This window comes from Taudactylus pleione, unplaced genomic scaffold (assembly GCF_031769625.1).
Source record: "Taudactylus pleione unplaced genomic scaffold, aTauple2 ptg000053l, whole genome shotgun sequence".
NCBI classification, from domain to species: Eukaryota; Metazoa; Chordata; class Amphibia; order Anura; family Myobatrachidae; genus Taudactylus; species Taudactylus pleione.
This window is the reverse complement of record NW_028284455.1, coordinates 26,382,784-26,504,679: the sequence shown is the minus strand read 5'-3', so window position 1 is coordinate 26,504,679 and position 121,896 is coordinate 26,382,784. Positions and strand designations below refer to the sequence as shown.

The window sequence follows — 121,896 nt, the reverse complement described above, 5'->3', positions numbered from 1 at the left end:
AAACAAAGGTTTTCAGGGTTTTTTTCAGTAATTGAATATATTTGCTATGAACTATGGCCCTGATTCAGAGACGGACGTTCTGAAAGAGCGCTCGATCTGAATCTGGGCATTTTTTTTTTGTGCGGCCTTCTGGCCACCCACAGCTATTGCGAGCGGCCAGGATGATGGTTGCGATGGTCTTGGCCATCGCGACTGTCGGGCTTGCGACAAGACCCTTGTGGTAGGGGCTCATGGCCGCAAGCCCCAGAGAGCTTCTGGCCCACAAAATGGCAGGCGTTCGCTTGGGAACGCCTCCGTTTGTGAACGCCTCTGTTTGGGAACACCTCCGTTTGTGAAGCCACGCCCCCCTCCATTTGTGATGCCACCCCCGCCACGCCTACAAAATGGGGCGAGCTGCCCATCAACATCGACAGCTGCCCCTTTGTAGTGAGCCACAGAGCAAGAAATGTTCTCTCTCGCTCCGGGGCTTATGCACGCGCAGTGCGGCCGCTGCGCGTGCGCAAAGCGCAGCATCGACCCCCTTGCGAGCGGGTCTGAATCAGGCCCTATGAACTATCTCAATATTATGCATTAGTTTCAAGCCAGATTATTATCACTTAAGCAATCCTGGAGTTTTTGCAAAAGTGATTCACTTCACAAGGAAGCTATTAAAGTCGGGGTTCAAAGGAGAGTCAGGATTGGGAGGAATTGTTAAACACAACAGTATATCCTAAATACGTCTGCACATGTCACATGTAAACCTACACTATACACATATATAAGACACCATTTACCCATTCACAAGCCATACATATTTGTATTAACTTTTTTGGCGGTAAGTGAACAAATATGGAAAGCTTTTTGTGGCTTGTATTTGAATGATTACTAATATTTGTACAGGAAAGCACATGACTTACTGTGTCTAGAATGATAGTGTCTGTAGGGGATGCAAATATTTGCTCCTTCTCATGACACGAGCTGGTCTAGCAAGTCTACCCACAGGAATATGCCGCAAAGTACAGTATACCCAGAATGCACACAGAAATAAGCACATTCTGTGGTATGAGATAATTAAAGCTTCAAGGGGTTTCTTTAATGCATTCCTGGCATGTCAAAGAATGTACAAATAAAATACGTTGAGGTAATGCTTGAACAATATTATGCACAATACAATTTAAGAATAAGGACAATAGACCTGGTTTATTAGAACAAAGCAACCATATATAGACAAGGGTAAATTTGGAAATAGGGCGGTTGGGCTGCACATGCTAATTTAAACACAATAAGAGGTGCTACCTTTCTGAGATCTGTAGTTCTACAGCAGAAATAGAAGGGGGGGGGGAAAGCAAATGCACACTTTAAGCAGTAAGAACACCGAATATCACAATATTTGTAATAAACTATCAATAAACATGGTTTTAAATGGAGGTTCTTAGTATATATTTGGCCAAAGATGTTTGCCCACCTACCACATCTAGGTGAACCTCATCAGGTGGGTCCCTAACATCCCTAATACTGACACATTATATAAATGTATCTAGGACTTACCTGTAATAGCACCCATTACATGTGTGTACTGCAATGCACAGGATCCAATTTAGAGGTAAATTTACTAAGAATCGAGTTTTGTTGTTTTTAAACTCACTTTACTTCACCAAAACTCGGGTGAGTTTTCCCTTTAACAACTCGCAAATTTACTAAGAAGTGAGTTTAGCTGAAGGTGAGTTTTTCGTTGGTGAAGCAGATTGAGTTATTTCCTCCAAATTGCAAGTTTAAGGAGAGTTTAGGTGAGATTACTCACCTGAGATTGCAGTGTTTTCTCTCTTCCAAACTCACCCGAGCAAGCAGCCTGCACATATCAGTGAGATACATGTAAGCTGTTTGTGTGTTAAGACCTGTAAAAAATGGGTTAAGTATTAAAAAAAGAAAATGACATAGGGTCCCCCCCCTAAAGATTTACCAGCCCGGGACTTGCCAGCCTGTCCTGGTACCTAAAATTATGGGGAACAAAACGAGTAGGGTTCCACCGTAAATTAGGTACCAGCACCAGGCTGCAAGGCCAGTTCTGGTTTTAATTATAGGGGTAAAAAATTTGTGTAGGGGCACTGGACACTTTCTAGCGGGGGGCTGATGCCACAGCCAGGGGAGCACATTCATCGGACCCCCCAGCCACGGCATCAGCCCTGACCGCTAGTCAGTCCAGGCCAGGGATCCCTGGGGAGTTGGGGACCCCTCCAATAAAGGGGTCCCCCTCTCCAGGGCACCCATGGCCTAGGCTGATAGCCCGGGGCAATCCCAACCATCACTGGGCGGTGGGTGGCGGGTTGATAGTGTAGGTGTAGTGTTAAAAATATAATTAACAACATTGTCTTTACAGTAGAACTGCAGGTCCCAGCAAGCCTCCCCCGCATGCTGGTACTTGGAGAACCACAAGTACCAGCATGCGGAGCATTAAGGGGCCACTGGTACCTGTAGTTCACCTATAAAGAAATGTGTAAAATAGACACACACCGTGAAAATAAGTATACAATGGTTGTGCCTGTAAAAAAAAGATCCAATACTCACCTTTTGTCCCACGATGTTCTCCGCAGTAATCCAAATAGGACACACTGTAACAAGACGATACAGCATATTGTTAAAGTAACGCTAATGACAGTGGGACAGACGTGGGCTTAGCCAATGAGCGGCTCCTCCACGTGGGTCCCAGCAAATGAGTGGCCTCTAAAGTTAAGCCGCAGCTGATTGGCTGGCCGCCCGGCACTAATGGTGGCTCAAGCCCAGAGCTGTCATTAGCGTTACTGTAACAGTTCTACTGTAAATTCAATGTTGTTAATTACATTTTTAACACTACACCTAAACTATTAACCCGCCACCCACCGCCCAGGGGTGGCGGGTATAGCCCTGGGTTATCAGCCTAGGCCAGGGGTGCCCTGGAGATGGGGACCCCTTTATTGGAGAGGTCCCCAACTCCCCAGGGATTCCTGGCCTGTGCTGACTAGCAGTCAGGGCTGATGCTGTGGCTGGGTGGCCCGGTGAAAGGGCACCCCTGGCTGTGGCATCAGTCCCCCGCTAGGGAGCTGGTTTTAAATATAGGGAGAACCTCACACCATTTTTTATCTCCCTATACTTAAAACCAGCTCTGTCCCTACTGCCTGGTGCTGGTTAAATTTTTTTCACTCTAATTTTAAGAACCAGGACTAGCTGGCAAGTCTGGAGCTGGTTAGTCTTTTGGGGGAAGGACCTCACGTAATTTTTAAAAAAATAATTAACCCTACTTAAACAAGTTAAAAAAAAAACATACACAAATCACAATGATTTGTGTATGTTTCAGCCAAACTCGCAGCTCAGGGGTGTTTAAAACTTCTATTTCACAGTGATTTTGCCACAATCTCACACGAGATTGGAAACTCAAATCTTAGTAAATTTGCGAGCTGCATCTTTTTCATCTTAAGCACTTCCTAATTTGGCCGATGGTGAGTTTTTTCGAGTTTGCAATCTCACATGAGTTTTAACAGTGAAAAAAGAGAACTCACTTCAAACTCACTCGAGTTTGTCTTTAGTAAATTTACGAGATGAAAAAAATGCCTAAACTCACGTGAGTTTGCAAACTCGACCCTTAGTAACTTACCCCTTAGTGCTTAGAGTGTGCATCTACTTTCCCTCTCTTCTAAAGGGATAAATAAGCTAAGGCTTTTTTTTTTTTTGTTTAGTTTTGGCAAAACTATCCTCTAATGCTATGGTTTTGGTTTTGGCAATACCACTCTCAAGCATTTTATTTCAGATTCGGTTTTGGATTTGTTTAAAATTGATAAAAACAGATTAACTCATTTATTTTGGATCTGTTTACATACAATCCAAAACCTGAGATTTGGATTCTAAATCTGAGCTCCAAATTTAGAGTAGACCCAAGCCAGGACTCTGCTTCAAACCCAAAAGTGATCAGAGCTGGAATTCTCTTCGACTCAGAACCCCAAACCGAGCATCTCTACAACCAAATGACAGGCTTTTTTACATTTTCTTTGTGTTTTGGTATTGCAAAACTAAAAATACAGTACTGTTACCAATATAGGATAGGTGCTTGATGGATATCTACTCCGGCAATTGTTTGCAAATAAAAAATACAATTGAAAAGTTTGTCAGAATAGGCTTTACTCTGCATTTCAAAATGTATTGTGTGAAACATTGAACAAAACCAGTATAACACATTTGGTGTACCTCTACAAAATATACTGTTTGTTGTCACAGAATTTTAATGGTAAGTTTACTGAAATGTTACCTTAATGTCAGCAAATAATTGGACATTATGATTTCCTTTTAGGAAGTGATGCTGGGGATGGGTCCTTAGGGATTGTGTGTGTAGGTACTCTGGCTCTGATTCAGACCTGCTCACTCGTCTGAAGGGCATTTTTTTTGGGGGGTCCGGCCTTCTGGCCGCTCGCTAAGCTGTGGGTGAGACTTAGGTTTAGGCAGCGGGGACGGGGGAGTTAGGTTTAGGCACTTATGGGGGGTTTAGGGTTAGGCACTGGAGGGAGGTTAGGGTTAGGCACCCCTAAGGGAGGGTTAGGGTTAGGGGGGGAGAAGATTAGGGTTAGGCAGTCTACTTACCGATCGGGATTTAGATGCCTGCCGGTATTCTGCTGTTTAGGATTTGAACCACCAGGCATAGGACCGGCGGTCATTCATACCGATCCCGTTGGAGGGTGTCTGGGTAATGGCAGATACCTCAGATGTTTTAAATTATGATAATGAATACCTCAAGCCCTATAAGAAAGCTGACAGTATGGATGCTTAGTGTGTGGAGCAACTGCAGATTCAGAACACAAAAAGAATATACTGATCCTCAAGAAATGTGGGAAAAGTTTTGAAGAAGGGCATACAGGACCTCATTCAGAGCTGCTCGCAAAATGCGAGCACTCGCTCTAAATGAGGGTGGCCGCTTCTCTGTAAAGCGCCGGCCTCCTGGCCGCTCGCTAAACTGTGGGTGACCACCCACAGCTTTAGCAAGTGGCCAGGTTGATGGTCAAGACCATCGTGACCATCGGGGCTTGCGACGAGACCCTTGTGGTAGGGTCTCATCTGCCGCAATCCTCAGTGAGCTTTCAGCTCTAATAGAGCCAGAAGCTCACCACTGACATCACGAGTGATGTCAGTGGGGCCGTCCTCAAACGGCAGGCGTTCCCTCGGGAACGCCTCCGTTTGGCCAGCCACCCACCCCGCCTACAAAACGGTGTGAGCTGTCGATTCCCATCGACAGCCACCCCTTTTGTAGTGAGCCCCGTGCACTGGGCCTCAACATTGACCCACTTGCAAGCGCTCAGCGCTTGTGAGCGGGTCTGAATGAGGCCCATAGTCCATTAAGCAATGAACACAAGAATGCATGCGCGAGACCCGAATAACGACGGCCAAGCCGTCGTTATGGGTTTCGCACCAAAGGGGGAGTGCTGTCGATAGTGTTTGACAGCACGCCCCCTTTGGTGGGTGTGCCGGGGGCGTGGCTGCCCAGATGGAGGCGTTCCCATGGCAACGCCTACCATCTGGGTCCGGCCCCACTGACATCACTAGTGATGTCAGTGGGAGTGCTTTTGGCTCTGATAGAGCCAAAAGCACTCCTGGGCTTGCGGCAGCGAGACCCTACCGCAGGGTCTCGTCGCAAGCCCGATGGTCGCGATGGTCATGACCATCGCGACATCATCATGGCCGCTCGCTATAGCTGTGGGTGGTCACCCACAGCTATGTGAGTGGCCAGGAGGCCGCTCCAAAATGAAGGAGGGCCGGCCCTGATTCAGAGCGAGTGCTCTGTCAGAGCGTCCGGCTCTGAATCAGGGCCTCAGTGTGATCGCTTCCCCCCATCCCCACACATGAAGAAGAGAGGAGACTGCTGCAGCAGCAGTCTCCTTGGTCCCATTGCAGCCCAGCACACAGCAGCGTTTACTGGGCTGCTGACAGGTAAGGGAAGGGGGCGCAGACCTGGGCCCCTTCAACAAGCCCAGGCCCAGGTAATTAGTACCTGCTCCCCCCCTCCCTTGGTGCCCTTGTCTGTTTGTGCTCTATTTCCATTATTGTGCTTCCATCTGTATGTCCAGTAATGTACTCATCGCCCCTTCTTCCCTTATCTGTATGCACATTATTGTTCAACTGTATGTCCAGGAATGGGGTAAACCTCCTCACTCATCTGTATGTCCATTATTATGGTCCCCCTATCTGTATAACTAGTTATGTGCTCTCCCCCCACCACATTAGTATAGCCGGTATTGTGCTCTCTCTCGCCCCCAGCACAGTATAGCTTGTAATGTCTCCATTCCCATAGCAGAGCTTGTATTGGTGATCTTAAGAGGTGACTGATTTTTTATTATATAAAGAAACAAATGTGTCTTAAAAAAAAAAAAAAAAACACTGGCGATTTTTATTTTAAGAAGACGTGGATGCCTACATGGAACGAAGATGACCGGCACCAAAGGGTAGGTGAGTGTGTTTTTTTTTTTTTTACAGGTACAGATATGGATTCTACTGGACAAAAAGACAGCCCGGCGCTAGGGACAAGGTAAGTATGTAGTGTGAGTGCAGGTGTAATAAAAGATTCAAACCTTCGGTGTGTGTGTCCTGTTTTTTTTTAGATTTCTTTTGCAGGTAAACTAGAGGTACCAGTGGGCCCTTAATGCCCCGCATGCTGATACTTGTGGTTCTCCACGTACCAGCATGTGGGGAGGCTTGCTGGGACCTCTAGTTCTCCTGTAAAGGACAATATTATTTATTCTATTTTTTACACAATCAACCAGGCACCCACCACCCAGGGATGCTGGGGATAGCCCTGGGCTATAAGCCCAGGCTTGGAGTGCCCCAGTGATCCCTAGCCAGGCCTGACTAGCATGGGGTACGAAAGCTTTGGCTGGGTGACCCCGTGAAGCGGGTCCCACAGCTGTGGAATTACACCCCAGCTAGAAAGAGTTTGGTGCTGGATGTGGCTAACACGGGGACCCCTAATCATTTTGCCCCCCATATTTCCACAACCAGGACTGGCTCACTGAGCCTAGTGCTGGTTGTTGAATATACGGGGAACCCCTACATCTTTTTTCACCCGTATTTTTACAACCAGAACTGGCTTAATTAAGCCCTGTGCTGATTGTGCTTTTAGGGGGGATCCCACATTATTATGATTTTTTTTTACATTTTACTAGCTTTTTTTCACACAGAAGCCTTCATGGATCTCAATTACCGTATCTGTGAAGGCTTCTGTGTAACTTGCACCTTGTAATGAAAGTTGCATTACAAGGTGCAAATTTACCTGCAGATTAACTTGCATGCCAGGCAAACCTAGACCCTTGAACCCACACCTTATTACATGTGTGAAAAGGTGCAAGTTTGTACTCACACTCTATTACATCCCACCCATAGGCTGGGAGCACACTTCTCAGTGACATCATCAATTAGTGACTGAGAGCTGCAACATTACAGGACTCCAGTTCTTCTACTGTACCTAAACCTGGGAGATGACCAGACAATGTGTCCACAAGCTGTGTGACTAAGGTAAATGAAAGGGGTGGGGGAAGGAGGGAGATGAATACCAAGTGGGGAGGATGGATATCTTGGAACAATTCAATCTTGGGAATCCCTGGATTGAGATTTTTTCAATTCAAAATTTTAGGATTACAAAAATGAGGCGGGTTTGGTTTCCCTAACTTGAACTGGTTTTAAATCATAACTCAACAATCTCTATGAGTTTATGGGAAGCTAATACCATACTAGATAATGCTCATCCTCAGCTCAGAATGTGGGATGGGAGACAAGTATCACTGGATGGATTTATCCTGGGCAAAACAATTAATATTATAATTTAATATGTACTCATATTTCATCCTCTCATGAAACCACCACGTCATAGGGCAGAGAATCGCGTCATGACTTCCTGCCCATCATGTGACACGAAAGTGGAACGCAGGCCAGAAACCAGAAGCTGATGAGACGTGCAACCTAACCTTCTTACATTGTGACTGGCGATTCTATGGCCCCCACATTTGTTTGGCAACAGCTGCCTTGCTCTGCCTTACTGCACTGCGGTCCGGCCTGCTGGGATCAGGGCTGAGGAGACAGCAGCAAGGAATTAGAGCAGCCACACACGGGTTGGAACATACATGGATAATCTATATACACTGGGGACAAGTATCCAGGGAGATGAGCTGCTGATTACACATTGTTGGAGGGCAACATTCAACCGATAATAGGATGCAGTGATTATTACTCTTATCTAATACATAGGGAGGAATTCAGTTTTCGCATGTAAAAGTGAAAAAAAATTATGCCTTATTCAATTAGACACCCAGTTAACGTGCGCTAAATCTGCATACGGTTCAACACGTCTTTTTATCGGGACCCCCTGAGCAGGGGAAAAGTCGGGGAAAACCCCTATTTTAAGGTAAAAATGTTGGGACTAATGATAAATTATCCACTTAGAGGTTTCTAATTAACTTAATTTGGCCAATATTATTGACATGTCATATTTCGGGTCAAATTCTGCAAAGTGCAAAATAATGGGTTAAAAGATGTGGGACATTTATATGGGGGTGCTGGCCTAAAATTACCCAAAATAAACTGACAGGCTTTTTTATGCACCCCTTATTCTACTACAGAATTTCTTAGATTTTTTTCCTCTTATTTAAAAATGCTTAAACAAATATTTGGTACTTCAAGAGCCCCAAATAGTGTGCTTTGGGCCACTAACAGACTTCTGTACACTTATGCTATATTACTTTGCACTAGTTTAGGGTACAGGTTGATTTCCCCATTTTTACTTATACTTTCCAATTCCAAATTCAATTGGTGCGTTAAATGGGAGTGTTCATATAGGTGATAAGTGACATTAACGGACGATGTGTTAACACACATTAACGTTTTATCGTGGCTAACTGAATTACCCCTAATATTTTTTTGCATAGTCACAAACATTTTACCACCATATCAAGGCCTTTTCTACTTTGCCTGCTTATACAGTTTAACACTTCTAATAAGATTATAATAATATGCAGCTAACGTTTTAATAATACCCAGACTTTATAAATTATAAAATAAAGCTCTGTGGCCAAAGATATATTATAAATTATAATATATATTTGGCCACAGAGCTTATTTTCAGCATTAGTTTTTGTCCTGCATGGCCTATATTGTGATGTATGCATGTTAAATAATAAGTTTTAATTGTATTTACATAACGTGTATTTAATAAATGTACTTTATACTGTATATTTTCAAAATAATAGCGTTTCATTAGCGTCCGTATTTTTTTTAATAAATATTCTAAAATATTGTTTCTAAAAAACAGTTTTTTTATTATTAATAAGAATACCACAGTACACATGTTAAAGGTATATATATATGCAGGGGCAGTGCTAGGGTGTTCGGCGCCCCCTGCAAACTTTAAATTTGCGCCCTCCCTCCCATTTTGTATTAAGGGACAGAGGGCCTGATTCAGACCCGCTCGCGAGCGCTGAGCGCTCACAAGCGAGTCGATGGTGCCCTGGTGCGTATGCGTACGACGGAGGGAGCTCCGTCGTGTGCATGCGCGAGACCCGGGGAGCGACGGGGAAGCCGTCGCTCCAGGTCTCACACCAAAGGGGGCGTGCTGTTGATTGACATGAGGCGTTCCCATGGGAACGCCTACCGTCTGGGTCCGGCCCCACTGACATCACTAGTGATAGAGCCAAAATCACTCCAGGGCTTGCGGTCACCGAGAACGTACCGCAGGGTCTCGACGCAAGCCCGATGGTCGCGATGGTCTTGACCATCGCGACCATCAGCATGGACGTGATGGTCCAAGAGGCCGTTCCAAGTTTAGGTAGGAGGGCCCTGATTCAGAGCGAGCGCTCTGGTCAGAGCGTCCGGCTCTGAATCAGACCCAGAGTGTGCCTCAAAAAATGGGTGTGGTCTCACAAGGAAGGCATGTAGCCACACAATAGTACCCCCAATTCAAATTATGCCACACAGTAGCGCAATCTTATTCATATTACACTGCACATAATGTGCCCCCGATTCACATTACACCACATAGTAGTGTCCCTTATTCACATTAAGACACAGTGTAGTGACTCTTATAAACAATGCCCACAGTAGTGCCCCTTATACACATACTGTCAACAGTCGTAGTGCCCCTTCCTTACACAAAATTCCCACAGTAATAATGCCCTTATACACAATGCCCCCAGTAGTTGTGCCCCTTATGCACATAATGCCCACAGTAATAGTGCCCCTTATACACATAATGCCCACAGTAGTTGTGTCCCTTACAATGCCTACAGTAAGTGTCCCTTCCACTCAATGCCACAGTAATAATGCCCTTATACACATAATGCCCAAAGTAATAGTGCCCCTTATACACATAATGCACATAGTAGTTGTGTCCCTTTCAATGCCAACAGTAATAGTGCCCCTTTTACACATAATGCCCACAGTAATAATGCCTCTTATACACATAGTGCCCCTTACACATAATGCCTACAGTTTTAGTGCCCCTTATATACATAATGCCCACTGGGACATCACAGATGGTGTAAGTGCAATGGTTAGCATTACTGCCTCACAGCACTGAGGTCGTAGATTGATTCCCGCTACAGCCCTAACTGTGTGGAGTTTGTATATTCTCCCTGTGTGGGATTTCAGACCCCCACTTTAAATTGGCTTAGAAATGAATAAGAAAGTGAATACTACTACAGGCAAATGCACGGCAATTAAACAAATCAACATTCACTCAAGATGCCAGTATCTATTCTCTGAAAATGAAACAATGGTAAGGTAACAAGGTACTGTAAAATGGCATATATAATTTCTATAAACTCAGAAACTGGAATAATTATTCCTCTCTAAATAAGCATAATGCTATATACATTTTTACATAGCATTATTATTTTGGGCAGCATGGTTGGTATAATGGTTAGCATTACTGTTTTATAGCACTGAGGTTGTGTGTTTAATTCCCATCACGGCCCTAACTGTGTGGAGTTTGTATATTCTCCCAGTCGTGGCAAACGCAGAATTTCTAGATGGGGTTTTCCGATGCTTGATTTTAGTGTGAGTGTGGCCAGTCCATGAAGAGGACATAATTAGCACTTATCCAGCTTTAATATGTGTCATACAAAGTGTATTGTGTCATAATTCCAGCATATACAGGGCTAACGATCACAGTAAGCCATTAGATGTGACAGTAGGGCCATCTTGTCTGAGCTGAATGTTTTTATTTCAGATGTGGGCACCATTCCAGGGAATCTGGGGGAGCAGCAGAAGAACCTAGCACTGCCCTCGACATATACAGTATGTACATATTGGTCTCCTTATGCACTGGATAGTGTATTATTAAACAGTATTAATAATTAACGGTATTTATTATTATTATTATTATTATTATTATTATTATTATCATTTATTTATATGGCATGATGGTCTATAGCAGTGCACAGATTACAGCGCATGTTTTCCAGATCTCCTAGTTGCTGCACAGGTGTATTTTTTACTGTCTGACACATGTTGAAATAATCAGCACCACCGATGGATCTTTTATTTGTGATACTAAGAAAAGCATGCAGCAGTAGTAAAATTCTATTATATTACTATTTCTATTGTGGTCATGGTGTGGGCTGCAATCAGAACCCCCTCCTGCGTTTGCCTATGCCCAGTGCTTGTGTCGGTTTCATCCAGATATTCTGTTTTCCTCCCGAATTAAAAAAAATTATACTGGTAGGTTAATTGGCTCCTAAACCCTAGTGTACATGAGTGTGTGCATGTGGTAGGGAATATAGACTGTAAGCTCCACTGGTGCAGGTATTCTCTGTAAAGTGCTGTAGAATGTGTGTGCTATATTATTCAATAAAAATTATTATTATTAGTTATTAGTGAGGTCAGTGACCTGCGATGCTGGCAGATTTTCTCAAATGTGTGTCAGGGAGCCAATTATCATGTTAGTAAACATACCTGTACTCACCAAATACTGTATTTGCTTTAATTTCCAACTCAAAGTTATTTGGTCCGGCACATCTGCACGCTGCTAGAATAAAAGATTGTACAGCCATGGCCAAAAGTTTTTCAGTTTTTATGATGGCAATTTGCATATACTCCAGAATGTCATGAAGAGTGATCAGATGAATTGCAATTAATTGCAAAGTCCCTCTTTGCCATGACAATGACCTTAGGGCCTGATTCAGAGCCACTTGTTAGATGCGATCGCTCGCACGATGTGTATGCAAATTGTGTAGGCAGTGCAATCACACAGCAATGCATTAGTACGCCCAGTATTTCTTAGAGACCGATCACATAGTGTATGCAGACACCCACCAGTCTGTCTTAAGACGCCCCACTTGTGCACATCATCTCCAGGAAGTGTATGCAACCATCAGTACATCGGGTAACATCGAATGCTATCGCAGGGCTTGAGGTTGACCATACCCTGCTGCAAGCACTGCGAGCACTTCAGTGTAAAAACAAGCCCGGTGACGTGTACTATGATGCGCACACCTCTAAAACACTGTTGAGATGCTCAGGCGCGCCTGCGTTTGCACCTCCACTCCCCCGTTTTTAATGGCCAGCCCCTGTTGCCACCTACAAACAGCTTCCCCTGTCACTCACACTGCTGGGCTATGTGCAGCGAGCAAATGCATTGTGAACTTTCACTAAGGTAAGCGCATGCGCATTGCAAAGCATATGCATGCGCACAACGTATACACATTGCATACCATCGGCAGCAGCGAGAGTATGCATCTTAGTGAACGGGTCTGAATCACGCCCTTAATCCCAAAGCCACATATCCACTGCATTTCGGCCCTGCCACAAAAGGACCAGCTGACATCATGTCAGTGATTCTCTCATTAACATGATGAGGACAAGGTTGGAGATCACTCTGTCATGCTGATTGAGTTAGAATAACAGACTAGAAGCTTTAATAGGAGGGTAGAGCTTGAAATCATTGTTCTTCCTTGGTTAACCATGGTTACCTGCAAGGAAACACGTGCAGTCATCATTGCTTTGCACAAAAAGGGCTTCACAGGCAAGAATATTGATGCTAGTAAGATTGCACCTAAAAGCAACCATTTATCGGATCATTATGAATTTCAATGAGAGAGGTTGAATGGTTGTGAAGAAGGCTTCAGGGTGCCCAAGAATGTCCAGCAAGCGCCAGGACCGTCTCCTAAAGTTGATTCAGCTGCGGGATCGGGGCACCACCAGTACAGAGCTTGCTCAGGAATGGCAGCAGGCAGGTGTGAGTGCATCTTCATGCACAGTGAGGTGAAGACTTTTGAAGGACGGCCTGGTGTCAAGAAGTGTAGCAAAAAGCCACTTCTCTCCAGGAAAAACATCAGGGACAGACTGATATACTGCAAAAGGTACAGGGACCGGACTGCTGAGGACTGGGGTAAAGTTATTTTCTCTGATGAATCCCCTTTCAGATTGTTTGGGGCATTTGGAAAAATGCTTGTCCGGAGAAGGAAAGGTGAGCGCTAACATCAGTCCCGTGTCTTGAAAACAGTAAAGCATCCCGAGACCATTCATGTGTGGGGTTGGTTCTCAGCCAAGGGAGTGAGATCACTCACAATTTTGAAGAACACACACAGCCATGAGTAAAGAATTGTACCAAAACATCCTCCAAGAGCAACTTCTTCCAACCATCTAAGAACAATTTGGTGACGAACAATGCCTTTTCCAGCATGATGGAGCACCTTGCCATAGGGCAAAAGTTCTAACTAAGTAGCTCGGGGACCAAAACATCGAAATTTTGGGTCCATGGCCAGAAAACTCCCTAGACCTTAATCCCATTGAGAACTTGTGGTCAATCCTCAAGAGGCGGGTGGACAAACAAAAACCCACTAATTCTGACAAACTCCAAGCATTGATTAGGCAAGAATGGGCGGCCATCAGTCAGTATGTGGCCCAGACATTGTTTGACAGCATACCAGGGTGAATTGCAGAGGTCTTGAAAAAGAAAGGTCAACACTGCAAATATTGGCTCTTTGCATAAACTTAATATAATTGTCAATAAAAGCCTTTGACACTTATGAAATGCTTGTAATTTTACTTCAGTATACCATAGTAAAATCTGACAAAAAGGTCTAAAAACACTGAAGCAGCAAACTTTGTGAAAACAAATAATTGTGTCATTCTCAAAACATTTGGCCATGGCTGTATGTGTGTAGTACCAAAGGTTTAATTATCATTTGCTATTGCATTGTCACACAACACAACTGTAGCCTGCAACTTACTTCTTAAGGCAGTAGTTGGACAGTGCCTTCACCACAGCTGCCCTGCTCTCATGGGTGCGCATCAACACCAGTATTTGAAAGAGTGGTCCAGGTAACCACTAGTGTCACTAGCCATTCTGTTTCAAATTGCCTGCTCTATTTAAACCTGCTCTCTCCACATCTTGATGCCAGAGAATAATGTGTTATGCATTGTGGATACTCTTGTGTACCAACTCTTTGGTTTATATTACTGTTTTTGAACCAGACCATAGAGTCTTTGACCTCTCTTTTGCCTATTGTAGTTGTACCTCAATTCTCCAGATCATTACTTACCCGGCTGGTCCTGACACTTCCTTTTGCCTAATGTGTACGCCTTCACATACCTCCTACCACTGTGATGTCAATCCGTCAAGCAACAAACTGGGGCAGAGGGCGACCACCTGCGTGTCACCTTGCAGCAGAGCCCAAACTCCTTTGTGGGGTCCTTAGTGAAGACTGGTAGCATATTAGACTCCCGCTGTTCTCAGTGTTATTTTTTCCCAGTAAAAAAGTGACACATAGTTTTTAAGTAGTCAATGTAATGGAAAAATAGGAAGCATGGTCTGAATAATGAGTTATAATAGTAGTATTTATTGTATGTACATGTATACATGTGAGTGCTTAATACTTTCTGATATATTAAAATATATATATATATATATAATTCACATTCCTGTGTCTTACAATATACATTTTGAAATGACCTCAAAAAAATGTCCTGATGTTTGTTTGCTATTTTGCAAAGAATAATAATTAAAAATGACGACAACTGTATCATTTATACTGGTATATAACACATATTTCTCCTTTGGTATAAACTAGTTATCTGCCTAAATTGCATAGTTTGAATATTTGTGCTCTCTTTGTGATTGCCTTCTTTATACTGAAACACTAACAGTATATCAAAGGTTAAAAACAAACAGTATCTATTCTTAAAGAAGAACTCCAACTGCACAAACATATTGCTATACATTCCCCTTCTGCTTATCTAGCAGAATTACAGGTGTCCAGTGCTCTTAACACAGAGGACCCTTGCTGATTAGTGGGGTGGAAATCATCCTTAATATGTGCAGTGTGAAATTAAAGATGAGCCAGTCATCTGTAAATAGATTTCATTCTATAAAATACTTTTAAATGCTGTTTATCAAAAACACCAAAATTCATTTTAACAAAGACACAATTTCTGCAAAAACACATCGATATTAAAAATGTATGTAAAACGTAAAAACTCTATTCAATTTCTTTTTGAAGGGAAAGGGAGAGTATACATAATTTTTTTCCAAAAAGTAGTAATAGAGCCCTGTAACTGTCAAAATGCAATAGTCCTATGCTTATTGTACAAATTAAATTTTGGTCACATTCAGGCATGTTTACAGCTGACTCATCTCTTCCTTCAGTCATTTAATAAAGCGCAAACTACAGTAGTAGTAAGCTAATTAAGGCTATTGGTAAGGCATTACTTGTTACTAATCTTAAATGATGCTCCAACCAATCAGCTCCTAACGGTCATGTGTTTGAAAAATGACAGTTAGGAACTGATTGGTTGGATTAGTAACGAGTGAAAACAAGCATATCACCCATTATTAAATCAGGCCCTTAGTCAGGGTTTTTCAAACTTGATTTTAAGAATATCCATGCTTGTGCAAAGGTGGTATAATCAAAAATGACTGAGGTACTAATTAAGTCACCTGTGCTTAAGCATGGCTAGCCTTAAAAACCTGCAGTATGGGTGCCTTGATGATTGAGTCTGGGAACTACTGCACTAAGCGATACATTTAGTAAAGCTGGCCACACACTAGACCAACTTACATCCAACAAGTTGATTGACTGGAATGAAAATCTGGTAAGGTATGAAAGCAAATGACAATCAGCAATTTACTCACAAATGCTGGACAATGGACAAAAACTGTTGTTTGAACAAATTGTTTAGATCAAACATTTAACAAATTTGTCTGAACGACCATTTTCACCTGTCTGGCATTTAGGAGCAAATTGCTGATCATCATTTACTCCCATACGTTACCAGATTTTCATTCCAACCAGCCAACTAGTTGGATGGTTGGATGAAAGTTGGTCTAGTGTGTGGCCATCTTAAGACCCCTTTTACACTGCAGCAGGTTCACCCAAGTTGCTGCTTGGTGTAAAAGAGGGCAGGGTTGGATTCGTGGGTCGAGTGACCCCGCAATCCAGCCCTGGTAGCTTGCAAGGTTTAACATGGGAACTACCCGTGTAAACCTGCAGTGTAAACAGGTAACCTGGTTTCGACGAGCCAGGTCCTGTTTACAGCATGGGGAGATCCGGATTTTCCAACGCTTGTCATGTGAATGATGCAGACCTGGGAATAACCGGGGTCAGTGCCACAGTGTGAAAGGGGTCTGTCCTGGGCCTGACCCAGTTTGGACCCATGTTCCACATCCCGGGTCAGACCTGGGACTTAGGTGTAAAAGGGGTATTAGTGGCAGCCACATATAAGCAGGACATGTCAAACATGAATACTATTCCAAGCAAAAGATGATGTATTTTGGTTTTAATAGCCGTTTAAAATTCTCTGCTTAAATTTGCCTCTAAGGTTCATTTACAGTCCAAAATTTTAGGCCTGCAGCATAAATGCCACTTTGCAGCATTAAGTGAATATTTTTGATGGAAAGCACCCGTTTTGTATGGGGAAGTAGGAGAACATAATTTGTTGTACATATATTGGATAGTCCCCATTACTTACTTTGAGAACTGCATCTGCATGACAATACGGACTTCACTAAATATGGTCCTTTGTTTAACTCTTACCAGTCATCTCGATTAATGGTTGTTTAGCAACAGATCAGTAAAATCATTGCTCATCAGAGGGAGGAAAATACTATGTGTGACAAATCTCAGAACACTGAGGCTAAAGCAACATTTTTTGTCAAAGCAAAATATATTTCATAAGACTATGATGTGTATTATAATTGAATACTGATACTTTGTTAGTTAATTTGTGTGAGCTTAACATTTTTGTTCTAACAAAATAATTTGAGTCATTATATTAATTTTGTCACTGTATATAAAAACAAGTCTGTTTGGAAATAGAGGCCATCATTATATTATATATTAGAGTAAGTAGTGTATATATTTGGTTATATGCACATGACGTATGTTAATAAGTAAGGGACAGTGTAAAAAAGTTATAATACATTTTACAGCAATCATACTGAGAAGAAAATAAATGACTTTGGTAATAATCTGTATTTCTATCAGTCCTGCATGGCACTTATTCCATAGACTGGCCTAGAATGTGCATCTACAATCAGTGGTTCAAAGCTTGACCAGTTATGGGCACTTTCCCCCCACTAGTCCTCATACACTAGTGTGTCTGCCAAATTTAGGAACTCAAGCTTTCGTAATAGTCATATTGGATTAAAACCAGATTGCAATGGTAAGCAATACAAATTGAGAAAGTATTTTGTAGTAGCTTTCAGCTGTTTTCCATAGTTGGCACTGAAATGTTACTAAATGTCAGTAGCATTCACTGACGCATTTTATGATGGCCCAAGTTTTCACATCTAAATATCACTGCCATTGTTCTCAGCAGGAGCTCACACCAGACTCACAGGCAACACTCTTGTATAACAGGCTGTAAGGCTCTAGTTTCAGCAGGAAATGGCAGACAAAACTGGAGCCATAGAAGTGAAATTAATTCAGCCTTTGAGAAAGTAGTTACGTCCCTCCCTCATTAATACCCCTTTTCCACCCAAATTCCGGGTCTGACCCAGAGTTGGGACAGGGTTCCTATCCGGACCAGACCCGGAATTTAGCCGGCGCCAACTCGGGGATATTCCCGTGTCGGCACAGCTCACACCGCTTTTCCGGCGTGAAAGTGGACGTTTGGAGATGACGTCATCTCCAAGCGCCACTGAAGCCGGACCAATCGGCCGGCTTGCGGCTCACTGCAGGTCTTCAAGACCCGGAGTGCGCCGTACACACAGCAGGGTTTCACAGGCTATGCCAGTGTTAAACCCTGCTATTTACCTGGGTTTTATTGCCTGGTCACTCGACCCGGCGATCCAACCCTCTCCCCTTTTACACCAAGGCGCTGCCCGGGTTAACCCTGCAATAACCCGGGTTTTAGCTCCGGTGTAAAAGGGGTATCAGAAACTTTTTTTTTATAGCATTTGCTTTTTCCTATAGTCAATTTAAATAGGTTATGGTCTTAACCTGGACCTAGTTTTCAGAGACTCATTTTTCCTCACTTACACTTGGAAGAAGTAGATACAAGCCACACATATATTTGTTCCACTATAACGGATTAATGGATGCAAGTGGAAAATGGAATAGAGGAAGGAAATACAGTATTATATTACTGCTTAGCAGAAGTAGACGGTAACTAACCCAACCATTTCATTAACATTCCATTGTCTTCAGCCACCGTACTGCAAGCTGCCCACAACTGGTTTAATGACACGATACCCAAATAAATGAGAGCTTGTACTTGTCCAGGAACAAGTGTGCGTGAGCCCTGCACTTCGCGCTTCAATGATGCAATTAGACATTGCTTCTAATTGCATTGACACCAATATTTTTTTTTGCAATTTAACTGACTGCTTTTAGAATGACAATATTATTAAAGGTAAAACAGTTGGCATTTCCTCCTATCTGTATTGCATAGATAATTATGTGGAAACAATAGGAATAAAACACCAATGTGGATAAGCCCTTAAGCCAGTGGTTCCCAAACTCGGTCCTCAGGACCCCACACAGGTCACGTTTTCCAGGTCACCCAGCAGGAGCACAGGTGTAGTCATTACTCACTGACACATTTTAAAAATTCCACAAGTGGAGCTAATTATTTCACTTGTGATTCTGTGAGGAAACCTGGAAAACATGTACTGTTTGGGGTCCTGAGGGCTTAGTTTGAGAACCTGTGCCTTAAGCTATATAAAAATAAAGACATTATTTTAAAAGAGTTGGATTCAGGTTAAAAATAAAAATGATTCAATCATTTAAAAAAATATATGAAAGACTAAAGACAATTATCTAATTTAAAATATACGAGTATCGCTGTACTGTTCCTTCTGCCATATGCATACTAATTAGGCAGCTTTAGATGTTCCACATATAATACTCTTTTACACTCCTTGCATAACAATGTGCGCTAGGTTGCACTGACTAATTCTGGATGGGATTAAATTGTATTTTCCTTTTGTGCTGCTTATCTCAGATAAATCGGATGTAGAAAGCAGCACCTTACCCTGACCTCACAAAACAAATGACAAATATAAAGCTAGATAGGAGTTGACTCAAAAATGGCAAATATTCCCGTAAACATACAAAATGTCCTATTTGTGGGACATAAAACCACAGCTTATGTTTTTACTTTTTTTAAAAAAAATTCTATCGATATACATTACTTTGCCATTATAGATTAATTTTCCTATGTCCTGTACAATTTCCTAGTAACATATGCTTGGCTTGTCCTAGACAATACTTACATACATTAAAGCAGTTTCCTTTTAGTTTTATACAAATATTTAAAGTGCAACTTAAGTATGGCCATTTTGAAAAAGAAAAAAAAAAAATAGAACTGTCCTGAGGAATCTTTAAATGATCACCCTATGGCAATGTCAGTATCCAAGGTGGGAAGTACTGTATGTTAGATATTGCTCCAGTTGTAAACGGAATTCATCCTGACACGTTTCTGGAGGAAATGGTTTACCCAAGTGATTTCCTTAGATGCATTCAGTGCAGTGCGGAATTTCTACTGCATATCAAGTCTCTGCTTTGTGCGTTTCATTTGTTAGGGTTTTCTGTGCAGTCTTCTGGTATTTTTTCCTCAGAGCAGCTTCTCTCTGAGATTCTGTCCAGACTCTCCATTTCATGGAACCTCTCGGCCACACATTGGGCAGTGAGCCTGGCCTCTGGATCATGGTCCCAACATTCTGTTATGGTTTCACATACAAGCTGAATGCCCTGGAGAAAGATACATGAATATAGAATTAATTTGCATTGTTTAAATCAATAACCTTGCACACATTTTTTACTACTAAAGGTTTTACTACTAAGGGGTACAATTGTAATGACTGCAGCAGTGTTGGACGTAGTTTAAGACAAATTCTTTAACAACCCTGTCTTAAATACCAGGATCCTAATCATGGGTGTCACCCTTTTTCTGTTTCAGCATTGCTGCAAAGTAAATGAATATTTCCAACATACTCTGATTTAATATTAAGCACCATAAGTGCAGATGATTTAATTTATCAAAAACCTTATTTTCTATAATACCCTCATCCTGTTCACTTCTTGTACAGTGATATTGTATAACATTAGCGATTGTTTACCATGCGGCGTTAGGGGCCAAGGGGTCTATTTACTAAGCCTTGAATTAACAAAGTAAATGGATATAAAGTACCAGCCCATCAGCTCCTAACTGCAATGTCACAGGTTGTATTTAAAAAATGACAGGAGCCGATTGGTTAGTACTTATCTCCGTTCACTTGATCTCCATCCAAGGCTGCGTAAATAGACCCCTATATACTAAGCCTTGGAAAGAGATAAAGTGGAGAAAGAACCAAACAATCAGCTCCTGTCATTTTTCAAAAACTGCAAAGTGACAGTTAGGAGATGACTGTTTGGTACTTTATCACCATCCACTTTATCACTATCCAAGGCTTAAGTAAATATACACCCCCTAGTGAGATTCACATCCGTACTGCTAATGGTATATGAGTGGTTCCTGCGCCCATGTATATTAGCCTAAAGAGCTCTGTGCTTTTATGCTCTGTGTTTCCTGCGTAGCTGCTAAATTCCTGACATACTGTATCAGCAATGGTTTTCTCTATGAACTCTGCTGAAAGCAATCATACAGCAATCAGCGTTCATTTGTGCCAAGCTCACAGCTTACATTCTCTGATAGGTGCAAGACAACAGCGAATAAGCACATAGCACCCAGGATAATAAATATGTCAGTGAAAATCAATATTACGCCTTTAGCCCACTGACCGAGCAGTGTTCTGTGAGGAGGTGAAGAGGGGATGTGGGCACTTCATAATGGGTCTGCTTTATTGCTCGGAACACCACGTCTATCTCAGATCCAAATATAGCTTAGGGACCCAAATAAATGTTAACAACTTCTCAGCTAGATCATTGCTTAATATACATAGAAAAGAATTCCAAACCTGCAATGGAAATATTGCCTGTCATTTCTCATCCCGAAATGCTGTTCTCTAAATGGCTTCTCTATATTGTTATGATTAACCCACTGTATACGGACGCCTTAAACCATGGTATTTAACAGGTGCTCTTTCTTTCCCTGCTTCTCATATCACAATGGCAACAAACTGTGAGGTGTCACACACCAGACTTACATATGCAATAATAGCATCTCCAACATCATATATAGACAGCTAGTAATATGTAGTCCAGCAACAATAACTGTACGCACACTAAAACATCATGAGACCAAGACTAAAGCTGGTCATACACGGTGAGATCTGCACCCTGCGACGCGATGGGGGATCAGACGTCAAACATATTGGGCGGTCCCCACACACGGGGCGATCGGGTGGCCGACCACCCGATATCCTGGCTCCCCCACCAGCATAGCGCTGCATGGGATCGCACAATGCATTCCCCAGATCGACTGAACCTGCAGTAAAATCTGGGGGTGCGATGTACGACCCCACGGGTGCGCGCTCTGTAACTTTAGTTTCATCTACTTCTTACTCACCACCAGGGCACCTAACACTTGGTTACTTATGCTCTGTTGCTTATCTGAGTGTTATGGTCGCTAATGTAGCAATATATATTATCCATGTCCTGGTCCTGTAGTGTATTGTTCTGTAATGGAGCGTACACACGGTCAGATTTGTCAGACTTGTCAGATTTGTCAGATGAACGACTGAACGATTAAACGATTTGAACGATTTGGACAATTTGACCAAAGTTTTGAACGATTTGAACGATTGAACGATTTTTGACTGCATTAAAATGAATGGAATCGTCCAAGTCTGACTGCAAACCCATCAGATGTCAGATATCGTTATCTGACAAACGGGAACGCGCATCGTTGATCGTCCATCGTTCAGGCATGTCAGATATGTCAGATTTTCCTTCAGATATGAACGACTGAACGATTTTTAAATCGTTATCGTCCATATCTGAAGAAAAAATCTGATCGTGTGTATGCACCATAAGTCGCTTGTCTACAACTTGTTTATGTACTTTGCAGAACATTTGTGGCGCCATATAAATAAATAATGATAATAATAGTAATAATAATAATAATAATAATAATAATAATAATAGTGGAGAAGTTGGCAATATCCACCAATCAACTTCTATCTATTATTTTATAGAATGTACTTAATGAATGCTAACTTGAAGTGGATTGGTTGCTATGGACAAATTCTCCATTTTTAGAAGGTTTGATACAATTACTCCATATTGTGAGAAAGATGATATCATCAGGAACCTACAGTAAGTCGCATAAACTCACATACCCTCAGGACATGAAGGTGTGCAGCCTATTCATACAAAGCTCTAATATAACTTAGCATGCCAGCTGACAGGTATACCTAAGGAACTGCTGCAAAGATTAGCACTCTTCACTCCCTTTCCAATCCTGTAGTTGTTACAGTATGAAAGTTGTTTTTTTTCAATAAATCACACTAAAATCAATCAGAGAAACATGTACAACAGATATTACCTGGTGACTGAGCCAGCTATTGGAAATTTCTGGTCTACCTCTGTCTCTCAAGACATTGTCCTTCATGCTTTCCACACAGGGATGTTCCCGCACTTTACTACCAAATGGAGGTTCATAGTCTTTCACTTCTGAAAAATAAAATTAAAGGATTTCATTTATGAGCCATTTTATGTCAGCCAGTAGCTGGGCCTCATGGAAGATTAGGTAATCTGCAGTATACAGCATCAATGCAGAAGGTTGCTCTAAATCAGGGCTACTGAAAGATTTTGTACATGGAAGCTACAGACTTGAACTAAAAAGAGCCTAAGGGCTGCACATGTTCAAACTTGTTTTCCTTATCCATGCAGTCTATGTGTCAACAAGCCAGCTCCAAAATTATAGGAGCCAGGCAAAATGATAGGTAGTTGCACAAAAATCTGAGTGTGGTTCATCCAAATGTATGTGTGTAATATATTGGTAATAATAAGTGATAGTGGTATATACTGTATGGACATATCTCATGGCACATGAGAGATATTATTGGGCACACCAGAAACAGAAAATGTGGACATCAATGCAATGCGAACACCAAATAAGTGTAATGTTACACATAAAGCAATACCAATCTTTAACATTAATATAATTACTTGTCATCACTTACTGGATAAAATGGCCACCAAAAGATCTTACAAGACTGATGATGGTGGCCATTTCAACCATTTTGCTCCAGAATTGCTAGCTTAGACTCTGCGCTACAATCACAGGATAAAAAGCCGTTGGTGGGCTGTGACCAGGACCCTCCTGCTCTATACACAATGCACAGAATAAAACCTCCATCTTGTTCTCAGACACACATGTTGCAGTTAAACTTCCCTGCACACCGTGACCAAACATATCAACGCAGACAGTCTGAGTACGAAATATCTACTTATGTTCCAGAAATTTGCTAAGCTACAATAAGCTTTTCAAAATACACCATATATTAAAGTGAAGAAACAACAAATAACATTAGACAGATGAAAAGGCACAAATTATGTTGCTAGTGATGCAAATCAGAAACAAAATACATCGCACTCTTTGTTCTTACTAAATATTTATCACTTTAGTATGCTAAGAGCCAAGGGGGCTCACTTATCAAGAGACATTTTTTTCAAAACCGATTACTTTCAAAGTTTTTTTTCCAAGTGATATAAAGCGACAATAATGTCAAATGCTTTGCATTTATTATCGATGCTTTAAGTCTTCATTAATTAAATTACTAATGTTTCTTAAATTAATCTATTGCAAACAGTTTTTTTTCCATTTGTAAAAAGAATATAATGTAATTAAATAGTTTGTGGTTGACATCAAAACATCTTTGAGGTAGCAAGGTTCTAAAGTTGCGCAATATATGGAAGGTGTGCAGACATTTTTACTTTCTCTGGTTTGTTATTGTAACCTGTAACTAATGTTTAGTGACAGAACAATTTACGCACCAGAGCCTTACGGGGATGTAGTTCCTGTAAATATTCATACAGTATTTTCTACTGCTGAAAATACCAGGGAGAGAGATAGATTCAGCTCATGTTGTCAAGACACTGCAGGGATTTTGTTTAAGGGCTGCTGTATAGGATACAAATATAATCATTTGCATCTGTATGCCATGGTTACTAATGACTTCACCTTAGTTTACCTTACCTGAAATCATAGTGTAAAAAAGATACAGTACAAATTCTAAGGGAAACATGTCATACCAATAATATAATACAGTAATACCATTTTTTTTAGTCTAAGTTGATTGAAAAAATATTGCACAAGGGATGGTTCCTCTCCCCAAAAAGGAAACTTGGTCTCAGCCTGACAAGTATGTGCTTCAGCCAGATTACACTTACCTCATTTCAGTTTGAGGCTAGTGACAGGCGAACACATTCAGCACTTGTGTATTTCAGCTGGATGTTGCCAGAGGATAGAAAGGCTATATTAATGCAGCCGGCAGCATTCGTACGTCATATTGGCTCTTGTGTAAATGGATCTTAGTGCTTTCTCCAACGTGCATGGGCACTGAATGCACTTGTGTGTTACTAAGAGCAGCGCTTTTCAAAGCTTCCATGCTTTCAGCAGCTCCATTTACAGTAAAGGGGCAATGATATTAAGTACAAAACCAGGTTTGTTTTGTATTTAAAATTATTGCCCCTTTAACTCCAGCAGCCAAAACCGCTGAAGACATGGCGGCTTTGAAAAGCACTGCATTGTAAACTTACCCCTTAGAGTAGTCCATCTGCTGACATGTATAGGGTTCTAATACTTAACAAATGTCCTGAGTCATTCTGTGTATAATGTATTAGTGGTTTATACAACTTATGGTGCATACACACGGTCAGATCTGTCAGATGAACGATTGAACGATTTTACCAAGATTTAAACGATTTCAGACAGTATTAATATGAATGAAATCGCCCAAATCTGACTGCAAGCACATCAGATGTCCGATATTGTTATGTGACATGCGGGAACGCATGTCTGACATCCGTTCATCGTTGCAGGCTCACATGTCAGATTTTCTTTCAGGTATGAAAGATTTAATTAATTTTTAAATAGTTATCGTTCAGATCTGAAACAAAATCTGACCGTGTGCATGCACCATTACATATCATGGTATGTTGAACTATATTATTTACTGTATAACTAATAAAGAATGATTACATTTAACAGTACAAAAAATTATCACGTCTCTACATTTCAATTAGAACCAAATTAATATTCTGTGAAATATAATAAAACGCTGTGAATAACACAAAAGTGAACTTGTATTTGCTGTACTACAATAACTTCTATTCAGCAGCTTTATAGTTACCTCCGACTGCATTACAGCGGGATGTGATTTCCCATAGGACAAGTGCCATAGAATACACATCTGTTTGCTTAAATGACTCCATGTTCTCCAAATTAATTCTGGATTCTAGGACCTCAGGGGCCATATATCTGGCAGTTCCAACCTGGATATAAAAAACACATGAATAAAAGTCCAGATCATAAGCTATGAATAATGAGAAGTCTCAGTGTATACAATATTTCTACCAAACAATAATTGCCCTAAAGAAGAATCAAATCTATAGCGTATTGTCTTCCTGTAGAACTCACACCATAGTGTGATACAGCCTGCCAGGTTCACAAGCTTTCAGAAGTCTGAAGGATAGAAAACACAATACCCAGCAGCAATGTGTATCATGTTATAGGGGAAATGCCTGAGGGGTGGAGGAGAGATGAAGGACCTACAGATCACCCAAACACATTAGAAAGATTTGCATAGAGTGACTAATATAATTTTTTTTTAGTGTAAAGAGAAATAAAGAGAACCGTTTTTTAAATTGTGTTATTTAAAAATAACATTTGGTTGGAGTCCTTCACTCTGCATTTATTGTACTTTGAATACCCCTTTCGCATCAGTGATTCACTGGAGAGAAATGCAGAGCACAGTTGTCCATAAAATATCAGGCTCCACACTCCAGCAGCGCACTGCTTCTAAAGAACATGTAGGATGCAAAGTCTGTTGCTTTGCTGAAGAGACCTCAAGTCATCTGGTCAACATCCTGCACTACTTCTCCGCTTCCTGTGATTAGGGATATTAAAAGAGGACTGATAATTATTGAGGATCTCCCTGGAGTAGAAATAGACGGTCTCTCTCAACATGCAGGTACCTTCTGTGATGGAGATGTACAAAAAGAATCTTACATTCATAGGCGTAACTATCATACTGTAGGTGCAAGAGGTGCAGCTGCTATGAGGCCCAGAGCTGAGGGGGAGCCATCTTGCTTACATAATTGTATACCTTTTTCACTATAGGGTGGTACATAGGGGCCCTTCCAAACTTTTGGTATGGAGAATTCAAATACCTAGTTACATCACTGTTTACAGTACATTGAGGATTTCTCCCTTTCAGTGATGAAGAACTGATGTTGTGGTGGTATTAAAGTCACTGTGTACCAAGCTGCTAAATACTTGTAGCTTTCTAGTTGGAACTTATGGACAGCATCTGAGTTCCGGCACTTTGTATGACAGTTTGCAATATAGCAGGATAAGATGGCGGAAAAAGTATATTTAGTTCATGTTGGAAAAGTATACAATTCATGGAGGAAAATGTGTAGGCTGATGTGCGATTCCTGCCACCTCTAAGAATATGTAAAAATAATGAATTTATATAATGTAAAGATTCACATGTGCACAACTTGCACCCAATTCAGTTGGAGATTCAGATAGGGGCATTAATACGCACATGCAGTTTAGTGCAGTCACACGTTAAGCCTGGCCATTTGAGATGTACAGTATTCTCTTTTGAGTAATACAGATCTTGAAGTATGTTAGCCAGTGGCGTAACTATAAATTTTGCTCTCCCATGCCAAAAAAGTTTCAGGTGCCCAAACATCAAACACACCCAAAGACTACGTTTAAGGTGTGTGGTTACATGATACAGCAACGTGCCTTACACATTATGACACACTAAGTAATGCCACTTATAACACAGTGTGCCACACCGGAATGCCCCTTACAACACATTATGCCACACTGGAGTGCCCCTTACAACACATTATGCCACGCAGCAATGCCCCTTACACATCCCACACAATAATGCCACATATAACACATAATGACATACAGTAAAGCGCTTATAACATATTTATGCCATGCTGTAATGCCCCTATTTCACATTATGCCACACTGTAATGCCACATACAACACATTATGCCACACAGTAATGCCCCTAATAGCACATTGTGCACACAGTAATGCCAAATACACATTATGCCAAACAGTAATGCCCATTACATCCCACCCTGACAGATCTACTTCACCAACCCTCCTTTCTGCTCCTGCCAGTCCATCACCTCAGCTCAAGACAGGTTGCACAGTTTTTATGTCTGTGTAGAACCAGATTATTGGGAACATAGTTTATAACCTGTAAACTGTGTATCAAATTAGTGCCCCTTATACAGTGCCCCCTGTAGTTGTGCCCCAAAATGCAATGCCCCTATACTAGTGCCCCTTATGCAATGCCCCCTGTAGTAGTGCCCCTTATGCAATGCCCCCTGTAGTAGTGCCCATTATGTAGGGCCCCCTGTAGTAGTGCCCATTATGCAGGGCCCCCTGTAGTAGTGCCCATTATGCAGGGCCCCCTGTAGTAGTGCCCATTAAATTAATGCCCCCTGTAGTAGTGCCCATTATGCAGGGCCCCCTGTAGTGCCCCTTCTAGTAGTTAGCCGCCTGTAGTTAGCCCCCAGTAGTTGCTCCCCCCCTCCGTGCGCACACAAACAAACACACACACACAAAAGAAAAAAACACAAACAATTACCTTTATCCCCGTTCCAGTGCTGCTGCCGTCCATACCCCAGCGTCCGCTCCTCGGCACTATGGGAGTGACGTCATTACGTCACTCCCATAGTGCCCTGCGGGACCCGGAAGACGGAGGGAGCTCCGTCCTCCGGCTGCCGCCAAGGGGTTTGAATAGGAGCCGGGCGCCCGCTGGTAACACACTCAGCGGGTGCCCGGCAGATGGAGGGTGCAGGGGGTGCGACCGCACCCCCTGCACCCTCCGTAGTTACTACTACTGCCCCCGTCGCCCCCAAGCTACCCAGCGCCTCCAAGCCACCGCGGGGGCAGGAGTTAAGCCACTGATGTTAGCTAAGAGATGCACATACTGGAGCTGATGATAATTGATACATCTTTGACCTGGATGTACAGATCTGTCCTTATACATTATTGCTGCAGTCACGTCAAACAGCCCCTCTCGGCGCACCAGGTTCTGTACGACTCTGCTAGCGCCACGTGTCTTTTTCTATGATATATGACATGTATATCTGTATGCGACTGTCTGAATTTTTATATGAAGTGCTAAACTGCAGCGGCCGCAATTTATCTTGTTATACCAAATTCTGTTGTGCTTCGTATACAGATTTAGTCGCACACAGATATACAAGTATCGCATATCAAATTATTCCGTACAGTCTCCTGGTTCATCTTAGTCGCATCGCATTGCGACTAATACACATATTCGATGAAAAAGATGCAAAAAAAGATGCTTCAGCACAAGCAGAGTCGCATGGGACCTTGCAGCTCACTCACGCCAGGTGTTTCGCGCTGCATGACATAGATGTTTGCAGACACATCTATATCTATACACTAGATTTAAGGTCGCACACATCTTAAGATGTAAGTAACTAATAATATAAAGATGTGGAAATGGACGGACACAGATTCATCGTTGCTCATATGTAAACTGTCTGTGTGCTGGATTAGTGAGGCTTTTTTAGTTAAATGCTATGTAAAATTTACAGTGGCATGTATTGTTGAAAGCAATCATTTTTGCCATCTTATTTTACCTTTTTACCTTAACATTCATTATTTTAATAATATATTCATACAACCTATGAATCGCCAGGCCATTTTCCAACCTACCTGCCCACTGTTCGCAAGATCATCCACTGAAAGAGTTGGGTCAAGCCAAAGAGATAACCCAAAGTCACACAAACAACAGGCGAGATCATTTTTAACAAGTATATTTGAACTTTTCAAGTCTCGATGAACAATTGGTGTCTTTGGTCTTCCGCATGGTGTGTGGTCACTGTGCAAGTGGGCGACACCACGAGACAAGGAGCCACCAAGCTGTAAGAGATCTTCCCAACTAATGATGTGCCTTTTTAAGTAATCCTGCAAATTGCCTTTAGAGTGGAAAGCAGTGATTAGCCAGTATTGTTTACCAACATCAGTCTTCCTCTCCTCGGCAGTCAAGAACTGCAAAACATTCTCATGTTTTAGATTTATATCAGAAAATATCTCTTTCTCCATTTTCCAGGATGCATATTCCTCATAAGGGAAAATCTTTACAGCTACGGTTTCAAACTGATCTGAAGTATTCTGTTTGAGCTTGGCCTTGTACACTTCAGCAAATCGACCCTTCCCAACCAGGGTATCTAGTTCAATGGGTAGAAGCTCTGTGTTGTGATTTAAGTTGTTGGCACAAGTTGAGCTTATGTCTGAGCGGTCATCATCTATCATAATGGCACAGGCATCACTGCATTCCATATTTGGGTGTCTCATGCATTTTGGATTATTTTCCCACTTCTTGCTAGCCTTTTTTTTCCCGTGGACACGGTAACAATAAAAAATAAAAATGACGACAATTGCAATTACAACTGGAGGAAGAAGACTTGACAGTGCAACAAAGGTTGTGTCTGGCCATCCAGAACTTTGTTCTAGAAAAAAAAAAAAAAAATGTAGATTTATTTTTTAAGATACAACAGACACAGCAAGCAATACTTCTTAACAATATAAAATGAAAATATTAATTTGTGTTTAGGTAACCATGGTAATAATGTAGCATGTATAACTTATGCATGCTTGCCTACTGTCCCAAAGCACCTGTATCCCCCCGCTTCCCCATGCACACACCCTGCAGTGGGGGGTGTTTAGTGTTGGGACAATGATGCGATTTGTGCTGAATCACTTCATTGTGGCCCCGCCCCCTGCTTCACAATGACGGTAATCTCGGCATTGTGAAGAAGGGATGGGGCCAAAACAACACGATTGCGCAGTCATGCCCCTGGCGGGGGCTGAATGTCAGCAAGTATGAACTTATGATACATGTATAATGGACATCCGAGTCCTTCCCCACAACTAGCAGAACTTTGGATGTCCCATTCCCCTTCACCATCTGGGCTTTTTCCCCAACATTGACAACTAGAATAGTTTAAACTGAAAATGCACTTTCAAACATATGAGTTTATTAAGAAATGATGTTTGGAGAACCCATTTTCCTGGAAGACTGTGGGAAGAAGCTAACAAGCAAGCGGCCCTGCAGTTTTGATATTTGGGGTTGTTAACGAAGGATCATATTGTTGGTGGGAATATTCCATAAAACAGTAATGTATAATTAGATTTTAATTGAACTAGTTTTCACCTGTTCATAGGAACAAAATATAGATATAGTTTACCTGAGCAGACCCGAAAAGATATAAGCCATAATAAGAGTGTCATCAAGTGCAAACAGCGGGTTAACATATACTGTAGGTCTGGAAACTTTTCCCAGATTGTGTGTGTTAATGCCCGATAACAGACAATTTACCAGGAAAAAAAAAGGCTGTAATTGGATAGCCCCTGGAGTTCAAGCCCAAGGCTACTGCATTTTTTCACCCCCGATAAATTATAGGGGCTAATTAAACTCCCCCCAAAATATAATTTAGGAATGACACATTACACTTTTGTTTTTTCATTGGAGTTAAACTGCTGATTACATTAAATTTTACATAGAGTGATAAAATAATTTTATCATTACTTTTCCTGATAATTATATGAAAATGTGAAAGGAGAAGGTACAGATTTAGATTTTGCCTTTTTAAGTCACCTATTTTATAGGAAGCGTTACACTCCTCTTCAGTACAGGAGCACATATACATTATCCCACCAGCCATCTTCTTTTCTTGCATTGTACAACTTAAAGAGGTATAGTCTTCCAGCATGTAACCATATAGCGGTATTTTGGGATCATGGCACAATGTCTCATCACCCATATAGGTGTCGTTATATCTCCTTGGAAAGGAAAAAAAATTAAATTAGAACAAAAAGTGCATGTAATAGTAATGACAAATAAATGCATACGGGATGTAATACAAACCACTGTGTTAGAAAAATGTACATAAATATCTGTTCAATATTATGAACAGTCAAATGGATATAAACATGTTAGAGGACTAGCCTGCTAAGAAGTCCTAAATAACTAAGTGTGCAGATCTTTTCCTGAACAGATTCCCCATATTTCCACAAGAACCATTTCTCTTAGGTTACATTCAGTTTAAGGACCTCACATATGTTCTACAAGCTCCTGAGATGCAATCTGGAAACTGTATTGTCATTGCTTATAGAACAGGAAACATGTTCCCCCATAATAAATACACATTGCCCCTACAGTTATCACTAAGTAAGAAGAACTAATTATAATCACAAAGTAAGAAGAACTAATTATACCGATGTCTAGAGTCATATACAAATTGAGAGACTGTTCATTAAAATGTCGTTTCAGCAAGGCAAATAATGCAAACTAGATAAATTATAATTGAGGGCATGCTTGATTCAGAAAGATGGGTCTAGCCGTTTACACTTTCCAATAATTGTTTAATCTTTCCTGAAGTCACATATATTACAAAACAAATGACATCAATTAAAACATTTCAGAATATTAAAATAGTAAGTGTGGAATTTATGGAAAATGAACCAAGGTTACAAATTTATTATCATAAGTAGGGAAGAAAACCTGCCCTTACCATATTGTCACACATACTTCATCTTGGAATTCACAAATTGCATTTCTTTCACATTTGCTCTCACATTGGCTTGTAAGTAGATTACATGTTGATGTCTCATTATCACAAAACCTGCATACGTTTTTAATTTTGAAACTCCCATTTGACCTTCGTTGCAAAGTACTTCTATCACCTACAAAATAAAGAATAAATCTATGTCAGGACAGCAAAGTTTAGCAAGAACAACAATAAATTCTACTAAGTGCAAAAAAAGTTAACTATTGTTCCCAATTTTGCGCTACAGATGTGTCCTCATACTTTGTTACGCAAGTCGTGGCAAACAAGCGTCTTAGTCGCAGCACAAAACACTTGTGGGTTGGAGCTAAGATGTGAGAGGGTCTGTGTACTGCTTTTAAGGTTCCCAAGTAGAAACTGTCTGCTGATTGGCTGAGAGCAGTCTATTAGCTAATTAGTGAACCACATGGGAGTTGTCATATCTGGGGTAGCGCTGTACATAGTGTACAGCTGTCTGGTATGAATTGGGTGACATGTTTTTCTGTTTTCCAAGACCATGGACTACTACATCACAGCCAAGAACTATGTGAGTATGGTGTGAGTGCGTGTAATAAAAGGTTTAAAACAAAATCGGCGTGTGTTCTGTTTTTGTAATATTTTCTTTACAGTGGAATTATAGGTGCCAGCGGGCACTTACTGTTCAGACCTGCATGTACTTGTGGTTCTTCAAGTACCTTGTATGCCGGAGCAGGCTTGCTGGGACCTATAGTTGCACTGTAAAGAACAATATTTAATTATATTTTTTTTTTTACACAATTACCCTAGCATCCACCACCTCCATGGTTGCAGGGGAGAGCAGAGACTCTTCGAGCAGAGGAGGTGACAGGAAGAAAAAGGGTCTTCGCTGTCAACCACTTCAAATCTACAGAGTCTAAAGGTTCAAATTGGGGAGCTTTTAGCCACTTAAGAACCAAAGGCAAATCCCACGGTGCAACCGGTGGAACAAAAAGAGGTTGAACTAGCAGAACTCCTTGGAAAAAAATTCTAACATCTGGTAATGAAGCAATCTTCTTCTGGAACCAGACTGACAGTACAGAAACCCGTACTCTAAAAGTGACCAGGCGAAGACCACTGTCTTACCCTGCCTAAAGAAAAGACAGTGCCCTGGAAATCCGGAACACCATATGGGGGTTATCCACTTAGCGATTTAAACAAGCGATTGCACGATAACGATGTCGTTAACGTGCAATCGCTTGCAAATCGCGCATGCATCGGGCATGTTGTGGACGGAAGCGACCCGCGATGCGTGTGCCCGCGGGTCGCTTCTGACATCCGACATCGCCCGTACATGCAGGTCAACCTGACGATCTCGTCAGGTTCTGCATGTGCGGGGATGAGGGATGTGCCAGGACTGAACGAGTGAACGTTCAGTCTAGGCACATCACTAGCTATACAAAATACAGCACGATTGCAATTTCGCAATCGTGCTCTCGTTTGTATATCGCTAAGTGGATACCCCCCATTAGGATCATACTTCCTATGGAAACACCATTGACCAAAAGAATGGCAAACTCTGCAATAGATGCGGGCAGAGGCAGGCTTCCGTGCCCTAAGTATCGTTTGAATCACAGAATTAGCTGAGCTAGTCTAGCCTCCATTAGAGATGTGTGTTGACTCTCGTGTTATGGTTTTGGAAAAACCAACCTCAAGTGTTATGGTTGTAGCAAATCCACCCTCAACTGTTTTGGTTTGGAATTAGTTTTTGGATTGCTTTAAAATTTAGAAAAACAGCTAAAATCATGTAATTTGGACCGGTTTACATTCAATCCAAAACCCAAGATTCGTTTTTTAAATCCGAATTCCGAACTTACAGCAGACCCGAGCAAGGGCTTGGTTCTTTTTGGAACCCCAAAGGTGATCTGAGCCGGGACTCGATTTGAGTTGAAACCACAAAGTTTGGGTGTGTTCGGTTTTCAGTTACATCTATATCCTCAATACAGACATTTGAATTGTATTATTATAATAACATTGTTTCAATCGAGAATATCAATAGCACACAGCGAGTACTAGTCAGTGTATGTTTCCCTGTGTGTTACAGCTTTGTCACTATCTGTGTGTTACTGCCTATCAGAAAGCCGCAGAGTATTCCTAACTGTACTGCTCTCATCTCATTTGCATTTATATACACATGCTGTACTATAACAAATAGCCCTCCGATTGCTTTCATCTTCTGAGTAGGAGGTCTACTGGTTTTACCTTTTGTTTGCATTCATTTCATGTTATTTATAAAACGTTGTTTAAAATAAATTATTTATGGATGCTATTCCTTAACTATGGAGAAAGAACAAATCTACTTATTTTCAACATAGAAGCAATATCGTGTTGTCCAATTTTATATTAATTCTCCGACAGCTCATCTTTCTATTGACGTAATAGGCCAAACAATTTATTAAAGAATTGCATACAAATAAAGACACCAATAAACAATGTTACATGAACATTGGTACATTATAAAATGAACTCATTTTATAATGTACCATCAGAATATATTGTAGCAAATAATTGCAAAGCCATAGGCACCTGAGATATCTCACTGGATATATCAGTCATGTGCATCTAAGTACGTAGGAGACAGTTATCAGAATTGTATCTGCAGCTTAATGTCCATCGGTTGTCTCAAAGTATCAGTGCTTAGTATCCAGAAAGGGTATACATTCAGGAAGCTGGTGGACGCAATGACGACCGCCGGCTTCCAGACTACTTAATCTCGGCGAGGGTTAAATGACAGGCGTCTAAATCTAGAAACCTGTCATTTTACCGACGCCAGGAGACCGGCGCTCGGCATCCCGATCGAAGGGATGCCGGGCGCCGACAGCTGCGGTGGGGGAGGGGTTGTGAGAGTTAGGTTTAGGGCTCCTGGGGGGGGACTTAGGGTTAGACACCCCCCGGGAGGTTAGGGTCAAGCTAGAGGAAGGGGGGCTTAGGGTGAGGCACCCCCGGGGGGAGGTTAGGGTTAGGCCCCCCAGGGGAGTTAGGTTTAGGTACTTAGAGAGGGGATTAGGGTTAGGTACGGGGGGGGAGTTAGGGATAGGCACCCTAAAGGAGGGTTGAGGGTTAGGGGGTAAAATTAGGTTAGTTTATACTTACCTATAGGACGATCAGGATTTCCTCCTCTGTCGGGCTGCAGCTGCCGTGATCATGCGGCCGGCGGTAAATCATACTGAATGCCCGGAAAGTATCTTAAAAAATTCCATATGAAGATATAATAGCTGATGTGCAGGCAGATATAAAATATGGCACACGGATCAAGCTCACCACTGTATTCAATAACAAGTGAAAGTAATGGCACTTTTCTTGATAGGAAGGAAAGAAAAAGCTCTACAAAAACATTGTTTTCTCTTGTAAATTATTGATTCAGTGTAATGTTCATTTGACTGTAAATATCATGGCTGGGGAGGCGATGTGTCTGGTGAAACTCTGTCCATTTCTTGCTCATTAAATACCATAACACCACACTTCTTTTTCCTTTTCAGCTAATAAATTGTGCGTCGTGCTCAAAGGATCTGTGCCCCTAACATAATAATATTTATGCTGTTGTTCTTAGTGTGCTGTGTTCACCTCAAATTAATCATAACTGACAAACACAACTGCTCTAAGTGGAAAGGGGATAACCATATGCAATATTACCTTCTCCTGGGTTATCTTCGGGTTTGGTAGATTTATGAGTGGTTATTGCTGTTTGAAGGACATCTCCTACACAAAAGAAAATACATTGGGTAATTTTTTATTGCACTAAATGCATAAAATTACTGTATGTTCTCTACAGCAGTACTCCATCTAGGTTCTCTTTTTCAATTAAAATCCTTTTTACATCTAACTAGAACAGGCCTAGCCAACCTATGGCTCTCCAGCTGCTGTGAAACTACAACTCCCAGCATGCTCTGCTAGAGTCTTGCTATTAGGGAATGCTAAAACAGTGGCAGGGCATGCTGGGACTTGTAGCTTCACAACAGCTGGAGAGCCACAAGTTGTCCAGGCCCAAACTAGTAGAACTGCAGGGATCCTGATATACCCCGTGTCACCCCTCGCTTGGTATGTTCTCCATGTATCATATTATGGATAACTTTGAAAGTCATTTTACAAGCAGCAGAACACTGGCTTCATTCTGCTCTTACGGTCCTTGCATACACCCTCTTCTGCAGCAGTTAAAAGCAAAAAGGTTTTGTTGGTGCTATAGTACGAAAACGGAGGCTTGCTAGAAAACTCTACTATAAGAAAGCAGCAGGTAACGAAAAATGGAACAAGTCGGGAAGTGGTTTTAAGAATTTTAAATTACAATTTTACTTTGTCTGGAATGTACAGTGCCATCCGTGCATGCAATCGCTGTAATGGCAGCACAAAAGCTGACAGTAAGCATGGCTCTACACACAGTAGGGTCATGGCAGAAAAATAAGACATATTTGCACAAATCTAAATGTATAGGGGATCTGCATATTTTGCTAGTTTGTTGTTTTGTTCTTTTAATTTTTCATCAAAATTATAAAATCAAAGCGGAGTTGTTTATGATTATTTTATGTGGCACACAACAGCTTCGTTAATACAAGTTTATGTAAATGGCAGAGCTGAAGTGTGTAGTATCCAATGGCAAATGAAAAAAAAAATAAGTCTGTCTATCAGATACCAACTCTTGGATGTAGATTGAACTATTAAAAAAATTTAAAACAGCTTTAAGGTTGGGGATGTGCAGGCTCGGATAGGTTCGATTTTTCCCGCCAAAAAATGGGTCTCAGAAAGAGGCAAAACGTCATCATTCCTGGATAAAAGTCCATGGAAGATCATGTTGGTCCATGAAAGAGGACGTTTTGCCCCTTTCTGAGACCCGTTTTTTTGTGGGAAAAATCCAAACTTGGCGGGAAAATTCGAACCTATCCGAGCCTGCACATCCCTAGTTTTTAAGGATATCATTAATTATAATAAAACCGACAGACCATGAAAAAGTGAAATCAAAGGTGTTTAAACATTGTTAAACTTCAACATTTATCAAAAGGTACACAAGCAAAAGGGTTAAGTTTAGATTAAGGTATACTACCCACCAAATAAAAGAAGAATTGTATCTTTGGCTGATAAAGCTAGAACAAATGTTATTACAGAAACCGCTGCATCTGTAATTGCAGCGATGCACAAGTATGGCACAGACACAGAACATATTTTGAATGTGCCAAGTTTACTGGATCGACCACCTAAAAACATCAAAAGCACCAATGCTGCAGGAGAGATCCATCTTGCAAGTATACTCTTGCTAACTAACTACCTTATTTCGATACCAAAATGATCTGTGGATTCCATATGCAACATTTATATGGGATTGTTTGCTCAATAAATCTCTGGTGCAACAATTGCTACCCAAACCCATCCAGTTTAGTGGAAATTTAGACATACAGGTCCTAATTTTACACTGCGCAACAGATATTTTACACTTTGTAATTTACCTCTACAGTGATTCTTTTTGATTATACATGGGTGAAATAACATGGGACATTTTGAGTTTCTACTAGTTTCAGGTGCTTCTGAATCAGTAAACAGAGGTTGCGCTGAGAATTGAGAACAAAGTATTGGAACAAAACTACAAAATTGTCCTATGAACAAACAATGAACAATTATTAATTTCAAAATACTGTATGTATAGATGCTCCGCAACTCAAACATAGAATACCTATAGAAAACATGCTTCTTATTAGACACCAAAATACTGTACCCCAGGAGTCACCAAGGAAGCTTCCACAGCTCTCAAACTGGTCTCTGGTTTAGAATGACTGAGACCTGGACCCAATGGCTACTGCAAGGAATTAAGGATGTGTGTCCTTTTTGTTGGAAAATGTGCCTGGTAACTTATCACCAAAGAGGCTTGTTGTACACCTGTGGGTTAATTTGCCAACAGCTCGTTTCCCTATTGACCTACTATGTTATGAATTCCCTTTCAGGTCCAGAACACACTAATACTGGACATGGGGTTTAACAGTGTAGTCTCCAAATGCTGGTTTAGCAGGAACCAAGATTGACAAAGTTCATGGACAGAGATAGGTTTTGTGCTCATTCAACTTTTTCAGATTGGCAAACTGTTTCTTGAAGTGTTCTGAGAATAATATGCATCAGCAAACAGCTCTACAAAATTAAGACATACCTGATGGTTTACGCATTTGCAGAATGGATCCAGCGTCATCACACGCAGGCTGTGATTGACAGGCTGTGGCCGTTTGAGGGTGTAGAGGGGACAGCGTTGGGCAGCTATCCCAAGGATGTGGGCATGTCATCTCTGTTTTCTGGGAGTGCCAAGGCCAGAGTCTGCATCTACCAACGCAGACGTATTGGCCTCAGCAGATCAGATAAGGTGGCCTGAGCAGTCTCAGATTACCAATGCTTCACACATCGGATCCAATGCTACATTTTCGGTTGCAGCACTTGGATCTGCGATGCCGACAGGAGACATCTATTGTCCTCAGACACCTCCTGCAGCAATAGCATGCATCCAACAGCACACAGGAGACATCTATTGTAATCAGATACCTCCTGCAGCAATAGCATGCATCCAATGGCACACAGGAGACTCTATTGTAATCAGATACCTCCTGCAGCAATAGCATGCATCCAACAGCACACAGGAGACATCTATTGTAATCAGACACCTCCTGCAGCAACAGCATGCATTCAACAGTACACAGGAGACATCTATTGTAATCAGATACCTCCTGCAGCAATAGCATGCATCCAATGGCACACAGGAGACTCTATTGTAATCAGATACCTCCTGCAGCAATAGCATGCATCCAACAGCACACAGGAGACATCTATTGTAATCAGATACCACCTGCAGCAATAGCATGAGTTTTAGAACCACTGGTCTAAAGTAATGATTCAGTGTAATGTCTAAGATTGTAAGCAGGGCCCTCTTACCTCTTTGTCTGTCAGTCATCACCCAGTCTTGTTTTATTACAGCTTTGTTCTGAATTGTAAAGAGCAACACAAAATGCTGGCGCAATATAACTGATAATAGTATAATTTAATGGTAACAATCATTGATGGAAAGAAGGTGATGTGTCATGTAAAGCACATATAAAAATATTCTGCAATTTGTAAATACTTGTTTTCATGTTTATAAATACAGTACCACAACAATGCACTCTCTTTTCATCTAATAAATTGTGAGCCATGCTAAACAGCTGCATGCCCCTTTCCCGATCTACCACACTAATAATTATGCTATTTTTAGTATACTATGTTCACCTCAAATGCATCATAACCGACAAACACAATTGCTCTAAGTTGAAAAAGAATAATCGTGTGCAACATTACCTGCTGGTGGGTTGCCTTCATCTAGGGTAAATTTATGAGTGGTTATTCCTGTTTGAAGGACATCTCCTATAAGAAAGAAAAGACATTTGTGGCATGGAATTGAGTGATGTTTTTACTGAGCTGAATGCATACAATTACTGTGTCTTCTCTACAGCAGACCTCTATGTGGGTTCTCTTTTTCAATTTAAATTATTTTTAAATGTAACTACAGTAGTAGAACAGCAGAAGTCCTGGGAGTTACATGCACCTAGGCACCCACTGCTTGCATTATTCCCCATGTATCATGGAAGAAATTATATTGATTTGTCAAGCAAGATGATCCTGGCTTAATCTTGCTCACTTCCAAAATAAAATTATTGATTTAGTAAAAGTTATTTATCTACTATGGGCCTGATTCAGCAGTGCACGCTAATGCACTGCTGAATGCAGATTCCCCATGTTTGGGAATCTGCGCAGGCGCCAGACCCGTTCTACGCATGTGCAGAATGGGTCTGCGAGTCTGCTTGCAAACTGGCAGCAGACTGTCAGTGATTGACAGTCTGCTGCTATTTGAAGGCAGGGAGGGGGCGGTGTTCCCCGAAACGGAGGCGTGTTGCCGCCGTTGGGCGGGAGGGAAGAGGTTCGGATCTCCGTCGGGTGAAAGATTTCCTGGCCTCTTCCTCTAAACTGCGGCGGCCGGCTGCGGGACCCTATGAGTCACCGCAGCTGGCCGATGGTACGCAGATTAACAGATGCTGCGTTGAACAGCGTGATGCCTCCTGTGCATTACCATATCTGCAAGGATCACAATTGCAAAGCTGCCTGAGTGCAGCTTTGCAATTACGATCCTTACAGAATCAGGCCCTATATACGGAGCTCACATACTTATGCAGAGCTTTATAGAAAATATTTTAGTCATTTGCATCAGTCCCTGCTGCAGTGGAGCTTACAATCTATATTCCCTAACACATGGACACATACATGTTTGGCAGCAGCCAGGTGAACTACCAATGTGTGTTTGGAATGTTGGAGGAAAACCGGAGTACATGGACTATTAAGAAATATATTATTCTCTACTACTTAGCAGTTCTTGCATTAATGATAAACACCGGAGATAAAACAATATTAGTAGCAATGTCCATATAGTACCATAGTAGTAGAAAATTAATATGCTCTCAGGGCCTGATGCGTAGTTGAACATAAGCCTGTTGTTGGAGTATATCCTGCATGTTTTTGCCTTGCATATACTTCATAACCAAGCATATGCAAGTATGAGTGTTAGGGGTAATATTTATTAAGAATCGTGTCTGGTCTGAGATTGCCCGAGTTTAAACACTCACAGTATCTCAGGTACACGGGTGACTTGTCAGCTGAAACACTCAAAATTTACCAAGAATCGTGTTTTGCTGAATTTTATTTTTCAATGTATGTATGTGAACGTGTTTCCTACCCGTGTTGACTGTGTTCCCCATAACCAAGCACCCCTGAACATGCAGCTTGCACACATCAGTGAGGTATGTATAGGCTGCATGTGTGTATCGTGTTAAAAAAAAAAAAGTGAAATACGATGGGTCACCCCTCAAAAGCATAACCAGTCCTGAGCACGGGCTCAGGACTAGTTAAAAAAATGCAGGGGAGGCATAGATAGGATCAGCAGTTAGAGGGTCTGATGTTGGGCATGTGGAGAGGTCTGATAGGTATATGAGCAACTGTGAGGGTCATGTAAGGGGCACTTGGGAAGTTCTGATGGAACAAAGTATTTTTTATAGTGATGTTCTTTGCAAATGTTTTCATATTCTTTTCAGGATTATTTGACTATGGGGTCTATGTACTAAGCCTTGGAGAGAGATAAAGTGGATGGCGATAAAGCTGGGAAAAGCTGTGTCTTTGCCACAGGGGAAAGAAAGCTTAGCTTCGTCCCTGGTTAAGTGTAACCAGGTAGCTGGTGTCACCAGAGGGAGCTTCTACATCATCAAAACTGTTGCACAGTCCAGAATAACACTGCCCTTTCTATTTCTCTATTGGAGACTTGATTTCAGTGTCAGGTCCTTATCTAAAAGGAAGCGGATAGGGACAGAAGTGTCAGGATTGACCGGCTACAGGATGCTTCCAGCAGAGAGAAAAAAACAGGTGTCACAAGCTAATGAAAGGAAATGTGCCTATAAAGGAAGGAGGTAAAAGGAAACAAAAAAGAAAGACAAAATATGTGTCCTACTGTATAAAGCAAACAAGTTTACCAAACTACAGTATTCCTAACATTTAGGTGTTTTGTCCTCATACAGTATTTGTCATCTACACATCACTTTCAAAAGACTCAATTGTTATGTAACTAACTTCATAGAATGAATAGTGTTTGATAACATCAGGCCTGCAGTCCTGTACCTTACAGTAACATCCATGTAGCTTACCCATGACCATGTAGAATGTACATGTAAATGAAAATCACTGCTGCATTTTTAAAACTCTCAAGTTTCATGGGAGGATTCGGATCTAGTTTTGCTCACATCTTAATATAAGGACCCTTCATTGATCAGACAGAATACATGTAAATATAGTATACATACCTTCTTTAAATATAAACTCTTTGTTACACTCCTCTTCAGTGCAAGCACACATAAATATAGTTCCTACTGATATCTTCTTTTTTTCCATGTGACATGTTGGATAGTTATCCAGCAGGTGCCCATACAGCAGTGTGTTGGGGTTATGGCATAGTGTTTCCTCAGTTATAGAAGAACCATTGTTTCTCCTAAGACAATAAAGCAAAAAGTAAATATGCTTTGTATATACATTGAGCTCAGTAATAGTACACAACCTCTGAAATTATATTATATCATATATACACATACTGTATATACATACACACACAAACATCTATATCAAATAATGGTTTTACTTTACTTGATTACATCTAAGTTATGCTTAAACATAACAGTATATACCAATACAGGAGATATTGAGTCACATGCAATCCTGGTGTTCACATATCTAAGTGAACAGACGGTATAATAAAAAAAAAAAAAAAAAGAGTGATGGGTGGTGACTGGGAGGTGGCTAGTAGCTAGTAGTGCAAGTAAAAATGGTCTCTTCAGTGGGTGTGTGCTGTGGGAATGTTGTAGATGTGTCACTGCAAGCGGCTGCATTCCCAGGTGCGCAGCACAGGCACAGGCCATGGTCAGACGGAGAAACTGCATCTGCCATTGGGCTAGTGCAATTTCGATGGTGCGACCGATTGTGGCATATAAGGATGCACCAATCAGTATTACAGTATGTAAAAGTGGGAGTCTCAGTCCTTGTACAGTTGACTGAACGGATGTACACAAGGGAAGGCGTTTGTAGCAGCATTTGCATTAAGTCGCAGACGGGTGACTGCATATAGATGCTGCTGTGTACGCGTTTGTCTGCGACACAGAATAAGCCCCAGTGAGAGGTTGCAGAACTGCCTGCTATACCCTGTCCTACAATGCATTTTAATGGAAATGAATTAATGAGTCATTATAGCAGTGATTTATTGAACACTGAATCTCACTGTTTAAAATATATCAGTTATTCTAATTTACAGTGCTGCATTATTTGTATCATATAAGGATTACTCACTCACATCAAACTCTACCCTAGTGGAATTTATTTGTATTTGTGTAGCTGTAGTGAGGAAATTAGACAACGAAAACAAATGTGACACAGGTTACTGATGTAGGGACCAACACACAGATGGAATGAAATTAAATACACACATACTGGGGCCAATTTATTCAGAAACCAAAAAGCCCACCAGCATGTGGGAAAAAACCAGGACACCTACATGAGCAGAACATATAAAATGTATGCAGATATTTGTCTAGATGGGACTGAGCCTTATGCTGTGTACACACTAGACGATTTCTCGGATGATATGCCAGATAGTGTGTATGCACGATGCACGTTTACATCGGGGTTGTTCCATCAGCCGTGCATTCACAGTCGACTGAGCGACCCAGCTGCCGATGCCAGGAAGGTGCATGGTGCAGGTAAACGATATATATCGGACGGCCGTTCACCGGATCGTGCAGTGTGGACCGACCACCTGATAAATCGTGCCAGCAGGCATCACGCTGGCGGGTCGCCTAGTGTGTACCCAGCCTAAGACTTCAGTGTGGCACAGAAACAATGATAATACATGTGCCACTTAGCAGTACTGCAGGGAAACTATTATACTGTTCATTCATAGGTGTGCAGGCATGCAGCATTTATACAAAGCCTCTGAGGACTCTGACTGCTATCTGTTGGAAGCAGAGATGATGGTTGCACTTGGAGGAGTTTTTAGTAATTTTTAGACAGATTGGGTGGTTTCAGTTTGATTAACCCTTTCACACTCATGACATGCATGCCAAGGTGGGTGTTACCACGGGTGTTCTGTTTGCATCAAACTCACTGAAGTTTGGCCCCGATTTACACCAGGGAGTGTCCAAAAACAACGATATTGATGATCATGCAGTATGAACGATTTATTCATCGATATCGACTAAGTTGGCCTGCAAGCATGGACAATGAAAGATATCTTAATCGCCCATGTGGGCACGCGCATCGTTGGTCGATGACTGATAAAAAGTCAATGATATAACGTTGATCGATATCCTTATCGTTCATATCGTCCTGGAAAGTTGTACCGTGTGTACGCACCATTACTCTCCCAAACTTCTTGGAGACACCAGAATCTCCGGTTGTTCTCCTGGCTCCAGGAAGAGTAAGCAAGTCTCTCTCATTCTACTAGCGGCTATATGCTGCTGCCCATTTCCCATGGGATGTGGGCGGCCCAGGCAGTTTGATGACGCAATTCACTCTAAATCACAATATCATCATGGCCCACTCCCCACTTTGTAATGCCAGGAATTGCAATTATGTATAGCAGGAGCAGGGCCACGATGACGGGATCACAGTGCTAGGTTCCAGTACCTTCCATCTGGCTGAGCCACACCCCCAGCACCTCCCACCTGGCTGCGACACACACCCCCAACACCTCCCACCTGGCTGTGACACACACCCCCAGCACCTCCCACCTGGCTGTGACACACACCCCAGCACCTCCCATCTCTGGCTGCACCCCCCCGAAGGGATTTGCCTAAAGGCCAGCATGTACAGTATGATTTACAGATGGCCATAGATCCAAAATTTGCACCTCAACTTACAATAAATATCTGAAAGTAATTGTATCACTACTGATGTGGGGAAAAAAAAAAAACACATTCACAATCCCTGTGCAGCTTCAATAATGTCTATTGGCCATTCATTTAAATGGCGTTTCTACATGTAGTGCTCAAAGCTACTACAATGAATGGGCTATGAAAATAAGGCAAAGAAATCAGTGGGAAAAATACAGACAAATGTTGAAGCGGCTTGTGGTAACCCTTGATGGGCTTGTACATAACGTTTTGCCATAGAATAAACCTATCCAAGTACATTGATATGCTGTAAAAACAATGAAATGGATCAGACCCAGAAAAAAAATGTTGATGCAGCACAACTGCATGCATACAAGCACAAATAGGGGATACATTGTGTATCCCGGCACAGGGGATGCCGGCGCTTAGAATACCGGTGCCGGAATCCCGACACCTGTCAGAATCTCGGCGTCGGCATCCTGAAGGTAAGTAGGCACTAGGGGGGAGTGTTAGGTTTAGTGTGCGGGTAGGGGGAGGTTAGGTTTAGGCACAAGGGGGGGTTAGATTCAGGCAATGGAGACGGAGGGTTAGGGTAGGTAGAGGGAAGGTTAGGATACCTACCAACAGGTGTCAGTATCCTAACCCTGTAGAGATGCTGGCATCAGGATTTTAACGGCCGGGATCCCGAGCGGTGGCATCCCGTACCCATCCCCACAAACAGATATGGATAAAGTGTGGGTTTCAAGTTAAAGAGCAGTTGTATGCTTTGCAGCTGTATTAAAATGCTAGTCAATCAATGGGTTTGGACTTCAAAAGGTTAAATGATCAGAATGATCCATAAATCATAAAAGATAAACTTACATTAGAACATTAAAATATTTTTACATACCATATTGCCACGCAAACTTCTTCTGGATCTTGACAAAACGAAGATTTGAAACAAGTACTGTTGCAGCGACCTTTGTTTCCTGTGCACGTTGTTACCAACACATCACAAAATAAGCATAACCTTCCACTCAGGTCAGCTTCACCTGTTCAAAACATAACAGCTAATTATGTACTGCAATAAATCACTCTGAATATTAGCAAAGAAAACAGGCATGGTCTAGACAATGGTTCTTCTTAACCAGATCCATTTTCACTTAGACAGTCCGGTTTTGGGGTGTCCTCTTCGGACTATTTGAGCTTTATCTGCACCATACCTGGAAAATGGGGCAAAATGGCGGCAGCAGTCATCCGTGGTTGGGGTACTTTGTACTAAGCCTTGGAGAAAGATAAACTGGATGGAAACAAAGTACCAACCAATCAGCTCCTGTCACTTTACAGGCGGTGTTTAAAAATGACTGTTAGGAGCTGATTGGTTGGTACCTTTAACTCTCTCCGAGGCCTAGTACATAGACCCCTAATTCACATCCCTGGTTAAAAACCAGTACTGTGTGGCTCTCAGAGGGGTATGTGGGAAGACCAATGAAGAATCCGCAAACATGGCACAGATGTGAAAATATATTAGGCTTCACACTATTTTGGATTCAGGTTCAGCTTTCATCATTGAAAAAAAGTGTCAGTCCTAATTTTAATCAAGAAATCCATCCCGTTTATGGTTGGTTCTGGTTTTTCTTATAACTAATCATATTTTACAGTAATAAAACAATATTATGAATGCCTACGTTCTTAAGTGTTATATTTTAATAAACTGATTATACTTAAAATACTTAGCCAACATATTGATATTAAAAAAGAAAAATATAAAAATAGTTGATTCCAAAATTTAGGGCACATGCACACGACACCCACTGCTCCCCACTGACAATCCCTGACACTTCCCATCAGATGGCACATAATAAAGCCGGGCTTTACATTGACTCCGGTTTTATATATGTATCTGCAACCCGCCGGAAAGCCGCAGCTTACAGAGGCCACTGCTTCATGAATTCTCCCCAAAGTCCCAGAAGTGGATCCGGCACCAGTGCCCATGGGCTTTCATTCATTTATTTATTGAAGACTCTACAGTTTTATCATATGTGCTCTAGAGTAAAATAAGTTTCCTCCACCTGTCCACTCAGTAAAGAGGCCAAATTGTAGCTCCCTCAATATGTATATGTGGTCCCTGCTATTTACACTGATCTGCCCTATATCTTGATGAGCTTTATCATAAAGCTCATCAAGATATAGGGCAGATCAGTGTAAATAGCAGGGACCACATATACATGGCTAAGAAGTGCAGGGAGGGCAAGTAGGGAGACTGGTGTTGGGAACCCTGATCTGTACATTTGACTATAAAAGTTGAATAGGCAGAGTTGGGCCACTTTAGTACCAGCCTCTTACCTTAATGTTAGTCCTCCTTGTGCTTCTAACTGGGGCCTGATTCAGAGATGGACGGTAATGCAATTGCAACTGCATACGTTCACGCATCACAGTTGCTAAAATATGCTAATGCTAATATGCCAACGCCTTCCAAAGCTTAGCTGAGCATAGGGACAGCCACTGCCGCCTTCTCATATCCGTCCTATGATGTACCACAGCGTAAACATTGGTACTATCAGCGCATGTTGGCCAGTCATGCAGCATGTAAGTCAAGTCTGACCTGCCTCAAACACTTCGGCTCACGTGACACGCAGAGAGCTCTCATACTGCGCAGGAGAACGCAATGGCTAATTTATGCACGCCCACGAAACAGCATTTAAACGGACAGACACGCCTGCGTTCCTCTAACCACCCCTCCGCCCGTTACCACTCCTAAACGCTAAATACCTGTCAGTCACTCACTCTGAGTGGTTCCTTTGTACGAACATAATAGCAATGTGATCGCTGCGCATGCGTAATAGCAAACAATCGCTTGTTCTGTGAAATTAAAGGCATTGCGTCGGTCTCTGAATCAGACCCTGGATGTGTTAGGAGAGCATCTACTTAACATCCACCTCTACATGGTGTTTGGTCCACTTTAATCTGGTGCCCTGACATAAATGAATTAAGAACCCCTGCTGTAAGACAACTAGCTGAGCACAACCTAAAGTTTTCTTATGGCGCATATACTACTCTTGCAGAGCTGGACACATGTTGAGATGCCAAATTTTCACCTGCGTTTTTATGGAAATCGAGTCCAACTCAACATAACTGGTTCAGGCTTGCCTACCTTCCCGATATCCGATTTGGCCGGGAGCCTCCCGATTTTCGGGTGCCACTCCCGACCCCCCGAAAAGGCAGAGAAGCCTCCCATAATCCCCCAGCCCTCCCAACCTCCCCCCAGAATAAACTTAAAACCCCCGCAGCAGGGGACCGGTGATGCGATTCACGCTGAATCGCGTCATTGCGGCCCCGCCCCCTGCTTCACAATGCTGAAAATAACGGCATTGTGAAGAGGGGGCGGGGCCACAATGACACGATTGTGCAGCTCCGCCCCCAATGTGATGTCTGTGACCGGCCACGCCCCCTGCTGTTAGCCGACAATCAGCTCCTTCCCGGAAGGAGGGAGCTGATTGTCGGCATATGAACTGGTTGCTGTTTAAAAACAAGTTGAACTACAATAACAAACACACTTATCAAACAATCACCTACAGTATAAGCAATCTTCCTGAGATTAGGTCCACTAACTGATTTAAGACATCTTTTACCAGTGAACCTTTCAAAACCTGGCAAATTCCTACAGGGTTTTTTTCCCACCGCTAAACACATTTGTTATGCACCTCTATGTCATACTTGCCAACTCTCTCTCATTGTCAGGGAGATTCCCTGAAATATAAGCAATCTCCCTGTCTCCCTGAAGAGTAGCAACCTCACTGATTGCACTTTACGCCCATCATGTAGCAGTTATATAAAAAAACTGAGATATATACATTCAAATGGGATTATTCGTATAATTTCCCTGCATTGGTTATAAGGCACAATGATATGGCTACAGGCATTTTCTGAATAGTATCAGTATTTTCATCAATATGTAGATCTTACTAACTGCTTTGTGGCTCATTTACATTTGAATGTAAGGCAATTTAATGACACGCCCCTCAGATGTAGCAGTACACACCCACTGTACCGCCGCGCTCATATGTGTTGCTTTCACAATCTCCCTGAAATGCTTTTTAAAAAGTTGCCAAGCATGATTTACGTACAGTGAAACATGACCCTTTTTCCTTTACCATTCTCCCCAAAAGAATGTACTAAATGCTAGGAAGAGTAATCCATAGATAAGAAGGTCAATTCAATTAGACGCGACATAGCGACATAGTAGAATAAGTGTGGGTATATGCCGCACTTACAGTAGCGCCAGACTTGCGGATCTTTGTTAATAGACCCATAGGGCTGCCTACAAAAATCTACGAGTCTGGGGCAAGATCGGGCTGCGAGGGGGGAGAGTTGTGGTGCCATTGATGGAGTTTTCACACCTTTACAACGGCAACTCGCCCCCTCCTTGCTTGTAATTTAATTGACCCCAATAAATGTAAACAGAGAAAATTTGGAGGGTAAATAAGGAATTAAGGTTTGTGAGGCAATTCGTGGTTGTCCTTAAATTAATATATTCTTTAGTTTACAGTCATCCATGGTTTTTCATTTTAAAAGCAAACACAGTTAGTATGTCACACTATAGAAAGTGCACACACAGAGTTAAATGGCATGTATGCCATGCTGATTTACTACTTCAATGAGGCAATACAAACAATCTGAGAAAATAAATTTTTTCCGCCAAGCACTATATATTACAGTTTGATGATGTACTGAGACATTCACAAACCATAAATGCGAGAGAATTAAATGTCATCACGCTGAACATGTATATCAATAAGCAGAGTAGTACATTAACATCTCTGGTGACATTTGATATTGGTCTCTCATTTCCTGTTAGCTAATGCACCAGACTGCGAGAGATATGAGTGTTCTGGGAGCATGTACTGATATACTCAACTACTGTCTAGAAAAGAGCTGCAAATCTGCAATAAACCAGATAAACAACATGACATGGAAATTCTTACTACAAAAGCAAAACTAAGAAACTAACCAAACAAAACTAAAAGCAGGAATCCAAATTACTGTAGATAAATGCTCTAATCCTAGAAGCATTACATCATATTCATTCTAGACACTGGCTATATCATCATCTTCAACTAATTAATTTTTAAGCCCCCCCAAAATTGAGGTCTTGAAACTTGGAAGGAAATCTTTATTTTACCTTGCTAGCTAGAAATCGTAATGCAGGAAGTACAAGTAGACCTTGCTGTAGTAACAGGAATTTTACCATTATAATGAGCAATATTTTCTGAAAAACAGAACAAGATAGGAGCTGGGCACTAACAACGGGTAATAAATAACAATTTGTGGAGCAGGCGGCAAAAAAAAAAAAAAAAGACCACCACCACTGCCCTTAAGTATGAAATGTTGTTCCATCACATGGTGTTACAAAATATGTGAAATAAAAACAAGAAACAAAAATTGTAGTGTATCCATCTAATTATATATAAATAAAAGAAGTTTTTGTTTGTTGGTGAATATCTTCTACAGCTCTCAAGGTAAAACTGCCAAATCTTACATAGTTATTTAGTATCGAAAAAGTAAGCTATTAGACAACATAGCGACAATGCGACAGAGCAAAAAATCGTATATATAATTTCATTGGTCTGTTAGTTTGTTTTTCTGTCCGGTTATGCAATCGGACACCCCTGCACTGCTTGGGATGAAACTTACGCGATGTGGTCCAGTTGGATCCTGCATAGGTTTTAGGGGGATTAGGTTCCCGGTCAGACCTCCCATTGATGTATGCTGGACAGAAAACTGAGCTTCCACTGGAGGAATTTGGAAGAAATCTTCACAGAGTGGTAACATGAATCCCAGAAGACATACGAGGGTGTTGAGGTCCCGGTTGGACCTCCCATTGGTGTACGCTGGGCAGAACTTTGATCCGGGGACCGTGTTCTGGGTCTTCCACTGGATAGATTTCGATGGAAACTTCACAGATGGGTGGCAATTGGTCTGGGATGCCTAATGCAATGGTTGGGGTCCAGGTCGGATCTCATGGCGGAGTGCACCGTGCAGAACTTTAACCCAGGGAGCCTGTTCTGGGCCTTCCACTGGAAGGATTTGATCATCACATAATAAAACTTAACTTATTTATACACAGGTAACGCCAGGTACTTCAGCTAGTGTTCAATAAAATAACCAAACAATTCTAAATAAAAATGGTTTTTCAGGGGTGTGAATGTCCCCTTTGGTATTGTGCTTATAGAGTTAGGAAAACATCAAGCTTGTAATAGATGACTTGTCACTCTTATTGCTTGTAGTAGATTTTCATATATGCTTTATAGCTTGCATATTTGCCATATTTAACATATAAAGCAAATATCCCAAGACAGTGTAATACGTACAAAACAGATTTATTACACAAATAGCCATAATAAAAATAACTCATCAATAAAAACATTTCATATATCAGGCAAGTATGTGGAAGCTTTGCCAGATTCATGTGTCAAAAAGGGCAGGTAGTTGCAATATAGGTGGAGGCTCTGGGCCTGATTCAGAGCCGGACGCTCTATCAGAGCGCTCGCTCTGAATCAGTGCCCTCCTTCTCTATTTTAGAGCGGCCTCCTGGCCGCTCGCATACCTGTGGGTGACCACCCACAGCTATAGCGAGCGGGGAAAATGATGGTCGCGATGGTCAAGACCATCGCGACCATCGGGCTTGCAACGAGACCCTTGTGGTAGGGTCTCGTATGCCGCAAGCCCATGAGTGCTTTTGGCTCTATGAGACATCACTTGTGATGTCAGTGGGGCCAGCCCCAGACGGTAGGCGTTCCCATGGGAACGCCTCCGTCTGGGCAGCCATCCCCCCGGCACGCCCACCAAAGGGGGCGTGCTATCACTCACCATCGACAGTAAGCCCCCTCTGGTGCGAGACCCATAACGACGGCTTGGCCGTCGTTATTTGGGTCTCGCGCATGCGCACGACAGAGCCGCCTCCGTCATGCTCATGTGCACTTGGCCAACATCGACCCGCTTACCAGAGCTCGCGAGCGGGTCTGAATTAGGCCCTTTGTTCGTTGACAGCATATCCACTGGACGATTTAATGAACGATTGAACGATAATGATATAATGATATAGTTATTCATTATATTGTCTAGTGGACACGCGGCTTTAGGGCAATGAAAATTAAGATAGGACACAATCCAACCTTCTTAAAAGATCCTCTTGTAGGTGGCCACCAATGCATTTCATAACAGATATTTAGTATTGTCAGAATCTGCTCTCTGCTGCGCTGCAATGTACCCGTCGTAACTTTCCCACTACAGGACAAACATGTTGGAAGGCATGTTGAAAGGCGGCACAGGACCCTCAAATCGGGGTTGTCCCGTCAAAACTGGGAGAGTTGGGAGGTATAGTGAAATAACAGATTGCTGGAAGAGACACATGTCCCCTGCTGTCCTTCCCCAAATCAATGCACTAGGATCACTGTAACTTGGCTGCCTTAGGCTGGGTACACACCTAAACGACCAGCAATCGTGCCGATGTTCAGGGCGATTTGCCTTCACCCTGGACATCGCATGACTGCCGGTACACACTTAAAAGATTTAATGAAAACATTTCACTACATTTAATAATGTGTTCATACAAAATATATTGCAGTAACTAAAAGATTCCACTAACTGTGGTACCAAGTTACAAATAAAGACAAAATGCACATTTGTGCCACTGAAAAACGATTATACTTCTTCAAATTCATATTACATGAAAACCTCTCAATGATGAATCTTAGATCTTGTGTATGTCTCAAATGTTAATTTGACGACTGCTGGCAATACGACAGACTGTTGACAATTCTTAACCCTACTCACTCAATTGTTCCCCTGCTCCTTTCTTAGCATCCCCCTCCCCTGTTTTTTCCATCCCCACATAGTTAAGTTTAAAAAAAAAAAAAAAAAACTTGTCACAGTTTACTTGTCATTTATACACTATGATACAAGAATACAGTTGAAACTGTTCGAGTAGTCTCACGTCCTTTTGATGCTTTCCATGTACTTGATGTTTGTCTCACATCCCTGTTATTGCTGTTGAATACCCATTGTAAAATGATTTCAAAAAAAATTTAAAAAAAAGAAGATTGTACAGAAAAAATATATTATTTACTTTTCAGATCACAAGACTAGAAGTAGACTGTATCCAACTAGTTGTATGGAAAAAAATTAGGCTTTCAAACAAATATGTTATGTCTTATAAAGCACTGCAGAAGCTTCCCATGCCAAGATGTTGTAATACCCCTTCTCTTTTAGCAGTTACTCACACACATCACTAAATCCTGCCTCTTTGTACTCTGACTCACAGTTATATACTACCTTGCATGGGTGGGGAATTAAGAAATATTACAAACAGGAAGCTAAAAAACACTGGGGGAGATTTATCAACGCTTGGAGAGAAAGTGGAGAGAGCTAAAGTACCAACCAATCTACTCCTAATGACAGGAGCTAACAATAAGAATATCACTCGATAAATCTAGGTTTTTATCTCTTTCCACTTTATCTCTGTCTAAGCTTTGATAAATGTCCCCCAGTTTCTTTCAAGGACAGTGCTTTCGGCGTCTGGCGTGATGGCCATTGCACATGTGGGTGTTTAGGGTATAAGATTGGTGTTATACGCTGTATTTTTCTTATCCCGATAACAATCTCAACAAGAGATTAAAACATTGAATTTATGGTGATCTCCATGTATCTATTTTGGGTTCCCTGAGTGCCGCACTATTCAACTCCTACATGCCACTGTATGCGAGGGCATCGGGACAAGATAGATACATATATTATATATTTGAATTGGTCTGTGGTCTGACACTCACACCTCGTGTGCTGTTACAATAAATGCTGGGGTGTCCTTAGGGTTCCCACTATGCTATGGGTAACCCAATAATAACCTAGAGTGACTTCACAAGTTGCGAAGATTAAAGCACTCTCCAGACTTATTAGTTCACAATAATTCATAGGTTTTATTAGCATGCATGGAAAGAGTTGCCAACGTTTCTAGCCTGCATTTATAATAACAACGGCAGCCTATTTAGCTTGTGATACACCCCTCTCTATACTTTATTATGACACGCAGGTTGCAGGTTTGTAAGGTATATTATAAGGAATTATGGCCCTCATTCAGAGCCGTTCGCTATTTGCGGTCGTTCGTTTAAAAACAAGGGGTGGCTATTCAAATGATCCGTACGCACATTGCAGTCTGTTCACACCTCTAAGTCTGAACGAACGAGCAAAACATACGCTCGTTTATTTGTTAAAAACGCCCCCTGGCCGCACGCATCCTACGTCATGTCCGCTATTTATTAGATTAATCGAGTACATCGACCAGCGTATGAACTGCTCGCTATTCTTGTGGTTGGTGTTTGCTACCACAAATTTGCGAGCAGTTCTGGCTATAAAATAACCCAGTGACGTGGTCAATGACGCTGCTGTTTTAAATATACACACCCATAAAACGCCCGTTTTGACCTTTAAGCACGCCTGCGTTCGGATCTCCACTCCCCATTTTCAAGCACCTTCCCCTGTTACCACCCACATACGCCTCATTCTGTCACTCAAAATAGCAGGCACTCGCTATATAGCGTACAAAGGATTTTCGGCCGCACTGACTGGTTCGCGCATGCGTACTAAAAAGCGTACGCATGCGCAGATGTGCAAACATCGCTCGGAACGAGCGTACTGCCGCTAACGAGCGGCTCTGAATGAGGGCCTATATTCGTTCCATCTGACTGTGACTTGGGTGCTTTACAGCCCTTACATTGTATGTATATTATATATACATATATATATATACATATATATATATATATATATATATATGGTGTTGACAAGGTCACTTTATCCCTAGGTTCCTCCCAGGTCACTAAACTTCTTAAACTGTACTGGGAATAAGCTAATACACAGTAAAACTAGCCATTATTGGATATTTAAAAGTACATGTCTACATGTTTTAATTTACATTCCTAGTTAATATTAAAGATATGATTTATAAGCATTGTTGTTCAGCGTAAGGCTAAAGAAATGCCTAGGGTGCCAAGAAACCTTGCACCGGACCTGGACATATTTATGCAGCAGTTTCAGGAACTTACTAGCACCACACACAGTCAGGTGCATAAATATTGGGACATTGACAGAATTTTCATATTTTGGCCTCTATTCACCACCACAATGACTTTGAAATGAAACAAACAAGATGTGCTTTAACTGCAGACTTTCAGATTTAATTTAAGGGTAAATACATCCAAATCAGGTGAACGGTGTAGGAATTACAACGGTTTCTATATGTGCCTCCCACTTTTTAAGGGGCCAAAAGTAATCGGACTATCAACTCAAAAGCTATTTCATGGACAGGTGTGGGCTATTCCCTCATTATTTCATTATCAATTAAGCAGGTAATAGGTCTGGAGTTGATTCTAGGTGTGACATTTGCATTTGGAATCAGTTGCTGTCGACTCTCAATATGAGATCCAAAGAGCTGTCACTATCAGTGAAGCAAGCCATCACTGATCAGGTGTGAGCGCGCACATTTCTCCTGATGTGGAGAGCAGAAATGTGGGTAAAGTCTGGTTTGGGTGCCCTAAATAGTACTTTAGATAGGTTTAGTTGCTTTGCACGGCTAAACACGGTGCTTTTGGGCGCAGCAAGCCCGATAATTGATGGACGCCCAAAACATCTGAATTGCTCCATTATGCGCCAATTAATTGACGGACAAAAAAAAAAAAATTGACTGCCCCCCCTATGAACTACTAAACCAATTCACAGTAAAATGTTATAAAACACCACAGGTATTAATGCTAAAAAATAAAAATAGTGAGTGCAGTGTGTAAGCAAATCAAAATATATAATAAAAGGGAATATTGTACATAAACAGGGTACAGTCAGAATAAGTGGACCAGAAAGTACTTACTGTACCTGCATGTAGAAGTAGGAACAGAGCAGCAACTAGACTTTTTGGTGCCCCCCCCCCCTCATTATTTTTCAAATAGGGACATAGAAACGCACCCGAAAAAGGTCCATGCCCTCGTGGGGAAGGGCCAGGGAAGAGATAGGGGAGACCAGGAGATGCTGGAGATAAAAGAAGAGGAAGCTACAAGTGAGAATGATAATAAATAGAACATTGACAAGCCCGAATAGCGCCCCCTGCCCTGCGGTGCCCTGTGAGATGGCACAGGTCGCACTACCCTAGTTACGACCCTGAGTAGGCAATTCAGATTGATACAGTAATTCATTTGCTATTTGCACAGCATTCTGGCACCAAGCCCAACACATCAACAGTTATTAGAAGAGAAGAGCAGTCAGCTTAAAATGTTTAGTCTAAAAGAGTCAGCGCCTGTTTCCTATTGAAACATGGCAGTCCTTCATGTTACTTAAAAAGTACTAGGGAAATACTGCAAATACACCCAAGGAATAAGTCGTTATCGGCAGGTTGGCCTGCATGTTCAGGCGATGATTGTTGTCGAAAACGACGAGCGGGATGTGCATCGCTGGTCGTTTTCGACATTATACTGCACGATTAATGAACGATTGAACGAAGTCGTAATCGTTCAATTGCTCATTTTAATCGTCTAATGTGTACGCACCTTAAGTCTTTACCTTCCGGAATTGTTTTTTGGAAGTTTTGCACTTGAACTATTTTAATTTTTTTGTATACAAATATAACATTTGAAATAATAATAAAATACATATGGTCATAACACAACCTCAAATATATAGTCACTAGTTTCAGGAGCTTGCCAGCACTGAATATACTGTGGAGTCTATGGGGGAAATTCAATTGTTTTTTTAAGCCACAATAATTAATAGGTGCTCAAGGTAGCAATTCAACTATTTTTGGGCACCCAATAATTATCGTGCCCAGTTAGACCGGGTTTAGCTGCATAAAACAGCCTAGGGGGGCCCCAAACAGTGGCGGGCTGGGCTGGGGGGCAGGGTGCCATGTGCCCCCCGGGCCGCAGCGTCATGCGGGCCGCGGGCAGTCTGTGTCACTGTGTGTCAGCACTACACAAGTGACAAACACACAGCCGCCGGCTCCAGCAGCTGTGTGTTTGTTTTGATCAGCAGCCAAATGAGAGTCTGTCAGACTCTCATTAGCTGCTGCTGAGCCCACTGCAGGAGCCACTCCATCTTCCGGCTCCCACAGTGGGCAATGGGAGAGGCGTCATAACGTCATATGACATCTCTCCCATAATGCAGAGCGGCCCGGCCCGGGAAGGACAGAGGGAGGAGCGGATGGCGACGGCGGGAGCGGGGATTCAGGTAATGGGGTTTTTTTTACTACGTGTGTCTACTGGGGGGGCTGGCACTACAAGGGGGAGACCACTACTGGGGGCACCACAAAAGGGCAACCACTACTGGAGGCACTGCAAGGGGGGGGGCACTACAAGAGGCAGGGACTACTACTGGGGGCACTACAAAGGGGGTTCCACTACTGGGGGCACTACAAGAGGGAGGGACTACTACTGGGGGCACTACAAGAGGGAGACCACTACTGGGGATACTACAAGGGGGAGATCACTACTGGGGGCACTACAAGGGGGGACCACTACTGGGGATTATAACTGGGGGCACTTCAAGGGGGGGGGGAGACTACAACTGGGGGGGACTACTACTACAAGGGGGGACTACTACTGGGGCACTGCATAGGGGAGGGGACTACTACTAGGGGCACTACATAGGGGGGAGGGGACTACCACTGGGGGTACTGCATAGGGGGGAGACTACAACTGGGGCCACTATTTAAGGGGCACTGCATAAGAGTTACCACTATTGGGGGCACTGCATGGAGTGTGGACTGCTACTGGGGGCACTATATAAGGAGCACTGCATAGGGGGTACCACTACTGGGGGCACTATATAAGGGGATTACTACTGGGGGCACAAGGGGCACTGCACAGGGGGGACCACTACTGGGGGCACTGTATAAGGGTCACTGCATAGGAGGGATCACTACTGGAGGCCTGCATAAGGGGGTCCTCTCCTGGGGCACAGGTGGGCACTGCATATGGGCACCACGACGGGGCTGTCCCTAATCATTTTTAATTTACATTAATCCCATATGGACCCGCCACCTCACTGGAACACTTGAGGGGGGTGGGCGCCATAGCACGCACGTTCTTCGGGCACCTTGGCTACACGCTACTCCTCTGCCAGGGCCGCCTGCATGCATTTGCCCCCAGGCTAAAAGTTGCCAGCCAGCCCCTGGCCCCAAATCATGGACTTCTCATATTTCTGCTGGCCAACTCGTTGCGTATGATAAACGGTACTCAAGCCAAACAGCACCCAACTGTAATTTTTCAAACAGATGACAGTTAGGAGCGGATTGGCTGTACATTCATATGCAACGAGTTTATGACATCATGGCCCTACCCTGTGGTGCTACAGCATGCTGTGGTTTCAGGGCCATAATGATGCGGTTTGTAGCGTGTCGGGTTATGAATCCATTGTCCTATACATTTCACTAGGGAAGTGAGCTGAATCCGGGACGGCTCCCTGAGGAGTAGGTAAGAATGCTTTTACAGGGACCACAATTAGACTAAATTTACAGCCTAAATTTAAATGGCCATTTGAATCATTTAAGCCGCATATTAGGCCTACATGTGTAGCTCCTGTATATCCATAATCCACAGTATGTAAACAGTGTAAGTGAGTGGGAGAGTAAGAGGATTGCCTATCTTGGGTATGATGACCCAGGCCCGTTCACAAAATACACAAGGGTGGCCTTCCCTTCCAGAACTCCGAGAGGACTCCCCAAAATTTGTAAGTCTACCGGACATTGCAGGAGAGTTGACAAGTATCGTCTACCCTTAGCACTATTATTAAAATATATGTTTTAGGGGATTAGAACGGCTGTGGCGGTAGTGGTGTCTCATGGTGAAAGTCTCACACAAAACGTACTTCTTAGTCTAGATACAACAAAAGCCTTTGATACGGTCCTGTGGCCGCATCTGTTTGCCGTCCTTCGCTTGAGACTATTTTATCCATCTTTTATTGATTTTATCAGGTATCTTTACTCCAGTCCTTCCACTTCCATATTGATCAAAGGCTGCTGCAGCATTCCCATTACTATGTTTAGAGGTACTCGGCAAGGGTGTTCCCTCTCGCCCCTTTTATTCAACCTTGCCCTTGATCCCCTGCTTAGACTTTTACAGTCTGGTACTTTTTTACAAGGTATCAAAATAGGCAACAAGGAAATTAAGCTCACAGCTTTCGCAGATGACATTCTGCTATATGTGTCGGATCCCTCGGTGTCCCTTGATCGTATATTTGCTGTTTTAGCTGACTTCGGCTCCATATCAGGTTTTTTGGTTAATATTACTAAGTCGGTGGCGCTTCGTCTGGGTCAGCCCTCTTCTCGCATCCCTTTTCCTTCCAATATCCCCATTATGTGGGCTACGCAAAGTTTCACGTATTTAGGTGTTCAGATTTCAAGTAATCCTCTTCTCATCTATGATTTAAATTTTTCCTCCGTAATCAGATCTGTTTCAGTGGAGCTGGATTGTTGGAAAAATTTACTATTATCTTATTTAGGCAGGGCCAACCTGATTAAAAAGGGTGACGATTCCTAAGATAATGCACCCTATTCAAGTACTTCCTTTCCTTCTTTCTAATAAAGATGCACAATTGGTCAATTATATTTTCAGGAAGTTCATTTGGAAGGGAAAGCGTCCACGAATTGGTTTAAATAAGTTGCAACAACTCAGGTCTAATGGGGGAATTAATTTTCCTACGCTTACGCTGCGCACTTTAGATACGTTAAGGACTGGCTGTGCAACAGAGCCCTACACGCTAATACTTCTCTTGAAAGGGAATTTGTGGAGGGTGGTGATCTTATTAGTTTTCTTCATGCTCACGATCAGGTGGTCAGCCAGGCATTAGGGGATAATCCATTGCTTTGGCAGACCTGGAAAAAGTGGCACATTCTTCGACACAAATTTGGACTGAATGCATATCAGTCTTTGTACCTCCCCTTTCTTTCCAACCCGGACTTTCAAAATGGTAGGGCCTCATATCCATTTAACATATGGCGAGCTCAAGGGGCGGTTGATATAGGGACACTTGTTAATAAATCCACCAAAAATCCCCTCACGTTCCAGGAATCTAGGGAGAGTTATCCCACATTGGCAGCATACCCTCTTGCATTTTTGCAAGCGTAACACTATATTAGCTCAGTTGTACGAGTTTTTTCAGACTTAGATTGGTATAATCCATTGGATACCCTCACAAACCCAATCTCGGACAACAAAAGCCATTTCCATAATTTATACCCTTCGTCCCGTATTTATACCTGACAATTCTCTTACAAACCTTGCACCTTGGCTAGCCCAATTTCCTAATCTGACAGCAGATGATTTAATTCGATCTCATGATAAAGCATGTACATTGATGCCTTACTCCCCTTATACTGCAATGTCTTTACATATCCTACATAGAGCCCATTTATCTCCCCATAGGAGTTTCTTGATAGGATCCTCGCCAATTTCAAATTGCTATAAATGTGGAGCTCAATCAGCAGATTTGTATCATTGCCTTTGGGCATGCCCCATTATTCATGGTTTTTGGCTTCAAGTACATGCCTACTCTATTGCTAATTTGGTTAATTATGTCAATTAGGCCGGAATGGGCCTTGTTTGGTATAATTCCCCCCAATATACGTATTACTCAAGATAGCAGACGCCTTTTATTGGCATTAAGTGCAGCGGCATGTAAGGCTATTCTACAAACCTGGATAAACCCCCTCCCATCCTCACTATCTTTTTTTAAAGCCAAGTTACATTACCTGTTTAGAATGAATTGGGATGAAGTCATTTTAGATAAAGACCTTAAAACTGAGAATTTCTTCCTTATGGTGGAAAGTTATATAGACACACTTTCTGCCTTTATGCGTTCCCAAATCCATAATAGTCTACAGAACTCGTCCTGGGATCTGTTACAACATGCAGCTAATGACCCTCCGATAAGATTGCAGTATTGATTTTTCTTTTCAATAACTTTTTATATGTACATTTGGTGGAGTATTGGGGGGAGGGGGGTGGTGGTGAGCTATCTAGTTTAATTATATTTCTACTATGTCCTAACAATGATTTGTTGTACTAGTCTAATTTTCTTATGTATGGCAATTATTCCATATGTAAAATAGAACCTATTGGTTCTTCTCTTTACTATTCGGATAATATTATACACCATTTGCACTACTGTACAACTATTGTGATCATTCTATTTGTATTATTGTTCATTGTGATGTCTGTAAATCTTACACTTGACGCTTCAATACAAAAATATATGTTTTAGCATGTTGTGTAAAATGAAGAAATCATTAAAGAATTGAACCTGCAATGCAGAATCTAGAAGTTCATCACACACTCCTGTATTTTATTTTGAAGCAAGTTAATGTTTATAGAAGTGAAGCTAAGAAGAAAATAGAAGGCTATCAAAAATACAGACATGCAGGACTGCCTGTTGTAGTTATTATGACTCCATCATTGCTAATTATGTTTTGCACGATTTAAAAAAAAAAAAAAAAATTGAATAAGAGGCAACCAAGCTTTATAGTGTCACTGAATTCTGCAATGTGCAATCGTAAATGTGTTACTAATGCACATTTAACGATTCATTTTCCCTCTTCCAATCACTCTAGTAGTAACTTTTATTAGCGCCATGCTTCAGTAAGAAGGTATAAATGGCACCACATAACTACGCGAGAATGAACGTCTAAACTGCACTAAACACACTGTTCTTTTACAAATAAACACTGCTTTATATGACACATTAATGCATTAATGTCATTTTACATGGCACTTAAACACACTGCACCATAAAAAGGGTAATTTTAAACCACATTAACACTTAGAATTTTCATATATATTATTTTATACATCACTAAAACAAGTGACATTAAATAAACTATTTATTTGAACTATCATGATCTTGTTTAGCGCCATAGCAATTTATATTTCCAGGTCTTTATTCTGTAGCAGTAGATTGTAACTGTACTATATCATGTAAACACACAGAATGTTTAGATCACAAAATTAAGAGAAGAGAACTGTAAACGTGAAAAGTGTCTGGGTCACAAATCAAAATCCACTTCTGACTTCTGGGTCAGTTGAGTTGATGAACACTTTCTGCTTGAAGATCAACCAAGTGCATGCTTAGTATAAAAGCCTCAGTACATACATATTAGCAGACACAAGAAATAACATACAGTTGTGGTTATTAGGACTGCTGAAAATGGAGGCTAGACAGGGACTTCTCTCGCCTTGCATGTGATCATAGCCAGTAAAAGCTGTCTCATGAAATCTCACCATTGAGCACAGAAAGGCAGGACTGAAACATGTGGTCAAGACAACATAGATCTACCCACTCAATTCATCCAAGTCTGCCAATGTGTGGATAGGTTAAGATTGTTTGACCATGGGCCATTGTCAATGCGAATATAAATATTCTCTATTTGTAAAGAGAGGCATGAGCTTCCGGCAGTGCGCCCTCCAGTTAATTCAGCCGCTGGTGCCTCCATCCGCAGCTTTCCGCTGGACCGTCCGCTTCACTGGCATCTGCACCTCTGCTGTCTCAACTCACGGCTCAGCATGTAGGCTCTGCCATTCGGTGGCATGTCTGGCCATCGCTGACCTTAAAGAGGAAGCACTCTGCCTACAGAAATGGACCCTGCAACTCTTTCTGTTATCAAAGCTGCCGACCATCCCAGAAGACTGCCGGCACCCTCTCCCTCAGCTGCATCCTGAGCCCTTGCAGCTGTTTGTAGGTAAGAAATGATATGGAAGATTTTTAGAGGGAAAAGGAAAAACAAGAAAAATATATATAATTGCATCGGCCAACATTTTTATTTATATGAGGCGTTCTAGCTGTATTGCTTTGCATAAGGGCCCTATCGCGGGAGTGGCCCACGTGACCAGCAGCGCTAAACAGACTGGTAGCAGCACCGCCTTCACCCACCACTCACACAAATGTGCAAAAAGACTGCTATAGCGTTCCTGCTAGGCTGTTTCAGCGAGGCGCGGAACCCTGCCCGATTTCTGAAGGGCAGAAAGCACCCTGCCCTCCAGCACAACAGCCTGTGGGTTCTGTCTCCACCCGCGGGTGGTCAAAACGGCGGCGCAGCGGTCCCTGCCATTGAATGGATGCTGGGCGCATCCATTCACAGTGGCCGCAGCGCTTGGGGCTGCCCGGCATGTCCGTAAGTGTCCGGAACGCCCCCAGGAGTGACGAAAAGGGGACGAGTCATAAAGACACGCCCCCCTTTTCTTTGGCCACACTGGAAGTGCCCTATCTTTAGGTCCAGCACCCTGCCTGCTGCCGGACCTAGAGTGAACATTATGCTATGTAACCTATCCTATTCAACTACGGACTGTAGCTTAACCTACTCCTATGTAGCCTTATCCAAAGCACCTCTCCCCCCTTGCCCCTTACCTGCCGCATGCATAGTGCACCAGTTATCTCTTGTATTGATTATGTAAATAAATTGTTTTTGCTATTACTCAGCTTTAACTTGATGGATCAAGATGAAATTATTTATAGGAATTTCAACTACAAACTTAACCGATTTTCGTGAAAAATGCATAAGTAGTGTTTGAATCAACTTGGAACAAACTGACAAACATTCTATAAATAAAGAACTCTAGCAGTCTATCACCATACTCGTTTTTTTTCTTCCTGATCAGCTTCTTTGAAACAAGCTAAGCAGTGGTCGACAATCCATCCCATTTACACACATAAGTAGCCGCTCCTCTCCACCTCAGTTTGTAAGGTCACTTTTAACAGTACTCTTATTGCTAGGTACAGAGAGACTTAAATTGGGTCATCCCTTAACGGAGTAAAGCTGGTTACAACCTATAAGATTTTGCCCGATGATGCTAATGAAAAGACTGATTCAGACAGACCAAAACTACCTTATAATCATTTAGTTCCAAATGATACTTTCAATTCCAAATAAACTTGTCTCCGTAAGGGAATGCTAATTAATTAGAAGACATAAAGGCCAAAGTCCGTACACACTACAGTTTCTGAACGATGCTAAAACGATGGTATCGACATGGTGTGTGCAGTACACGCTATATCGGGAGCCGATCCGACGGGTTTCAGACTAAGGGGGGTATTCAATATGGGATCGAAAAGTCCGTGCTGGACTTTTCGCTCCATATCGGAGGTTTGATGGGGATAAAGTATCGGGCACGCGCCCACTTTATCCCCATATTCAATTTGAAAGCTGCGAAAACGGGACCCAGGGGAAAGGTATCGGAAAAAATTCGTCAATTTTCGGGAAAGCATCCAGGGACCCCCCCTAATGATGTCCTGACATGGGAGATGATTATGGATACAGTTTTGGCCTGTGGAAGGTAAGTATGCTTTTTAAATAGCCGCGGCAGGTGTTTTTTTCTGCCTGTGAAGAAGGGGTGAAGAAGAGCACTTTTTTTTTTTTTTACAAAAAAACTAAGCTAGGTGCATCAAATTTGGGGTACATGAAAATGGGTGCTAGCATATTTTTAAGTCCCTAAGGTGCATTTTTAAATCTTCAAAAATGCAACTGCCACCCGCATTCTTTAAAACACCTGCCACATACTTGGGAACCCCTCCAGAATTTATTTCGTTAGTTTAAAACGTGTTGCCCATATTTTTTTTTTACACAGATCATTTTTAAAAAGGACCATTCCCAGGGGTGCAGGCTATTTTTATTAAGCCTGCACCCCTAAACCCCAATTCTGCACTTTTTTTCGCCTGCTAAAGGCTGTCGAAAAATTATCCCTGGTTTTTTACCTTCACTTTTCGCACTGGCGAAAAGTCAATGTAATTGAATACGAGGATAATGACAATAGGTGCAAATGACATCATCGGCAATAATTTATCGCCTCAAATTGAATACTGCCCTAAATGTCAGGCCCGGTATCTTGTCAACTTGTCGACATTCAGAATGTCAAAAAGTAGCACCTGTAAATGAAAAACTGGTTATTCAGTTAAGTGTTTATAGCTCCTTTATGGAGAATTTGGTGGATCATAGAAACATAGAATTTGACGGCAGATAAGAACCACTTGACCCATCTAGTCTGCCCCATTTTTAAACATATTACCTCAACCCTTATTGATCCTTACTTCTTCTGAAGGATATCCTTATGTCTATCCCATGCATGTTTAAACTGTCTTAGTCTCTACCACCTCTGATGGGAGGCTATTCCACTTGACCACTAGCCTTTCTGTGTCCCTTTTAGACTATCACTTTGCCCGCGTTGTAAGCTTACCTAACTGTCCCTACCTTACCCTTTCCTTATACCGCCAGTCTCTTCTCCTCCGGCGTGTCGGTCCGGGCTGTGGTGGTGACTGAAGAGCTGGAGCCTGGCCTTGGCTCCCGCTCCACTTGTTCCCGTGGCGTCTGGCCGCAGTTGATGATGTCCCTCAGGTAGCGCCGGGCAGTGTGAGTGTGGCCAGAGAGTCCAAAGTCAACGGTAGCCACCAAGTGCCTCCAACGTGTTTCGTGTGCTTGCGCAAATTGTTTCCACCAGGGGTTTATTTAAAAAAACAAACAAAAAAAAAAAAAAAAAAAAAAACGGAGCTTCCTACAGGAAGTGAATTTAAAAAGGCAGTAGCCATGTGTTCTCCCTCCATTTTTGTAGTGGGAGATTAATGGTGGTAAAATAGAACTTAAAAAGTCATAAGTTATTTTAAACACTTAAGATTTTATAAAAAAAAAATAAAAAAGGTGCCACATTATGTAAGAAGTTATGTAAAAATCTATGAAAATGCATTTAGTTTGAGGTCTAGATTTAGTCCACAAGGTTGCAAGGTGCTCAATTCATAGATCCATTTAGTTTCTGCTCTTCTTAGGGTATTTACTACATTTCCCCCTATCCAATTACGATGAAGTTTTTGAATTGCTGTAAATTTGATGCCTTCTGGATTTTTATTGTGAATTTCCAAAAAATGGTTTGAAACATTATGTGATGATAGACCTCTATTTATATTATAAATGTGTTCTGCTAACCTAGTTCGCATTTTCCTCTTTGTTTGGCCTACATATTGGAGCCCACACGGGCATTCTAGAAGATATATTACTTCTTCACTTTCGTAAGATGTGAATTCTTTGTTTGTATATGGTCTTCCAGTAATATTGAATTTGTGGTTGATTACTTTTGATTTCTAAATGATGGACACTTGAGGCAGAAATGATGTACTTTATTCCAAGATGCATGGTTTTCTTCTAAAGGAACTAAATGCTTTACCAACTCTTATTTCATATTCCTAGCTCACCTATAAATGATTTGAGGATTTTCTGGAATTAGGGGGGTTTAAGTCCGTATCTATCTTTAGAACGTGCCAGTGTTTCTTTATTATGGTTTCTATGATCTTCTTGTTACTGTTAAATTGTGTTATGAACAGTAGGTCCATTTTGTCATTCAGGCTTTTCTGTTTATATGTAATCAGACTTCTTCTTTCAAATTGTCTTACTTTTTCTAGCTGAAGTTCCAAATCTTTTGGTTTGTATCTCTTGCCGATAAAGTTCGTTTTTAGTTCTTCACTTTGTAGCTGATAGACTGTCTTCCGTGCAGTTACGTTTGATCCTTCTAAATTGGCCCCCTGGTTTATTCCTTATCCAGTTTCTATGATGGTTACTTGAAACTGGTAGGACATTATTCCCATTCACTTCCTTTATATGGGTCCTGGAGTGAAGTTTAATTTTCTTTAATGTAAGTCTCTAAATCAAGGAAAATAACCTTTTCTTTACTTATGGTTGTAAATTCCAGATTAATTCCATTATTGGTTATATAGTTGATGAACTCTTGTAGGTCTTCATTTGAGCCATACCACACGAAAAAGACGTCATCTATGTAACATTTCCAGCACATTATGTTCTTATTGTATTTGTTATTTTCCCATATGCATTAATTTTCCCATTTAGATGCAAACAAGTTTGCATAACTGGGCGCGAAGGAAATTCCCATCGCAAGCTTTAGTTTCTGGAGATAGAATCTTCCTTTATACCAAAAATAATTGTGTGTTAGGACAAATTCAATGTTTTCCATAATGAAATTTATCTGCTGGTTTTTTATATCCGTAATTGTTGAGAGAAAATGTCTGGTGCTTTCACATCTAATATCGTGAGTGATGTATGTATGTATATAATGACTTGACGTCACACATTCCTAGAGTATAGCTCTTTTGAATTCAGGAGCTCATTCAGACCCACCTCGCTAGATGCGTTCATTTGCACAAAGCGTATGCAAATCCGGCATATACCCAGCAAGGCAGGCGATCGCACGGCAAGGCATAAGCATGCCCATTATGTCTTGGCGTACGATCACTTTGAGCATGCAGACGCCCACCAGCCTGTTATAAGACGCCCACTTGTGCATGTCATCTCCAGGAAGTGTATGAAACCATCGGTACATCGAGGACCAAACGAATGCGATCGCAGCGCTTGAGGTTGACTATACCCTACAGCAAGCACTGCGATCACTTCAGTGTGAAATACAACCAGGTATCGTGTACAATGACGGTGCCTGTTAATTATGCACACCTCTGAAACGGTGTTGAGATGCTCAGGCATGCCTGCGTTCGCCCCTCCACTCCCCCGTTGTGAATGGCCAGACCCTGTCACCACCTACAAATGGCTTCTCCTGTCACTCACTCTGCTGGCTGGGCAGTCTATGCGCAGCGAGCGAACGCTTCCCGATCTCTAGCACTAGTTCACGCACTGTGATGCATACGCAGATTGCAAAAATCGGCCAGCTACGAACGAACGCATCCTAATGAGCATGTCTGAATCAGGTCCTCAGTCTTCATATGATCGGTTGCCTAGGATGATATGTAAATCTTTGTGAATTTTCGGCCGCACAGCTGTTCACACTGCCCTGCACTACCCAAGTGACTACATCAACTACAGCAGATCTTGGCCAGACGCACGGAAACACGTGGAATGGGAGCCAGCTCTCCAATCACCACCACAGCCCTGACCGACACACTGTAGGAGAAGAGACTAGCGGTATAAGGAAAGAGTAAGGTAGGGATAGTTAGGTAAGCTTACATCGCAGGCAAAGTGACAGTCTAAAAGGGACCCACCAAATTCTCCATAAAGGAGCTATACACACGTAACTGAATGACCAGTTTTTCATTTATAAGTGCCACTTTTTGATATACACATAGCGCTCAATAATGGTTTACATCTAAGTTTTTATCCTAATTGAGCTGCTTGCAAACATACATAGCGCGGTGTTACATAATATACTATTCAGAATGTAAACACGAAAATGTTGCAGGTTCTAGATGTAGACATGGTTATTAGGTTGACAATCAACATGGTTAAAATGGAGACACGTTCAGAATGTCTACATTAAGGGGTCTATTCACTAAGCCTTGGAGAGATATAAAATCTACCAACCAATCAGCTCCTAACTGACACGTTACATGCTCTGTTTGAACAATGGGCCTGATTCAGACCCACTCGCGAGCGGCTGTCCGCTCGCAAGTGGGTCGATGTTATGGACTGAGCATGCGCACGACGGAGGGAGCTCCGTCGTGCGCATGCGCCAGACGCGACGAGCGAAGGAAAGTCCTTCGCTCGTTGTGTCCGATCAAAGGGGGCGTGCTGTCAATGTTGATTGACAGCACGCCCCCTTTGGTGGGCGTGCCGGGGGCGTGCCTCCCTGACGGGGGCGTTCCCACGGGAACGCCTCCCGTCAGAAGCCGGCCCACTGACATCACTAGTGATGTCAGTGGGAGTGATTTTGGCTCTGATAGAGCCAAAATCACTCCGGAGCTTGCGGTTGAAAACCTCAACCGCAGGCTCCGGCTCGCAAATTCGATGGTCGCGATGGTCTCGACCATCGCGACCATCACAATGCACGCTCGTATAGCCTGTGGGTGGTGACCCATAGCTATACGAGCGTCCAGGAGGACGCTCCATGAAAATGGAGCCCGGCCCTCATTCAGAGCGTGCGCTCTGCTCAGAGCGTACGGCTCTGAATGAGGGCCAATGATAGGTAGGAGCTGATTTGAGAGAAAAACTATAATTTTTCAAGCACAGCCTGTAACATGTTCGTTAGGAGCTGATTGGTTGGTAGATTATCTCTCTCGACGGCTTAGTGAATTGACCCCTAAATATGTTGAGATGATTTTTGTTGATTTTTAGGGTTAGGTTTAGGGCTAGGCTAAAATAGCAAATAAAAAGTCAACATTTTAACAGTCAACCTTAATACTTATTTATTACCAGTCATTTATATAGTGCACACATATTCTGCAGCGCTTTACAGAGAATATTTGGCCATTCCCTACCCCAATGGAGCTTTCAATCTATATTCCCTATCACATGCGCACACAACACATACCAACTAGGGTTAAGTTTGTTGGGAGCCAATTAACCTACCAGTATATTTTTGGAGTGTGGGAGGAAACTGGAGCACCCAAAGGAAACCCACGCAAGCACAGGGAGAATATACAAACTCCACACAGATAGGGCTGTTAATACAGGTCTACATATTGACTGTCAATCTAATGACCATGTCGACAAGTAATACCACAGCCATTGGGCCCTGTACATATACGCTACAGTTATCTGACAGTTATAGGCACGTTGGGCCGAGATTCGCATAGAGAATACCCAGCTAAGTCCCCAATGATATCACAATGACAAATTTCTAGAATAATCTCAATGGGGAGGTTTCACTTCCAGGGAGAGATGTATCAAACCTTGGAGAGAGATCAAGTGGATGGAGTTAAAGTACCAACCAATCAGCTCCTAACTAAGTTTACAGGCTGTGCTTGAAAATTACAATTAAGCCGCGTTTTCACTAGATGATATTATGAACGATTGAATGATATCGTTAATTATATCGTCCACTGGACATGCTGTCAACGACCAGCGATGCGCGCTCCTGCTGGCCGTTGATGACGTAACTCATCGCCCGAACCTGCTGTCCAACCTGCAGGTTCGGGGATGAGGGAGGGTGCCGGCACTGAACGATATCGTTAATGATAATGTTGAGCATACCACTGCCGGGGACACACTAAACGATATCGCTCATGGAGCGAATAGTTTAGTGGCTACGTGGCATTAGGAGCTGACTGGTTGGTACTTTCTCTCTCTCCAAGGCTTAGTACATAGACCCATATATTGTACTGTCAGTAACAATGAGTTGGTTTAGTTCTACGCTGTGTTACTCTTAGTGGCAACAAAATAAAGCACAGATCTACTGTGGGAGACTGCTGTTTGCCAGATGTATGATAGTTACATGCTAAATACACAAACATACATTGTATCTTTGTGTGACAGGTCTTCTAGTGACATCTCTAAAACGAAAATGCTTTTTAAATATATAAAGAATTTTCAGATGCTATAAAAAAAAAATTACATACAGTAGCTCTACTTACAAATAATGGATAAAAAAATAAAGTTTTAATCACATGGAAATCAAGAATAATGGTACTGAATATTAACGTAATTTGAAGAATATCCTTAATTCAAACAATCAATTTAACATTTGACAATAAACTACTGTAAGTTTAGAATGCTATTTCCAAATGAAAGATCAGCTGTCAAGACACAGAGGGAGATGTACAATTCCACACACAGATCTATGAAGGGTTTCATTCATTTATAGTTTTGATATAGTGCTTCCAGTGTATGTGGTTATGAATGTAAGCAAAATGGATGCCTTCTGTAGACTAATGTCTCTGAGATTAGCATATGCAACTTTAAGCTATTTTCTAACTTTTATTTCTCATAGCTCCATACAGCTGTGTCCTGATAAACTATTGCCGCTGTCATACCAAACAGCCCTTCTCGGGACACCAGGTCCTGTGAGACTCTACTTGCACCAAGTTTCTTTTGCGCTCAAATATGCGCCTTAGCCGCAATGCAATAAAACTGCTTAACGAGGGTGCACGGATTAATTTTGAATGCAAAACATGTACAGTACATCTGTGTGACTTTATTTCACACCAAAGTTTCATTGTGCTTCATATGGAACTTTGTACATATTTAAAACTACTTCCTGTGCGGTTAAAGTCACAGCCCAGTGTATCTGGTACAGACTGAGTTGCTGCGTCTGCGGTGCTAATAAGACGCAAATGTAAATAAAGGTGCTACACTACCCCACTCCGCCCTGCTCACTTGCAGCAAACGTCTCGCACCGCATGGCGTATTAAGGCTAGTTATATGCGGACACATCTCTAATTCAAGTGTATATTGCTACAGACTGTGCTGGTGTTTTATATGAGTCTTAACAACTATTATTAACCTTTTTGTTTATTTTTAAGTCATGTCGCCAATAGGTGATATTTTGGAATTTTAGTGCATTTCACAAAACAAGAATTAGACCCAGGTATGATTGACACCTCTGTTTCTGGGAAGGATGAAAAAAAGCAGAACAATACTGTGGCCTAGGGCAACATTTTATTTGAGATAAAGCAGTTAAAGAGTTTTGGACAGAAGAGACACATTCTTCATATACTGCTTAATCATTGCTCTGTAAAAATAACTAAGGGGAGGTGTCTGCCATTTGTAAATCAGTAATTACATGTTAGTACAGCATGTCAGTTTGTGCAGCTGTCAGGAACTGCAGTCATATATGCAAACATGAAAACTTTTAGATTCAATCCACAAATGCATTTATTTTGAGCCCCAAAACTACACCTTGATCTTCCCTTTACTCTTAATACTCTTCATTCATTTGAGCTCTTGTGCAAAAGTTCTACATACTGATACATAATGTGTTTATAGTTCAAGTCAGTGTTTCCCAAACCAGGCCCTCATGGCCCACTGACAGACCAGACAGTAGGGATATCTCTGCTTGCTGCCTGAGGTACAGTAATAATTAAGCCACATGTTTATTAAATACACATGGATATCCTAGCACCTGTTAGACCAGTGTCCCCAAAACCAAGAAACAAGGAGGATAACATTATCTGGTTTGCACAAACCCTCATGACTGAAACTTCCTCCCTGTGCTGCCATGGGAAGAATTCAATTAGCCCCGTTAATTGAAGGGGTGCTAATTGATTGCCAGCCCATATACAATTAGCCTTGCTTATCAGGAATTTAATTTCAGGTCTTCTGAGACCTGAAAAGAAATCCCTGTTGTTAACACGGGTTATTGGGTGTAAACGCACAGTTAACACATGTGGTTGACTTGCGTTAAGGTGAATGCGGTAGGCTAACTGAACAGCCCCGGGTGTTAAAGCCCAAGGTTACCTCCCCTTGTTACCCTCGGTAATTACTGCAGGTAACGGAATTCCCTCCTAAGGGGTCTATTTACTAAGCTGTGTTAGGAGACAGAGTGAATGGAGATAAGGTACCAGCCAATCAGCTCTCAACTGCCATCTCAGGCTGTGTTTCAAAAATGACAGTTAGGAGCTGATTGGCTGGCTCCTTATCTCCGTTCACTTTATCTCCTAACACAGTTTAGTAAATAGACCTCTAAGTGTCCAGAACACATGCAACAATCAGTAACATGTAAATAGATAAATATGCAGTATAGGATCCAGCAGGTAATATGTGCATTACCCAGACTCTGCAAAGAAAACACACTAGTAAATCTTCCAGCCTTTCCCAGCTCTACAATGTTGTAGAAATTGGAAGGTAAAATAATCTGACAACATTGATCTGCTCACTGCTCTTTGTTCCAGTACCGGTGACATCATTCCAGCATTCTTACTACCCAATCTCAGAGCAGCCAGGTGATGTAAGCAGCACATGAAGAGAGCAGCCAAAGGCGGTCAGATCATTTTACTTCAGTGTCACTGGAAGAGTTGTGAATGGGGAAAGAATAGGCATGAATAGATGAAAGACAGGAAATGTATTTGGATCTACAGTTAATTACCCAGAAACAATCACTGCATAATGCAAGTTCTACCTCGCAACAATATCTACAGGTATGTCCTCATACACCTGACTTCAATACGCCATGAGACATGAGACGCCTGGTGCAAGTTAGGGATGTGCAGGCTCGGATAGGTTCGAGTTTGCACGTTGAGTTTGGATTTTTCCCTCCAAAAAAACGGAACTCAGAAAAAGGCAAAATGTCATCTTGCATGGACGAACATCATCATTCCTGGACCAGGAATGATGTTCGTCCATGCTTCTGAGTTCCGTTTTTTTGGAGGGAAAAATCCGAACTCAACGTGCAAACTCGAATCTATCCGAGCCTGCACATCCCTAGTGCAAGTGAGCCCCACCAAGCAGAGTAGCATCTTTTTCAGCCAAAAATGCTTCTCAGCCATTGGATGCGACAAACCGCTTTGCAAATTAATCACGGATTAATTTGATATGAGTTTGACACTGTACTGTATATGAAGCACAAATGGAACTTGGCGTGGAAAAAGGCCGCGGCTGCTGCATCGTAGCACTTCGAATACAGGTTCAGGCTCAGTCGCATATCAAATGAGTCCGTGCAGTCTCATGAAGCAGTTTTGTCGCATCGTGACTAAGGCCCGTATTCAATTAGAGGCGAAAAGCCGCGATCGGCAAAAATATTTTGCACGCTTTCCGCTTGTTTCCACAGCATCGCCCTATTCAATTCCAGGATGTTTGCACCTAGGCAAAAACAGGCGAAAGTTTCTCCCCCAAAAGTTAGGAGAAGAGAAGTGCAAAGACATAACATTTTCGCCCCAAAAATGACAAGTGTTGGAAAATAGGTCTAAAGTACTGGGACAGGTATTTTGGGGTGCTGTACGGATAGGGCTGGTGTTTTTAGGATTGCAGGTGGCTGCAGAATTTTTTTTTTAATTCTGCACTTTATAGGACACCAAAATATACAAAGTACCCATTTTGCTGTACCCCCAGTTTAACTACAGCAATGATCCCCCCCCCCCCAAGAAAAATGCTTTCCATCATTCTTCCACACTGATGCAAATATGCATATAACAGCCCTTTGACTCAATTTAAGTACCCTAATTATTTTTATTAATACACTTCTATGTTGATTCCCCAGGTGAGTTAAGCTGGCCACACACTAGACCAACTTTCATCCAACTAGTTGATTGGTTGGAATGAAAATCTGGTAATGTATGGTAGTAACTGATGATCAGCAATTTGCTCCTAAATGCCAGAAAACAATGAAAATGGTCGTCGGACAAGTTTGTTAAATGTTTGATCTAAACAATTTGTTCATTTTCCGGCGTTTGGGAGCAAATTGCTGATTGTCATTTGCTTTCATCCCTCACCAGATTTTCATTCCAACCAACTAGTTGGATGTAAGTTGGCCTAGTGTGTGGCCAGCTTTAGGCTTTATTGAGGGTACAGACTGATTTCCCCCCAAAAAACCTGACCTTTTCGCCAGTCGCTGCATTCACAAATATGCATTTTCGCCTGTTTTATAATTGAATAGGGCGAAAAGTGTGTGCGCGCAATGAGTAAGCAAACGTTGCTTCAAAACACGCGAATGAGGGGAAAACATTGCACTTTTCACGGCTAATTGAATCTGCCCCCAACATGCATTTTTGAGTGAAAAAAAATATGCAATAAAGACACTCGGCACAAGCAGAGTCGCACGAGATCTGATGCACAGAGAAGGCGGTTTGGTGTGACTGGAGCAATAGTGTAGGAGGACATATCTGTAGCTACTACTCTGCAATGAGTAATTCCTATGTATGCTCTGACAGCCATGTTTGTGTGCAATCAGTGGTTGTCTGGTCTGTCTGCAGGATGCAGAGATCAGCCACGCTGCTAGCTTGTGTCAGAAAGGGTAAGCACAATACTTCCTCTTTAGAACAACATCAGATTTTAAAACTAAACTGGATTTAAAGAGAGAGAGGGACATTATAAAAGGTAGAGGCATATAATGAAATAGGATGCAGTCATAAGGTTGCCAATGACAATATCGACAATCAATGTGTAAACCACAATGCTGACAGTTATGTCGACATTGTAAAAATGTTACGTAGTTGTATGTGGTAGCATAGAATATAGACCTGCGCCTGTGATAGATCAATGTAGGTCAAGTAACTGCAAACCGTAAATACAAGTGTGGATAGTGAGGGAGATGAGAGTGAGGCATAAACTAAATAATAAAGAAGTAGAAGTCAGAGAAAATAGTGTTTGATCTAATTTATTAATGTTACTAACACAGCTTGGTTAGGATGTGGAATTTTGCAAATGTGCAATGCAGCAATGATTCCCTAATAGGGGGCACGTATTATGCAGATGGTTACAGCAAGTGTGCTGTACACTAATCAGTAAAAAGTGATGGAGAGATGTATTATATATACACACACATTCGTTTATTCATACAGTATATTCCTTTGCCCAAACTTGCTTGCCAGTTCTAGGCACAGGACACGCCCCTACCAACAATGAGAGAGGATTAGTGGTAGACAGGGCCGTTGAGAGCCAGGCTGGGCCCGGGTAATGGAGGGGGCGTGGCCTAACCACGTGAGGCGTGGCCACATCCCCTTGAAAAAATAAATAACCATCACTTTATCAGCGCCGTGGAGGGGGGCACTGTAAGCCCCCCAGCCCAGTGCTAAGCAGGGGGGGGGGGGCGCGATGAGTGTGATCGTTCTCCCCCACAGCAATAGGAGACTGCTCCGGCTGCTGCTGCTGCAGCAGCCGTGAGCAGTCACACACTGCAGCCCAGCACAAGCTGTGTGCTGAGCTGCTGTGTGGGAGGGGGGAGCGCTTCTGGACCCGGGCCCCCGCCGGGCCCCTCTAGCAAGCTCGGGCAAACTGTACCCACTTCCCCCCCCCCCCCTCGCAGCGCCCATGATGATAGACACCTATTGATGACATCACCCCTGCACTATTTATATCTGCCCATTCCCAAGATGGTGCCCATCATTTCTCCCTCAGGAAGGCCAGACAGCTGAGACGCATAGAAGGACACCGGTTTGCACAACCACATCTTAACAGGACATCTTCAGAAGGAAGTCTCCTCACCAACGGGTGAGTTGAGTGCGCAGTCAGCTCCAGAGCCAGGGTCCTTCAGGCTCGCGGGATCTGTCGATGGCGCAGAGCTGGAAGCAGCACGGCGCCTACACGCCGGTGTTCTCACTAGCGGGACCACCGGAGCCGGGTCCTATCTGGTTCACGACATCTCTTGATGCCGTGTAGCCGATAGTAGCCTAGGTCAAGTACACACCGCAGAGGGCCACCGGCACTAGCGCAGGCGCACGCTCACCGACACTGAGGTCCGGACCAGGGGCGTATCTACCCATTGGCCAGGATGGCACTCGCCAGGGGTGCTGACCAAAGGGGGGGGGGCGCCGTCCGGCAGTGCCACCAGTAGCCAAGGGGTGGACAAGTCCCCCGGCCCCACAAGTGTAGGGCAGAGCGCAGTGATAGCGGCAGCTGTGTGTTTGTAATAGCAGCCAGCTAATGAGAGTCAGACAGACTCATTTGCTGCTGCGTCGTCCACGGAGGGAGCCGGCTGGAGCTCACTAATGAGCTCCATGTGCCGGCTCCCCCCCGCAGCATGTGATGGGAGAGACGTCTCTCCCATGCAGGAGAAGAGCGGCCGGGACTCAGAGCAGACAGCGGCGGTTGCGTCAGGAGCGGGGATCAGGAAAGTTGAATTTTTTTTTTGTTCTTTGTGTGTGTGTTTGTGTGTAAGCCTGGCACTAAGGGGGGGGGCACTGAAATAGGTGGTGGCAGCTACTGGGGGCACTTTATGGGGGGGTGCCCGTTACAGGGGAGGCACTGTATAGGAGTGGCCACTACTGGGGGAAATTTATGGGGGTGGCCACTACTGGGAGCACTGTATAGGAGTGGCCACCAGTGGGGGCACAGTATAGGGGGGGGGGGGGAAGACTACTACTGGGGGGCACTGTATGGGGGGGCTACTACTGGGGACACTGTATAGGGAGGGCTACTACAATGCAGCATAGGGGGATTACTATTTGGGGCACTGCATAGGGGGGGTGGGGGGCGCCCGTCCATTACATTGCCAGGGGCGCTTGGATCACTAGATACACCCCTGGTCCGGACCACCACCAAAAAGAAGACGCAGCTACAGGACCCTAAAGACAGGTGAGGCCTCACCAGAACCAACATACTCTCGCCTTTGACTATCATTTACCCACCCCAGACTTGTGACTCTGTAAGGGTCAGGGACGCCTGCCCTTACACAGCCTTCCTACCCTAACATCCCTCTCTCCAATCACTTTTTACTGACTAGTGTACAGCACACTTGCTGTAACCATCTGACTAATATGTGCCCCCTTTTAGGGAATCATTGCTGCATTGCACATTTGCAAAATTCCACATCCTAACCAAGCTGTGTCAATAACATTAATAAATTAGATCAAACACTATTATCTGTGACATCTACTTCTTTATTATTTAGTTTATGCCTCACTCTCATCTCCCTCACTAGCCACACTTAGTTGTATTTACGGTTTGCAGTCACTTGACCTAAATTGATCTATCACAGGCGCAGGTCTATATTGTATGCTACCACATACAACTATAATCCAAGTGAGAAACAAGGGGTTATCACTTTAGAACTTTGCTGCCCGCCCATTGAGCATAGTAACACCCGAGTGAGCACCGGGTGAACACCCATTTGGGTCCATATTTGTATTGTAAAAATGTTGACAGGTAACGCGTCGATATGCTCACAATGTCGGCATGTGAAATGTCAATGTTAGGGTTAGGCTGTGGCTGGTGGGTTATCTGCAAGGGGGCGAGGTTAGGGTTAGGTACTAGAGGGAGAGTTATGTACTAGAGGGAGGGTTAGGCTGCAGGGGGGGGGGTAGGGTGAGAGGCTGCAGGGGGGAGGTTATGTACTAGAGGGAGGGTTAGGCTGCAGGGGGGTAGGGCGAGAGGTTGCAGGGGGAGGTTAGGATTAGGCTCTAGAGGGAGGGTTAGGGATAGCAGATAAATACCTGAATGCTGGAGGTCTGACCTGGAAGGGACGGTCCCATGACTGCTGGGAATACGCTGCTGCAGCCAATGGGAGCAGGTAAGCAATCTCTGGGCCACTAAAGGATATGATGTCGAAATTTCACCACTGTCGACATTATGACTGTTGGCATATATTACCACAACCAACGGAATTATTATATTTTAAATCATGTTAGATCCTAGAGTGCTTTATTAAGCTAGCCACACTAACACTGGAAAACAGACGAAAACAATCATTCACATAAATTGGTTAATTCCAGTTGATAGGTTTCATCCATTTTACAGCATTTTTGAGCAAATGGCCATTTCTAAATCTTTGGGGTATATTTACTAAAGCGCAGGTTTTTAGAAGTGGAGTTGTTGCCCATGGAAACCAATCAGATTCTAGCAATTATCTTCTAGAAGGTGTTAGATAAGTGATACGTAGAATCTAATTGGTTGGTATTGGCAACAACTCCACTTCTAAAAACCTGCACTAGTAAATATACTCCTTAGCCTCCTTGTCACCTTTTTGTTGATCAGAATTTTGAACGCTTTCATCCTGAATCCCTTAGTACAGCAGTTTCAGGTTGGTCTGGGTCCCGCACGGTGGCAGCTCTTCTTGTGACTGTAGATGTGGCTTAGGCCTATATTAATCTTTGAGGGATTTTGCCATTAGCTAGTACCCTGTCTTTACTATGGCAATCTAAGCCCCACGATCTCAGACTGGCTACCTGGTATACTTTGGCCATATCAAACTGCACAGCACAGACATGATTGAATGAGTATTTTTGTATTTCATCGGCACATATTGCTATACATGTTACCTAAATTGCTATACAGTTGGCACCTACTTTAACCTTTGCTCTCTCACTTGAAAACCTAGATATACCACTGCTCTAAGAATGGGTGTTAATTTTGCCATCTTTTGTTTTGCGTGCTCACCGATTTAGGAGTTGGTTTCCACTTCACACACCGATGTCACTGCAACTACAGATGGAAACTCACTGACATCACCATGCCGACCACTGCCGCACACCAGGGACTGCTGCCCATCTTGCAGACTCCTGTCAAAGTCGTTTATATGTACAACATGTCGTGCGTCACATCTTAATAATTACAAGTAATGCACTCTTGGGGTCTGTTTGTTTTTTCAAAAAGTCACATGCAATCAAGACTGGAGCAATGTCTGAGTAACAATATTCTGGGAGGCCAGTTCCTCTAATATACTGTGTAATATAATCGTATAAGAGCAAAATGTCTGTAAGAGAATTTCCCCTTTAAGTCTACACAATATGACTTTCAGTTGCTTCGAAAAGTACAGTATTTGAAGTATCAAGTCTGAGGCAATTTAATGTTATATAAAACATCTACTCTTAATAAAACTGAGATTCTTTGAGAATCTTGGGCCTCAGGCAATTGTCCTATTTGACCCTGAATGAAACAGCACTGTAATCTTTTATTCAAGATTGTTCCTTAATGCACTGGCAGGAAGTATTGCTCAATTTATCACACAAGGACTTATTTATCAAGAGGCATAATGTCATACCAATAAAAAATAAATATCGTAATTATATATTTTACATTTGTCTAAAGAAATGATGACATATGATCTATACAGAGGACTTATTATGCACATTGATATGCCTTGAAATCTTCCTTTTCGGTTGCTGATGGATATATCCTGTGCCTAGGCTAACACGATACAATTAAATGCGGTCACAAGTCTAGGAAATTCATGGCACTGGCATAAATCTAAAGATGAATATTGTTATCTACCTGTGCACATTTCTTTGGCAAAAAAGGACAGATCATTGTTCTGAAGAATACCTCCAGTTATCAGTCCACATTGAAGTGCCATAAACAAGCACAAAACATATATTCACATACATAATGTTCGTATTTTGAGGTTTTTTTTTTTTTAAGAAGTGAAAGCAAGACGTGTTAAAAAAATAATAATAATCTTACAAAATAACCATTTATCTCTTTGTAAATAATTGTCCTGTTTATACAGCAAATTTGGCATTAAAAATGGTTACTTTATTTTTGTAAGCAACAAATCAAGTATTACAAACATCAAACTACTTCTTTTTCCAGCTCACCCATGACTAAAGATTAAAAGACTGAATGATTATTTAACACAGTTGCTAATAGACTCTTTCAGGAGAGGTGACCTTAGACTAATCCCTATTGTTCCAAGCTATAAAAGCAAGTCTCTTGGTCTCTATAAGGAAAGTGACCTAGAATAAGAGGGATTATAAAACCAAAAAATGCCATTTACTAATTGTTTGACAGTCGATCTGCACTCTCCATATAGATCACGATTACATTTTGGGGTTTATCTACAAAACAGCGTTTTATAAACTGACAATTTTCTGTTTTGTTGCAGGTTTAAAAGAGGCAATCATCATCATTAGATTTTTTTTTTTTTTTTAAAAAGGCAGTTAAAAAAATTGTTGCTTTAGATCTCATGGCAAAACCCGCTATAAAAAAAAAAAAATGGTTTAGCAAATTAACTTCCTAAAAAGGAATGCCACAATTTTTTGTAAATTAAAATTTCATAGCTTTTACCTGGTGCTGAAATATAATACACTGTACAACGTGCGATGTTGTCTGAGCATAAGAAATGCCGTTTGCATTGAGAAACCTATGAGTATGTTCAAATGGATTTCAGGTGGATCAAGACCAGATGACATATCTGCTTGCATGTGTGTTACTCTACAATGCAGCTTATGTACGTCAGAAACACATCTATTGTTGACATTAATGACATAACCAGAGGATCATGCTCTGAGCCAATCAGTGATACCGAGCATCAGTATGACATGTGATAAATGTTCTACACGCTGCTTCTGTATGAGGTCAGAAGTGGATGGGGATGGCAGCAAATGAATTATAGTATGAAAGGGAGAGCAGGGCAACCTGCATTCATAAAAGGGTTCTTCCACATTACTGGGAAGCAGAAAAATAATTTGTCCTGTAAATTAAAGGGCCTGCCATTGAGAGGTGGATGCCTGTTATTTTGCAACCTTTTATAAAATAAAAACAAAAAATACTTAAAACATGCAGGATAGATCAGGCAGTCCTGTTTTCAGAGCTTGAAAGGGGACGCATTTTTCCTAAAACTGGGCATTTCTGGGTGTGTCAGGTGGAGTTTGAGTGGACTGAGATGGATTGTTGTTGAGTTGTTGGTCACCAATTTGTATGTTTAAATGCTGGAAGGTATGTACGTAGGGCCTGATTTAGAGACTGACACAATGGCGATATTTACACAGATCGAGGTTGAGAGCTGCAATGTCTATGGCTTTTGGCCCCTTAAAAAGTGGGAGGCACATATAGAAACCGTTGTAATTCCTACACCGTTCACCTGATTTGGATGTAATTACCCTCAAATTAAATCTGAAAGTCTGCAGTTAAAGCACATCTTGTTTGTTTCATTTCAAAGCCATTGTGGTGGTGAATAGAGGCCAAAATATGAAAATTCTGTCAATGTCCCAATATTTATGCACCTGACTGTGTGTGGTGCTAGTAAGTTCCTGAAACTGCTGCATAAATATGTCCAGGTCCGGTGCAAGGTTTCTTGGCACCCTAGGCATTTCTTTAGCCTTACGCTGAACAACAATGCTTATAAATCATATCTTTAATATTAACTAGGAATGTAAATTAAAACATGTAGACATGTACTTTTAAATATCCAACAATGGCTAGTTTTACTGTGTATTAGCTAATTCCCAGTACAGTTTAAGAAGTTTAGTGACCTGGGAGGAACCTAGGGATAAAGTGACCTTGTCAACACCAAGTTACTTTCTGGTCACACTTTGTGTGCCGTGTGCTGTGCTGCAAGAGCCACTTCCTGGGTGTTTTGCTGCTGGGATGAAACACTGGACCTTAAAAGACCCAGAACAGCTATCTTACATAAGTTACATTGCCTAAAGAGTTACAGCATGTGTTAACATGTTTTTGGAAACATCAGGCTTATTGTATCCTGTGACCTCCCCATTCACATCTGTTATTATTATTATAATTTAACTTATAAAGTACCACCATTGCACTCAGTACTGCACAATGAGTGATCTCCATGCAACTAAAATAAAAAATGCAATGACATGAAACAGAAGGTAACGACACCCCTGCCCAAATGAGTTTACAATCCTCAAGATGTATTAATTACCAATGCTTCAGGATTTCTAAATGTACATTTTCCTGCCCTGATGTGCATTAAAATGGTAATGAGGAAGCGCTAGTGATTCAAGGATCAATGATCCCCAAAACAACCTGTACTTTTAAAGAGCTGAGCACACAATAGCCACAATGCAGACAGAGAGCATATTATTATAGGAGAGGTCTGCACAAGTCCTAATCACCAAACATTCTTTAAAACTAGTTCCCACAAGCTATAAAATACAGATATATAATTTTTGCGAGTAATCTCTACACTTAACCGAAATGCAGAATATTACAAATTGAGCGCTAGTAATTTCCCCATATGCAAATTCTTAGACATAAAAAAAACATTTAACGGTTCATTTAACCACTAGTAAAATTTATTTTGTATTTCTAACAGGACAATGTTATTATACACAGACCACTATTTCTTCAGTCTGCTGAATGCCATCTAAACAGTAATAAATATTTATTTTTACAGCAGAGAAGAATTTGGACTTTTCTGAGCAGATGTGGTTATGTTATGCCGAGTACACACTGTATGATATATATCACTCAGTACATCGGTTTGTGTGTACACACGATATATCTGTGATCAACATCATATCGGCCTTGCAGTACGGCAGATGCGAGATATCTTGCAGATACAGTATATTGTGGGGAAGTAGTTCATTTTCCTGACGTTTGGAATGCCAGCCATCAAAATCTCAATGCCTAAATCCTAAAGTACTTCTAAAGATCGGCGCCAGAACCCAGACGTGGTATGAGATACCGACATCTAAATCCAGACGACCGCCATCCCGAACGATGGTACAGCGGGCAAGTATAGTTGTACACCGGGGAGTTGTATAGGTTTAGGCACCATGGGGGGGTTAGCATTAGGCCCTGGGGGGGTGGGGGTAGGTTTAGGCACCACGGGTGGTCGGGTATGGGACGTTAAGGTTAGGCACCACCAGGGGGGGGTTAGGTTTAGGCACTAAGGGGGGAGGGTTAGGTTCAGACACCAACAGGGAGGGAAGCAAACGAAAGTACTCTGTAATGGTGCACTCTTACGTGGGATCTGAAGAAGATAATAAAACCTAACTTTTAATAAGTCAAAAAATTAAAGGAATTGTAACAGACATATATAGGAAATGGACACAGAAAACACAGCATAAAGTGTAAAGCCGTGTATGGTGAATACACCAGTATTCAAAAATCTGGGTTATACCCACCGTAGATAAAGTCAGACGAAAGTATTTATAAACATAACACACAGTAACAACATACAACATATAAAATATAAAAACACCAGGATAATATAGGCTCTATAGTACACTAAAGCATTAATGCAAACATCCCTACCCAAGAGAAATAGGTGTAAAGAAAATGTCGGGAGTGATATTAGGTTGCTGACAGACTCTGCTTCTTATTCTCTTACTAGTAGTAGAGGAGAGAAAGTGAGAGATCTGACATAGCATTCATCCCTGGAAACAGTCAACTGGGGTTCCCTTCATAAGCCCTAATCTCTGCTGTTATTTGTCTTTCCCTGTGGTATTGGACAAAGTAATGAGAGGACTAATAGGCTGGTATGAAAACCTCAGGGAGAGTATAGAACAGTTAAGGAAGGAAACAGTTGTACTTAAGCTAGAATGTCACTCAGAGAAATATAGATATGCAGTGAAAGTCGGGAGTGGTAATAGTTGCTGGCAGACTCTGCTTCTTATTCTCTTACTAATTGTAGAGGAGAAAAAGTGAGAGATCTGGCGAAGCACTCATCCCTTGAAACAACAGTCAAATGAGGTTTCCTTCATAAGCCCTAATCTCTACAATCTTTTGTCTTGCCTAATAGCATAGTACAAAATAAAGAGAAAATTAATAGGCTGGTATGAAAACCGCATGGAGAATATAGATCAAGTGAAATTAAGAAGAATAATCTGGGTCTGGTGTTGAATTCATCAAAATTTCAACAACCTAGTAGATGCAAATAGCCACTCAGACGAATTGCATCCTGGGTGTACAAACATCTACAAGATGTATATGTAGCAACTAAAAGGTGACATAATTTACGTGAAAGACAAAGTAGTAACACAATCTCTAAGGTCAGAGACAGATGCAAATGCTATTAGGTATACCTAATGGAAGTATATTGGACTATCGTATCCAGTAAAAAGCACCTTATTCACATGTTATATTGTGTAACTTCACACTAGTAAACCAGTAGTGCTTAATACATTTAGAAATTAAACAACCTAGTAGGTACAATAATTACTAGGACATAATGCATCCTAGGTGTACAAACATATGCATGGTGTTATTGCCGTGACATGAAATGAATAACTAAAGAAAAACAAACAACTAGCTTTAACAGATTTGCATGGGAAAAGGATCGCCAACTATTTGGGAGAAAATTACTCCTCAAAAAATGTTTCACCAATGATGCCAATATTGCAACTTTGGATGATGCTATCCCAGATGGGACTACATCCAATGTAACACATATAGATACTGAACAGGATCTAGAAGCCTTGGGCATTCTAGAAGAATTATCTGGGGAAACGATTCCCATGACTCAGAATGTGATGACATTGGAGAGTCCAGCAAGACCCAAATGTAAGAAAAGATCATCTTTCTTTCCCCAGGATAACATATCCCCAGCAGTAAATATTTTAAGGAACTAGTATCCAAGGATCTGGATGATCTTTTGATCACATGTAATAAACCATGACACCAGAATATCACACAGCAAGAGAGATGCCCTTGCAGAAAATTGTCGTCTTTTGAATGGCGCCATCCCGACGCATGCCGTATCACACCCATATCGTGCGCATCCACTGGTGTGTATGGGCAACCGATCCCCTGGTGCAGAAACTGTCAACAATGACATCACAACTGGGTGGGCATTTTAATGAGCGTCCGATTGGTGTGTTTACTTAAAGAATTGGTCGTCAGTCGACCAGGTGTATACTCTCAGTTGACATGCAAATACAGACAAACCTCTTCAGACCACACCTCAGGAGATTCCATCTGCATCTGTCTACAGCAGAGTTTCTCAAACTCGGTCCTTAGGACCCCACACAGCTCACATTTTCCAGGTCACCTAGCAGGTGCACAGGTGCATTAATTAGTCACTGACACATTTTAAAAGATCCACACGTGGAGCTAATTATTTCACTTGTGATTCTGTGAGGAGACCTGGAAAACATGAACTGTTTGGGTCCTGAGGATGGAGTTTGAGAATCTGTGGTCTGCAGCAACAGGGGTAAATCCTGTAACTCTTTAATGTGCCTAAATCCTGTCATTTGCATAGCCAATATGGCCATTTTATACCTGTCTGGCACAAAAAGACTGCCAATCCCAATCTAAATCTTATGGGAAGCCAGAAGTTGTTGAAATGGATAGTACTGTAGATGCGACCTGATGAGGATACTACTGCACTAAAGTACAGTACAGTAGTTCCATCCGGACACAGCCGTTTACAGCTAAATGTTAAAGGGTAGACTGCGCTCAGGTTGAGCATCTGGAACGGACAGATCTGGCTACCTAACGGTCAAACCAAGCAGCTATCAGCCAGTGCATGTCCAGCTTTAGCGGTATTACCTGTCAAGAATAACAAAACATGATCCCATTTTTTTTGCAATATAAACTACAGGGGCATTTACGAAAATTGAGCCATGAACAATTGGAGGAAAAAATGTAGTTATTTGAGAATTGCAGATACTTTATACTTGTGACTTAAGCTGGGTACATACTTGTACAAATCACAATTTGTTGCAATTTTTCTTTCGATTTTACTTAAGTTCAGAAGTCCTGATCACAGTGCCAATAAGTGCCTATAGAATCGAACTTGCGCTCTTCATACCCCATTTGTCTAAAATATCTGCTGAAAAGACACAAAGGCAGCGCTGCTGGTGGAGATGTATGGGCAGAGGCATCAGACAGAACAGTCGGCAGTGCGTACACACTACACTTTTTGTCCTGTATTGTACCATCAATTGGTATTGAATTATACTGCACACAAAACCTAATCTTTCGATGAGACCAGTTTTCTTCTGATAAAACGTGATGGAAGGTGCACACACACTCTAAGATACTGTACAGTGTCGCATGAATGGGTCGGCAAATTAAGAAAAAGGTCTGACAATTGCATAGGTGTGTACCCAGCTTTAGATATTTCTACTAATTTCCAACCTACTGTACATCTGGAATTAATTCTTAAAAAATAATACATTTATGACAATTTTGTACTACCATTGTTCTTTTGGCTAAAGAAAAATCCCTCCTATGACAGAGAAGTCGCCGGACCATTTGTCTGTGGTGTGAAATGTGATGCATTCTGGCACATTACGGTATGCGATGCATAGTGGTTGGTATGGCATTTAGGTTTTTGATGTGTGCAACTTAAATTTATATACAGAAATAATTGTACACAAGACATTTCTATTGTAACACATAAAAATAGTATGTGCTCACCAATCTGGGGCGGTTCGCTCAGAAAGCGGGTTTTTCAGCCATAATAATTAGAGAATCAAATGACTGGTATTTTTATTTCCTACGTATGTTACAGTACCTCAGCCTTATCCTTAAATCTGATCATTAAAACAGCAATATTTGCATTTTATAGTCTAAATTAGTCATAGCAAATGTTTTTTTATACCCCTTTTACACAGACATAAAAATCCCGGGTTGATGCACGTAAGCACTCGCAAGCGGGTTGATGTTGCCCTAATGCGCATGATGGAGGGAGCTCCGTCATGCGCATGACCCGAATAGTCTCGCACCAAAGGGGGCATGCTGTCGATGGTGATTGACAGCACGCCCCCTTTGGTGGGCGTGCTGGGGGCGTGGCTGCCCAGACGGGAGGTGTTCCCATGGGAACGCCTACCATCTGGGGCCGGCCCCACTGACATCACTAGTGATGTCAGTGGGGGTGCTTTTGGCTCAGATAAAGCCAAAAGCACTCCGGGATTGCGGCAGACGAGACCCTACCGCAAGGGTCTCGTCGCAAGCCCGATGGTCGCGATGGTCTTGACCATCGCGACCATCTTTTTGGCAGCTCAGATAAGCGGTGGGTAGTCACCAACAGCTATGCGAGCAGCCAGGAGGCCGCTCCAATAATAGGTAGGACGGCCCTGATTCACAGCGAGCGCTCTTGTCAGAGCGTCCGGCTCTGAATCAGGCCCTCTGTTCCAACCCAGATCAGACCCGGCACTTTGGTGTAAAAGCGGTATTAGTGAAGCTTGTGTACAGGATGAAAACGGCACAATTTCACTTGCCCCTCATGTAGCAGAATGACTAGGCCACGCACTGGTGTGAATTTTAGATATAACGAAAGCTCTCCAACCAAATAACAAAACATGGGTGAATGCTAAAAAGTCAAATTCCAGTTACTTTAATATATGTGCTATCAGCAGGTGATATAAATACCAATGTAAGTATATAAAATTGTACCTTTTGACCACAATACCTACATTTTACAATCTGTAGAAGTTATCAAATTTAAGTACAATACCAATAATTCTTATTCAGTAGCATTAATCTTCTATAGGCATTATACTAAGTATATCCAAGTATCCTAAACCTGAATTACTTTACTGAAAGGCCAAGAGCCCCTCACCACTGAAAATCCACACCTCCAGGCGTATGCATGTGAGTGCGCACTTATTAACCTTCGGCAAACTAGGTGGGGTGTGACATACCCCAGCAAGATTTAAACTCCTAACTTTTTAAAAAATACAGCATGCAAGTTGGAGTTTTGTGTAGCTGGATTTGCGATGTTGCCTGATTGCGTAGCGATGGCGGTTTAGTGCAGCGAGCATACGTGCGTAAAATGAATGTACTCCACCTAGTTCACCGAAGGTTAAATTAAATTTAGTAATTGAGGGATTTTACTCCCTACTAAAACTGTATGTTGAACTCACAGCCTGTAAGATTTTGAGGGATCTAGCAGGCAAATAGCTAATAGAGTAACCTACAAAAACATATTTACACAGATTTACTGATCTCTTTGTACATTAACCAAACTTTAATGTTTGCAGGAAATATACACGGATGTAAGATTTCTTCCTGACACAGCTCAAAGGCAGTTTTACAATACAAGAGTTATACAATTTTGTTCTAAACATACAAAACCTATATCCAGGAATCTATAGATGGGACTGTTCAGGGTAAAAAAAAAAAAAAAAACAGACAAAATCAGTGTGTAAATGTGTTAAGTTTTTCTTCCATAAATTTTTGTAAAACTTTGCAATCAACTGCATTAAAGTATAAAGTTGTATTGCGGGAATACTGGTAGTATTGGGGTAGAATACTGCATTATCATATACAGTACTTGCCAATATACAGTATGGGCAAGTCTACGGTGAATGATAAGATGTCACACAGGAATTCTGAGACCATACACAAAAACAAGGCTGCAGCAAGAGTCATTTAATATAGGTAATAGTTGTCCAAATAATAATTTACAGCAGTGTGTGTTCCATACTATACATAACTTTTCTTAATGGACACATATTGGAAGTGGTGACATCTGAACACACACAGTTTATAAACCGATTATTTACATGGCTTGATACAGTATATTAGAATCACCACAAACACACTAGAACGTAGTATATGGGAACAATACAGAAACTTGTGAAATGAGTAAGCAGATGAGATAAGAAGTGTGTCTATAATAGTACATTGGAGACACGCAACCAGAAACTAGCGCTATCCCACCTTGGTGCCTCTTCTTCGCTCTGTCCACAAGTGTCACATTACCTGACACCCAACTCTCACTACACATATAGAAGCACTGCAGGGGGCAGGAGTCCAGGAGACACAACTTTTTAAACTTATTGAGAGTGCTCACATTACATCCGCCATAGGAGACAAAAAATACCACTCATAGACGGGCAGCACAAGTATTGGGGGTGCTTGCATTACACCCACCACAGGACTGATACTACGCATAGACATGACTGCGGACAGCACTAATGGGGATCCTACCACTGCACCCACAGAGCTGGCTCCTATGCTACAGAGCAATGAGTTCCGGAGCAGATCTTGTGCTACACAAACATAAATAGATCATAAACGTGTAGAAACTTACCCACAGCCCCTAGTGTGGCATAAATACTGGAGGGTGTCATAGTCCAGAGCACAGTGAGGAGACACACAAAGCCCACAGAATCCATTTTGCGGAGTTCTCATAAAATTTTAACTTTAAAAAAGTAATCCAGAAAGTTTCTTCCCCGGCTGCTTCTTAGTTCTCCTTCCCCCTGTCCCCCCTCTGCTCGGGCTGTAATGCTCGCAGCCCTCCCTGCATTCCTATGGGCACCGTTGGCTGCTGAACCCTCTGTGAGTCACTCACTACTAGCTGCAAGTTCTGGGGAAACAGGAAATCTCCAGCCTCACAAACAGCTGTGCTGCTGCTGCTGGGCCTCTCTACTTCTCTCTCACTTTTTTTTTTTTTCTTAAAAACCTCACCCAGTTGCTGTCAGTCATATGACATAAGCCGGCCCCTTTGCCTCACACTGGAACCACTTCCATTGCAAGTTTTATATTATCGTTTTGTTTATAGTTTAATCCCCTAATTAAGGGGTCTTTCCTTTCTGTACACAGCACTCTTTTATAGTGAGAGCAACATGGTCTGTACTTATTGTAACCAGTTGTGTGCATTAATTAATGGTTTACTTGTGCTTCTAATCCGATTATTTAATAATTATACTAATTAAGACACTATTAGATATTTCTTTATAAAGTTCAGGTAATAAGCGGTACATTGCATTGATAATTTGTCATTGAGCTGTGTAGTTTATACAGTGCTGCTGCACAAGTGTTTAGACATGCTTGGAGTAAGGAATTTAAACAATGTAGTTCAAGCTTGGTATAGTGAGTGGGTGGTCATACTGATAATCACCCAGTACAGTTATACTGTATGTGGAAGGGGATTGCATTTATTTCATGAAGTAATATATCCTTCACATCTGTGGAAAAAGCATTCCAAATCCAGATTAATACATTTGCATGCTACAAGACAGAAATTACGGTTTACCATCTAGAAGGATGGTGGTAATTACTTCATGTGGGTCTATTTAAAGAATCAAACTAAAACGTGCATTGTTATGGTGCATACACACGGTCAGATTTTTCCTTCAGATCTGAACGATAATGATTTAAAAATCGTTGAGTCGTTCATATCTGAAGGAAAATCTGACATATCTGACATGCCTGAACGATGGACGATGAGCGTTCCCGTTTGTCAGATAACGATATCTGACATCTGATGTGTTTGCAGTCAGACTTGGACGATTCCATTCATTTTAATGCAGTCAAAAATCGTTCAAAACTTTGGTAAAATCGTTCAGCTGACAAATCTGACCGTGTGTATGCTCCATTAATATGTATTCCTGTACTGTACACTGTCCACTGTATGTAACTTACAGGCATTATGGCTTCTGTCTACTCTTCCTAACCAATAATAATGACAGGGGTTTTACAGCAGGGAACACAGCTATATGGGAATTTACATGCCACACAGATTTAGAATGTTCCATTGCCTATTTCTTTGATATTGTGGGCCTGATTGAGAGGTGCATGTAATCTGCGGCTTTTTGCTTAGCTGCAATGGTGATAATATGTAAATGCTACAGTAGTTTCAGCCTCACCCTGGTGTACTAGCGTGCACTGGAATGTGCATGCCCTGAGCTCAATTCAGTGTCCATGAACCAGCAACTTCTCCAGTGCTTCTGAACACTTCACCATTAACACCCTAGGAGCAGTTTTTCCCTCTGAACATGGGCTCTGTGGCTGAGAATGTAACACGCCCATACCACGGCCTTTAGATTACCATTATTTGCGTTCTCTTCAGGCCACCTCCCAGTCACCACATATGAATGCCCTTTGTTTTGCCTTGCCATTTCTAATGCCAGCGGTCCCATATACAACAGTGCATTTGTGCGTACACCCACATTGTACCACATGCGCTTAGGGGTTTGAAGAGTATTTCTGAGTACTCTGAATCAGGCCTGTGTCTAGTAGGTTATTCTTGGATATGATCAGTGGTGGCTCCTACCTTTAGACTTGAAGGGGGCTGCATAGGATTTTTATTGATGACAACACTGACTGACATTGGATTATGGCTGCCACCAGCATGACAGTCAATTTTCACTCATACGCATCCAAACAAAAACAACTTATTGGGACTGCATAGTCTGCAGCCCCTAGAAGCAATGTAAGCACGGACATTAGCATTGTGGGCTTCCTGCTAGAAGCTCTTAGTCCTATTCACATACCAGACTGGCAGTTCCCGGTTGGTGAAGTTTCCTCCCACTAGGACTGCCATTCTGGCATGGCATTAGCACTAAAGGTGCATACACACACGATTTTTTGAACGATTATTGTTAACGATATCGTTTATCGTTCAGTCGTTGAAAAAATCGTTCACTTTATAAATTAAAACGATGAGCGATTATCGTTCATGCGTGTTCACGTTTGTAGTTCAGTCAGACTGACCAACTGAACGATTTTCATTAAGGGAATATTAAAAAATCATTTGTAGTTCAAAAAAATCGTTCATTACACTTTAAAAAATCTGACAGATAATCTGACATAATCTGACAGAAAATCGTTCATAAAATTGTTCATAAAATCGTTGGTAACAAAATCGTTGCGTGTGTATGCAGCTTAAGAGGTTCCACTTGGAAGAAGCCTCTACTAGTTCACTCCTCCGTAGAGATGGTCTTTATGTCAATCAGATGGGACCGCCTCATGCGCTATCACTAAGTAGCGAATGTGATCATACTCATCTTGGGCGCAGGAACCAGGGCTCCATGGGGTAGGTGTGCCGAGGAGGATTTTATTGGGGGCTTCAGCCCTGCATTCCCTAGGTAAAATAAGCCATTGGATATTATTTATATTGTATTGTATATTGGGCATAGGCTTTCCGTGAAATGTGGTGGCAGGTACCAATGTATCAGCAATTCCATTCAGTTTTGCTCCAGATCTAGGACAGCAGCCCCAAAAAGCAGCTGTCCCGCGATTCCTAAAACAGAGACGTTTGCCACTAATAAGTAGTGATGAAAGCTTACTCCACTGCGCTTTGTTTTGAGCACATGCATCTCCTTCCAAATGATGGAGCTTGGCTCATGGGGCTAATGCCATCTGAAGATGTTGTTAGTTCCTGCAATCAAGCTAAATAGGCCTCATAAGACAGAAATGGTTATCTTAATGTAGGACAACAGGAATGACCTGAATAATATACTGTTATATACTTAATTGATACAGGATTACTTATTGTTATTGATATTTTTTCCATTGCCTATTTGTTTGACACCATGACTTCTAAACATTTCTAAGATTCATAATGTATAACAGGTTTAAGTAGTGTCATGCTCCGGCCCTTAAAAACCATTTCTTACCTCTCCGCTGAGGTCTGCTCGCTCTGTGCATCACTCCCGGATAACACAGAGGTCAGCTCATGCTGCACATCACTCCCGATTGGTGCTGACGTCTGTCTGAGCCGACAGGGCAGGAGTAGCACAGTGTCCTGTCACTGAGCATCGAGATGGCTCTCCGCAGCCCCTTGCCCACAGTGTGTCTTCCCAGAATGATGGCACAGAAGCTGCAGCCCACAGTTTCCTCCTAAACCACAGTATGAGCGCAGTCATATTGGACCCTGTCACCTGACACTCTTCCTCCACTCAGAGCGCTGCTCCCGGGCTAGCTGATTGCAGCATCCAATCCCTGGGGATTCTCTTCTATAAATTCAATTTCCTGATTGGCCTCTGTTGTCAGTAAAATGTCACTTCTTGCTGAAGTTACAGCTCTGTGCTGGGCTCCCAGGTACTCTGTATCTGAATGGTTCCAGTCCATTATATCCAGTTCTTAAATCTGGTAAGCAAGTCTCCTATATCATCTTGCACAGCAGTCTGATTTTACCACTGACACTTTTTCTTACAGCCTCCATCGGTTCCAGCCGATACCTCCAAACATATCATTTAAGTTCATCAATTCATCAACATCGGATTCAAATCCATCAAGTTCCTCAATTCATTAACATCAGTCTCAAACCGATCCAGCTCTCAATCCAGCATTATTGGTCCCAATCTGATTCTGCCTATTTCTTCAGTATTATATATCCAGTCCCATTCCAATCTGCTGTTCAATAAAGACATTCTATTCCTGTCCTCGCCTTCGGGCCCATAATCCACTGCTGTATCTCTACCTCCTCACATCAATACATGAGAAAGTCCTGGCTCAAGCCACCAAAGTTCCTTCACGCCTCTAAAATCTCTTCTTCAGGCTCCCATGCCTGTTCCAACCCTCAGGCGTGACATCCAGCTTTTTCATCAAGTTCCAGTGTTACAGTCTTAGGTTCAAACCACTTTTGCTTCAATGTGGAATTTATAGCTTGGACTTGGTCAATACATATAAATATATGTTGTGCAGCCAGGTTGGGCTCCACTGATGTGCCTGTGTGCACATCATTGATTGAATGTACAGGGCTATACCATATTATTGCATCATTGGGTATGTTCTGATAAGAATGGCCAGCTGATAAGATTGGCCAAGGCTCCTGTATTCTATACTGCACATACACTGGTGTAACTAAAGGAATGTTAGTCAATGCAGCAACTATGGGGTTCACTGATGTCACATGTGGCCTTCAGACATGGCCACATGTGACATATTGATGCTATTCCCTAGCATGTCTGGTGCTAAGTCGCTTATTTCAATTTATATAACTTTTCCATCTTTAGTAATAATAAGGCATCTCAATCATCCCATCTCCATTCCTGCACAATCATCTTGGACCACAAGTTTATTGTTATGGTCACAAGCCTTAGTTATGTAGGTGATGAAATACGTGGTTGCTGCCAGCATTTTGACAAATTTGAAAGTTTTGCCCTAGTGAACCATGGTAGAATGTGGAGCGCAGACGTTGGCATAAATCTGCGGAAACAAGATTTATAAATACAACTTAAAAGGCAACCTACAGACGCAGTCAAAGTAAAGGTATGACAGTCATCATCAGCAACTTGATAATGTTAACTAGCTTATCTTTAGTGCTATAGCCTACGATGGTTACTGCTAAAGGAGCGAGTGAGAGAAGCTAGGGATCCCCCTGCAAAAGCCGTAATCCGAACCAGACTTGCCAGAATAGGTTGATTTGGCTTGTGCTCCCCATGTAATAATGTACACCAGTCTGAAACTGGTCACTACTGGCCTAAAATCCCTAGATGAATTGGCTACATTACTGATTAGCATTGGAAGGAAATACAGCGCTAGTAATATATATATATATATGCGCCACAAACGTATGCACGCATCGTGTCATGCGATTCCCCATACCTGCATTTGCTACTGTACCCTATGGTGTGCACTGTGATCACACCATGCATTTCTATGGAGGCGCGGTCACGTACATACTGCGTGTATCTACTCGCAGGCGCACGTCTTGGGCTAGGCGTGGAGTGATTTGCCGCGCCAGTGGCCATGATATAGCTGGGCATATCTGTATATACAGGTGAGTCTCCCAGATCCAAATATCCGAAATACGGAATATTCCGAAACACGGATTTATTTTTGCATGACTGAGATAATGAAACCTTTGATTTTTGATGGTTCAATGTACACAAACTTATTCTAAGTCACAAATTATTAAAAATATTGCATAAAATTACCTCCAGGCTGTGTGTATAAGGTGTATATGAAACATAAATGAATTTCATTTCTGTACACAAACTTTGCTTGAGCCACAAAATTATTGAAAATATTGTATAAAATGACCTGCAGGCTGTGTGTGTAAGGTGTATATGATACATAAATGCATTCTGTGTGTATATTGGGGTCCCATTCCCAAGATATTTCAGTATGGTATGCAAATATTCCAAAATACGGAATATTCCGTTATCCAAAATACCCCTGGTCCCAAGCATTTTGGATATGGGAGACTCAACCTGTACTATATATATAAAACACATTTTGATTTATAATATTTAACTAAAACCATATACTGTATACATACCTCTCTAAACAAGGAATTGCCTGTCTCCATTCCTGCTGTAGATCCAATGCAAAAAAAATAAGCGAATGTCAAAACATTTCAATAATATATTTTCTTCCTACTTGTTTTTCTTTTTGAAGTTGTTCAAGCAAATTAATGATTCTGTTTTATCTTCTTTCTATGTATTGATACATTTAGTAAACCATCTCATGATAAAAGTCAAAAAGGTACATACAGTATATTTTAATCTGTAATTTCTTTACCATTTCTAGTTCTAAAGAGACCTCCAACAGTGCACATACTGTTATACAGGAAGTATGTTCTTGCATGTTCTGTTTTGATTAATTCAGTGAATGTTGAATATTTATTTGAGTAAACACTAGGTTGTAGAAAAGGAAATGTCCAAAAAGAGTAAAACACCTGTCACACTTGAGTCCACCAAAACATTAGGGGCCTGATTCAGCAAGGACCGCAATTGCAAAGCTGCACGCAGGAAGCTTTGCAATACTTGCAATTATGGTAATGCAGCAGGAGGCATCACGCCTCCTGCTGCATTATGTATCCGACCTGCGTTGTCCAACGCAGCATCGGATACTCTGTGCACCATCAGCCGGCTGCGTGACCCATGGGGTCTTGCTGCCGGCCGCCAAGGTCTGACCATACTCAGGAATTATAAATGCTATAGTGAGAGGTGAGTGCTGCACAGTTGAAATGATTTGCAGAAAATTAAAATGTAAAATTATTGTTTTTATTGAGTAGGTAGAGGGCATGGGTCTCTAGTACCAGTGTATAGAACTGCCACAATATAAAAGTACCTAGAGAGAGTGGCGGGGGGAGGCGGGGCAATATGGGGGAGGAGTGAGTGTGGCATGATCAACTCAGTCTTGGATTGATGAGACTGATCAGTGATCACAGTGATCCTCCTCAGATCCTGGTATGTGGGGGATAGATAGATCAATTCCTTATGCAAAGCCTTAATCCAATTAAAGTTAGTATTGCTGGTGTATGGATATTGTCCAGCCGGTCTGATTGTCTCTGTACGCGTGGTTTGTAAGTATGTCTGGCGGGGCAGCGTCCCGTATCCCCCAGGTGCACGTACTTACCCTCGGCATCCTTTGCTAGTTCACCTCCGGGTGAGTGATGTCTTCTTCTCGTCCACCATCTGTCCTCGTCGCAATTCTTCTGCTTCACTCTGGTCGTCAGTTCGTGGGGTTACACGCTCTGGCTGGGGAGTGTGATCCTCACCGGCGTCTTGCGTGACTTCTGGATCACTGCGCTCTCACAAGAGTGCGCAGTGTGTCAGGTTCAGCAATACAGCTCGGTGGCTCGATTCGACTCTGCGAGGAGGCTGGAGTGGGAGAGTTCTGATGGGTAAAAATACGGTACTTGCAGTTCCCTGCGCTCCACTTGGGTGGTGATCAAGTTTCAAGAAATATATAGATGAGGGAGTTCCCCCAAATTAATTCCTATGATGTTCCTTTCACAGTCTTTCATACACTTAGATGTTCTGAGTAGTGGATATATCACTTTTGGTTCAATGTTCCTCAAAAAAAGGTTTAAGAAGTAGTATATAGTGAAGTACAGTTTATTTCTAACATTAAAACATCCATAAAACACATATAGCAAGCAGCGTACCAGATATGGTGGGGGTATAGGACAGCACACACCCCAAAATAGCATACAAGGAGGTCTAAACAGTCGCCTCCCGGGATAGGTTCGTGTAATCCTCCTGGTTTTTATTCCGTGGTAACTGTGCTCCAACCCCATCACTTGGCTCTCACTGCTGCTCCTTAACTCACCAACGCATTTCTGTTGTCCACTACTTCCTTAAATACCCTTTAAGACATTCCCATTGGTCACTCTTTAATTCTCTTAGACTCCACAGGAACAGTGTACATAAAAGCGCTTCCCACTATATCTCATCCTTACAAATAACTTTATAATCCAGACAATCTTACCTTAAAACCACATAAAACAGGTATAAACTAATGGATCGGCGGTTTGCGTTCCATTTGCTGGAACGCAAGCCACTTCCGGTGCGTCTTCCAATCTGTCTCTCCGGACGTGACATAGCGTGACTTCATCTTTATGCATTCTCTATTTAGAGCCTACGCGTGCGTTTCATTCAATGGAACGCACATTACTTCCGGACAATCTCTCTCCTACTCGCCGGAAGCGACATAACATATGTATTCCTCTTTAGACGGGGCTGTTTTATTTGGCCACCATCATGATTTGCGTTTCAGCTAGTACATCACTTCCGGGTTCCCTTACAGGTTCTCTATTGGTGATTACATTACAGCCTTTAAAGTGCATACCGCTAATGATATTCATATTGTATACATAAGGAAATCATAGTATATACAATGTGCTATTAAAATATCACATAAAACAAGGATACATAGATATAAAATCCATAATGACAATGATAAAATTACATCTTCTTAAAATCTGCTTCTTAATACTTATAATCAACTTAAAATATATATATATATATATATATATATATATTTCATAAGAGGGGAATATGGATAGTAAAAATAATAAAGGACAATATTATCATGTAAAATCAATAAAATTCATTTAATATATTATAGAAACCATTTCAATTCAAATTCAAGATTTAACCCATTAGGTGCTAAAGACCCCATATCATAAATCCACCTCATTTCTGTCCGGGCTAAGTTTTTATCTATTTTATTTTTCCGCCAATGTTTATAAACTGATTGAATGCCCATAACATATTTAATGGATTTGCAACATTTAGTGTGACAATCTAAAAAATGTTTAGATAATGAGTGATTTGTTACACCATTCTTTATGTTGCGCAAGTGTTCAGCCCACGTATCTTTCAGTGGTCTTAATGTGCGGCCTATATACTGTAGGCCACACTCTATTAGATAAATACAGTTTTTTTGTGTGACATGTTATGAAGTCTTTTATACAATACACTTTGTTTGTACTAGTGGATTTAAATTCTACTATTTTGCTTGCTTGTGTACCATGACTTCTACACATTAAACACTTACTGCATCTATGAAAGCCTACTGTTTATCCTTCCTGATCTTTTTGGGGGAATTGCACTTTTTACTAATTTATTTTTCAAATTATTAGCCTTTCTATATATAAAATGTGGTTTTGTTGGGATAATAGTTTTTAGCATAGGGTCCCTGGTTAATAAATGCCAATGTTTTCTCACCACACTTTCTATTTCTTTGCATTGTTTATTATATGTGGTGATAAATGGTCATTTAATTTCTTTTTTATTTTCTACCTTTTTAGGTTCCAATAAAAGTGCTCTATCCACCTCCATTAAATCCGAAATGTAGCTGTTTAAACACTTTTCCTCATATCCTTTGGATAGGAATTTATTTTTGAGATTTCCAGCTTGTTCTTCAAATACTGTGATATCCGTACAATTCCGACGAATTCTCCTCATTTGTCCTTTGGGTACATTTCTTATCCATACTGGATGATGATTACTTCTGGTGGATAGATACGAGTTGCTGTCAGTCGGTTTGAAATAAGATTTAGTTTTAAGGGTTCCATTTTCAATATAGAGGGTCAAATCCAGAAAATTTATATTCTCCTTACTACTTTGATAAGTTAAATAAATATTAAAATCATTCTCATTCAACTTATTTAAAAAATCATCTAACTCTACTTGACCTCCTTCCCAGATAAAAAAGATGTCTTCAATAAAACGATACCAAAATTTAATATTCTTTAAAAATTCATTGTTTGACCACATATTAAGATCCTCCCAAAAACCCATAAAAAGATTAGCATATGATGGAGCAAATCTTGTGCCCATTGCGGTACCTTTCTTTTGTTGATAACATTTCCCATTATACCAGAAAAAATTATTCAAAATAAAACTAATGCCATCTATAATAAATGAAATTTTCTTGTTTTCCAGATAGCTCCTACTCAGATAGTCTTTTACAGCCTCTATACCTTTCGAATGTTCTATTATAATGTATAGATTGCTGATGTCAACTGTGGCCAAAATGAATTCTCTTTCCATTCAAATTTATTCACTTTCTGAAAGATATCCATCGTGTCTTTAATATATGATTTCACCTTTATTACCTCAGGTTGAAGGTGATAATCGATATAATGTGATAGATTCGCTGTTACACATCCTGTTCCGGCCACTATGGGTCTCCCCGGGGGGTTTTGTTGATCTTTATGGATTTTAGGTAGGATGTAGAAGACTGGGAGACTGGGGTCTTCTATGATCATATATTTTTCTTCCTTTTCCGTGATCACTTCCTCTATTCTGTATTTTAGTAATAGATTCTTTAAGTCTTTTTCTATGCGTTCACTGGGATTGCTACGTAATGTAGCATATGTTTGTTTGTCTTCCAATTGTCGTATTACTTCTTTCTCATATTTATCTATGTCCATAATAATCACAATAACCCCCTTGTCTGCTGGTTTAATAATAATTTCCTTATTTTCACTTAAATTCTTTATTGCTTCTCTTTCCTTTTTATTAGTATTTTGTAATTTTTCCCATTTAGGGGTAATTTTATCCATATCCGCAATAACTGCTTTACTAAAACTCTCAACAAAACAGCCCCTGCTGAATGTGGGATTGAAAGTCGATTTGGGTTTAAAGGGGTCCCTATTTAGTGTGGTTTCCCCTTTCTGGCTCAGGAAGTATTGTTTCAATGATAACTTCCTAGTGAACTTTTGAATATCTAAAAATGTTTCAAATTTATTAAGTTTGTTATCCGGGGCAAATTTAAGTCCTTTCTTGAGAACTGAACTTTCCTCTTTGGTCAGCACATGTTTACTTAAGTTGAAAATTTTAGTTTCCTCTATTTCTTTTTTATCAAGAAACCTCTCCTTCACTTCTCCCTTAGCTAAATTCTTTTTAATCCCTTTCCCTCTTTTTCCACGTTTCTAAATCTTTCTTCTAAAGACTAAAATCTTCTTGACCTCCTGTTCCTGTCTAAAAAAATCCTCATTGAGGATTTCATATCTATTATTCCTGCTAGTAGGGTATTCATCCCTCTCAGTATCCATATGCCATTCATCCTTGAGAAAATATTCATTTCTTCTTGGTGTTCTTCTTTGTTTAACCCATTGATTTCTTTCCATTCCCCGTGTATTATTCCAATGGGGTTTATATACTCTGTCTTTTTTAAAATTTCTATGATTAGACTGTAATCTTTGTCTATATCCCCCTCTACATTCAATCATATGGTTTCTGTTTCTATATTCCCTCTGATCATTATCCCATCTATCTTTGCGTGGGCTTAGCTCACAATAACAGGGTCTTTCATCTTTTTTCAATATTTTCTACTCTTTTACTATCACTCCATAGATCCTCCATTTCAATTTCGTTCTTGTCTCTATAAATTGGATCTATCTGTTCTTCCTTTTCTAGTTTCTCTTTTATATTTTCTTTTTTTTCTTAGAATTATTTCCTTTTCTTTTCTAACTACACGTATTTCCATTTCCCTTTCTAATTTCCCATATTCCTCCAATTCTCTAACAGATGATAGTGAAGTGGTGGATGCTTCTATTTGTTGTTCTAGTACTTCTAAATTTTTCTTCCTCTCCTGGACTATAAAGTCCATCAGGGCAAATGAACAACTCTCTAATATTTTGTTCCTCCTCAGATAAAATTCTTCACTTTCGTGGTCAGATGAGGGTCTTTTATCAATTCTTAGCCCTCTAGGTATAATACATTGTTATATATTTTTCTATTGCAATTGTTTCCCACTATACTCTACTTTCCTTCATTAAAGTATTTTCTAATTTTTTCATAATTTGACCAACCTCATCCATGTTAATCTCATCTCTCTCATCTGTGGCTATATTGTCAAATAATGAATGTACCAATAATTTTCGCTGATCCCTATACCCCAGCATGGTGCTGCTGATTTGAAAAAAGTGCAAAAAACAACAATCAACCAAAATAACAAAGAAATAAGCGCTCCAATTCAATGGTGCTGCAGTAACCGCTTGGGTGGTCACTTACACCCTGTTAACATCAAGGTAAAAATATAGTACTTGCAGTTCCCTGCGCTCCACTAGGGTGGTGGTCACGTTTCAAGAAATATATAGATGAGGGAGTTCCCCCGAATGAATTCCTATGATGTTGCTTTCACAGTCTTTCATAGACTTAGATGTTCTGAGTAGTGGATATATCACTTTTGGTTCAATGTTCCTCAAAAAAAGGTATAAGAAGTAGTATATAGTGAAGTACAGTTTATTGTAACATTAAAACATCCATAAAACACATATAGCAAGCAGCCTATCAGATATGGTGGGGACATAGGACAGCACACACCCCAAAATAGCATACAAGGACGTCTAAACTGTCGCCTCCCGGGATAGGTTTGTGTAATCCTCCTGGTTTTTATACCATGGTAACTGTGCTCCAACCCCATCACCTGGGAGCGCAGGGAACTGCAAGTACTGTATTTTTACCTTGATGTTAACAGGGTGTAAGTAACCTCCCAAGCGGTTACTGCAGCACCATTGAATTGGAGCGCTTATTTCTTTGTTATTTTTTTTGATTGTTGCTTTTTTGAAATCAGCAGCACCATGCTGGGGTATAGGGATCAGCTAAAATTATTGGTAAATTCATTATTTGACAATATAGCCACAGATGAGAGAGATGAGAATGAGATTAACATGGATGAGGTTGGTCAAATTATGAAAAAATTAGAAAATACTTTAATGAAGGAAAGTAGAGTATGGTGGGAAACCATTACAATAGAAAAATATATAATGGAACGTATTATACCTAGAGGGCTAAGAATTGATAAAAGACCCTCATCTCACCATGAAAGTGATGACTTTTATCTGAGGTGGAACAAAATATTAGAGAGTTGTTCATTTGCCCAGATGGACTTGATAGTCCAGGAGAGGAAGAAAAATGTATAAGTACTAGAACAAATAGAAGCGTCCACCACTTCACTATCATCTGTTAGAGAATTGGAGGAATATGGGAAATTAGAACTGGAAATGGAAATATGTGTATTTAGAAAAGAAAAGGAAATCATTCTAAGAAAAAATAAAAATAAAAGATAAACTAGAAAAGGAAGAACAAATAGATCCAATTTATAGAGACGAGAATGAAATTGAAATGGAGAATCTATGGAGTGATAGTAAAGAGTAGAAAATATTGAAAAAAGAGATGAAACACCCTGTTATTGTGAGATAAGCCCATGCAAAGATAGATGGCATAATGATCAGAGGGAATATAGAAACAGAAACCATATGATTGAATGTAGAATGGGACATAGACAAAGATTACAGTCTAATCATAGAAATTTTAAAAAAGACAGAGTATATAAACCCCATTGGAATAATACACGGGGAATGGAAAGAAATCAATGGGTTAAACAAAGAAGAACACCAAGAAGAAATGAATATTTTCTCAAGGATGAATGGCATATGGATACTGAGAGGAATGAATACCCTACTAGTAGGAATAATAGATATGAAATCCTCAATAATGAGGATTTTTTAGACAGAAACAGGAGGAGGTCAAGAAGATTTTAGTCTTTAGAAGAAAGATTAAGAAACGTGGAAAAAGAGGGAAAGGGATTAAAAAGAATTTAGCTAAGGGAGAAGTGAAGGAGAGGTTTCTTGATAAAAAAAGAAGTAGAAGAAACTAAAATTTTCAACTTAAGTAAACATGTGCTGACCAAAGAGGAAAGTTCAGTTCTCAAGAAAGGACTTAAATTTGCACCGGATAACAAACTTAATAAGTTTGAAACATTTTTAGATATTCAAAAGTTCACTAGGAAGTTATCATTGAAAAGATACTTCCTGAGCCAGAAAGGGGAAACCACACTAAATAGGGACCCCTTTAAACCCAAATCGACTTTCAATCCCACATTCAGCAGAGGCTGTTTTGTGGAGAGTTTTAGTAAAGCAGTTATTGCGGATATGGATAAAATTACCCCTAAATGGGAAAAATTACAAAATACTAATAAAAAGGAAAGAGAAGCAATAAAGAATTTAAGTGAAAATAAGGAAATTATTATTAAACCAGCGGACAAGGGGGTTATTGTGATTATTATGGACATAGATAAATATGAGAAAGTAGTAATACGACAATTGGAAGACAAACAAACATATGCTACATTACGTAGCAATCCCAGTGAACGCATAGAAAAAGACTTAAAGAATCTATTACTAAAATACAGAATAGAGGAAGTGATCACGGAAAAGGAAGAAAAATATATGATCATAGAAGACCCCAGTCTCCCAGTCTTCTACATCCTACCTAAAATCCATAAAGATCAACAAAACCCCCCGGGGAGACCCATAGTGGCCGGAACAGGATGTGTAACAGCGAATCTATCACATTATATCGATTATCACCTTCAACCTGAGGTAATAAAGGTGAAATCATATATTAAAGACACGATGGATATCTTTCAGAAAGTGAATAAATTTGGATGGAAAGAATTACATTTTGGCCACAGCTGACGTCAGCAATCTATACACTATAATAGAACATTCGAAAGGTATAGAGGCTGTAAAAGACTCTGAGTAGGAGCTATCTGGAAAACAAGAACATTTAATTTATTATAGATGGCATTAGTTTTATTTTAAATAATATTTTTTTCTGGTATAATGGGAAATGTTATCAATAAAAGCAAGGTACCGCAATGGGCACATGATTTGCTCCATCATATGCTAATCTTTTTATGGGTTTATGGGAGGATCTTAATGTGTGGTCAAACAATGAATTTTTAAAGAATATTAAAAAAGATGTCATCAATAAAACGATACCAAATTTTATCTGGGAAGGAGGTCAAGTAGAGTTAGATGATTTTTTAAATAAGTTGAATGAGAATGATTTTAATATTTGTTTAAGCTATCAAAGTAGCAAGGAGAATATTAATTTTCTGGATTTGACCCTCTATATTGAAAATGGAACCTTAAAACGAAATCTTATTTCAAATCGACTGACAGCAACTCGTATCTATCCACCAGAAGTAATCATCATCCAGTATGGATAAGAAATGTACCCAAAGGACAAATGAGGAGAATTCGTCGGAATTGTACGGATATCACAGTATTTGAAGAACAAGCTGGAAATCTCAAAAATAAATTCCTATCCAAAGGATATGAGGAAAAGTGTTTAAACAGCTACATTTCGGATTTAATGGAGGTGGATAGAGCACTTTTATTGGAACCTAAAAAGGTAGAAAATAAAAAAGAAATTAAATGACCATTTATCACCACATATAATAAACAATGCAAAGAAATGGAAAGTGTGGTGAGAAAACATTGGCATTTATTAACCAGGGACCCTATGCTAAAAACTATTATCCCAACAAAACCACATTTTATATATAGAAAGGCTAATAATTTGAAAATAAATTAGTAAAAAGTGCCATTCCCCCAAAAAGATCAGGAAGGATAAACAGTAGGCTTTCATAGATGCAGTAAGTGTTTAATGTGTAGAAGTCATGGTACACAAGCAAGCAAAATAGTAGAATTTAAATCCACTAGTACAAACAAAGTGTATTGTATAAAAGACTTCATAACATGTCACACAAAAAAACTGTATTTATCTAATAGAGTGTGGCCTACAGTATATAGGCCGCACATCAAGACCACTGAAAGATAGGTGGGCTGAACACTTGTGCAACATAAAGAATGGTGTAACAAATCACTCATTATCAAAACATTTTTTAGATTGTCACACTAAATGTTGCAAATCCATTAAATATGTTATGGGCATTCAATCAGTTCATAAATATTGGCGGAAAAATAAAATAGATCAAAACTTAGCCCGGACAGAAATGAGGTGGATTTATGATATGGGGTCTTTAGCACCTAATGGGTTAAATCTTGAATTTGAATTGAAATGGTTTCTATAATATATTAAATGAATTTTATTGATTTTACATGATAATATTGTCCTTTATTATTTTTACTATCCATATTCCCCTCTTATGAAATATATATATATATTTTAAGTTGATTATAAGTATTAAGAAGCAGATTTTAAGAAGATGTAATTTTATAATTTTTAATATTTTGGATATGTCATTATGGATTTTATATCTATGTATCCTTGTTTTATGTGATATTTTAATAGCACATTGTAGATACTATGATTTCCTTATGTATACAATTTGAATATCATTAGCGGTATGCACTTTAAAGGCTGTAATGTAATCACCAGTAGAGAACCTGTAAGGGAACCCGGAAGTGATGTATTAGCTGAAACGCAAATCACGATGGTGGCCAAAAAAAACAGCCCCGTCTAAAGAGGAATACATATGTTATGTCGCTTCCGGCGAGTAAGAGAGAGAGAGATCGTCCGGAAGTAACTTGTGTTCCATTGAATGGAACGCACGCGTAGGCTCTAAATAGAGAATGCATAAAGATGACGTCACGCTACGTCACGTCTGGAAAGACAGATAGGAAGACGCACCGGAAGTGGCTTGCGTTCCAGCAAATGGACCGCAAACTGCCGATCTATTAGTTTATACCTGTTTTATTTGGTTTTAAGGTAAGATTGTCTGGATTATAAAGTTATTTGTAAGGATGAGATATAGTGGGAAGCGCTTTTATGTACAGTGTTCCTGTACAGTCTAATTAAGAGAATTAAAGAGTGACCAAGGGGAATGTGTTAAAGGGTATTTAAGGAAGTAGTGGATAACAGTACTCACACCTTGAGAAAGGCTCTATATGAGCAGAAATGCGTTGGTGAGTTAAGGAGCAGCAGTGAGAGAGCCAAGTGACGGGGTTGGAGCACAGTTACCACGGAATAAGAACCAGGAGGATTACACGAACCTATCCCGGGAGGCGACTGTTTGGACCTCCTTGTATGCTATTTTGGGGTGTGTGCTGTCCTATGCCCCCACCATATCTGGTACGCTGCTTGCTATATGTGTTTTATGGATGTTTTAATGTTACAATAAGCTGTACTTCACTATATACTACTTCTTAAACCTTTTTTTGAGGAACATTGAACCAAAAGTGATATATCCACTACTCAGAACATCTAAGTGTATGAAAGACTGTGAAAGGAACATCATAGGAATTCATTTGGGGGAACTCCCTCATCTATATATTTCTTGAAACTTGATCACCACCCTAGTGGAGCGCAGGGAACTGCAAGTACTGTATTTTTTACCTTGATGTTAACAGGGTGTAAATGACCACCCAAGCGGTTACTGCAGCACCATTGAATTGGAGCGCTTATTTCTTTTTTATTTTGGTTGAGTTCTGATGGATGTAGGTGTCAATCTTCCAACGCATATCGGCTTGTTTAAGCTAGATACAAGCGGTCGCTCTGAATGAGGGCGGCCGCTTGTGGTGTGAAGTGCGGCCTGCTGGTCGCTAGCTAAGCTGTGGGTTACCACCCACAGTTCTAGCGAGCGACCAGGTTGATGGTTGCGATGGTCAGGACCATCGCGACCATCAGGGCTTGCGTCGAGACCCTAAGGTTGGGTCTCGGCAAGTGCCAGGGAGCTTCCTGCTCTGATCGAGCAGGAAGCTACCCACTGACATCATTGCTGATATCAGTGGGGCCGCCCCCAAATGGCAAACGTTCCGTCGGGAATGCCTCCGTTTGGCCGGCCACCCCCCCTGCTCGCCTCCCAAATGGGGTGGGCTGTCAATCACCATCGACAGCGAGACCTGTAGTGACGGAGCGCCCATCGCTAGCCGGGTCTCGTGCATGCGCACGTTAGGGGCGGCTCCGACATGCCTAAATCACAGAGTTTATGGCATGGCAAATTTGGCCATATGGCTAGATTTTAGGAAAAGTGTATGTGGACACATCTGTGTGTGTGTATATATATATATATATATACACACCCACACACACATATACATACATGTACACACACACACAAAATGAACACTTATATCGTGCGTACACTGGTTCAGCTGCACCAATTAGGTGGACCTCTGCTAGTAGAGGACCTAAATAGAAATGGAAGAGAAGAGGTACCTTTGGTGTGCTACAACTTTGAGTATTAATTGAACATTATTGCAATATTGCAATATTAGCTGTTGGTCAAACACAACCCTCTAGTTAGTCTTCAAATCACCAGAAGTTTATGTTTTCGGTATTGTTCATAAAATAAAAGCCCTATGGGAGCCCATAATTCTTATACCTGAATATTTTATTCTTGGTATATCAACAGAGGTAAAAACATAAACAATTTACAATACAAATAAATACATAAATTGCATAAAACAACTTTTAGTAAACCTGCCCCAGTACAGAAGGATAGATGTTGTTATCTGCCACCTACACCTTTACAGGTGTGAGCTCTTAGGTGGACTTCTTATGTGGTAGGTGCAGGTTTTTCAAAGCGATGACCCTACGCGTTTCATCCACCTACGGGACTTCATCAGGGGTAAACACTTTTAAAAAAATAAAACATATGGTGATAAATACATTTGCATATTTACAGTGTATAACAGATATATCCAGAATTATGTATTTGTAATCAATTTTGATTAATATTTATACAGAATGAAGACAGAAGAGAAGGTTCAAATAACAGAAGTTTATCCAATCAGAGGTTTAACAATGGATACTGATGACAGACACATAATAAAAGTACATACCAAAAATGGAGCTGGTCTGAACAAACACTTGATGATATGGAACTGGATAGAACACTCAGTAGTATAAGCTTATTTTCTGTCCCTTGATAGGGAGAAATGCCTAGAAAGGCCCAAAAAATGGCTCTCAAAAGTTTATAGAAAAGTAGAATATTAATTCTACTTTATAAGGCCTCCTGTTAATTTTAAATATATTTATTAGGAAAAGAGGATTAGCACATACTAAGTAGTTCTTATAAAGATTTTACTGGAACGATTAGATGGATGTTTCTCAACCAATAAATGTAACCTAGTGTATAATGGACAGTATTGTACCTTTGTTATTATCAGTACATTTATTCAAATAACATAAACATCCCTATTTATTTGATGAGAAGGATACATACCAGATTCCTTAACAGCAATTTAAATATGAAGATGCATCATATACTCCCAGTGTGTAAAAATGATGAGACCCAGTGCCAAGCAAATGGTAAAACCTAATAGGGAGGAGTACAATATTATAATATGGATGAAATTCCTCCATTAGTAGGTTCATTGGTTTTCTCTAAGGGGCAGTGATAATAACTCAAAAGTATTTATCCATTTATTCATTATCCATTTATCCATTATTAGCCAATAATGAAGGAATAATGAAGGAATTAGAGTACTAGCAATGCATAGGTGATACAGATGCGATCTATGTATTTATTTGTATTGTAAATTGTTTATATTTTTACCTCTGTTGATATACCAAGAATAAAATATTCAGGTATAAGAATTATGGGCTACCATAGGGCTTTTATTTTATGAACAATATCCAAAACATAAACTTATGGTGATTTGAAGACTAACTAGAGGGTTGTGTTTGACCAACAGCTAATATTGCAATAAATCCCCCTAAGTGGTGGAATTTTCTTCTGTTCAATTAATACTCAGAGTTGTAGCACACCAAAGGTACCCCTTCTCATATATATATATATATATATATATAATCCATATATATAATCCACATGGTCAGGCTCTCCCTGTGGTATGATAAAGACACGCTGGGTGCCCGCACAAATGACAACATACAAATTCCACAAGGTGCAGCACTCCGGTTTTCAAATAAGCTCTCATACAGTGAAGGGTATTATGGCAACGTTTCAGAAAACCGGAGTGCTGCACCTTGTGGAATTTATATATATATATATATATATATATATAAACTGCAAAAGTTCGGCACTCAGTGAAAACTGCAAAGTGCTGGGTGCCGTCCTAAATGAAAACTATAGACACAATGTTACTCCTATGGGCGGTATAGCTATCCCCAGGGGAGGAAAACAAAACACAGGAGGCACTCCTTTGTAAAAAAATAGAAAAAATGTGTATACTTATAACATGATGCAAAGGCGGTACAGCAATATATCAACGTTTCAAGGTCCGCAGACCTTTTCGTCAGGACTGTACATCTAGTAACAACACACAAAGTGACTGTGGCTTACCTTAAATAGGGAGCTGTGTAGGTGAAAAGGTGCTGAAAGGACAGGGCGGCAGGCACCGGCGTCTCCACCACGCGATCCGGCCCAGCATCCGGCGGAAGCAGGGAACCCCGAGTGGGGTAACCTAGCAACACTGACGCTAGGTTGGTGACGTCATCGGGGGACTCCGGTAGCCATGAACTGTGCAAAACAATGTGAGATGATAAAAGTGTATGATGTATATGCCGCACAACGCGGATGAAGAGAAAAGTGTCATGTGGAATAAGTGTGTGAGAAAAGAATTAAAAAACAAATGAATGCAGTGCACAGCGACTATATAAAAATGGACAGAGGCTAATGTGCTGAGGAGTGTAAAGCTGGACATGTGTTATAAAAATCGATGCATAAATAAATGAATACAATCAAAACAAAAAACACAAAACATTATATAGATAGTGCTGCGATGTACTAAAGGCAACAAGAGTAGAAGGTCCAACAGGGGATCAGGACACCGACCATGCTGGAGCAAAATTACTGGCATATTAGAAAAGATATGAAAAACTAGGTGATAGAAGAAGCTGATAAGAGTTGATGAATCCGTTGTTACAAAAAAATGTTCCAGGAGAACTTTTCATTTAAGCCCCGTAGGGCAATAGTGTCCAATCGAAAGATCCATTTTGCTTCCAGTTGGCTCAGGCGTTTTGCACGATCGCCACCGCGTATGTCAATCGGGATGTGATCAATAATCTTGTATTTAAGGCAGGATAGTTGATGTCTGGCTTCTTTGAAATGCCTGGCGACAGGTTGTTCCATCTCTTTGCCCAAAAGGGCTACTCTAATCGCCGACCTATGCAGAGCCATACGTTCACGGAACGTACGTGTAGTTTGACCTACATAAAATAATCCACATGGGCATATGATAATGTAGATGATAAATTGAGACGTGCATGTCAACACATGTCGAATAGAAAATTTATGGCCTGTGTGTGGATGTTTAAAATAATGACCACTCTCCATGTAGTTGCAGGTTGTACATGATGTGCACTTGTAACATCCAGGTTTTTTCTTTTGCATTAGAAACGAAGAAGTACTGGAAGGGAGACTAGAGATATTGGTTTTCACTAGGATGTCCCTCAGATTTTTACCTCTACGGTAAGCAGGCATCAATCTCTTATTCTTAAAAATCGGTAAGTCTTTGTCACCTGCTACAATAGGCCATAGGCCTTTGGCTGCCCTTGGTAATACTGGGCACGCTAACGTATATTCAGTAATAAGTGGGATTGTATGATCCTGCACCGAGGTACGATCTGTTGGTAAGAGAAGTTGTTCACGTGGAGTGCACAGTACTTTTTCTTTGATTTTAGTTAGTTCTGAGGGTGGGTACCCTCTTTGTAGAAATTTAGAAGTCATTAGTTTTAGCATATGATCTAATGCTTTCGAGTCACTGGTGATACGTGCCGCCCTCAACATCTGGGATTTAGGAAGTGATTTCTTTAGGGCTGGCGGATGGCAACTGCTATGGTGTAGGAGAGTATTACGGTCTGTAGGTTTGTTGTATAAAAGAGTCTGGATTTTGCCTTGTTGCAGATGGATAGTGACATCTAGAAAATGAATGCAGGTGTCACTAATCTGATGTGTAAGTTTAACAGGGTTGTCTTGAAGATTAATATTGTCAATTACATGCAACAACTCATTGTGGGAGCCAGACCAAATCAAGAAAAGGTCATCGATGTATCGTGTGTAAAAAACTATGTTTTTAGAGATGTTGTAGTCGTCAAAGAAAAAACGCTGTTCCTGGGCGAACATGTAAACATTGGCGAAGGACGGAGCGACATTTGAACCCATGGCACATCCAGTGCACTGCAGGAAAAATTTACCGTTGTGGAGAAAATAGTTATGGGTTAGAGTAATCCTGAGAAGAGACAAAAAAAGATCCAAATCAAAAGCATCAAAGTTCTTGCGAATCAGGAACGATTTCATAACGTCTAAGCCTTCGTTGTGTGGAATGACGGTGTAGAGGCTTTTTACATCCAATGTGCACAACAGACTTCCGCTAGGAAGATCAGTAAGCGCCTGTAATTTCAAGAGTAGTTGTGTAGTGTCCTTAAGGAAAGTTTTTTCTTGCATAATCATGGGTTGAATAAGGAAATCAAGAAATTGGGCCAATGGTTGCATAAGGGAATCCCGGGCGGAAATAATTGGCCTTCCTGGAGGGTTATGCACATCTTTGTGGATTTTCGGTATTGTGTATAGTATTGGTACCCTGGGATGTAACTGTATGAGAGATACCATAAGTTTTTTGTTAATGAGACCACCTTCAAACGCTGTATTCAGAAGAGCCACTAGTTCTTTTTGATATTTAGTGGTGGGGTCATGTTGTAACCTGCTGTATGTAGAGGTATCCATTAATTGCTGATCAATCTCATGCAAATATTTGTGTACATCCATCACAACGATGCCTCCACCTTTGTCCGCTGGGCGGATTACTATATCAGAATATCTCGACAGATCTTTAAGAGCTGACCATTGTGCTCTATCTAAATTGTAATAGATTTTATGGGGAGTGTTGTTAAATTTATTCATCGATTCATCAAGAAGTCTGGAGAATGTTTTTAAAGATGCATTAGAGGATGGTGGATCAAAACTGGACCTAGATTGTTTTTTGTAAAACTCCAAGAACGGGTCTACGGCTGATGCAGGTTTACCCTGAAAGTATTCTTTCACCCGTAGGTTACGGTTAAAGCGATGCAGGATGATTTTCCATCGGAAGTCGTCGTGAGGATTGGAAGGTACAAAAGAAAGTCCTTTGCTGAGAACACTAGTTTCTGTTGTGGTTAGTGTTCTTGAAGAAATATTGAAAATCAAGTCCTCTTCCTTACCACTGGAGGCTTTGTTCCTTCTTTGGTTTTGGCCGCCACGGTGCGTGGGCTTGGTCCTGGGCTGTCTACCCTTGAGCGGGTAATACGGCCTAAAGGGCCTGTTTTGTTAATTTCTCCCTCATCGGAGTCATTGATTGCAAAATCGCTGTCGCTGTTTGATTTATACGTATCGCTTTGGCCTTGTCTATGCCGCCATGGTTGTCGTCCCCGATAATTGAATCTGGATGGTTTTGTGCCAGATCCTGTGAGCCAGCTATACACACGATTGTCCTCGTAATCAGACTGTACCGTTTGAAGTTTATTTCTTTTAAATTTCAACAGGTCAGCTTGGTGTTGCTCTAATTGCTGTTCCAATTTGTCCCAGGTCTGCTTATATTTTTTATCATCCAATATGGATTTGTGTTGTAATTTGTAATTTGCTACTTTATTTTTTACACTTTGTAGTTCTTTGTTAGATTCCTGGATGACCAGCAGCATAAGGACAAAGCTGCATTTGTTGAGTATGGCAATCCAATTTCTACAAAATTCAGCACTATTACAGCCAATCGTAGGAATGTTTTTAATTCTAAAGCCTCTTGGGATAAGTTTGGCTCTGTAGTAGTCTGATAACGATGTTCCATGTAACAAAAAATCAATTTCACGTTTCTTCCATTTAAGGATTTGAGGATAAATATCTTCAGTGCAGAGGGTATCTTGCTCAGACTCAGGGGTTGCTTGGAATAGAATTGCTGAAGCCTGTTCATCAGAGAAACTTTTGACTTCACCTTTCAATTGATGTAAAGTCAGGATTGATACGGGGTCTTGATTTTGCACAATAGGATCCATGTAAAAGATGATACCGTGCTACAGCTGAAAAGGTTGAAAGGTGCACTGCAATACACCAGCGTAGGTATTTAAAAAAAGAACACTGTCACTTGATAAGGCGAAAAATCACAAAAAGAACCAAAAAAATGGGGAAAAAAATGTATCAAAAGTAAACCGGTGCCATAACACTCTGAAAAGACACACAAGGTGAATTTCCAAAAATACATAAACTGCAAAAGTTCGGCACTCAGTGAAAACTGCAAAGTGCGGGGTGCCGTCCTAAATGAAAACTATAGACACGATGTTACTCCTATGGGCGGTATAGCTACCCCCAGGGGAGGAAAACAAAACACAGGAGGCACTCCCTTGTAGAAAAATAGAAAAAATGTGTATACTTATAACATGATGCAAAGGCGGTACAGCAATATATCAACGTTTCAAGGTCCGCAGACCTTTTCGTCAGGACTGTACATCTAGTAACAACACACAAAGTGACTGTGGCTTACCTTAAATAGGGAGCTGTGTAGGTGAAAAGGTGCTGAAAGGACAGGGCGGCAGGCATCGGCGTCTCCACCATGCGATCCGGCCCAGCATCCGGCGGAAGCAGGGAACCCCGAGTGGGGTAACCTAGCAACACCGACGCTAGGTTGGTGACGTCATCGGGGGACTCCGGTAGCCGCGCACTGTGCAAAACAATGTGAGATGATAAAAGTGTATGATGTATATGCCGCACAACGCGGATGAAGAGAAAAGTGTCATGTGGAATAAGTGTGTGAGAAAAGAATTAAAAAACAAATGAATGCAGTGCACAGCGACTATATAAAAATGGACAGAGGCTAATGTGCTGAGGAGTGTAAAGCTGGACATGTGTTATAAAAATCGATGCATAAATAAATGAATACAATCAAAACAAAAAACACAAAACATTATATAGATAGTGCTGCGATGTACTAAAGGCAACAAGAGTAGAAGGTCCATCGATTTTTGCACAGTGCGCGGCTATCGGAGTCCCCCGATGACGTCACCAACCTAGCGTCGGTGTTGCTAGGTTACCCCACTTGGGGTTCCCTGCTTCCGCCGGATGCTGGGCCGGATCGCGTGGTGGAGACGCCGGTGCCTGCCGCCCTGTCCTTTCAGCACCTTTTCACCTACACAGCTCCCTATTTAAGGTAAGCCACTGTCACTTTGTGTGTTGTTACTAGATGTACAGTCCTGACAAAAAGGTCTGCGGACCTTGAAACGTTGATATATTGCTGTATCGCCTTTGCATCATGTTATAAGTATACACATTTTTTCTACAAGGGAGTGCCTCCTGTGTTTTGTTTTCCTCCCCTGGGGGTAGCTATACCGCCCATAGGAGTAGCATCGTGTCTATATATATATATATATATATATATATATATATATAGAAATAGTAATCCCGGCACTCACTGAGGTAATATAGGTAATGGCGTGGGTGCCCTCCATAGACCACCGGGTCCCAAGTAACAAGCAAAGAGTAATGGCGGCACTCCACGACTGATGATGAGATCTAAAACTTTTAATGTTCCAACGTTTCGGGCCAATGCCCTTCGTCTGGGATACAGTGCACAATAAAACATACAACATTTAAATACACAGACAATTAAAATTTTACCTGCCTCAGGTGTCGGAACGCGGCAGCGCCCACCAACGTCAGTCTTTGAGGAATTCTAAAGTTATGCCCTGTTTCACTAGGGGAAGAAATCTAAAGGATCACTTAGTGAAATTGGATGTGGCTAAGATAAAGAAAAAGCCGCAACACTTTTTGTCACCTAAGAATGGCTATTATCGCTGCTTGGGTTGCATTACGTGTAGGTCAGTGATTTTGGGAGATACTTTTAATCATCCATATACAGGCAAGAAATTTTCCATTAGAGCCTCTGTCACTTGCAGTACTACATTTGTTGTATATTTACTGTCTTGCCCATGTGGTTTGTACTACGTGGGCAAGACAGAACGACAGATTAAGGAATGATTGGCCCTACATCGGTCGGCCATTCGTATTGGTATTAATACAGGAGTCAGTGACCAACCTGTCGCCAGGCATTGGATTGCTTTGAAGCACAGTGTTAGTGATCTACGGTTTAAGATCATAGATCACATTCCACACAGCATCAGGGGTGGCAATAGAGCCAAAAGGTTGCTACAGGCCGAATGTCGATGGATATTTAAGTTAGATACTATGGCGCCCCGGGGACTAAATGAATCCCTTGGGCTACAGTGTTTCTTGTAGCGATATCTTTATCTATAGCTTTTGCTGTATTTGTTTGGGTCTAATAGTGATTATTGATACATTAAGTTGCTTTAAACAACTTTTTGATTACTTATGTTTGTTAATTGTATAGTTTCATTATATGGCGTTTGTATTTAATTAGATGTATAAACTTACTTTCTTTATTGCCTATATGTGGAATATGTCCTAATGTGTATAACAGTGATTGTGTATGTCTTTGTAATTATGTGTATTGTTGTTATGGCAACTGGGGCCGCCCAGGTGTTTTGGCCGTGGCTTGTGTCCCTTTCTGTTACGTCACTCTCCGGCGACGCTTTGATGCGTGCGCGGCGCGTTAGACTGACGTTGGTGGGTGCTGCTGCGTTCCGACACCTGAGGCAGGTAAAATTTTAATTGTCTGTGTATTTAAATGTTGTATGTTTTATTGTGCACTGTATCCCAGACGAAGGGCATTGGCCCGAAACGTTGGAACATTAAAAGTTTTTGATCTCATCATCAGTCGTGGAGTGCCGCCATTACTCTTTGCTTGTTATATATATATATATATTATACTAATTTGTTTCATCTTTGTAGTACATGAATTGTAGGGACATAATGCAGTTCTCTACATGATTGCGCATAACTTGATAATACATACAGTAGGCACACATTTTAGGCAAAATTAACATGGTAGGATATGTGGAGGTCAAAACCTCTGCTCCAGAATAACTGTATCACGAGAAGAAAAATGAAAGAGGCCCAGCAGTGGCAGAGAAATGAGTCACCTTCCTGAGACAAAACAGAGCAGGGAACTGGGAGGGTGGAATTACATTTTGCCATGGGGCCAGGTGATGCCATGTTTCACCAATGAGGACTGGAGTCTGAAAACATATTAGCCCTTGTTCTTCTTGGTTTGTACTTTGATTAGAACTACACTTTAAAAATCATTTCATTATCTTGTATTGTCATATGTGGTTGCTTATGTCGAAGGGAAGTCTCTTGGGCTGAATAATCCAACAGCCTGGATAGTCAACTGCCTTTAAAAGTGGCAGGGTAGATGTATTGCTGAACATTAGGGAATAGTGGTTAATTATATAAAAATTGAAACAGCTTTTTAATGATTTATTTAGGAAAAACAGATTTTAGTTTTATAATTACTGATTATTTGGAACTGTAACACAACACTAGTGAGATATGGAGCAATATAGATTTTAGTGGCCTTTTTCTTAGTTGTACGCTAAAAGCACAGCAGCTGTGTCTATGGACACAGCTGCTGTACGAAAATATGCTAATGCTGCAGGAGACGTCTGAAGGCAAAATACGCTCACTGCTGGCATTGCAGATCTGAGTACTGCATCTGAAGATGCAGCATTATGTCACCATCGGGAAGCCATTGACCATCTGAGTAAGCCTACGCTTAGTCAGAATGGCTGCCGGAACTCCTCTGCTGTTGCCAGGAAATCTGCATCAGAAGACACAGACCCTGGCCTAGGCACTCCTGCTTAAGGAGGAGCACTGCGACCATCGTTGCAGGCAGAGATTGGCACATGTGCAGTGCAGATCCTGTGCTTGCACTGAGTTGTATGTAAACCATATGGTTTACATACAACTCTGAATTAGACCCCAGGTTAGACAATTGCTTAGCTTTTGCTCTAAGTTTAGGACCAAAATGACCAAGCAAACCTTAATAAAATACAAGCAGGACTAAAGAAATGTTGATTAGGTGACTGGAAAATCTGGTTGGCTAATGACCATAAGCAGCTATTGTGCAGTTACCACATGACCCAGTCATTGGCCTGATAGCCATGAGCGTAACTATCAGCGGTGGCTCCTACCCTCTTAGAGGAGGGGGGCTGCCGCCGCTGAGAAAACTCACCACAAGGGGGACTCACCGGTCACCGCCGGAGTAGCTACTGGCTGGGTCCCAGCGCCTGCAAAATTGATCATGTAACAGGCACCAGGGCCAGAGCAATGTGCACTAGCGGCGGGGAGCCACGCATGCGCATTTTCACTGGCTTCCAAAGGACTGCATCGTCTGCAGCCCCTACGAGCCAGCTAGGGCTTGCTGAAAGACGGAGTAGTGGCTTCCTCCTGGAAGCCGCTCTCTGCAATAGCAGCCCGGGCTAACAGTCCCAGGGGGAGGAGACACCTCCCCCTGAGACAGCCTGTTGTGTATCTGACTGGCAGATGGCGCTTCCAATAGGAAGCCACTGCCAGGCACAAGTGTAGAGCATGCAGGCACGGTCTGCACTTACTACACTGAGGTGGCGGATTTTACTGGGGGGGCTGCAGCCTCGCAGCCCCTAGGCAAAATCCGCCACTGGTAACTACTGTACCATATGTGCAAGGGTTGCATATGCTATGGGGCCCAGAGCTTAGGGGAGCCCATCTTCCTTGTCAAAGTTACATGTTTTCTATACATTTTTCGCCATAGGGTGGTACATAAGGGCCCTTACAAACTTTTGCTATGGGGCCTTCAAATACCTAGTTACGCCCCTGCAAATAGCTGACCACACAGTGCAATTTCACAGCAACACAGCAATATGGACAAACATCCAGACTTGCCAATATGTGGGCAGTTTAAGATATCAATTAAAAGACTCAACATCATCCCGTGTCATTATGGATATAAATCAGGTAAGCATTACTACATAGAAAACTGTAAAATTGTTACAAGTGTATATTACACCATTGTTAAACAAAATGATTATTCACACTATGTGATATGATATAACAGCACTCATAATAAACCTGCTTTATATTATTTAGTTCTGTCTCTAGGCTCCAATTGCTGTTTAAATAGTAAAACCATATGATAATCAAATTTGTTGTCGCTTGTGTCTATTATATCGTGTTACAATTCATTTAGGAATTGATAGGGACTGCAAAGGTAATGAGAGAGCATTACTCAATTCATAAAATATCTATAAAATGTTTAATGTGGTTATTCATTAGTTTGTTATAGCTCCCATCAAATACACAGCTCTCAGAAAAGCTATTCCACGTTCCGAAACACTGATGAGGATTACCCTTTCTTTCATTATTCACAAAGCGCATAAGGGTGCATGCCAAAATAGAAATACTGTGAGTTAAAGGGCCGTATTCAGAGGTGGACTCTGTTGTGGCATGGGACGCAAGCAGACAATGGGCCTGATTCAGACCCGGTCGCTAAGCTGCGAACGCTCGCTGCCAAAAGGAGCCGGGTATGCAAATCCCGCGATCGCACTGTCTGGCTTAAGGACGCCCTCTCAATGGCAGTGAGCATATGCAGGAGTATAAAGCCGCCCACCTTTCTCTCTTAGCACACTTCATCTCCAGGAACTGTCTGATTAATCGGTAACATCGAGACCCATCGGAGATGCACGCAGCACGTGAGGTAGCCCCTACCCCACCACAAGCACTGCGATCAGTTCAGGCTAAAAAACAACCAAGTGACGTATTCAATGATGCAACTTTGCTACTTATGCACACCCATTAAACTCCGTTTTGACGCTCAGACATGCCTGCGTTCGCACATCCACTCCCCCATTCACAAGCACCTTCCCCTGTCACCACCCACAAACGGCGCTATCTGTCACTCAAAGTAACGTCCAGTCTGTGTACTACGAGAGCACGATTCCCGGCCGCAGTGACTGGTTCGCGCATGTGTACTTTGCAGCTTAGCGACCAGGTCTGAATCAGGCCCAATGTTTGCAGTCTGCTCCTGGGTCCAAGTCGCACTACGTATGCCTCCACCACTGGGGGACGCAGAACGAGTTTAGTCACAGAGAGAGGCAACTTCAGTGGGTGTTCCCGGGAGCTGACTGGGGTGGCTAGACAGACACAGGTGTGTCACGCAGTTTCGCCGATATCAGAAGCCATGTTTCGACAGATATTCTGAGCCTCTATAGGGCTGGTGCAAAGTTGATGTTGCAACCGATGTGTGGCCGATGATTTATCTTAATATGCACAGCAGCAGATTAACGCCACAGCCTTTGGGCGTCTCTGTATGAATTCTATCGGCTGCAGCATTAGTCCCAGTCACAGCTGCATTGGCTTCCACCTCTGTTTAAGCTGTTTAAGCTGTTTATGTTTTCTCATTAGAACTTCTGCATTACAGTTTGACAGGAGTAGCCCCCCAGGAGCAAACACAGGATTTCCTGTAGGGAGACTTCCAAATACAAGTTTCACAGTGAGGGTAGTGCGGCCAGTGCAGTGGCACAGGGCACCACAGGGCAGAGGGCGCTGTTTGGGCCTATCGAATTTCTGCTTATTATCATTCTTGCTTCTAGCTTCCTCTTATTTCATCCCCAGCATCTCCTGGCCTCCCTTATCTATTCCCTGGCCCTTCCCCATGAAGCCATGGGTGCATTATGTCCCTTTGAAAAATGAGGGGGGCGCCAATGCTCTTTCTGGCACAGGGCACCAAAAAAGTCTAGTTACAGCTCTGCGCAGTGGTATTTGAACTACAACAGTATTTGCCCTGTTGTTGCCATCTCGGAATGGCAACCTCAGATTAATCTAATTCAAATGACGCTTTATTCTTTAAATATATATTTTTAAATGAATAAACGTTTTAAAATACTTGTTAATTTAAAAAAAAAAGTAAATCCAATCTGTGCCTGCACATTTCAGATACCAGGAGGGTGTTATTGTAAGGGTTAGGTGGGGGTTCTGAGGAACTGGAAGCTGCTTGGTGTACCCCTGATGTATAAATGGGCTGAGAGGAGAATAGAAGACAAATTGTATATATACATACAAAGGGGTAATACGAAAGGAACAGAAATACAAAAACAGAAGGAGGAGGGAACAGACATGGGGTGAAAGAGAGATAAGAATCATACAAAGAGAGATGTGCATACAGACATACAAGGTGTGTGTGTGTTGGGGAGAGGAGGGGGAGCGGCTACTAATTATCTGGGCCCGGGCTTGCTGGAGGGGTCTCTGGTCCAACGCCTGACCCCCCTTGCCACCTACCTGTCAGCAGCCCAGTACACAGCTGAATTGAAACACCTGCTGCTCACTGTTACATTGTAACAGTCTACTTACTCAAATATGATTAAGCAGCAGATAATCAACGCACATTTGACTATCTCCAATACTGCAATCAGCAGAGGGGACCAGGAAACCGTCTAAAAAACAGTGCAGATCACTCTGATAAAGAGGGTCACAGTGCCCCTTGTCAATGAATAGTAGATGTAGGTGAATATGAGTTCCTAAATGCACACCAGGATAGTACCATGAAGTCACATATAGTAGTACAATTCTTAAGTCCTGGAGAAACCAAATAAATAGTCTGAAACCCCCTTCATTTTTCTACTAATAAAATAGGTATTTTTATATACAATCTATTGTGCACTTTCATAATATATCTATATGTAGCGCCGACCTTATATATTATTTGTGTACTTCAATTCTTTTGGGCTGGGTATTCCCAAACAAGGTCCGCAGCAAGCATTGACCACACCCAGCTACATATATATTATAGCGCAGGTCTCACATCTCCTCTCTACCACTCTGATAAAGAGTCTGTGCTCTTCAAACAGAGTAGCTGCACTGTCTGCTTTTGTAAGCTGGCAGTATGCAGCATATGGAGCATTTTGCAGCTGGCATGAGGAGGTAGCGGATCCAGAATAGGGGGGCTTCTAGTTACCCAGGACCCCCCCTAAGTGTGCCACTACACCACAGTCAAACTCTCCATTTGCAACTCTCCAGGTGCTTGGAGCCAGAAGCCTCTCAGGGTAAGAGAGAAGTAGCGGGAGGAGATGGAGTCCTCCCACTTATTCCTCTGCCTCTCATGTCTCTTCACTGTAGCAGAACTGAGTAAAAATGACCAGGGGCTTCTTTTTCTCCTGATTACAAAACATTTTGCTAAATAGATGAAGAGTAATTTGGCTACATTATGAAAGTCAAAGTTACTCCTAATACGGCATTTGTTTCATCCCACAGTACAAGTTCTGCTTACCATAAGTGTTCCATTAGGCTCTCAAGGGCAGTTTCTGTAGGATAAGGCTTAGCAATGCATTGTTTTGTCTAAACCACTTTATTTGGTCATGATTTTTCCAGAAATTTTGCAAGTGATCTGAATAGCGTGGCACCCAGAGTCATTGATGTTACATAATCAATAATTGGGCTGATACAGAGTAAGGGCCTGATTCAGAGCCGCTCGCTAGCAAGCGGTCGCTCATTGCAGACGATGTTTGCTAATGTGCGCATGCATGTAGTTCGCAGTGCGCATGCGCAACTAGTACGAGCGATCAGAATGTGCTCGCTCACTCTGCCATGACTGCCCAGTGGAATGAGTGACAGGAGAGGCCGTTTGTGGGTGGTAACGGGCAGGGCCGTAGTATCGGGAAAGTGTAGTTGCGGACGCGGGCATGCCAGATTGTTTCAACGCCGTTTCTGGGGCGTACATAATTAACAGGCAGCGTCATAGTACACGTCACCTGGTTGCTTTTTACACTGAACTGCTTGCAGTGGTTGCGGTAGGGTACAGTCAACTGCATGTGCTGATCCAATGGTTCCCGATGTTCCATTGCTTGTATATACTTCCTGCAGATGACGTAGACAAGTGGGCGGCTAAAGACAGGCTCTGTGAGCGTACCTCTCCACTCTATTTATCCCCGTGTCATGGTCGCCACCCCACCAACTTTCTTGATAGTTGCCGCATGGTTCCTCATTTCCTTTTCTCCAGCCTTCCCATTATTGTCCTGTGAGGTTCCTATATCCCACTGGTGGTATAGATGCGGCTAATGTAGCACTGGTGGTATAGATGTGGCAATTGCTTCTGGTGGAATAATGTGGCTGCTACAGTCTGTGGAACTGAAGCTATTCGTAGCTGGTAGAATTGATGTGGCTGTTACAGCCTGTGGAATTGATGCAGCTAATAGCTGGTAGAATTGATGTGGCTGGTACAGCTTGTGGAATTGATGCAGCTAATAACTGGTAGAATTGATGTGGCTGATATAGCCTGTGGAATTGGTGCAGCTAATAGCTGTAGAATTGATGTGGCTGGTACAGCCTGTGGAATTGGTGCAGCTAATAGCTGGTAGAATTGATGTGGCTGGTACAGCCTGTGGCATTGATGCAGCTAAGAGCTGGAAGAATTGATGTGACTGGTACAGCCTGTGGATATGATGCAGCTAATAGCTGGTAGAATTGTTGTGGTTGGTATAGCCTAAAAAAATGATGAGCCATGGTGCGGCTATTTCCACCAGAGGATACTACGTGGCCTGAGGACCGAGGTGCAGCTTGTTTAGCCATGGTGCGGCTACTACTGCTGTAGGATATGATGCGGCCTGGTGATCGAGGTGTGGCTTGGTTAGCCATGGTGTGGCTACTACTGCCGGAGGATATGATGTGGCCTGATGACCGAGGTGTGGCTTGGTTAGCCATAGTGTTGCTACTA

At 41.6% G+C, this 121,896-nt stretch overlaps 1 protein-coding gene across 1 annotated transcript; it reads right to left on the bottom strand.

The window, feature by feature from the left end:
* Positions 1-14,491: 14,491 nt before the first annotated feature.
* On the bottom strand, positions 14,492-88,991 carry TGFBR2 (transforming growth factor beta receptor 2). Its single transcript, XM_088462764.1, has 11 exons — positions 88,678-88,991; positions 45,525-45,666; positions 42,062-42,246; positions 39,519-39,584; positions 35,856-35,921; positions 32,175-32,346; positions 31,259-31,443; positions 29,314-30,110; positions 25,718-25,859; positions 22,906-23,033; positions 14,492-20,171 (listed from the first exon to the last, which is right to left on the bottom strand). The coding sequence occupies exons 1-11, from the start codon at positions 88,760-88,762 to the stop codon at positions 19,992-19,994; spliced, it is 2,148 nt and encodes a 715-aa protein (XP_088318890.1). The 5' UTR covers positions 88,763-88,991; the 3' UTR covers positions 14,492-19,991.
* Positions 88,992-121,896: the final 32,905 nt, after the last annotated feature.

Coding starts and splice junctions, on each gene's coding strand:
- TGFBR2 (XM_088462764.1), bottom strand. CDS start 88,762: ATGGATTCTGTGGGCTTTGTGTGTCTCCTCACTGTGCTCTGGACTATG. Junction 35,922..39,518: donor TGAAGGCAACCCACCAGCAG/GTAATGTTGCAC, acceptor TCTTTTGTGTAG/GAGATGTCCTTCAAACAGCA. Junction 20,172..22,905: donor ATAGCTGGCTCAGTCACCAG/GTAATATCTGTT, acceptor ATCTTTCTCCAG/GGCATTCAGCTTGTATGTGA.